General features: G+C 40.2%; 2 non-coding genes across 2 annotated transcripts; both read right to left on the bottom strand.

The window, feature by feature from the left end:
• Nucleotides 1–39,019: 39,019 nt before the first annotated feature.
• Nucleotides 39,020–39,126, bottom strand: LOC128592856 (U6 spliceosomal RNA). Its single transcript, XR_008382067.1, has one exon. It is a non-coding gene; the product is annotated as a U6 spliceosomal RNA (small nuclear RNA).
• Nucleotides 39,127–43,171: 4,045 nt separating this feature from the next.
• LOC128592998 (small nucleolar RNA SNORA66) lies at nucleotides 43,172–43,304 on the bottom strand. The gene has a single exon (XR_008382190.1). It is a non-coding gene; the product is annotated as a small nucleolar RNA SNORA66 (small nucleolar RNA).
• Nucleotides 43,305–144,179: the final 100,875 nt, after the last annotated feature.

The raw sequence follows: 144,179 nt of genomic DNA, 5'->3' as shown, positions 1-144,179 counted from the left end.
CTGCACCGCTTAGGCTCAGAGAAGGCAGAATCCTGACGCCCAGTGGGCAGGTGCTCTGGGGTCGACCTGCAAAGTCCATGTGCATTTAACATGGATTTTCTTTCACCATGATTTTTCTCTAATCTATTAGTGGCTATTTTACATTGGCTTCTATAACCTGTGGAAATCTAAAACTTTCATGCTACAAGTTCCTTGCCCTTCATTCCTTTAAGGCAGGCGTCCTCAAACTTTTTAAACAGGGGGCCAATTCACTGTCCGTCAGACCGTTGGAGGGCTGGACTATAGTTAAAAAAAAAAAATAACTATAACAAATTCCTATGCACACTGCACATATCTTACTTTGAAGTAAAAAAACAAAACAGGAACAAATACAATCACACTGACTCATGTGGCCTGCAGGCCGCAGTTTGAGGACCCCTGCTTTAAGGTTTGGGAGCTCTAAAAAAGTGGGGGAGGGTCACAGGGCAAAAGTCCCTTCTGTGAATGAATGGTGGTCCCATCAGTGGCTATTCCCACCCCAGGTCCCATCATTTAGACTCTACCATGTCCTAAGGCAGCAGTTCTCAACCTGTGGGTCCCAACCCCTTTGTAACAATGAAAACACATCCTGCATATCAGATATTTACATTACAATTCATAACAGTAGCAAAATTACAGTAATGAAGTAGCAACGAAAATAATTTTATGGTTGGGGGGGTCACTACAATATGAGGAACTGTATTAAAGGGTTGCAGCATTAGGAAGGTTGAGAACCACTGTCCTAAGGCCTCTGCCTAGGTCAGAATTTTTCCATAAGCAACTCTCCCAAATGTTTGGTTGAGCCTTCTAACCCTGATGGTAATGACCAACATGTATCCTAATTCCAAATTATTTATACCCTTGCAGCACATCTATTGTTCATATCAGGGAGGTGTCCAGCTCACGGTAGAGCATGCTTGCTATAACCACAATCATCAACTCCGTTAATTCTAACTCTTTTTCCATAGAGGTTCAGATTTTTGGCACAGTCTCCCATCGTGATTTAAAGCGATCAGAGGTATTGAAATACTTTATTGAATTCATTGACCACAAATTATTCTCACTGTCTTCCAAATACCTGTCCACTCCTTCTCCATGACCTTGGCTCTTTCCTTTCCACCTGCCCTCTAACCCATTAATTCATAAGTTCAGCAAATGTTCATCAATTATTACTTTTAAAAGTCAGCTAATATGTGCCAGCAGCTGCTGGAAGCACTTTTTATATTTTTTATTGGTTCTTCAGAGCCACTAAAAGAGATCAGGATTACTATTCCCATGTTATGGTTGAGAAAACTGAGTATCAGAGATGTTAAGGAACTCATTCAACACCACACGGCTGGGGAACACCCAGGTTGAGTTGGGAGTTTAACAGTGCTCCCCACCCCAAATTATTGCGTGATATTGTGGCATCTATAATCACAGGACATTACCCAAATTTTTGTGTAACTTGCAAATTAGAAAGGTGTCTCATTCATTACTTACATTTTCCTGTCTCGTATCTGTTTGATCACATGGTTCTATCCTATGTCCCTCACTATTACCACCAGCCTGTTCTGCCCGTGTCACCTCACGGGGACCAAATTCTTTCTCTTGTATCGTTCTTTGTACAAGAGCTACATAAAGGTTTTTCTTTCTGCTTAAAGACCTGACCTTGAACTTCAACTTGTTTCTGGGGAATCGCATGAATGGAAGCAAAGACAAATATGTAATTTATAATTTATTCCCCATGTTATGTATTCATTTATGTCCTATCCATTCTTTCAACAAGTAATCCTTGAATGTGTAGTTATTTTTATGCTCTGTCAGAGAGAGAAAGGATCAGATCTGGTCTTTCTGGCCAAAATATTCGTGGGGAAAAGTGTGATCTTTAGGGCTTGGCGTCTGAGAGGTGTGATTCAAAGTAAAAATTGTCTATCCTATAAAAGAGAAGCAGACCAAGAATTCATGAAGGAAAATAGCTGGGTCAACCAAGAATCATCGAGGAAGAAGCTCCCTTTAAGGTCGATCTTACAAGGAAGATGTGTCAGGTTTGTGGCAACGGCTGAGAACACATTGGGAAGACACTGCTGGTGGGAGCCCTGTGGGGGCAGGAGCATGTCACGTAGGGCAGTGTCCCTGGGACTCTGGTTCTGCCCTGACGGATCTGTGTCTTGATCTGGGACCCCTGTGGTGGAGTCAGCTCTGCTCTTTGTCTTTGTTTTCTGGCTGAACTCTGCTTGTTCCTCACTTTTCATCTTACCTAAGGCTTTTTCCATTTGATGAAATATTTGATTCAATTAGGTCTTGTCAGGTCACCACCGTATCTGCAGGCCAGTTGTCTCCCCTGGTGGCAGGTCAGGAGTGCACGCTCACCTACCCAGCACGCAGAGCTGACCACGTAGCCGTAGCCAGTGAACTTGGATGCTTACTAGGTCTTCAGTTATCTGTGTGTGAAACTTCCACAGAAACTGTGCTTGAAAATGACTGTTTCAGATTGCTCTCAACTGTTAGATGTGGAAAAAAGTAAACATCCATTTAAAAAAATAAGACGCCACCAGGTAATTATTGGCATAGCCCACTTCTGTTAAAGATATTTGTTCAATCAAAAACATTTATGTTGGGGGAACATTGTGGTGTGTATCTGGCATGAAGACCTAGCCTAGGTAAATACCAGGAAATAAAAAAATACCTCTGCTACTTCAATTTTAAAGCAACATTCTCAAGCTTATGTTGAAAGGATTTTTACTGATTAACTCCCTAGATTGGGTCATAATGCTTTTTCACTAGGATTATTTTCACAAATATAAAGAAGTCTATTTTCTGTTTTTCTCCATTGAAATTCAAGTTATTCATACATAATTATCACCAGATTAAAATTCAGAATCTGTATCTCCAGGGTAATTAAAAATTATGTTGTTAAAATCTGCCTGTAGGATTGCTGTGGCAGAATTAAAGTCAACCTATCAAAAGAGTAAGTTAAGGGAGAGCCGTCAGAGAAGTTGAGAACACAAATTAATTCCATGCACCATGAACGGAGATTGTCTGAACTGGTACTGTTGGGTAAGTTTCACAGATTTTTTTTTTTTTTTTTTTTTGAGACAGAGTCTCAAGCTGCCACCCTGGGTAGAGTGCTGTGGTGTCATAGCTCACAGCAAACGCCAACTTTTGGCTTCAAGCGATCCTCTTGCCTCAGTTTTTTTATTTTTAGTAGACACAGGGTCTTGCTTTTGCTTGGGCTGGTTTGGAGCTCCTAAGCTCGGGCAATCCACCCGGCTCAGCCTCCTAGAGTGCTGGGGATACAGGCGTGAACCACTGCGCCTGGCCACAGATCCTGTTATAAGAAAATTAAAAGAAGAACCTGTGTTAATGCTCTTAAACTTTGTTACTGCTGCTGCCTCCTGCCCAAGAGTGCGAGAAATTTCCTTGGAGAATGATTCCCCCTAGCAACTTGTTAAATCTTTCTTCACTGGGAGGACAGTTTTACAAAGGGCATATTTACCTTTCGGCTTTTCCTAGACTCACAGTTCCACACATGTTCTCAGCCTTCCTAACTCAACTGTAACTTCTCAGACATGAGAAGATGGCGTCTTTCTTTGTATTCTGATTCACTCTGTCACTACTATTGTTTTTATATCTATACACGCACAATCTCATAGATACACACATGTGTATTAATTTTTTTTAATAAACCTTTAGTGACTGGGGTGTGGTTTAGGACTTGAAGGTTGACTGGTCTAGGGGACAGAGTGAAAGCTCGGTAGGTTGCCTGAGACAGCTGTCAGTGGTCACCACCATGGCACTTGCAGCCTCTTTCCTGCACTGACTGTCCTTCTGACTGTGGAGGTAGCTGCCATAGGTACCCTGCTTGTGGTCAAGCACTCAGTTTCTCATCCAGCTGCAAGGCTCAGTTCTGCTGACCAGTCGGCACACTGCGGTGGGCATACTGTGGTACATTGAAACTGTGCATCAGCTGGTCCGGGGAGCCATCAGCTCCTCCCTGGGGACCACCTCGCTGTTGACGGAGTGCCCAGGGGCAGATGCAGCTCCAAGCTGTCTGGCAGCATCTCCATGTTGATGTATCAAAGAGCCCCATTGGAGAGCGGCAAGCCCTCCCTGACCCTTCCTGGGTCTTCCTAACCAGAGAGTGTGGACTTTTTCAGCCTCAGGTGAAATGATAAACTTGTCAGATATTCCAGCCACCTGACTTCACAGCCTTGGAAACTGTGACCACATATCCCATCGTTGACTCAGGGGGACCCAGCAAGGGCTGTCCCTTGCCCATCCACGATGGGGATGGAACTGATTGCCGGTCATGTGGAAAGGATTGTGTTCCTCACTTTGTACCAACCATGGACTAAGAATTGTGGGCAAACAATGACAAGTAAAAAGTGCCCCCATCATAATCTAGGGGAGAAAGCAATTTAAACAACTCCGTTATGGAAAATATAAGTAGAAGGGGTGAATTCTCAGCTAACAGAGGAGCAGATCATTGTGGGGCCACAGGGAAGAGAAAGCACATGATAAATCCCCAGGGGAAGGTTTCTCAGACTCTGAAAAACAAGTCAGAATCTGAGAAGGGGATTGAGGAGGAGAGGCAACTTCTGCGAGAAGAATGAGCGTGCAGAAAATGTGCACAGATGGTGCACGTGCACTGGGTCAGGAAAGGGGGCTCCACGTGGAAGGTCAGGGAGCAGGACAGTGACGGGGAGAGCTGGAGGGACAGGGAGGGCCGGAGGGCAGAATTCTTTGAAGCACAGGTGGAGGACGTTGAGGAGAGAGTGTTGTAATTTGATTTGTCTTGAATTCAGCAGGGAAGTAAAGTTGAAAGACGTTTGGGAGTCCTCTGTAAAGAACGGTTCATGTCACCGTGACAGAGACACGAGGTGAAGACAGTGCTTGAGAAAGTCTGAAATACCAAGAAAGAAGTGGAGAAGCCACGGGCGATTATGACAGAGACTTCAGGGAGAATGTTCTTGTGCAACGGAACTTTCATTTTTTTCTTTGAAAACATATTCAGACACAACCCCAGGGACGCTGAGGCACTTTAGCTTGTTGGAGCCCCTCAGAGACCTGGCCTCCATGCCGCACAGGTCTTTGGGGCGTGGGTTGGTGGAGCTTCTGTGTCAGGGCCTGGAGCACACTGTCCCCTACTCTGGATTCTCTTCCCCGTGTGCCGTCCGTCCTGCAAGTCACTTACTCTGTCAGTCTGCATGTTGTCCGTCTCTAGAATCTCTCCCCGTGTAATTCTGTGCCTAGGATCCCAAGTGACAGGGCTGCACTACAGTGGCTAAAATCCTCCCTAACAGCATCTGCTCGTCAACGTGAGGCGCTGGGAGTAACCACCGTGGTGTTCTCAGTAGTCCTAACACAGAGTCATTCACATCCACTCAAAGCACTGATCCAAAATCTAGTCTTTAGGGTACTTTAATACTAAACAAATAATTTAAGACACTATTCTGTAAACTTTTCTCTAGACATTTGTTTATTTATTGACATAAATGATTTCATAATATTTTTATTTTTAATAATTTTAGGGACCTGGTAATGACCCCCCCCCTTTCTTGATCAGTGTGCCGGTATTGTTATTAATTCTGAAGTATTTTAAAAAAATAATTCACTTTTGCTTTTGTTAAATTTTTCTTGTGTGTTTTTAAAATTTTATTAGTTCCTGTTATCATATTATGATTTCTTTTTCTTTTTAAAATTTTCTTTGGGTTTCATTTCTTGCTCTCTTCTTTAACTTTTAAAGATTATTAATTCAGGGGGCAAGACATGATTGCAAGAGGGACTTTACCTAACAATTGCAATCAGTGTAACCTGGCTTATTGTATCCTCAATGAATCCCCAACAATGAAAAAAAAAAAAGATTATTAATTCAAATAATTTTTTAACATTTCCTCTTTTCTGATATTTGCCATTGAGGGCATCTTTTCACCTCTGTGCCTGACTCCTGCCACTGTCTTTCACAAGTTTTGATACATTGCAGTATATTTTGTAACCATTACCTTTAATTTTTCCTAATTTCTATTTTAATTTCTTCTTTGATCTACATGTTATGTAGAAGTATGTTACTAATTTTAAGATATTGAGGACTTAAAACTATTTTTTCTTATTGATTTGTGGTTTCATGTCACTATGGTCAGTGAACACATTTTGAAACACTTCATCTTTCAAATTGGTCGAGATTTGCTTTGTGACTCAGAAATACTCCATTTTGTTTTGTTTTATTTTTAACCCCCGACTACCAGGCACACAGGCCCAATTTTGATCAACATTTCAAGCATGTTTGTGGGGACGTGCTTGCTGGACACGCTGGGCAGGTGTTGTGTGTTTGCTGTCTAAGTTGAATGTGTTCAGCATGTTGCTAGTTCTTCTCTGTGCTTACTGAAATTTTTCTGTTTTCTGTTGTCAGTTTCTGAGTAAATATTAAACTATTTTTCTAGTTCTAAAAATTTTGCTTTTATTAGGTAGAAGCCTACTTAGAATTTTGAACATTAAGAAATTCCTGTTTTATACATTCTTCTTAGTAAAAAGCAAGTATCCAATATCCTCACTAGTAATATGAAGCCAGTAGATGATCTAATACACACCGACAAAAGAGAAAAACTCAGTTTTACTCAAGTTGGGGGCAGGAGGGAGGAGGGAAGGCGGGGTCCGTTGTGCTCCCACTTAGTGGACACACCATTAAGGGTATTGGCACAGCTTTCAGGTACAGGACACAACTCCAAGAGGGACTCTACCTAACAAATGCAGATATTGTAACCTAGTTGTTCATACCCTCACAATAACCTGAAATAAAAAAAAAAATTAATAATTTAGAAAAAGGGAATTCCTGTTTTAGTTCTAGTAATGATTTTTAGTTCCTAGTCTACTTTGTCTGATATAAATTTTTCAGCCTTTAACTTTTATACTTTCTATATTAAACCACGCCTCTTATAACCAGCATTTTATTTTTATCCAATCTGATAATTTTTGTCTTTTTTTGGAGCATATACTCCAATTCCATATCATTTCACAGGTGCTTGGTTTTGAATCTACTCATCTGACCTTGTTTTCTATTTGTTGCAGCACTTCAGCGTTGCTCTCGCTGTTTTTTTTGCTTTAACTTCTCTTACATTAGCTTGTTAATTATGCCAGTAGGAAATTCTCTTAGTGGCTACCTTAGATAATAAAAAATTATTTTAAAAACCAATCTAACATTAACTAGGATTTGTTCACCTTCCCAAACAATGAAATAACCTTACAATAATTTAACTCCATTTATTATCTTCATGCTTTTATTCTATGTAATTGTCGTATTTTAATTTGACATATGCTTTAAATTCAATAAGACATTATCTTGAATATTTTTATCATCCGATATTTACTCAGATTTATAATCACAGTGACCCTTTCTGTGACGTCACTTCTTCCCACCTCTCTGTGCTTTCTCTGGAGTCATTTTCTCTCTTCCCAAGAAGCATCTCTAATATTTCCACTCGTGTGGATCTGTTGATGATACGTTCTCTCAGGTTGTACTTATCATAAAAGCTTGCTTATCAAAGAGCTTTTTCCAGGGCAGCACCTGTGGCTCAAGGAGTAGGGCGCCGACCCCATATACTGGGGATAGGGGGTTCAAGCCCGGCCCCAGCCAAAACTGTAAAAAAAAAAGAGCTTTTTCCCAGCACTTTGAAAATTCAGACACTTTGTCCTCTGACCTTCAGCATTGGCTATTAGGCTTATTTGTAGGGAATGTGTCTGTCTTAGTTTGCAGTTTCACTGTGTGGCCTTAAGTCTGGTTTCCTTTGTATTTATTCTGTTTGGAGTTGACAGCGCTGTTTCCTCTCTGACATTTTGTTAGGATTTATAGGATCTCTCTGCTCTTTCTTTCTGGGTGTCCTGTGAAGGAGAAAGTTATTGAGTGGTACCTGATGAAGCTTTCTAAGGGGACTTTATCTGGGGATACAGGGCAGGTATAGGAACCTCTGCAGTGGTGGGGACGTAGAAGAGAGAGAGAGTGTGTTTAACTCCAGGGTGTCATGGGCAAGTGGGATTCACAGCCTAGGAAGAGGCACCGGAGGAGCAGATGAGGAATTCTGAAGGAAGCCCGGGGGTAACTGCTGAACCTAACAGGACTGCCTGCAGGGACAGGCCAAGGTGATGCGGAATCACTTGTGGGCGGTGGATGACAAAGAACCTGCCAGAGACTGAGGATGATCAGCTACTGACGGTGATGGGTCCTGTTTAGCCAGGTGTTTTTGCTAAAACTGGATCTGCCAGGAAAGTTCACAGATGGCCCCAGGAGAAGATTCGAGAAGCCAGAGTAGGTTTTGTCCAAGCAAAGAATCTTTGTCACTCTAATCACAACTATACTTCTAGGGTTTTCTTCTTTTTACCATCTCTTAGGTTTCTTTTATGTGATTTTCTGGAGCTTTACTTGTTTATTTTTATCCTCTTTTTCTCTTCATGCTTCGGTCTGAGTATAACTTGTTTCTGATCTGTCTTCCAGGTCAGTCTCCTCCTTGGCTGTGGCTTAGTTGATGCTAAACTCATCTGTTAGGTTCTTAATTATGGTATTTTAAAAATTCTTTTGTGGCTCTCAGTTCTAGGCTGAAAGCTTCTGTTGTATCATCTTAATTTCTTGCCTAAATAAATTAGGATTGTTTTAAAGTTCATGTCTGCTAATGACTATATCTGGATTTCTTTGGAGTTTCTATTTTTTTTTCCTCTTTGTTGTAGGTCATGTGACCTTGAAGTTAAGCTAGACACAGACCATTCTAGTCCAGTCGGAAGGTCTGCAGTCTTTGTAAGACCCAGTCTAATTCTATTTTACTCCTGTACTTGGTTTGGCCCTTTGAGGCATCCCAGCTCTAAGTTTGGTGTCTCTTCTAAGGCTCCCTCTTGGTGAGCCCTACACTCTAATTCAGCCACCCAGTCCTTCTGGGAGACCTATTCTACTTCTCAGCCTCTTAGCCTCTACTTTTGAATCTGAAAATGGTGGAGGAATTTTGGTGCAGAACATTGGGCTTGTCTTTTTACCCTTCGTTACTTCCTTTATCTTAGAACTTTTGACCTTTGTAATACTCCCTGCCTCAACGTCTCTCCAGTTCTTGAACACAAAAAAAGTCTGTCTGGCTGTGTATCTATCTGGGGAGCCGGGGGAGAGAGAGATAGAGAGAGAGATTGGTTTATGTGTCTCCATGTACTGTCCAGTTTTTCTTATTTTTGGTGGGAAGGATCATCTGCAATAAACTAATCTACCATTGCCAGGGGATGAAAATGCCTGATAGAAACTCTGGAATATTTCCTGCTTAGTAAATTCAAAATTTCACTTAAAAAACAACTTGTAAGAAATCCTGAACTGCAATCCTGAACTTGAAATTGTGTTCATGGCATTTGTTGCTAAAAACAGAAACCCGAAAAGGAAGAGAGGGAGAGAGAGAAAGGAACACAGAGAGAAACCAGAAGGAGTCAAGAGGAGCAGGCGGGAAAGGGGACCCCCGAGGCAGGGCGGGGGCAGTAGACGGTCAGGGGCCTCCCTGCAGCTTCATCCTGAGCCTCCTGCTCTCTTCCTCTGATTTTTTAGATTCTATGTTTTCTCGTCACTTCTTGTTACCGCACCCAAAGCGTGTGAGACGCTTCCAGCCGTCCAGTCCCGGGAGGCAGCCCACCGTCCTGTGCTCAGAGCCTCAGCAGTCTGTGGGTCTGAGGAATAGATCAGCGACACTCCTTGTACTCCACATGTGCTCCCGCGAAGCCGGAGGCTGGGCTTTCTCCTTGCCCCTCTCCCCGTGTCTCCCTTTCAGGCTGTCCTGGCATCTGCAGGCGTTTAGATGCACCTGCGTTCTGACAAGGCAGAGAGGCCCACCTTGCTTGAGAACAGCATCAGCGGTGCCAACACAAAGCAGACCACAGGCATGACCCAAAATACCCCTCCGAGGGGATTCCAAACCCAAGACTAAGCCAGGAGTTGCTCTAAAAATACATCACTAGATTTCATCTTGGGTGTCGCCTCCCCATTTGGCAAGCTGGGTCTGGAGAAGCTGGAGTGGCGATTCCCTGTTGGACCCTCTGGCACTCTCTCCCTTCAGACACCAGCCTTCCACTTGTACCATGTTAGATATGTCACAGTCATCCGGACTTTCACCGTTGCTTAGAGCAGGTGAGAATGTAGTGAAAGCCTCACATTTCGTCCTTGCCTTCTCCAAAAGTGTTTCAGACAAGACGTTCTCTTTATAATAAACAAATGTCTTGTGTCAATCAATAACTGACCGCATGAATATTTGTTTTATATTTCTACTATCCTGTTGTGGTTCATGGAGCTCTCCAACTAGATGTGTTTTCTCTTTTTCTCAGCTCAGAGAAATCACACCTGTCCTTCCGGCTCCTCTCAAATCTGGACGCCTCTGCTCACCATTGCAGCCCACCTGACATCTTAATCAATACTGAAAGTTATGTTTGTTCTACTATTTGCTAGACTTAATCAAAATCTTTTATAAAACTAGTACTAAAATCATTTTATGTAAAGGTACTTTTAATCCAGAAATGGATGGGAAACTCCTTTGTAGCAGGAGAAACGTCCTCTCCCTGTGATACCCATGGTGGTATCATGCTTATGGTTCACAAAGGGTTCTCACTTACCTAGACTTGTCCCTCTTAATCCTCAGTGTCCAGAATAAGACAGGTTAGTGTCCTTAGTCTCATTTTAAAGAGGATGAAACTTGAATGAAGGGAGAAGAGAGATTTGTTGGAGGTCACGCCCCCCTAAGTGTGGAAGCCAGGATTGAACTAAACATTCCCCTGTAACGCCTCTGGCCCTTCCGCTTCACTACAGTTTTCTAGTTTTAAAAATCCACTTCAGCCTCTAACAAAGTCTTTCAGAAGTCACAAGGGCTTAACAAAAGAATGGATGCATAGAACGTATTCTAGGTAGAATCAGTGAATATATGCTTTTTCCCACTCATCATTTTTTTGCTAGCTTTTTATTTTTTATCTTGTTTTTCCAAAGTCTCAAAAAAATAGGCAACTCATTTATAAGTAAAAAAGATAATTTCAAAAAACAGATCATAACAAATCTTATAGACAATAGAAAAAGAAGAAATACTTCAAATTCGTTCTACTTCATCTGGGTATACCTGATATTAAAATTGGAAAAAATATATTATTATAAAGGGAAATTACAAACATATTTCACTTATACATGAGGATGCAATATCCTAAACAATGTATTAATGAATTGAATTAAAAATTATTGTTCAAATAATGTACTTTGGTTAAAATTAAATCCAACTTATGTGAGAATTAGTCGCATTTTCTTTTTTTTCCTTTCCTCCACCCCTCCCTCCTCTCTCTGTCTGCTGTCCACTTCCCTCACCTCTCACCATGTCAGTAATTGTCATTAATTGTCCTCATTAATCTATTCAGGAATAGACCTAAGTGATATTGGCATCAGAGCAAAAGAAGGATTTCTCTGAAATTGTGGAATACATATGCAAAGATCTGAGAATTAATCGGTATAGGGAATAATTAATAAGAACTGAAAGTCTTAATGCAAAATATGGGTTCTGCGGAGTTATGCAAGTATTTCTATGATCTGAGTCAAGCTGTTCTCAGCACTTGGGTGAACAGGCCGACTTCTGGTCTTGTGCCTTAACTTACTCTTCTCTTACCTAAATCCACCAAGTGGTTCTGTCTTGTGCCTGGGGACACTTGCAGATGCCTGAATCATATACGGATAACAAGGTCAAATTACTGGTCTGATCATCTCCCTGACTCACTCTCTTGCAGATGCTCTGAGGCCTTCTGAGTTATTACATGAAAAAAAAAAAAATCGTGTGTTGAGAGCAAATCTCCCAGCAGCCAGCTTCTCCAGTTCCTGGAAGGTTTTGAAAGTGTTAGACTGTGTGTAGATCATCTTTCTGACTGTCAGTAAAGACTGCAAAGCATTATCACCACCAGTCATTTACTTTTGTGACCAAGAAGAGTGTATTTTTAAAAAATGAGAAAAGAAAGAGAAATCTTAATGATAGGTTCTTGAAGGTTATCGACAGGACCGTGAATTAGCTTTTGTGCTGGAACAGCCTGTTTGGTGCCAGGAAGGATCCAAGAGCTTTACAACACAAAAAGGTGAGGTTGAACACAATGCGGTCTAGACGGGATGGTGAGACAAAACAGTCAAATCGTCAGTGTAAAATTAAAAAACGAGATAAAATAAATGATGCAAAATTACTTTGAATCACTCCTGGGTGCCGGATCCTGCCCTGTTAACAAGGGTAATTTTTACTGATGGTTCTTCTCATCCAGAAGATTTTCCAACTTCCCTGGCCACAGACAGTGTTTTAAAATACAAGCGTTGAGGCTGCAGTTTCACTCGTGCCCAAATTCAGACTGGCCATCATCTCTTCAGGCAGCTATGTCGCTGCCAGCTCTCCAGCGTACCTGTGTTGGGGAACGGAGGCCACATCTTCTCTGAGATGGGCCGGCTGCTCTCTAACTTGGCAGCTGGCAGCTGTGCAAGTTGAGACAGTGTCCTAGCAACCACCGGAATCACCTCCTAAATTATCTCATTATTCTCTTACCCTATGTTGGGAGAAAGCTCATAATTTCCTTCCAATATATTTTCTTGTCACAATTCAATTTCTCTTTTAATTACATGCAGGGAAGGCGAGTTCACAGTGGTGCTGGCTTTCTTTTCCTTACCATTTAGGGTCTTTTAAATTAGAGTACATTCTTCACGAATGTATCTGTACATATGCACACACACACACACATCAATTAAAACTTCATCTGTTGCTTCCTTTAATCTCTATATTTTAAAAATATACATTTTTTTTTCTGTTAGCTTAGGACCAGTTCCAAATTCCAATACCCAATGTAGATTACATGCTCTGAAACTAACTCCAAACATTTACTGAGCTTGAAGGTCACAGTGCTATTGATTGATTTCTAGTTATAATGTATGTTGTCCTAACATGAGTTGTGCTTTTTTCTATAACACTGAATAACATTGGGCTGAGTCCAAACATGCAGGATCAAAGCATCTGGACTGGCTGCTTTCATGTTTGGCATATGAAGGGGCTGGCAGTCACCGATGTGGTCTTGGCTGGGCCCTCCTTGTTTTTATTCTCTGATGTGAAACAGTTGGGAATCACAGACCCTCCAACAGCTAGAGTGGACTCAATAAAAATTGGCTTACTAATCTGCCAAGAGTCTGTGAGTGCCGTCTGCACAGTTTTCTGCCAGTGATTGGCCATGACACATTTCTTTCTTTTCTTTTCTTTCTTTTGTTGAGAGGGAGAGAAGGGAAGAATTTACTGTGAAATTAGTTTTGAGATCGACATTTGAAATAGGTAAACTATAGTCATCACAACAAACCTCCTTGATCATCTTTGATCTCATTCATTCTTTTCTTTACATTTTTCATTCTTCTTGTATGTGGTTCCTTTCATGCATCTGTTTATCTGTCCTTCTCAAAAATCAAACATGATCGATAATAACGCAGAGAGTGCTAACGTTTGACAGTTCTCTCTAAAGTTCACTGATTTATAAAAGTGTTCCAGTTGTCTCAGAGTTTCCTGGGAGTGGGATAACATGAAACTTCACTCTCCAAAAACAACAGCATGTAAACTAGAATGAAAGAAGGAAATTGTGTACCTAAGAGTCTTTGTGAATGTCTTTCATTTCAGTGAAATTATATTAGAAGACAGATTGGTAAATAAAAGATTCAAAATAGTTGTAATTATCCTAAAACATGTTCTATGCTAACTAGGTAATTGAAAATCGGTTCCAGTAAAAAATATTAAATGTAATTACGAAGCACTATGTTAGGTGTGAACATCTATTTTCACTGGGGTGAAGACATTCTCAGATCAAGTATTTTTACATTTACCTCTAGGGAAATGTTCTCCTTTATACTGAGTTTTGTCATAGTAAATATTATTTAGAAAGGTAGAACTATTAGCTAAGGCTTATAAATATTTTCATTATTTGGGAATTTCATTGGCTTAGATAATTACATTTATCACCATTTTATCTTTCTCTACTACCTTACTTTTTTTTATTTGCCAAAAAATGGATATAATTAGCATACATTTTCTATGGATTGTTATGATCTTCTGGAGAAGACTGTGCTAGGGTAAGTTTAATAGTATTGAGTGCAGGAATGGAGAGAAAAGTTGGGAGAACATATTAATATTTTGCATTTAAATTAGAGCCTTAATTTGAATTTGAACTCCTACTCTCACTATTGGAATTAAGCAAAAGAAAATAATAATTAGCTTAAAAACTATGAAGAAATTGCCATTATTTGCTAATAGTATATTTGTTTATCAAAAAATTGAAGAAATGAATTAAAAGCTTCACAAACAACACATTTAGTATGTTTGTTGGAAAAATGTTACTACACCAGAATTATCTATCATTACATACAAAAATAATGACAGGAGGTAAAATGGATACCCTTTTTATAACAGTGACAAAAGGTAAAAAATGGGAGAATAAGTTAGGAGGAAATGCGTAAGAGCTATAAGAATAAAACCATCAGAGGCTACTGAAGCAGCAAAGTAAGATTTCCACGGGAGGGAAGTCTACATGTTCTTAGGAAGACAACCTCTGAAAGATTTCTTCTTCATTAATCTGCATATTTGGTGCTGTATTTATAAGAAGAGGAACTTTTGGAAGTAAACGTGCTGTTTCTAAAGTCCACATGGAAAAATAAGCAAGCAAGTAGAACAATCATGAAATACAAAAGTAATAAGGAGAAACCAAGCCCAGTATTAAACCACCTTGTGAAGCTGCAATAATTAAAGCAGTGTGGCACCAGTACATGCCTAGCAGGACTGATTAACAGAACAGACCCGAAGGCCACAGAGAGAATACAATCTATACAGGCATTCAGTATACAATAAAGATGGCGATAGAAATAGCAGGGAAGGGTTTACACAATAAACATCTGGTAGAAGGTGACACAGAATCCCTTCCTCACATCTGCACCCAAATGGATCAGATGTTGAAATTTACAGGGGAACGTCTTTATAACCTGAGTGAGGAAAGACTTTGCAAGTCAGAAGTGAATCTAGAGGCAGTTATTACATAAACATAAAGTCAATTGCAAAAGTGTGATATAATTCTGCATGGATTAAATAAATATAAAAGGTAAAATGTGTATTAAAAGTATGATATAAAAACAAGGGGATTATTTGGATAATATTTGAATATCTCATTTCAACAATTAGGTAAAAATAAATCCACTGAAATTTGAGCAGAGGTGCCAAAAGTTGTAGAAAAAGGAAAACAAAAGGCATTATAACAAATGAACAGCTTTTAACCTTATTTATAATGAAGATAATGTAAGGGTATATTGAGATGTGATTTTTTTTTTTAACCTTCAGTTCAGATAACAAAACCTAAAAGTTTGTCTATTACATTAATAAGAGCATGGCGAAACCTATTTTTATGCATTGAGGTAAGTAAAATGGAGCTTTGTATGGTGAGCAATTTGGCAACCCCTAAACTTTTTTATGCAGCACTTTGGCCAGGCAACTTCACTTCTAGGAATTTATTATGCAGAGAAGCTTTGTTCATGCATAGAGTCATACGTGCCTAGATATTAACTGCAGAATTGTTTTTTAGTGAAAGCCCCAAAACAACCGACTAGACATTAATAGAGTCTAGAAATAATTTTATTACATCCATAAAATAGAACATTATACTGTTGTTAAAAGGATAAAGCATAATTTGGGAATTTTATTTTTCCAACATAAAAGCAGTTTGGTGTTACCACAGTAACATCATTATACGAGCAAGAATCTAGGCTGCTGCCTTTTTCCCCCTCTCAATAATTCTCACACGTGGTTTAAATCTTACTTATTACAAGGTGGCTGTTTCATCTCCAACATTCTTTTGTTAAATTCCAGGTTAATATGAGGGTACAAACAATTAGGTTATATAGTTTGCATTTGTTAAAGTTGTAGGACCGATTAACAGAGGTTGTCTTCCTAAGAACATGTGGACTTCCCCCCATGAAAATCCTACTTTGCTTCTGCAGCAGCATCTGACTGCAGTTCCAGTAGTAATTGAGCCCCTTGCCCAGGGGGTGTGCTGAGACCCCTACATTGTGCCTGTCAGATGAGAGCTCACACTCCTCCTCCCTCCCGCCATCTCTCCTTACCCTCCTCCCCTCCTCCATTTGAATTTAATTTTGTTTTTCTCTCCTGTGGGGCTGTAGTTGTTTATCTATTGTTTTATTTTAGTATTGACCACATGGGATACCTTTTTTTCCAATCTTATGATACTTCACTAAGAAGAATGTTCTTTAACTCCATCCAGGTAAATACAAAAGATGTAAAGCAGCGATTCTCAACCTGTGGGTCATGACCCATATGAACTGTATTAAAAGGTTGCGGCATTAGGAAGGTTGAGAACCACTGATGTAAAGTCTCCATCTTTTTATGGCTGAATGGTATTCCATGGTATACATATACCACAGCTTGTTAATCCATTGCTGGGTGATGGGCATTTGTTTCCACATCTTGGCCATTGTAAACTGAGCTGCAATAAACATTCTAGTGCAAATGTCTTTATTATAAGATCATTTTTTTCTTCTGGTTAGATACCTAGTAATGGGATTGCAGGATCAAACGGAAGGTTTACTTTTAGCTCTTTGAGGATTCTCCACACTTCTCTTCATAGAGGCTGCATTATTTTGCAGTCCCACCAGCAGTCCCGTACACCCACATCCATTCCAACATCTGCAGCTTTGAGACTTTGTGATGTGGGCTATTCTCACTGGAGTTAGGTGATATCTCAGGGTGGTTTTGATTTGCATTTCCCTGATTGTTAGGGACAACGAGCCTTTTTTCATGTTTGTTGGCCATTCATCTGTCTTCTTCAGACCACAAGGTTCCTAGAAGTGATCAAGTTATACAGTATTATCTAGGGATACAAAATCAATGTTCACAAATTGGTAGCCATCATATATGCCAATAACAGTGAAACTGAGAAGCAAATCAGACATAACACCCTTCACAATAGCTTCAAAGAAAATGAAATACCTAGGAATATACCTAACACAAAATGTGAAGAATCTTCACAGAGAGAACTGTGAAACCCTGAAAAAAGAAATAGCAGAAGAAATTAACAAATGGAAGAACATACCATGTTTATGGTTGGGAATAATCAACATTGCTAAAATGTCCATACTACCAAAGCACTCTACTCTCAGATTTAATGCAATCCCCATCAAAATACCAAGTTCTCTTTGGAGAACTTGAAAAAATAGTACTTCTTTTCATATGGAACCTGAAAAAAATCCAAATAGCCAAGAAATAAAAACAAATTTGGAAGAATCATGTTACCAGACTTCAGGTTATACAAGTCTACAGTGATCAAACCAGCAGGTACTGGCAAAAAAAAATAAGAAAATAGAGATCTGTGGAATAGAATAAAGAATATAGAGATGAACCCAGCCACATATCACCATCTGAGCTTTGATAAACCAAACATAAGTATGCACTGGGGAAGAATCCCCATTTATTAAACGGTGCTGGAGAAATGGTTAGCCACATGCAGAAGACTGAAACTGTACCTGCACCTCTCACCACTGACACGAACCTCTCACTGGATAAAATAATTAAATTTAAGACACAAAAAGATAAAAAAAGTTCTAGCAGAAAGTGTGGGAAAAACTCTTAACAACATTGGCCGGGGAAAGGATTTCGTGAATAAGACACCATTGGCAAATGCAGTAACGCCAAAAATAAATGAATGGGGCATAATCCAGCTAAAAAGCTTCTGTACATTTAAGAATACCACAACTGAAGCAAACAGCCTTCAGAATGGGAGAAGATATTTGCATGCTACAAATCTGACAGAGGGCTGATAACTAGATTCTACATAGAACTCAAATTAATCAACAAGGAAAGAGCAGCCTACCTCATGTATAAGTGGGCAAGAGCCACAAACCAACATCTTACTGATATTTCGGCAGAGAGAAGTGAAACTGTGCACTCTGCAAACTTCCAACAAAATTCCTGATGGCTTCAACAATCAGCTTTTGCTTCCCTCTCATTGGCTGGGCTGTGCTGAATGGTATCAAATGGCAAGGTACCTTGTCACGCTTGCATTTTAGCTCTCATGCTTCTATCTTGAATAGAATGGAGAGATTGCTGGGAGTAGGCAAGGAAGAAGAGGCGTGTGTGTGTGTGTGTGTGTGTGTGTGTGTGTAGTTGCAGAGGATGCCTGCAAGGTGGAACTAGAAACTGGTGGTCTTAATTTTTCTCTTAGGACAAAAACCAAAGGTTATGAGTTAGAGCAAAGATGTACTTTTTACTGCATAATCTTAAACACTCTTTTTACTGATAGATCACGGTTGTACATATTTGGGGGGTACATGTGATATTTTGGTACATGTGAGCAATGTGTAATAATCAAATTGGCGTAACTGGAATATTCTTCACCTCAAATATTTATCTTTTCTTTGTGTTGGAAATGTTACAATTTCTCTAGCTTTGAAATATATAATATGTTATTTTTAACTGTAACTTCCCTACTGTACTGTTGAATACTGGAGCTTATTCCTTCTATCTAAATATATTTTTGTACCCGTTATTCAACTTCTTTTATCTACCCACCCCCTTTCCCTTCCTAGTCTCTGGTAACCCCTAAACTACTTTCTCACTCTATGAGAGCCACTATTTTACCTACCACGTGTGAGAGAGAACATACAAAATTTGTCTTTCTGTGCCAGACTTAGTTTCCATCCACATGACAGTATTTTATTCTTTTTATGGCTGAATAATATTCCAGATTTGCTTTATCCATTCACCCACTGACAGACACTTAGGCTGGTTCCATATTTGCTGTTGTGAGAGGTGCTGAGTTAAGCTCAGGAGGGCAGGTGTCTCTCCAGTGCACTGATTTCTTTTCTTTGGAATGTAGACCTTGCAGTGAGATTGCTGGGTCTATGACAGTTCTAGTTTTAGTTTTTTTGAGGAGCCTCCATACTGTTTTCCATAATGGCTGTACTACTTTAAATTACCACCAACTGGCGATGAATAGCTCAGTTACCCCGATTTGATTATCACATGCTGCTTACATGTACCAAAATATCACATGTACCCCCCTAATATGTACAACTATGATATATCAATAAAAAGCACAAAGAGTGATAAGATTATGCAGTAAAAAGAACATGAGCATTTTTCTTTCTTCTGCATCTTTGCCAGCATTTTTTTTTTTTTTTGTCTTTTTGACTATAGCCATTCTAACTAGGGTGAGAATATATTTCATCATGGCTTTGATCTGTGTTTCCTGGGTGATTAGGGATGTTGAATGTTTTTTCATATAACTCTTGGCCATTTGTATGTCTTCTTTTGATAACTGTGTATACAGATCTTTTGCCCATTTTAAAATTGAATTATTTGGTTTCATTTTGCTATTGAGTATTTGAATTATTTATGCATTCTGGTTATTGATCCCTCATTTGGTTGGGATTTTCCCCCATTCTGTGGGTTATCTCTTCACTTTGTTAATTATTTCCTTTTTTGTGCAGAAAGTTTTTAGCTTGATGTCATATTGCTTCCCTATTTTTGGTTTTGTTGCATATACTGTTATATGGAGGGACATCCAGTACCCCAGAACCATTTATTAAAGAGACTGTCCTTTCCCTGAAGTATGTCTTGATACCTCTGTCAAAAATAAGTTAGCTGTGAGTGCACAGACTTATTTCTGGATTCTCTATTCTGTTTCATTGGCCTGTGTCTGTTTTCTGTTTTCATGCTAGTGCCATTCTGTTTTGGTTACTGTAGCTTTGCAATATAATTTAAAATGAGGCAGTGTGATGCTTCTAGCCTTATTCTTTTTGCTCAGGATTGTTTTAGCTATTCAGAGTCTTTTGTGGTTCCAGACTGATAAATGAATTTAGTAAAGTCACAGGATAAAAAATCAACATGCAAAAATCAGTAGCATTTTTATTTGTTGACAGTGATAAATCTAAAAAAGAATTTAAGAAAGCAATCTTATTTGCAAGTACAAAGGTGACAAAAACACGCCTAGCTATAAATGTAACTGAAAGAATGGTAGATCTCTCCAGGAAAATTATGGAATACAAGTAAAAGAAACCAAAGAGGACACACACACACAAAGACAAGATACCCCATGTTCACAGACTAGAAGAGTTTCTACTGTTAATATGTCTGTACTCCCTATGGTGACCGAAGACCCGGTACAGCCCCTATCAAAACAAATGGCATTCTTCACAGAAGTGAAAAAAAATTCCCTCTATAACTTTTAAATTTTAACTTTTATGAATACATTACTTACTTTAAAAATATTTTAATTAAAAATTATACATCCTTTTAAAATGCTATTCAATGAAATTCTTTAAAATTTCAAATTTATGTAATTTCTTTAATTAAATGCTCTACTATTAAAAAGGTAATTTTTACCATACGTTTTTCACCATTATAAAAATCTATTAACTTTTTTCATGGACAAGATTTGGGTTGCAATTACAGGTTTGTTACTTATGGGTTGTATGACTTAGATAAAATTACTTCTCATTTTTCCAAATATCAATTTTATTATGTTCAACATGAGGATACAATTATTTCTGAAGCATTAAACTACATAATATGTGTAATGCATTTAATGTACCAGGCACAGAGTAGATGTTTCATTAATGATGCCTAGAAACTATTTCTAGGCATTATTAGTATTATAATAATTATTATTCCCTAGAACATTCACATGAGGTTGTGTACTCTCTAACATAGTATTAAATATAAATGCTGGCAGTTTGGAATTAGCACAATAACATGGAGTTTTGAAGTAGGTATAGTAGCCTATGTTTTTTTTCTTTTTTGAGACAGAGTCTCATTTTGTTGCCCTCAGTAGAGTGCTGTGGCATCAAAGCCCATAGCAACCTCAGACTCTAGGGCTCAAGAAATCCTCTTGTCTCAGCCTCCTGAGTAGCTGGAACTATAGGCCCCCGACACAACACCTGGCTATTTTTAGCAATGGGGTCTCGCTCTTGCTCAGGCTGGTCTTAAACCCATGAGTTAGGATGATCCACTCGCCTCAGCCTCCCAGAGTGGTGGGATTACAGGTGTGAGCCATCATGACCAGCACTATCATGTCTTAACCACACGGCCTGAGAACTTATAGTTAATAAAAGATTTGTATTATGTAACATGAGCCATTAAGTCACTAGGCTCAATTTCACAAATGGATATGTCTTCTAAGTTGAATAACACTCTAAACACTTCAAGTGAACAATTAGTCTTGTACACATTTCTGCCACATAAAAAGTAAATTGAAATTTCTGACTCAACTATACATTCATATTAAAATTTCATTGACAATTTATTGCAAAAAGTGACTTTCCAAACAGTCAAAATGAATCAAAACACATAAAGGTCCTAATTTACTTAAGTAAGAGATATATTTGAACAGTGAATCTTTCAGACATCTTAGTTAGTAAGTAAAATGTGTCTTCACTTGGATATCCACGGTAGGCCCAAATTCTAAATAACACCATTGGTATATGCACTATACCTCAAATGCAATATGTTATAACTAGAAAAAAATAACTAAACTGAATGATCCTTTCAAAGTGTTAATGATTTTCATTTATTGAACAGTTGGCTTTCTTTAAAGTCTACTTTAAAGAAACCTATTTTCTATAAGGTCTGTTGTGCATATAAGGTACCAGATGACCAGCCAAGCTCAAACCCTTTTTGTCATATCAGCCTCCAGTGTGCCCATCCCATTTGTTCCTCAGAAGGACCCTGACAAAGTTGTCCAGCTTCTTAAGGTTGCCTGCGAATGGTGGAGTCTTTTTAAGCTGTATGTTTGAAAGCTGGGAGTCTGATCTGACTGCTGTAGTGTGGGGTAGTTTACATTTAACATTTAACACAGTTCAGCCTTGAACACAGCTGCCTGCTTCAGGGTCTCACTGTTTTCCTTTTAAAATTAAATATACATGCACATTGAGCTTGAAGAGCATCCTGTGTTGGTTTGAATATTGATGAAGTTTCAGAATGGTAGATCAACAATACATTCAAACTTTCCAGCTTCTTTGTAAGCTAAATATGACATTTCCAATATACAGGCAAGGCAAGTGAAAAGAAAGAGATTTGAGTCACCCCCACAGCTTCTGAAATGCTAGAGCAACAACCTTCAAAAGTAACCAAGCTGTTAGTCAGTTGTTCAAAAAAAGTTGTTCAAAAAGTTGTTTAACTGTTGGCCAGAATGTGTGAGTCTTGCAGTTTCCAAGCCATTAACTGTATCAGCAGCGCAGATATGCAGAGGACGTTGGAGCCAGGGGAGCTGAATGTGGTCTTTGTGCTCCTTTAGCCGGTGTTCTTCTTAGCACGCCTGTGTCCCGGATGTTTCTACCATGTTCCCTGAGCTTCCCCTTTCCTTCACCCCAGAGGTGCCGAGGAGGAGAGGGAACACTGCTGCTCCAGGGTGGCGCCGGGCCAGGACGAGGACATCTGAGTATTCATCACAGTCACTGTGGGCTGTGCACACTTGCATCCCAACACTGCCGCGTCCATAGTGAGCAACTTGGTGTTCATTTCGGGATCTTTTTATTAGGTAAAAATTTTAGGGTTGGAAGTATTTTTTTCATTATTTCTTCAAAGCGTCCGCAAACTTTTCAGTTTTCACTCTTTGCACGTATAATCTTACAAACTAAGAGAGGTTCCTCTATGAGGGAGCACATGTGAGACCCAGGAGGGGTCTGGGGAGAGACAAGGAAAGAAAACAATGTGAGGTTACACGAGCCTTGTATCCGTAAAGACGGCTTGGAGACATGGAAACCATATGTGAACTCTTAGCTAATAAAATAAAATGCCAAAACGTGGTGGCTGAAGCTATTGCACCCAACGTGTAATTGGACATATGCTCATTTACTTGCTTATAATCAAAACATTAAAAAACTGTTTTGAACTCAGGCTAGGTGTAAGTGGTGGGCTAACTTAATTTATGTAATTATCTCACATGGAAAGAATGCACTGGTGCCATGGTGTTATTATTACATTAAGAAAAGTAAACAGCAAGCAAGCTGGAATAGATAATACTTAAGCAGAACCAAAAAGTTCCTCTTGCCCATGTTGAAAAATGGAAAACAGCCTATTAATTTCACACTGAAGCTGTTTTCCAATGAACATGTTATTTGGTTAGCGTGCTTGCTGTAGATTTATCATGCTCATGTAAATGAGTGTCAGTCTGTTTGAGCAATCAATGAAAATTTTATTTCTTCAATCAAAAATAACAGCTTTCACTAGGCTGCTGAAATTGCTAGCATGGCAGGCTTTGGTTGCTAAACTCAGTTTATGTGCTTTATGGGTCTGGAATTCGCATGTGAATTCATTCAAGAAGATCAAAACAATATTGGGCTTCCTCTACTCAAAGACTCTTTTAATTGGTTGATCTATTTCTCATCATTTATTGATTTGTTTGTTCATTGGTTGATTTATTGAACACTTAGAAAAAGCACAGTTATTAAAAATACAATTAGATTCAGGAATAGGTCATATACACCAGCATTAATTAAGGTTTAAATATAGAAGTAAATATTAAGTAATAATAAGTAAATTAGGAGTTTTTTTATAATTTAAGCAATTATAAAGAAAGATGAGAAATTTAACTTAATCTGAAAAAAAGAACTACTGATATGTCTTTGTTATCTCAGGAAACATTCAAGTGGGAACCTAAAGAGAACAGATCACAGAAATAAATGGAAAAAACAATTTTCCTTATGTATTTACTAAATAGACATAAAATAAGCAGAGAATGTTTGGAAACCGACTTTTCGATTTATGTAAGAGACCATAATTTAAACTGAGTGACAATGGTGGGACTTGGACACAATGACCTTGCAGTTCAACTACTTTATGTCGGATGGACCTAAACATATGTTTAGTAAAAAAATCACAATCTGAATATAATCAATTATTTATTACAAAAATTATTCTATGCTTAGGACACAAAAAATTATCTTAGTTAAAGTTTGTCAGCAAAAATATTTTTGGAAAAAATAAATTTACAGGTAGGTTAATGATAGTCTGTTGGTGAGAAGGACGCATCCTGGATATGCAACTGTTATCAGCAGAGTCAAAGGATGGGGAAAAAAAGCAAAACTGGAAGGAGGAACACCTGTGGGGCCGAGTGCCTTGATCACATTAGCAGATAATACTGAGAATCAAAGAATATTTTGGTGTTCAAAATACTGCTCAAAAGAAAAAAATTATTAAATGAATTGATGTCTAAAAATAAGGACACCTGATCTAATCCTTTAAATTCTGTATTGAAGTTTTGGATTAAATTAATTAATGAATGTTGTTATTGTATTTTTACATGCCCAGGGCTGGGGGCATGTGGGACGGGGCTTGTCGAGGGCACCACAGCCTGTGGTTGTTGCATATACAAGATGGGTGAGAGTAGGGATTTCCCATGGAATGGTGAAGACCAAGGAGGGGCTTGTGTCTGTGCTAATGAGGAAGGGACTTTATCTTCTAAGGCATAACCACCGAGTCACACTGTGCCTTTACAGTTAGAGCATAGAAACTTGGACATTGAGAAATTAACTGAAAAAGAAATGTGAATTCAAAAAGCATTAGGGGAAAGGAATCATAAGGTTGTATCAATTTATAGCAAAGCAGAATATGGCAGAATAACAGTAAAAAATAAAAATAGCATTATTTATTTATTTTCATTTTTATTTTTTATTGTTGGGGATTCATTGAGGGTACAAAGAACCAGGTTACACTGATTGTATTTGTTAGATAAAGTCCCTCTCATAATGGTGTCCTGTTCCCAAGAGGTGTGTCATACACTGTGACCCCCAAACCCCTCTCTTCTTCCCTCTCACTGTATCCCCCTTCTCCCACCCCCCACCATGTACATCAATTGTCCTCATAGCAGAATTGAGTACATAGGATTCTTGCTTCTCCATTCTTGAGATACTTTACTAAGAATAATGTGTTCCACTTCTGTCCAGTTTAATACAAAAGATATAAAGTCTCCATCTTCTAAATGCCCACCCACCCAGCAATGGATTTAATATGTCTGCTATATGTATACCATGGAATACTATTCAGCATTATTTATTTTTTTCTGGTACATGAAAGAAAATCATCCTAAAAATAGAGGAGGGAGAAAGGAAGGGTCCTTATCTGGTGTGTTCACTACCTTCAGAGAATTTTTCTAATTTTCCTAAGTTTATGTTCAGTACTCAAAAAGAATAGATCTTCTGTAAAACAGTGACCAGGGTAGCTATCGACTTTAACCAGCAAATTCTCAAATCTTATTAATTTTTTTCTGGCAAGTTAAAGGTTGCTGATTCTTGTTTAAAGTTCCCTAAAGAAACCTTGAAAAGGCCCTTAAACAACAGAGGTTTCTGCAGGTGATAGGGATTTCCTTCTACTTCTGCCACCCCAAAATAGCAAGACGGACCCCACCGCATGTCCCGCTCCTCCACCGCCTCCTCTGCATGAAGGTGGTGGATGGAGGTGAAGACCTTTATGACGGTCCACTTCCATTTAAGAAGTAGGAAATATATTTTCTCTTCCTTATGATTTTCATAATAACATTTGCTTTTTGCTTTTTTCCCCCTTCTTTTTAAATTTCAAAATATTATGGAGTAAAAATACTTTTGGTTGTATGGATCACTTTTGTAATGCTTGAGTCGGGGTTATAAATGTACCATTCATTGTACCCATCAGGTAGGTTTTTAGGATCTCAGCCTCCCCCTCCCCCCGACTTAATTTCCACTGAGTTTTTCTTCTCTCTGTGGACATATGTGCTCATTGGTTAATTCCAATTTAATAGTGAATATACACTAATTGGTGGTGTTTGTTTTTCTATTCTTTAGATACTTAACTTAGGATAATGGTCTCCAGTTCCATACAAAGTATTGAAAAATGCATTAATTCATCTTTTTGGGGGATAAGTAGTATTCTGTGATATCCATATACTACATTTTATTAATCCACTCATGAATTGATGGGCACCAGGATTGATTATACCTCTTTGCAGTTGTAAATCGTGCTACACTAAGCATTCAAATGCAGGTGCCTTTTTGATAAAATGACTCGTTTTCCTTTGTGTAAATGCCCTGTAGTGAGATTGCTGGAACTAATCATAGGTCTGAATTTAGTTTTTTGAGGACTCTCCATACCACTGTTTTCCATGGAGGTTGTACTAATTTTCTGTCAAGACAAAAATGCATATGTGTTCCTGTCTCTGCATCCGTGACAGAATTCATGATTTTTGGAGTTTTCAACAAAGGCCATTCTAACTGTATAAAGTGATATCTCATTGTGGTTTTAATTTGCATTTCCCTAATGATTAGTGATGTTGAACATTTTTCATATGTTTATTGGCCATTTGCGTATCTTCTTTAGAAAAGGTCTTGTTCATGTCTTGGCCCACTTTTTAATGGGATTGTTTGTTTTGTTCTTGCTGATGTGCTTGTGCTTTTTGCTGATTCTGTTTATTGGCCATTTATTAGATGTATAGCTTATAAATATTTTCTCCCATTCTGTAGATTGTCTATTTGCTCCCATGCTTACTTTTGTTGTCGCTGTGATTGCCATTGGGATCTTTTTCATAAATTCTTTGCCTGGACCAATGCCTAGAGTTTTTCCTGCATTTTCTTCTAAAATTCTTGGGATTCATTCTTCATTTAAGTCTTTTATCCATCTTGAATTAATTTTTCTGAGTAGTGAGAGTTGTGGGTCCTGTTTCATTCTTCTTTATGTGGCTATCCAATTGTCCCAGCCCCATTTATTGATTAGGGCTTCTTTTCCCCTGTGTTTGTGGTTGTCTGCTGTGTCACAGATCATTTGGTTTTATGTGGACAGTTTTATATATAACTTCTCTGTTCTTTTCTCTTGGTCTATGTCATGGATTTTGTGCTAATCCATGCTGTTTTGGTTACGATAGCCTTATAGTATAGTTTAAAGTCTAGTAATGTGATGCCCCCAGATTTGTTCTTTTTATTTAAGATTGATTTCATTATGTGGGCTCTTTTCTGGTTCCAAACAATGCATAGAATTTTTTTTTTCCTAGATCTATGAAGTAACATTGGTATTTTAATAAGGATTGCTCTGAATCTGTTAATGACTTTGGGTAGTGTGGACATTTTAACTATGTTAATTCTGCCAATCCATGAGGATGATCTGTTTTTCCATTTGTTGTCTGTAATTTCTTCCTTAGTTTTTTGTAGTTCTCTTTGTAGAGATCTTTAACCTCCTTGGTTAAGTATATTCCTAGGTATTTTATTTTCTTTGTTGCTATTATGAATGGTTTTGAGTCTTTGATTTGAATGTCATCTTGACTGTTCTTGGTATGTAGAAATGCAACTGATTTCTGTATTTAAATATTGTAACCTAAAACTTTGTTAAGTGTGTTTGTCTCTTCCAGGAGTTTCTTTGTGAAGCCTTTGGGGTTTTCTAGATATAAGATCATATCATCAGCAAAAAGAAAAAGTTTTACCTCCTCTTTCCTGATTTGGATACCCTTTATTTCTTTCTCTTGCCTGATTGCTGTGGCTAGGACTTCCAGTGCTATGTTGAATAGAACTGGTGACAAGGGGAACTGTTGGCTTGTTCCAGTTCTTAGGGGGATGCTTTCAACTTTTCCTAGTCTGATGCTGGCTGTGAGTTTGTCATATGTTGCTTTTATAACCTTGAGATATGTTCCTTCTACGCTTACTTTTTGAGAGTTTTTATCATGAAATGGTGCTGAATTTTCTCAAATGCCTCTATTGTGATGATTGTTATTTTCTTGTTTTTCCTTCTGTTTATATGGTGAATGTCATTTATTGATATGTATCCTGAACCATCCTTGCATCCCTAGGATGAAGCCCACTTGTTCATGGGGGATTATTTTTTTGGATGAGTTTTCAAATTTAGTTTACTAGTATTTTATGGAGAATTTTTGCTTTTATATTCACAGGGATATGGGTCTGAAGTTTTCTTTTCTTGTTGGTCCTCTCGGCTTTTGTATCAAGGTGATATAGGCTTCATAGAACAAGTTGGGCAGGATTCCCTCTTTATTGATGTAATTGAAAGTTTTTGCAGCTCTTCTTTGTACGTTTGGAAAAATTTGGTTGTTAATCCATTTGGTCCAGGGCTTTTTATTATCAGAAGACTTTTTATTACTGCTTTAAATCTGATTACTCATTACTGGTCTGTTCAGGAGTTCTATTTTTTCCTGATTCTTGGGAGATTGTGTGTTTCCAGAAATTTTTACATTCCCTCTATGTTTTTGAGTATATGTGTATAGAACTGTTCATAATAGTCACATATGATATTTTGTATTTCTGTGGTATCAATTGCAATATCTCCTTTTTTATCGCTGATTTAGCTTATTTAGGTCTTTTTTATTCCAGGTTAATCTATCAAGAGATCTATCAATTTTCCCTGTACACAGCTATGATTTAATAAAAAAAAAAAAAAAAGAGATCTATCAATTTTGTTTATCTTTTCAAAGAACCAACTTTTTCCCCCCATTAATACTTTGTATCACTTTTGGTTTTGCTTTTTTTTAGTTCTGCTCTAACTTTAGTTATTTTTTTTACTTCTGCTGACTTTGGGTTTGGTTTGCCTTTCTTTTTTTCCTAGTTCCTTGAGATGTGTAATTAGTTTGTTAATTTGTGATCTTTTTCATTTTTCAATATAGACTTTTAAGACTATGAACTTCCCCTAAGGAAAATTGCTTTTGCTGAGTGCCATTGATTTTGATAGTTTGTGTCCCCTTTATTGTTCAACTTGAAGTTTTTGTCGATTTTCATCTTAATTTCATTACTGACCAAATAGTCATTCAGTTACAGGTTATTTCATTTTCAGGACTTTGTTGAGAATTGAGTGTTTCTCTTAGAGTTGATTTCTGATTTTATTCCACTGTGGTCCGAGAAGATACATGGTGTGATTTCTATTTTTTTTTTTTTAATTTGTTGAGGCATGTTTTGTGGTTTAAGATATAATCAGTCTTAAATGTTCTATGTGCATATCAGAAGAATGATATTTAGTAATTTGGGGGCAAAATGCTCTATAAAATCTATTAGGCACATTTGTTGAAGAGTCCTATTTAAGTCCAGTATTTCTTTACTTATTTTCTTCTTGGATGATCTGTCCAGCTCAGGCAGTGGGGTATGATGTCCTCAGCAATTATGATGCTGCTGTTTATCTACACAGGGGCATCATAGGATTTGCTTTGTTATTCTACACATTCGTGTTAAGTGCACGAATATTTAGGATTTGTATGTTTTCTGTTGAATTGCTCCCTTTACCCTTATGTAATGACCATCCATCTTTGTCCTTACTGTTGTTTGTTTAGCGTCTGTTTTATGTGATATGAGAATGGCTAAACCTGCTTTCTTCTGGTTTCTATTTGCAATATTTGTTTCCATCTCTTCACCCTAAGTCTGTAAGAGTCCTGAGACAGCAGTGACTTGGGTTTTATTTTTTCATCCATTCAGTCAGCCTTTCGTTCTTGAGTGGGGCATTCAGACTGTAAATGTTGATGGATAGAATTGATATGTGGGATGCTGTTCTGTTCATCCTGGCGGGTATACTTTGTTGCTGTGTTTTACTTCGTGTGCTGTTGTTTTATATGAGCTCTGACCTTTAGCTTCTGGGTGGTTTTACACTGGTGGATGTCCATTATGCTGATGTATAATGCAATTCTCCATGTGTCCTGCAGGGTAGGTATGGTCTTGACAAATTCCTTCCCATTTGCTTGTCCAGAAAAGTCTTTATTTCTCCTTCATATATAAAACTTAGGTTTTCAGAATACAAAATTGTAGGCTAGTAATTGTTCTGTTTAAGAAGACCAAAGATGGGGTGCCAAACTCTTCTGACTTGGAAAGTCTCTGTTGAGAAGACTGCCTTTAGCCTTATTGATTTTGTTTTGTCTTTTGTAAGTTAATTGATGTTTTTTCCTCACAGATTGCAGATTTCCTCCTGTGTGTTGATTTTGGCCAGACTGGTAAATATATGTCCTAGTGACACCCTTTTTGCAATGAATCTCCCAGATGGTCATTGGACTTCTTCTCCCTGGGTATCTAAAACTCTGGCAAGATCAGGGAAGCTTTCCTAAATTACTTCTTTAAAAGGTTTTCAAGCCCTAGTACATTTCCTTCTTTACCCTCAGGGATGCCTATGATCCTTACATTTGGCTATTGTACATAATCCTACATTTCTTGTAGGCTTTGTTAATTTCTCTTGACTTTTTGTTCTTTATTTTTGACTCAATGAGTTAATTCAAAAGAGTTGTCTTCAAGCTCTAAGACTGTTTCTTCTGCTTAGTCTAGTCTATTCTTAAAACTTTCCACTCATTTATAAATTTATTTAAATGAATTTTTCATTTCCAGAAGTTCTATTTGTTTTTTTCTTTTTTGTTAATATGGTGATCTCTTTAGCGAAGTTTTCATTTATTTCCTGAAATTTTTTTGTTTGTTTCCTTGAGTTGGTTTTCCATATTCTCTTGGATGTCATTAAGTTTCTTTACAATGCATACTTGGGATTCTTTATCTGTCATTTCAATATTTTCATTTTGGTATATATCTCTAGAGAGCTAGTGTTCCTCTTGGGGAGTGTAATTTCACTCTGATTTTTTGTACTTCCAGAGTTCTTTCACTGCTTCTTTCTCACCAGCAGAGGTTGTCACTTTATTTTTGGATTTTCTTTTGTTTCAATGAGGCTTTTTACCCCCATCACTAGAGCTTTTGGTTTTGCTTGTGGGTTGTTTTGATGCAGGTCTAGGTTCTGATTGAATGCCTTCATTATAGACATCCTGTGTGTGGTAGTTTTCTCATTTTCTATTTGTTTGTAGGCTGTGGCAGTGGTGAGCTATGTGTGTGTGTGAAGATTCCCTCTCTCTCATTGATGAGGGAGGATGTAGGATTTGAAGTCCTTGCTCTATCCCCCAGCCTTATGGTCTTCTCAACACTGTGGATTATATCGGCATATCCGAGGCTGAGAGCGTGGCCTTCATGAGGGTGGGATTGGGGGGTGATGCTTCATGAGCGTGCAGCAGCTGGAACCCACCCTGTGCTCCCTTTTCAGTACTGTCCACGCAGGTCTCCTCACTTCCTGAGATTAGTTCACAAACCTCCCCTCACCTCCTGAGATTAGTTCACAAATCTCTCCTGGTTGTAGGATCTGGCCTGCTGGGCTGTCCCCCAGCCCCTGAATATAAATCTCTGACTATGCCTGGGAGAAGCATGCTGGTCCCAAGTTGCCTATGGGGTGCTCAAGCAGGTTTGATGCCCTTCTGTGCTGGGCTGTGCTCTGCTCTGATGGAACAGTCAGGTAAGCAGCCCCAGGGAGGGCTGGTGATCCATGACCCTTCATCCACTGCAGAATTTTAAGAGGAAATGTTTACGTCCTACTCTGTGTGGAAGCCTTAGTGATCTGGATGTACCCAGAGAAGGGAAGCGACCGCTCCTGAGAGCCATGGCTCACTCTTCTCTTAGCAGCCATGGTGGGTTAGGGGAAGAGGAAGGAAAGAGTCTGAGTGGAGGAGAGCCAGCACTCTGGTTATCTCTGTCCCTCTCTCTAGATGGGAGTCCACCTTGAATGTCCAGGCTCCGGGGTCATGCAGATCCCCTGGGACCCACCACCCTGTGGTTTCCACAGTCTGGGCTAGAGTTGGGTAATGTTTGTGTATAAATGAGCAAGACAAAAACTGAGGGGCTGAAGCCCTGGGGAGGGTAAAGACTCATGGTAGGTGGAGAAGCAATATGGCACCTGCTGTCTTGGCTCAGGGTTGTGGCGATAGGAAGTATCCCTGAGGGCATTGGTAGCCTGGTGCTTTGTCCTCAAGAAGCCCCTAGTTCACTGAACAGCAGTTTTGGATAGAAATGCTCCCCAGGAGCTCTGGAGTCCACTGTCAGTAATGTGAGCGAGGGAGATACAAACTTCTTCTCTTCCCTTTCACTGGACAGAAGGTAACCTCCACCAATTTCCTGTTCCTCTTTGTTCTACTCTGCAAATTCTTCTCAGGAAATCTCTGGTGGGTTCCGGCTCTTTTGTCTCAGCATTATACCTGATCTATGTTGTTTTCTCTTTTTCACCTAAAACTTTTTCTTCTTTCTGAGACATCTGGTATCTTTTTCTTCTTTCTTCTTCTTTCCCAGCTGGTGTCTCTGGTCAGCTATCTTGTCCCTCTGACAAACATTTTCTCTTCTCCAGCTTACTTTATTGTGAGATTACAGCATATAAAACAGAACATGCAAAATATGTGTTACTCAACTGTTTATGTCACTGGTAAGTCTTCCCGTCAACAATAAGATGTTAGTTGTTAGGCTATTGGGAAGTTAAAAGTTATACATATGAGGATTTTCAACTGTGCAGGGAGCTGGCAGCCCTGACTCCTACATTATTCCAGAGTCAACTGCATATATTGGAGTCTCCCTTTTATTAAAGGCTAATTATCATTTAGACAACATATCAAGTGACTTAATCACACTACAGTGGTTAGAAACATTGGGTTTGGCGTCAACTCGGCTAGGTTTAAACTCTAACTTTGTCATTGCTAACTTTGTCACCTCTGACCAGCTGTCCTTTCTCTTAGTTTCCTCATCTTTATACAATCCTAATAATAACATTTGCTTTATACCTCATAGGGTTGCTGAGAAAATAAAATGAGATATAATAGGCAATGTGCACAGAATAGTGGCCAGCATATGATAGAAACTTAATATATGATAGAAACTTAACAGTGTAAGGGTGGCAAAATTGAAGATCAAGTTTGCCTAAGTTTATTTATCCAATCATTAGTAGAGCTGGGATCTTCACCAGGTAAGTCTGGATAGTCTGTGCTTTCTTTCTTACTATTCTTACTTACTATTAACTGTTAACAACTCGGACTTCTGCCTTATTCTTCAGTTGGGCCTACTTACATTTTTCATTCTTGCAAACCACCCTAAACTCTACCACCTAAAGGATCATAGATTTTGGAGCTCAACAGGTTCAGGCAATAAAAATACACAAAAAATGGGTCAGCCTCACAGAATCCATTTCCCTCCTGCCCAAAAATGGTCAGGGCGTCCCTTACTCTGCCCTGGCCTTTGCATAATTCAGTGAACTGGAGCTACAGACTCAAAACTTAACTCATTTTTTGAAAAAGGTTTCAACTTCTTGAGAAAAGCCAGAATGGCTCTTCAGTTTGTTTGTTTGCTTAGGATCATGTAACCCTCCAAGAAAAACACTTAAGGTTTTGGAGAGTCATTGATTTTCAGTGTTGAAGAAAATGACATGATAACTGGACAGAGTTGGATCCAGAGGGGGCAACAGCATATAAAATCAAGAGACACTTCAACCATCCTGTTAAAGTTAGAAAAATCCATTACTGAGCTGTAGAAGGAAAACAACTTACGGAAATATCATCCAGGGCCGACCGTTTCCAATCAGTGGTACTCCATTCATTATGTGCTTGAACGGTTCCAGGAACAACAGGAGACCGTGCACTGCTACAATGCCAAGGAGAAGAAAGGCACTCGCCTGTCGGGCCGACTTCCCCTCCCAGCAATGTGAACGTTTCAGGCTTTGCTTCCCTTGCCCAGAGAAGTCAGTCACTTGAGAAGTATATCCATAGCCAAGGACTTCTTTCTCAAGCAACCCTCCCTGCTCTCTGGTGGACCAACTTGTGCTTCCTCACTGCCGGGACCAGCACACACTCTGCATTTGGAGGGGCAGGAAGGCACATCCGTCTATCCACCCTCATCGTGCTCTGCCGTAAGGCCTTAGCTTAAGAGCATCAGCTGGACACCAGCTCTCACGGTGTGTTTTTATACTACCCCACAAGACTGTGTCATTCTCTAGACAAAGAAACTAATGCTCATGCTGTTCAATTTAAATGACTACATACTCATAAGTGGAAGAAATAGGGATTTTACTTGGGTATGCTGAGCTTCAACAGCCATGACCTTTCACATGGTAGAGTTTAGGGTGGTTTACAAGAATGAAAAATATGAAGAATGTAGCTCCTACAAAAAATTCATAAAGTTTTTGTTTGAACAAATCCAGAAACTTGGTACCATTGGATGAAATAAAAATTTTTTGTAAATCAAGTATCTGGGTATGACAGAAAAAATGAGTTCGTCTAAACATTTTGTCATAAAACGATGAGTGGGGCAAGAATTAAATTAAAATTTAATTAAGAAATTAAAATGTAGCTTGCCTGGATATCCCAAATATTACTTTTAAACAGACCTATTATCAATATCTAACAAATTTATAAAATATTCAGCTACACTGAAACATTCATTTAAAAGTCCACTTAACATGTTTATTCATTTGCATTTTACTCAAATTTTATACTGAAATAGTTAAATTTTTCCTGAACCTGAGCACACACATATTCTAAGCTTGCTTTGTAAATTTAGTTAGCAATATATTTATAGGTTAAATTGAAAATAAAATCCTAAACTTGGTGGGAAATTTCTGAACATTAAGTCTAGAGATTAAGTTTTCATAATGAGATCCTGATATTAGGTCTAAATACTAAAACTACATTTATTTAAAAATAAAGAAGCAGGTTACCCAGTCCTGAGATGACATTATTTGATTCACACATCTGATGATGTTTGCTGGAAAATTTTGGAAACCATTGTAAGAAGAATTGGCCACTGGATTTATCACACAGGGATGCCTTGGAAGGTCTCCCAAGGGAGCATAGCCCAGAGTTTTGTGAGGTGCCAATGAGCTTATCACTGGTTCTGGATTGAACTGTGGTTAATTTATCCCTTAGCTGTTTTGTTTTTCTCTAAACATTTTTTAACTCAGGATAACAAAGTTGCCTTCCTTGGTTCAATTTCTATTTTCTATTCTCTTTAGAGTTTGTCCTAATATCTTCGGCTCAGGAAAGACTGAATTTATGCAGGGCTTGAGTTAAGGAACAGCTGGTACTAAAAATGTTTCTCTTCTTTAAACCCTCTCTCCTCCTTATCCAAACAGAGAAAAGACAGATCTGTTTTCTCCCACTCAAAAGGAGTGAAGTGAAATCCAAGTCTTCCAAAAAAAGAGATGGAATGCTGTTCTACCTCACTCTTCACTCCTACTTCAAACTCTAACGTTTGGACTCATATCATTTTTAGAATGTTGAACAATTTCTCAAAGACATCAGTCTCCCAATAGGTAGGCAAGGATTAATTCTAGTTTAAGCAACAATCTAAACACTGCATTTTTAGAGCCAAAGCAAGACAAACAGGCTGGACTTCCTTTTAGACAATGGAGTTGCATACCACAAATAACACCACAGAGGCTGCAGCATCTTCAAGGGCTTTCCGTTCCCCTCCAATCCTCCAAAAACAGACAGTGAAGACATGCGTGGCTGAGAAGTTGCCAGTTAAGAAGTCAGTTTGGAATCAACTTTAAGCCAAAGTTGTGTAATCACAACAGTTGGTCTTAAGTACGTGTTTGAGGAATGTATTAAGTGGCATTAACATGGACAGTAAAATGCCTCCATTATTTTCTTCCCTCAGGGCACATAATGCAAAACTTCATTGACTGCGGCCAGTATGGGAAATGGGGCGGAAGATGCCTGTAGAAGTGACGTAAGGCTATGAAGAAAGTGGAGCACAGGATGGCGTCTAAAGTCCTAAGGGCAGTGTTTCCTAGGTTCTCCATGTGCAGCCAAAGGGATCCTATTGCTGCCTTTAAGGGAAAACCCAGTTACAATTAAAGCACCAGCGTTCATTTCCTGGCACACGTACAAATGTGGGGCACAGATTAGAATTCACTTCAAGCTGTAATTTAATTTTCAGCCCTTTAAAAGTTCCATATCTCTTAAATATGCTGCCCGCAACCTGTTATCTGGTATAATGAAAAGCAGTGTAACCACTCACCAAATAAAATCCCATATAAAACCCAAACCTCAGTTTCGCTTTGCAGGCCCTGGTTTCATTGCTTCTTCCACCCACCCCTTCCCTCTGCCGGAGCCTGTAATGAGCGGCAACTTGGGTCTGAGTGTGCCAAGTACGAGCAGGTGGGTTTAATAGGATCTGAGAAGTGGTTTGCTTACCACCAGACTACTATTTACTGGCAAGATCACATGGGTATTAGTGCAAGAGAGAAAAAAAATTAAGCAAGATATTTACCAATTAGAATGAAAATAAATCAGACTGTTTAACATCACTTTACATACTTGAATAATATTCACTGTATGCCCTGTATGAATTAGAGAACAACTTCCGGAGAGACCACCCTTGCCTTTCAGGAGAGAAATGCATTTCTAGAGACGGCAACACATTCCTTTCTATTTTCACAAAGTCCAGAAAATCAGAAGCTGTTTGGACTTTATAACCATTCATTGTTTCTTTCAAAATCAAATCTATTAAATAGTTTTCAAAACAATTATTTTTACTTATTTCTTAGACAAATTAGTAAATACAACTATGGGGTTTTTGAAACAAAACACCTTCCTATGTGAGGGACGTAGCTATGACGTTGACTTTTCTTCATAAATGCAAGCAATGTGGCCTGATTATATGTTCCCTCATAGCAATCAGAAATTTAAAATATATTATTATTAGGATTAGCCTATACAGCAAATTTTTAACAGAAAGATCTTTTATATTGATCGCTGCTACTGTTTGCTTTAAAGTATACTCTATGTATGTTACGAGAAGGAAGAAATAAATTCAGGAGTGGATGTGAGAATCAAAACAGATGACGTGCTATGGAAGGTATTTGAAAATGGGGAAATATTGTACAGACATACAAGCTCAATATTATCTTTAGAGGTAAAACCAAGTAGAGAAAAGAGTGGACAAGGAATTAGATGTAAGCACCCACTGTGCAGATAGCTCTTGTGGACCTATATCGCCTCTGAATGGCTTGTTGGGTGTTTATTTAAATCATCCCTCTAATTAACTGTCATATTCAGCACTGCTCAGGTTTACTGAGGGAGTTAAGTATATTTAAAAATCCTTTTTTTGAACTGTAAAATGCAAATAGTTCTGAATTCCGTAAATTCTGATTTCCTTTTGTTATTGTTGCTATTTAGAAGAGAGCTACCAGTGAAATTTCAGAATAGGAAAATTTCAGAAGCCTATTGCATACAAGACCCAGAATGCAAGTACTTCAGAAACTTTCATTTACAAATGAAATATCCATAAAAGACTCAATCCCTTGAAGCTAGAATTCAAATACAATTCATGAATTTCTTAATCGACATGATGATAAGTACATTTATTATTATTTTTATTTTTATTTTATTTTGCAGTTTTTTGCTGGGACTGGGCTTGAACCTGCCACCTTGGGCATGTGGGGCCGGCATCCTACTCCTTTGAGCCACAGTTGCCACCCAGTACATTTATTATTTTCAAGATTTTAAAATTTATATTCAACAACTAAGAGTCTAAGAACTGATAAGCAAGAATGTGTGTATCAGTCTGTGCCCTAGGGAGAAGAGATGACATGTTTACGTGTATGCGGGTTAACTACTACCCCAACTATGACTACGAGCTTTCGTGTCTCTGTACTTCTGTGATGTCAGATCTAGGTTTCTGTCAACTGAATGGGTGTAAGATGTACCTGTCTCATCACATCTTAATTTGCATTTCCCTATTATTGAGATTGAGCGTCTTCTCATAATTTTACTTGACAAAGTCTTTCCTTTTATGTGAAATTCCTGTTCATATCTTTTGCCCAGTTTTATATATGGCAATTGTATTGCTGAGTTGTAATTTTGGCTTTTGTTTCAATATTCAAGATAATCATCCTTTGTTGGTTATGTATTTTGCAAGTATCTTCCCAGAGCTTCTGATCTGATTTTTAATTGAGGCATAGAAGTTGTTACATCAATCAGTCTTATTAATTAATTTTTTTTGTGGTCAATGCTTTTCATGCAATACTCAAGAAAGTCTTTTTCCCCTACTTTCAGAGGGATTATTCCTATATTTTCCTCGAAATATTTTAGTTTAGTATTTCACATAGAAATCTTTAAATCACTAGCAGTTGATTTTAATATGGGGAGAGTAAGGGGCCAGGTTGACTTTTTAATATGGACTGACACTTTTTTTTCTGGCTGCAGTTATTAACAAGGGCTTTGTTTCCCACCCTCACCACCTCTGACTTCATCAGTTCATTCCGTGCATGGGCTGTGCTGCTGGTCAACTTGCCTGTCCGCATGCCTGTCCATGTTAATTACTGTGACTTCATCATAATTCTTAATATCTATTAGGACAAATCACCTCCTCTTCTTCCTTGTGAGATCTTAGCTCATCTTATCTCTTTGCTATGCAAATATGAAAATCCGATTTAAAAACTCCACATGAAAACTTTATTTGTATTTTAATTGGAATAACATTAAAACTGGGGACATATGAAATGTGTATAAAATTGGCTATATCTACATATAAAATATTACTCCATTAGTTTAGGTCTTAAATTATGTGGATAAAGTCTTAAAATATTAATTTGTCTTATACCTCTTTTGTTAGATTTCCCCTAGCATAAAAATACTATTACAAATAATATGTAAAAATAACATTTTCTCTTTTTTTGATGCTCTACAATACACTGATTATTGCATAGACATCTAATATTCTGCTAACCTGCTATATACACTCAGACACTCACATTAGCTTCTTGGGTGTTGTTTCTTTCCTTCCAATCTTATCTTTAAATGTCTTTTGCTTTTCTTAGGACACCAGTTAGCATGGTTGATTTTTGCCTATGGCCAAATACACATACAATCAATTTTTGCAAATATCATGAATGTGCAATACAAGAATGTGTATCTATTTTTTGGCACATAGAATGCTATTAGATCTATATTCCTAAAACTTTTCTGTATGTCAGTTTTGTATTCTTGACCTACCAATAAAGGTACATTAAAATTCACATTGTGGAGATAGATATATCATTATATTATACTTCTATTTATTGTTTTCTTTATATATTATACGAATATTTTATTAATTTCATGCAAATGTTATCTTCTCTATGAAATGAACTTTTACTATTATGTGATGACCCTTTCTAGACCCAATTTAGCTTTTTGTTAATTTTTTTTTGTTTTTTGAAAAAATATGGAACGCTTCATGAATTTCCGTGTCATCCTTGTGCAGGGGGCATGCTAATCTTCTCTGTATCGTTCCAATTTTAGTATATGTGCTGCTGAAGCGAGTGCCCTAATTTAGCTTTTTAAAAAAACTCAATATCCATTCTCAGGTATATAACTGAGTTGCATTGCTATATTCACAGCGTTGTGCCAGCACTAACGCTGCCTTAGAGCATGCAGGCTGCTATAATAAGATACCAGAGACTAGAAGGCTCAAAAAACAGGAATTTCTTTCTCACAATTCTGAAGTCTGGACAGTGCAAGACTTGGTGTCTAGAGAGAGCCCTCTGCCTTGCAGACAGCTGTTTTCTCCCTGTGTCCTTGCTTGCGGGGGGACTCCCCTGGGGAGACAGAATCAGAGCGACAGTCTCTTTCTCTCCTTATAAAGACATGAATCCCATCATGGGGGCTCCACCTGCACCCCATACCTAAACCTAACTACCTCCCAAAGACCCCTGACACAAGACACCATCCTGCGGGGGTTAGAGTCTGAACGCAGGAAAGTGGGGACACCAAGGCAGGTGAAGCAGCTGCACTCTGTTCCCAGAGCTGCTTCACCATCCCGGACAGAGACTTTGAGCCCGGTACGTAGTCGCTCCCCTGCTCGTGCAGAGTCGCCTGTCCCAGGGCTCTTGTGACAGTGGGAGTCTGTCATTGGTCCTCTCCTGCTGTGATTACTTCCCTCGGCATAATGTCGTCAAGGTTCCTTCATGGCGCACGTGTAACCTAATACAGCTTTTTGTGCTAACATCTATTTTTACTGATAATTACATTACTTGTCAGCATTTTTTTCTAGTGTTTACTTGGTATATCAGTTTAAATCTTTTAGTGTTGGTCTGTTCTATCTTTAAGCATTAGGAGTGCTCCTTGCAAACCACATACATCTTCATTTCCTCAATTCAGTCATTCAGCCATTCGTGCAGATCATTAAACATTTACTATGTACCACATGTGTATTGTAACAAGAATCATGCCATGATATTTTGCAGCAAAATTGCAAAATTGGAAAGTTGGGAATTGAGGGTAGCCCAGGAAATAAAAGTGAGAAATTTTATGCAATTTATGAACTTATGAGTCGTTATACTTTGTTTTGCTTTGTATCTATGAAAAACAGATTGAATTGCATTTTTAACTAGCAGATTAAAATTATAATTATTGGTATATAGTTGATACAAATTTTTTACTTTTACATTCATATTTTATATTATTTTTCTTCTTTCTTGTCTTTTTCTATTGATTTAGCATAAAATTTATATCATATTATTCCCTTATTGTGTTTTTACTTCGCTTCTTTGCTACCCCTCCCCCATTTTCTTGTATTTAACTTAACAAAGAATAAAATGAAACAAGATGTTAATTCCTACTTCTCAACCTGAATTGTTAACCAGGGTCTAGTTATTCTGTAATCCATATTATTCAGTTATCCTTCTGCTGTGTGTTAGACATTATATGAGTTTCTGGAAATACGACGATTAATGAACTATTCTCCCTGCTCTGAAAAATCTTAACAGTAAACAGAAAGTTACTGATGGATATAATTCAATGTGATATTTAGAAGATTGATCTAATGTAGCAATATATTTAGAATATTTCATTACAAGGATTCTAAAATGATTCTTAGACCAGGAGAAGCTAGTATTTTTACACTTCACAGTAGTTTCTTGTTAGTGTTTTCTTGTCTATCCTAAAAACCAGTGATTCTGAAAAGGTCTCTTAAAAAATGACAAGATGAGACAGTTGGAACCATGTCACAGAAACCTGTTTATGCAAGGGATTTAAGAAATATTCATTGTACTTAGGATTTGTAAAAAGAAACATAGTGTATTTTGAAATCTGACACTTGGTCTGTTCAGTGTCCTGTATCCAGCCCAGTCAGTACATTCTCAAATTAAACTATGGCTTCAGTGCACCTATTTTTTTCTTTTTTTTCCAGATAGGGTCTCTCTGGAGTGACCCAGGCTGGAGTGCCCTGGCATGATCATAACTCACTGCAACCTCAAACTCCTGGTCTCAAACTTTCTTAGCTTCTCAAACTGCTAGGATTACAGTTACACGCCACCACGCCTGGCCAGCTCACCCATTTTTAAGAAAGAGACAAATCAGCAATTTTGCAAGGCAAGGAAAAGAAATCTCTGTGGATATCCAGTGAGAGATAGAGTTTTAAATATTATAAGCTAAATCTAGTACAATGACAGTTTTGTTCTTTCAGGAATTATATTCATTGGAAATATTTGACGCTTAGCATCTATGAAATTCACCTCTTAAAATGAAGATGATTGGTTGGTAAAATAATAATGGAATGAGCCTCACAGAGTAAAATAATTACTGAGAAGGTAGATAGACCAATCCAAACAGGTAGAAACTTGACAGCTTATTATTTCTTGAGTTTTTCACTCTGTGTGTGGCAGAAGTCTTTGCTCTGTTGGGTTTGCTTTGAGTCTATTCAAATATCAACTATGATTCTTTATGAAATCAGGTAGAATTGACTTAAGACGTTGCCACAGAAAGTCTTTAAACTGTGGATAAATAGTAAGATTGATGATGTAATAACTAAAAGATAGTCTGATCTTTAATTTCTGTCTTATTAGCTCTGCATACACTATTGTCCTTTTTTTTTTTTTAACTAAAAATAGCAGTAAGTGGTTTATGTAGCCATAATGAGCTAAACCTTTTACAACAAGTTCAGTTTTCCTTAAATGAAGTGCTCCCCAAAGATGGAATTAGTGGACGTCTAAATACAATCCTTTACTTCTTATCAAACTGAAGAATATCAGATAATAACTTTATAAATAGGGATTTTTATTTACTTTTCTTCAAATACTATTTGAAAATTATAGTATAATCAGAATACAGATAAATAGGGATTGTGAACTAATTTCAAGTGGTAGACGTGTCATTTTATTAATGCTAAGCGCCCTTCCCTTAACCTTTGAGAATAGCAACAAAACAACTTTTAATTAAAGTGCTGACAGCTGTGGGGAGACGTGTACAGATCAGGGACTCCAGACACTGGGTTAGGGGAAATGTGGGAGTAAAGATCCAAACTCACCAGGGTTTCTGGATGACATATTAAGGATTTGGGGAGGGGGCAATGTTTATGACCCTGAGGTGAAAGATGTGGCAGTGACCTGCGGACCACCCAGCTGTGCACTATGCCTTCCCAGGCACACAGACCTCATGTCCCAGCCTCCTTTTCAATGGAGTGTGGATGGAAGTTAGGGTCACTGTTGGCAGAGTAGCCTGTACCTTCTTCTGATGGAGCCTCCACTCTCTCTCTACAGGCTGAGTCTGGAGGCCTCTGAGCACTCACAGGAGGATGGAGCCACAGGAGAGCAAGAGAGAAGACGGAGACTCCATCAACCCTCACTGCACTGGGCTCTTGTGTGCTTGAGAGTAAGTGTTTATTATATTAAGCCATTAAAATTTAAGCTATTAGCTGGGCTATCATGACTAATTCAAATATTTCAAGAATTACAACAGCGGTTCTCAACCTGTGGGTCGCAACCCCTTTGGGAGTCAAATAACCCTTTCAAAGGGGTCACCTAAGACCATCCTGCGTATCAGATATTTACATTATGATTCATAACAGTAACCAAATTACAGTGATGAAGTAGCAACAAAAAGAATTTTATGGTTGGGGGTCACCACAACATGAGGAACTGTATTACAGGGTCGCAGCTTAGGAAGGTTGAGAACCACTGAATTAGAAGAAGTAAAAAAGCTACAATTAATATCCTAGAATGAAAGATTAAGAAAATCCAGGGAATGGCAAACACAAACTTCACTTATTCTGTGATTAGGTCAATGGAAAACATAGGACCTCTCTTATAATCTTTCTTGGTCCCCTGACGAATGGAAGCTGAGTCTAGAGTGATGTCATCATTCCTAACATAGTTGACACTATCATGTGATTACTCAAAATCTTTGGCACATTCTTTGTCATATGTTTTGTATTCTGACTTGTTTTGTATTCATTCTATAGTGAAGTACTGTAGATGGGCCTAAAGATATAAATATAGTTTTTTTTTTAAATAAAATCATAGCTGTGTACATTAATGCAATCATGGGGTACAGTGTGCTAAAGATATATATATATATATATTTTTTTTTTTTATCCTGTACTAGGATAAAATGGGCAACCTCAGTAACATCTGAGGCTAATACATTCCTATCACCATAATTACTTTAGCAAACCTGGTTCCCTTAGCTCCTGCCACATCATGCAGAGCCAGTGATCGAGTTTGCACAAAGATATATATTTTTAAAAAAGACTTGGTCTGTAACTTCATGGAACTTCAGTCTGGCTGTGAAGATACAGATGAGTCGTAGTTACATAAATGACTAAGTGAAACCATGTAATTATAATTGAATACGAAAGACCACAATAGGGTGATGTCAGGGTCGGGAGGTGAGTCACATGGATGGAAAGAGGCAGCCTCTGTGACAAAGCAAAATTTCAGTCTGAAAGGATAAGTGGGCGTCAGGTGAGTGGGGACTGAAGGGGAATTTGGGTGAGAGGAGAAAGGAGGCAGCTAATACTCAAAGAGAACAGGCAGCACATGTGTAGGTGTGCACAGCACCAAGGCTGGAAGAACATATTATATTCAGGGAACAGGGAGGGCCAACAGGGAGGAGTGTGTCAGTAGGAGGGAAGAGTCAAGATAAGGCATTCGAGGTTCAGAGAGGGCACATCACTCACAGCATCTCAGCCGTTTCAAGTACTTTGAACTTCGTCTTCAGGGAAAGGGGGATCATTGGAGACTGTCTCAGAAGGAATTCTTGTGAACTGCTGTGGATTTTGAAAGATCCATTTATTTACCCGAAAGAATGCATTTGAGGGGGAAGAGTGGATTCAGGAAGACCTATCTAGAAGTTATAAGAAAAACCTGATAGTGTCTATCAGGGTGTGGCAAGGGAGACAGAGTTGGAAAGTCAGATGCCTGAATGGTTGAGTGTGAGCATTACAGGAGAGTCCAGACAGCCTGCCAGGATTCAGGCTTGAGCCACTGGTGGTTTTTTTCTTTTTTCTATATTTCTTTTCTTTTCTTTCTTTCTTTCTTTTTTTTTTTTTTTCTGTGAGACAGAGTGTCAGCATGTCAACCTTGGTAGAGTGCCGTGACATCGCAGCTCACAGCAACCTCCAACTCTTGGGCTCACGCAATTTTCTTGCTTCAGCCTCCCAAGTATCTAAGTCTACAGGTGGCTGCCACAATGCCCAGCTATTTTTTAGAGATAAGATTTTGCTCTTGCTCAGGCTGGTCTCAAACCTGTGAGCTCAGGCAGTCCACTTGCCTCAGCCTTCCATAGTGCTGGGATTATAGGCGTGAGCTACCATGCCCAGCCTTTTCTAGATTTCTTACATTTCTTCTTTGTTACAGATGAACTTGAGGATAAGAATACTTTATCTTCCCAAGACTGTCACCTGGACACTTCAGGATTCTCATAAATGAATCAACAGGTAAAGAAAGATGTTGCTGTGCTGGCTGGGGCCCCCGACCCTGCCTGTCATGGAGTTAGGGTGCTGTGCTGGCTGGGACCCCTGACCCTGACTGTCATGAGGAGTTGGGGTGCTGTGCTGGCTGGGGCTCCTGACCCTAAGTGTCACGGAGGAGTTGGGGTGCTGTGCTGACTGGGGCCCCTGACCCTGACTGTCATGAGGAGTTGGGGTGCTGTGCTGGCTGGGGCCCCTGACCCTGACTGTCATGAGGAGTTGGGGTTCTGTGCTGGCTGGGGCCCCTGACCCTAAGTGTCACAGAGGAGTTGGGGTGCTGTGCTGGCTGGGGCCCCTGACCCTGAGTGTCACGGAGGAGTTGGGGTGCTGTGCTGGCTGGGGCCCCTGACCCTGAGTGTCACGGAGGAGTTGGGGTGCTGTGCTGGCTGGGGCCCCTGACCCTGAGTGTCACGGAGGAGTTGGGGTGCTGTGCTGGCTGGGGCCCCTGACCCTGAGTGTCATGGAGGAGTTGGGGTGCTGTGCTGGCTGGGGCCTCTGACCCTGACTGTCATGAGGAGTTGGGGTGCTATCCTGAGGGGAGTACAGAACAGTGTATCTGGAGTGCAGGAGATTCCTTAGTATAAACAGTGTGTGCACTGTGTTGGTAACACAGGCTAAGGTCAGAGTTAATGGAAAACTATAACAACCCAATCCAGGCAGGACTAGGAAGGCTGAGATTCTTGAGCAATGAAGGTATGAACCACCTGACCAGGTAAGGGCTGCAGCCAGATGAGGTCCTTGCTGAAGGCAAAGGGAATATGGAATGAGCACTAGAAAAAGGCAGTTATGAATGTCAGCTACAGCCACATGACCAGTCACAAAAATGGGGACCATGATTGTCATTAGTATTTCTTCCTTGTCACAAATGGTTTGTGTCTGGGTGTCTCTCTGTTTGCATAAAGCAAACACATTTTTTTCTCCCCTCTCTTATCAGCCTTATATGTAACATAAGAAGAATTTACTTCCTACCATAGTGTTTAGGTTAAGGAGTATTAAAGAGAAGTGGAAAATCACCCAAGGACTTTGCATCTGCTTTGAGGGAACAGTTAATGTTTTCAGTTATACAGAATGATTTTATCTTATTAGATGGAAACATTATCTTTGCATTGTCTCGTTTGGAGATTAAGTATGATTGAAGAAGATGTATGGGGGTGCCACGGTGACAAAGAGTGGACTTGTGATAGTGACGCAGTGTATCAACTTGGCCTGGTCACTGTGCCAGACAGGTGATCAAAAATTACTGTAGATGTTTCTGTGAGGGTATTTCTGATTGGATGAGATTAACATTTAAAGCAGTGAACTTTCAGAAAATGATGTGGCCCTTCACAACATGGGTGGCCTCATCCAACTAATTGAAGGTCTCAATATTAATGACAACAACACAAAAATCTGACCTTTCAAAATAAGAGAGAAATCCTGCAGCAGACAGCCTTGGACTTGAGCTGCACAGATGACCTTGGACGTGAGCTGCAGCAGCGCCTTCCTGGGTCCCGAGCCTGCTGGCTTAGCTTGTGGATTTTAGACTTGCCAGATTCAATAATTACATGAGGCAATTCCTTAAAATTGTGTGTGTGTGAGTATGTATATACACGCGCACGTGCACACACACACTTCCTATTGGTTCTATTTCTCTGGAGAGCCCTGACTAATACAAAATCTAATAACTGAATGCTTTTGAAGAGATCTTTATATTGCTTCAGGTATCTATCCTGTACTTAAAAATATTATTACCAATTAGCCACAATATAGGCTATGGGGAGAGCTCACCTAAGTTCAATTTGGCGAATTCACTGAATACCTTCTGCACATTATAGAAACATTAAAATTATAAGTGACAATTCTAGTGGGTATTTTAAAAACTATTATTTTTTGATCTCCAAGGCATCATAGTCTAGTAGGGTATGAGATAAGAATACTAAATAGCTTTATCAAAAGCTGAAAAGTGATGAATTTCTTATGTGATATCCTACGTGCTATTGGAATTCAAGGATGGTCAGTGAAATTAGAGTCATGACAAAGGGTGAGGACAGACTTTGTGTCTGGGGTGAAGAGGGAGGACAAAGATTGATACAGGAAGCAACTCCAAAGGTTCAGTTCTGTTTCCTCAAGACCTAGAAAGCATAGAACGGAACTGAAACAAAGAAATTGTACACATAGCTGAGGGTGAAAAGTAGAGCAGGGCAAAGATAATAGCAGTTGGCCGTGTTGCGTCATTTGTCAATGGGTGGGGTGATGGCTGTATTGAAACATTTTTGCAGTGCTGTATCACTAGGGAAAAAAGCTTTCCTGAAATATTTAAACAAATCTTTCTTGTATTTTTTATTAATTTATTTATTCAAGAAAGTATCTATGTATCAATTTCTGTATTTCAACCAAACTACTAGGCCCTGAATCTCATCAAAAGCTGATGAGACGTGCTCCGTACTTTAAAATCTCATGGCCTAGCTTCTCACTTATAGCTATGACATCATAACTGGGACCAGATTTAGCTCTCCTAGCTAAGAAAAGTGAAAAAACACATTTAACAACTGTTTTCAGGCATCAACAACAGACAGCACATAACTAGGGTCCTTGAGAAAAAGAAAATAAATAGAATTATCCCTGTTTTTAACCTAGCTTACAAACCCAGGAACAAACCCAGAGTCAGGGAGGCTGAGGTGGCTTCCCCTGGTGAGGTATACTACAGGAGGGACAGGAGCTGCTCATTAAAAGAGCTACAAAATGTGCACAGATCCCCTGAAGTCTTCCGTGAACACTGATATGCACATGTTTAGTGCTAAACTCCAGGCTAGGTGAAGAAAGACCAGGAGAAATGAGCTGAACATTTCCTAGAGCTAAGAAAGTCTGGATGTTCTTATTCATAACCTGGTACATTTGGCAGAGACTTCAGAAAAGCCACACTTACTGGGGGTTGGGGGAGGACTTTGCACAGAGTAAAGGTTGATTATATATGCTCTAACAAGTCTTAAAAACAAGCATTGGAATAACAAATTAAACACGAGTAATTAAACTGACTACCGGAACAAAGAAAAGGTTATTTAAAGAAAGAAAATAGCATCCAGACATTCAGAAATACAAGATTCACAGTGCCTGGAATCTAGTATGTTATGTGACATACAAAGTAGAAAAACGTGACCCTCCGTCAGGAGAACCTGCAGTCAGTAGAAACAGAATACAATATATGTACGTTGGAGGTCCCATCCCCATGCCAGTGTGTGCAGAGGTGGGTCATGGAGTCAAGGTCGATCACTGTGAAGCCTGAGCCTTCATGTTATTTATTCTGTTAGATTTTGGACTCAGTTGGGACCTGTTCCTTCTTTCATCATTTCCTTCTCTCTTGGAATAGAAATGTGCACCCTTGGCCTGTCTCACCATTATATCTTGCAAGTAAATAAATTTTTTTCCCAGGCAAACAGATGGGACTTTGAACTTAAGTTGGTGCTGAGTGAGTCTAGGCTTTGGGGCCAGGGAGATGGAACAAAGTCTATTTGTATGTGTGAAGGGGATGTGAGTTTTGGGGAATGCAAATGGGTTGTATGTGTGAAGGGGATATGAGTTTTGGGGAACGCAGCATGGATTGAAGGTTTATCTCCTGTGAAACTCATGTTGAAACTTAGTCTTCATTGTAATGGTATTAAGAGGATGGGAAATGGCACTAAGGTTCTTGAGAGGTGGACGTTCAGGAGGTAGAGTTAGATGTGATCACAAGGGTGGGGTATTCGTGGTTCGATAAGAGGAAAAAGAGAGATCTTTGCTGCTGTGCTCAGCTTCCTTGCTACCTGAGCCCTTGTGTTACCTAAGGACTTCGAAGGCTCTCACCAGATGGGGTTCCTTGATCTTGGGGACTTCTCAACCCCCAGAACTGTAAGGAATAAATTTCTTCTTGTTGTAAGTTATTCATTATCAAGTATCATGTTACAGCAATAGAACATGAACTAAGTAGTTAAAGAAAAATATTAATATAATAGAGGCACAGAAGATTAAAAAAGGAACCAAATTAAGCATCTACATCCGAAAACTATCTGCATAAAAATTTCTCCAATGGAATGAAAAGCAAAGAAGACAATATTGAAGAAAAATCAGTGAACTTTAGGTTATAACAACAGAACCTTGGCAAAATAAAATATGGTTAAAATAGGAATACTGAAAAAAGGGAGAGAAGTCTTAGGATCTTGTGGAATAATATTAAACAAGTGAACACATTTATCTATGGAGACCCAGAAGGTGAGGAGCAAGGTGGGGTTGTCAACAGAAAAGCCATACTCCATAAAATAATTTGAAGAGGTTTATTCTGAGCCAAATTTGAGGACTGTGACCTGGAGCCACACCCAGGAAGTCTTGAGCAAGTGGAACACATGGTGGGGTACGGTTTGATTTTACATGTTTCAGGGAGATGGGAATTAAAGTCATAAATCAATCCATGGAAGGCATCCATGGTTTGGCCCAAAAAGGTTGGACATCCCAAAGCAGGACTTACAGGCTATAGGTGAGTTTAAAGATTCTTTAGATGTCAATTGGCTGGAAGAGTCAGACTCTGCTTAATAGACCAGGAGTCAGCAAAAAGGTGCCCCATGATCGAATTAATGTACACAGCTATGATTTAATAAAAAAAATTAAAATTAAAAAAAATTTCAGAAATAAAAAGGAAATAAATAAAGTCTGTTAAAACATGGATAAATATAAGGTCTCTTAAAGATAAAAAGCAGTTTTGAACATAAGATAAATAAATGGAGCAATTATATTACGTTTATAAATTGAAAGACTCCATAGCGTTTAAATTGATGTATAGAATCTATAAAATCTGAGTTAAAATCCCCAGGATTTTTATAATAATGAAAATTGACCAACCTAATTCTCAAATATACATGTAAAGTCAAAGAATCTGGGAACTCCCAGAAAGATGTCATGAAAGAGGAGCAATGTTAGAAAAATTACACTACTGGGCATTAAGACTTACTTATTATAAATTATCTTAACTACAAATGTGGCATCAGCTTAAGAACAGACAATAAGTTCATTAGAACAAAATAGAGATTGTAAAAAGTAGACCCATGCATACAGACGGTCAATCGAGTTTTTACAAAGGTTCAAAGTAATTCAAAGGAGAATTTCTGGACTTTTCAACAAATGGTGACAGAAAACTAGCTATCCATCTGGAAAAGAAAAATCAACCCATTCTTTTGTTCAGCCCTATGTAAAATTTATCTCAAAATGGAAAACACAGTATAAAAACTGATAAACGAATTACTAAAAAAACATAGAAAAACTGTTTTGTGACCTTGGAGAAAACAGAAATTTCTTTGAACATAAAAAAGTACAAACAAGGTTAGTGCTCATAGCACAGTGGTTACAGCACGGGCCACATATACCAGGGCTGGGGGATTTGAACCCGGCCCAGGCCTGCCAAACAACAATGACAATTGCAACAACAAAAAAAAATAACCAGGCGTTGCGGTGGGAGCTTCTAGTCCCAGCTACTGGGGAGGCTGAGACAAGAGAATTGCTTGAGCCCAAGAGTTTGAGGTTGCAGTGACCTGTAATGCCACAGCCTTCTACTGAGGGCGACACAGTGAGACTCTGTCTCAAAAATAAATAAATAAATAAATGATGCCTCATGAATATATCAATGTACACAGCTATGATTTAATAAAAAATAAATAAATAAACAAAATAAAAATAAAAAAATAAAAAGCACAAATAAAACAAATTGATCAATGGTTACTTTACCAAAAATTTAAAACCTCTTTTCTTCACAAGTCACCATTAATAAAATGACTAGAGAAGCCAGTGGCTGGCAGGAAAACTTCGCCGTACATGTAACTGAGAAAGACTTACATTTTACTGTATAGTAATACGAAACTAAACCCAATTAAAATGAGTGAAAAATTTGGATATCTTACTAAAGCTATAGATGTGTAGTCATGAAGACATGTTTAAGCTCATTAGTTTCCACGTAAACACAAATTTGAACCACATAAGTCACCATTAGATGCCCAGTGAAACAGCTAAGACAATGCCTGTGGCAGGGGCCAGGCTTGGAGAACCTCCAAACTCAAGCATTGCTGATGGGGACATGAAATTGTGTAGCCCTTTGTAAAACATTTCTACAGTTATTGATAGAGTTAAATACATACTTCACAAATGACTCAGCACTTCCATCCTTAATAATGACCCAAACAAAAAATACTTGCAGGACACAAAATCTGTCAGAGCAACTTTATAATTGAAAATAAAGTGCCCAAGAGGTGACTGGGTTCTTCTATACAAATAAATACTATGTAATAGCAAAAAAATAAATTCTTAATATTCAACAAAGTGGCTAACTCTGAAAAACGTTATGCCAAGCAAATGAGACCAGAAACAAAGGCCTCGCACTGTGTATTCGCTTTATATGAGACTTGAACATGTGGTGACAGGCGACTCGTTAGTAATTAGGGCAGAGATGGAGGCAGTCCACAGGTTCAATCAACTGGGGATTAAAAAAACCAAATAACCCAATAAATAACAATATAGCAGTAAAACATAATACAAAAAACCCCAGTAGAACAACTATTTACATAGCATTTACGTGCATTAGGTATTAGAAGTAATTTAGAGATGATTTAAATTATTCGAGAAGATATTTATCAGCTATATGCAAATACCAGGCTATTTTGCAAGGTACCTGAGCACCTGTGGATCCTGGTAACTGAGGGTGGTCCTGGAACCGTCTCTCACAGACAGAGGGGTGATTGTATACATAGTACATTTGCAGTGATAGCTATGTGAGTGCGTTGCATTGTATGTAAATTATACTTCAATAAAGGAGACTTTTTAAATAACTCTGAGTTTAGTGAGAAAGACACACACTTACATAATCATACATTAACTGTTACTACCCTACCTGATGCTTCTAAAACCATAGGAAAGTTACTCATAACTTTCAGCACCTTTACCATTGATTATTTGGCATTGCAATTCTTTTTTCACAACACCTAAAAAATTCTATACTTAAAAGGCATTAGAATTTTGCTATTACTGTCTCAGACCCATTTCCCTGGTAACCAGAATGGCATCCTTGCTCCATATGGTGCACTGGATTCTGACCTAAGCTTCAACATCTAAATTAACCGAATTGTAAAACTTCTTTTTGTGTCTAATTAAAATAATATAGGGAATGGCCAAGCCATTTGTGGAGGGCATCAGCCTTCACTAAAGTCATTCTTTTTGCATCGGCTCTGAGGAGATAATATTCTGCTTCCACCAATGCAGAAGAAGAAAGATGCTTGGGGAAGAACACCTGGGAACAGAAGTGTGCAGGTGCACAACCAGATCTAGGAAGGAAAAGAAAGACTCTCCTGAATTAACAAAATTAAAAGTAAACCGTTTTGTTTAAAGCAGGGGTGTCCAACTTTTTGTTTTCTCTGCTGTACATTGCACAAATAAGAGTTATCTTGGGCCACACATTAAATACACAAATACTAGCAAAAGCTGATTAACAAGAAAAAAAAAGCAACAGAAGTTCTATGCATACTTTTTACGGTATCTAACACCACAGATAAATAAAGGCCTTACCAAATCAGCATTCAGCCTTGAAAGGCAGCAGGTTGGACATCCCTGGTTTAAAAAAATACCACAAAGATGGGTATTTTGACAGGATTCATAGTGATCGAAAGAGTTTTTATGCAGCTTTAGGTCTGTCCTCCCACTCACATGATTCTTTCAGCGCGTGAAGGGAAGATTGTGGTGCCAAGCTCCATATAGACACATCAGTCTCCTGCGTGTTCCTACATTATGATCATAGGCACTAATCATCACTCCACTAATTCTTTTTAGTGGGAGACAGAATACATACCAAAAGAAAAAGAAAGAGAAAACAATGATTCAGAAATAATTTGTTAATTGATTTCATTTTACAAACTGGTTTTTGTGACCCCCCCTTTCTTCTCTTAATAGGCGGTGACAAGACCATGTTCCTTGTTAGCAATGTTGACTATCAGTTTTTATTTCTCCCATAGCAGTATTCATAAGAATCCAAGGAAATAAAAAATATATACCCACCATAAAAGAGACAGAAATAGTATCTTAATGACTAGTACTATCTATTCATTAGCACTATAGACTGAAGGTCTAAGAAAATAAAGGGCAAGGTGGTTATGACAAAAGTTTGGGAATCAGAGACGTTTGCTGCCTGGATTCTCAGTTTTCTAGCTTTATACTCTTTTGAAGCTGACTTTTGAAAGTTTCAAGTGAGGATCTACCTTTGGTGATCTGTGGGGAACTCTGACGATTGTGAGGGGTGTGTGACTTCTTTGTGTTTGCAGCAGAAGTGAAGGGTGAGAGCCAGGAAAAAGTGAACTTTAAAAATAACCTCGTTTTTAAGTGGATGAGAGAGTATTTTGGAGAAGAGAAATTTATAACTGCATCAATTGTATAAAATTTGAGTAGGCAAGGAAGCTGAGACACAGGATTCTATCAAAATCAGAATTGAAAACCATGGATGATCTTGAAAGTATATACAAATGGGAAGGATGTTGGATTCTAGGACATGATTGTTTAAGAATGCTAGGAAGCCACGCTTAGCTGGGTGCTTTTTGGCTCACTGCCTCTCTCTCTCTCTCTCTCTCTCTCATTAAGAGCTTTGTTCTTTCATTTCGACAAGCCACAGCTTCCCAGAACCTGCGAGGCCTCCTGGGACAGGGACACCACCCCCCCACGTCCCTTCTTGCATAACTCTGGTTTTTGAAGAGGTGTCCCAGAGAAGTATACACTGTGTCATTTCCAGGATTTATGTGGAACCAAACGCTTGAGTCAGAAGTTGCCAAGTACACATTACATTTTGATTTAAAAGACATTTAATGCTAAAGTTGAAAAGAACGCAGTAGTCATTAATAAAGTAGGGAACAGTAACTAACAAGTGAGGGTCAGGCCTCTTCTGTGGGCAGCAGCGACGCTGACTTAACGGCTGGGTGGCTGAGTGGGCTTCTGATAGAGCGAGGGTCTGCTTGCTGGATGATGGGACGTATTCTGTGACCATGACTTTGGTTCTTCTTTGAGGAAGAGGCAGATGGGGCATTTTGATATGTCACTGGAAGATCACTTGATCTGTACCATAAAGCTCTGTTTATACCCTAATTTCAGTGCCACAGTGACCTGGGCCACAGATGGATACTTACGGAGGTATTGAATTGTCCAGGCTAAGTTGTGGCCTGGACAATAGGAAGGGGCTGATGGGGACTGCGAATGTGGACCTTTCTACTCAACAGTGATATATGAGACAGATGTCTAATAAACACACCCTACATGGGAAACCGTGGAGTGATGACATCTTTTTTCTTTCACCCTTTTAACTCGCCACAATAGCTGGGATTTTATTTGAGAAATATATAGGAAACAGACTAAGCCCCACAGCAGATCACCCTGGCAGCTGTAGAAAGAGAAGTCTACATTTTTCTTGTGTGTTATCCGCATTTTTCTGTCATCTTAACATCTGCCAGGGAGATCAGCTTGGTCCCCTGCACGCAGCACATGGAATGCCCAAGTCTGTTGGACAACTGTACCTTCCTGTCTTAAGAGGAAAAAAAGAAGCAGGCGGTTAGACTCTGAAGGCCCTGCCTCTAGCCAGGGCCATGCTGCTGGCTGGTGGAAAAATATTCTCACCAAGATTTTGAGTAATCTTGGGCACAGTCCATTTCCAAACCACCTCTCACTGTGTCCCCAGCAAGGAAGATACTTGCACTAGTTAAGAGCAGTAGGGTGATTGAATGACAGAATCATTATAATTTTGGACAGCATGATGTAAAATATAGTATTGGATAATGCCATTTTGAAACAAGAAAGGAGTTCTTAACATTTCCGTGTAACTTATAATGTGCACTTACCTAATCTCTGCTTGTAGACACACATTTCTGGGTACAAAATTAATCGGATTTGCATGTAGAATGCAGCTTGTTACTAGCACCTGTTCTGTCCTTTTTATCTACTCTGTTTTCTCTTATATTTCTGACATTTTTCTATGAAATAAATAAACACCCGAGCATGGTGGTACATTCCTGTAGTCCCAGCTACTTGAGAGGCTGAGGTGAGAGGATTGCTGGAGCCCAGGTATTTGTGTCAAGTCTGTGAAACACATGAAGGGTGAGTATCCAAAATAATAATAATACTATTGATAATGATAAAATAAAATAGAACTTGCATTTTTTTTTCTATCCTTGAACCTACACTAGAGGAATTTAAGCACACAGACAAATTACTCCAGTTATGTGAAGTATTTTCACCAACTTGCATTTCCTTGATTAGAACTAGTCTGTTTTGAGTGAAGAAGAGCTCATCCTGGCAGTAAGGATCTGGTGATTCATTCTGGGATCATAGACCTTATTTTATTTTCACTATGGCCTAGACAAAAAAGGGTTCAATGGTCTAGCCTCTGTGTTTGAGAATTGAGCAGAAGACATTGCGGTCAGCATGAGCTAATACCACAAGCAGGAAAACACGACTGGACTCGGGACCACGCGCTAATCTTGTACCCAGCTCAAGGAATAATGCCGCCCCTCAGTCCTTCCATTATCACATTTGTATTTAGAGTCAAGATGGTCTAAGATGATGTGGACAAAGAAATGACAAAGTTATTTTTAAAACTCTTCTTTCCTGATCTCCTCTCCCCACCATCACCCTGCCCAACTGCATAAATATTAAAATACTATGTAGTGAGACCTTGCCATGAGCCTTAGGGAAACATGTTTCTATTGGCAACCAAGTTCCTCAACCTCCCCGCACACCGAGGAGGAAAGAACCAGGACCGATGAAAACACAAAGGTAAGATTTGTTCAAGATGATTTATTCTGCTGTAATTTCTTCCAAAAGTCCCCTGCCCCCCAAACACACACCCCTTTTTTTTCTCTTATGTAAATAGTGGGCTTTGGAAATCCTTTAACCTGTTTTTCTTATAGACATCTTTCTAAAAGAAAATAGAGACAGTATATTCTGGAAGTTTATATAAGTTCCAAAAAAGGAGCCACTCTGGTCTGGTTTCAGCCGCACTACAGCCAAGTGCTCTCTGGTGAGTGTGACCCAGAGGCGGGCTGTGCTGCGAACACACCAGCTGTCTCTGCGCTCGAAAGCCTTCCATCACTCTTCCTGATTTGACATGAAATATTAAACACCAGTTACCAGCAAAAGTTATTGAACACAGATGTCCACTATCACTTTCAAATTGCTAAAGTCAATTTGGGTTTATATATTTTCTTTGCGTAAGCTTGCGCAGGCAGCACAAATGTTCTGTGACAGTAATGATCTCACAATACACCCTTTCAATTAGGAAAGCACATCGTATATATGTTTTCATTTTTAAAATGCCTGTGTTTTATTTCTTTCTTTTTTTTTATTTTCCATTCAAAAGCTCTGTGTCCCTCACTAAAAAAAAAATGGGACCTTGGATTGAAAAATAAATAAAAAGAAAGAGCTCCACCTACTGATTCAATTTTAAACCTTTTTTCCTTCTCTGTCTTTGAATTGAAAATGTTCTTTGGCACAACAGGGACCCTGTGAACATGTAACTCAAACTGTTCAATTTGAAAAAAAAAAAAAAAAAAAAGATGCAGGAGTTGCCCCCATGGAGTGGAGTCAGTTAGAACGGAGCTCTGTCTGTGAGGCTAGAAAACCACCCTCCCTTCTTCTGTACCCATGAAGCCCTAATTAATAAGTCTGCTTTAGGGCTCCCGGGGGTCAGGTTAGTGGGGGCCTTCCCTTTTGTGGGGTTTAACAGAGTGCTCCTGGGTCACACATTTTGCTCCTGCACAGAAATCATGTTCATGTCACTGTCCCTTCCCTCTGAAGGTGGTAGGGACGTCCTTTGAGAGGATCCACAGGGCAGTTTCTCCCTCTGGTGAAGCTGGAATTGTCCAGCACCTACCATGCTGCTCCCACACCGAACATTGCCCAGACTCCAGTGGTTTCCTAGAGAAGAGAAGAAAAACATCCCCCAGGAACCTGGCCTGACTTGCAGAGATGAAAAGGGATTACTGGAGGAGGAACTGCCTGGGCAGCCCCCAGGGGTGAGGCCTGGGGCACGGCTGTGACGATGGCCGGCTATGAGGATGGCTTACTGTGACCCCCCCAGCAGAGCTGCGCTGGCCCCTCTCTCTGTGCCACTGAGGAGCTTCTAGAGCAATTTTAAATTTCTGCCTCGTGGTTCTTTGAAGAAGGCATGTTCCCAGGAGTCTCATTGTGTGCCGACCCACGCGGCATCCTGGTGACACAGACAAGTGTGACTATTATCGGGGGAACATTCTGGCCCTTTGGCAGGTCACGATGTCCTGGCCCTTCCAGCTTGGAGCCTGCTTCCTAACTGACAGGATTTCTTTTAAGATGAACAAAAACTGGGCTGTATTCCTCTCACATATCTGAGCTGTGGCTATAGAAAATATTACCAGCAGGCAGCAAGATGGTATCGGGGATCACACAATGGAGTCATTTAGACTGAAGTCCCTACCTTTGAACCTATCTGCTCGGTCGTGCACTCTGTAGACATGAGTAAGTAACCACAGGACCCAGGTATTCAGAGTCTGAATAGAAAATGTTTATTCTTCCCCCAAATGAATCACACATCACCTATCACTGCGGAGTTGCCAAACTCTACGGTTGACTTGTCACACATAAATTTCATCACTGACCACGGCCAGGGACAGAAATTTCTTATAAATCAAATACCTACGTACATTACAAGGAGAGGGCGGGGACCCACTGCCACATTTCAGTCAATCAGAAATATGTGTAGTGAGGGTCTACTTGGTCAAGGCGCGGGGCTTGGTGCTGTGGGCGTTTAATGAAATATGACCCGGCGCTCACCTTTGAGCCAGGAAAGGCCTACGTCCCAGGGCTCCCGTGAGGACCGTGTCTGGCCACCCAGCCCAGGGCCTGAGCACAGTCAGGGATAGGTACACGGCCACTGTTACCTGTGCTAGTAATGCATTTTTTACCGTCATTACTAGTTATGTATTTTTAAGGCAATATTTAAGACAAAAGTGAAAGAGATGCCAGAAACAAGACATAATGGGGGACCAAATCACTGACCCAGACACTGATTTTTCTAAGCTGAGAAAAAAATAGAAATGCCTGGAATCTGAAGTAAATTGGTTTCGTGCAGATGACGTCAGCCCTAATCACAATTTAACACCATGGGAGGCCCATTAAGTTTCAGGTACCAGGCTGAGCTCTTGACAATTTCATCTAATTTTGACTTTTACAATCAAGTGAGGTAATGTGAGCATATTAGCACCCCCATTTTGTAGATGAGGAGAGAAGGCTCAGAAGCTTAGTCACAAAGGCCTGACTTTGACAGTGGATTCCACGCAGACTGTCTCCAGCCTCAAGTGGTAGCCTGTTACAGCTGGATGGGCAAAGGCCATCTTGTCCTGCCTGCCCACTGGGCAGATGAAACAGTGGAGTTCCAGAGAAGAAAAACGAGTTGCTCAAGTTCACACCCTGAACTAGTGACATGGCTGAAATTAGAAACCAAGGCTCTGTTCCAGGCTGGTGGCGTTTCCAATACTTTCACATTTTTTTCCCCCCAAAATTTTAAGTCAACAATATTTTTTAAGTACAAATGTAAAATGACTGTGTTAAAAGACTTGTGCACCATGTCAATTTTATGTCACCTCTTTTCTTCCCCAAGTAGGTACCTAATGATCTTTTATTTCTGAGAGTCATTGCCTACTGAACATTCCACCCCGTTTCACCACCACCCTGCATGTACTCACAATACCCACACTGTACTTTTATTTTTATATAGAAGGTAAAATTCAGGCTAAATTCATATCCCAGCACGCCAGGCTTTTATTTAAGCCTGAATTAAATTAAACATTGCCTCCTCAAACTCACTTAATAGCAGGAATTGAAGTAAGTCTGTTTACCAAGAACTCTGCAATTCAGGTCAAGTATGACAAATAATCTACCAATAGATGTTAATAATTGATCACGGAATGCTTTCCTCCTTTGCTCACGAGTGGCTTCAAACTCAGTCAGGACCCAATCAATCAGATTGTCAAATGAGATTAAAACTTTTTGCTCTCCCTAATTATTTTCTTTCATCTAAAATGGTTCTACTGCAGAGCCCTCTGCTGTGTCTGCTGTTGGGCTCATATATTTATTGGACATTTCCCATCATTGTGTGCATATGTGTTCCTGTGTGTGCATGTGTGCACTCATATGTTCCTGTGTGTATGTGTGTGCGTGTGCATATGTGTTCCTGTATGTGTGCACATGTGTGTAATGTGTATTCTTGTCTGTGCATGTGTGCACTCCTGTGTGTGCATGTGTGTTCCTGTGTGTGTGCACACTCATGTGTTCTTGTGTGTGTGCGTGTGTGTGTGCATGTGTGTTCCTGTGTGTGCATGTGTGCACTCATATGTTCCTGTGTGTATGTGTGCATGTGCATGTGTGTTCCTGTGTGTCATGTGTATTCTTGTGTGTGCATGTGTGCACTCCTGTGTGTGCATGTGTGTCCCTATGTGTGCATATGTGTGTGTGCACACTCATGTGTTCCTGTGTGTGTGCACTCATGTGTGTGCATGTGTGTTCCTGTGTGTGCATGTGTGTCATGTGTGTTCCTGTGTGTGCACACTCATGTGTTCCTGTGTGTGTGCACTCGTGTGTGCATGTGTGTTCCTGTGTGTGTGCATGTGTGTCCATGTGTGTGCAAGTGTGATGTGTGTACTCATATGTTCCTGTGTGTGTACGTGTGTGTCATGTGTGTCCATGTGTGCACTCATATGTTCCTGTGTGTATGTGTGCATGTGCATGTGTGTTCCTGTGTGTGCATGTGTGCACTCCTGTGTGTGCATGTGTGTCCCTATGTGTGCATATGTGTGTGTGCACACTCATGTGTTCCTGTGTGTGCATGTGTGTTCCTGTGTGTGCATGTGTGTGTCATGTGTGTTCCTGTGTGTGCACACTCATGTGTTCCTGTGTGTGTGCATGTGTGTCCATGTGTGTGCATGTGTGTACTCATATGTTCCTGTGTGTGTGCATGTGTGTTTCATGTGTGTCCATGTGTGTGCACTCATGTGTGTACTCATATGTTCCTGTGTGTGCATGTGTGTCATGTGTGTTCCTGTGTGTGTGCACTCATGTGTGTGCATGTGTGTTCCTGTGTGTGCATGCTCATGTGTTCCTCTGTGTGTGTGCACTCATGTGTGTGCATGTGTGTTCCCATGTGTGCATGTGTGTACTCGTACGTTCCTGTGTGTGTTCTTGTGTGTGTGCATGTGTGTGCAGTAGCTCTTTAGTTCTCTGGTCTTTTTTCTACTGAGTTGTCTTCCTCTTTCTTATTTATATGTGGAATTCTTTATATAATCAGGACATATGCTAAAAATATGTTTCTTCTTTTAGTGTTTTGCCTTTTCATTTTCTTAATGATACATTTTGGTGAATAGAAATGTTCAGTTTTCATGTGTAACCCAAATTATCAGTCTTACCCATACGGTTGATGCTTTTGTTTTCCACTTACGTAGGTTTTTGCTTACAGTAGATTATATATATATTCTTCTGTATTCTCTTCTAGATGCTTTATTGTTTTACCTTACACATTTAAATCTACAATATAGATGGAATTGGTGTTTGTGTATTACATTAAGTAAGGATCATGTTTCTTTTATTTTTTCCATGCATGGTCACTTTCCCAAGGCCATTTGTTCAGGAGGCCGCTCTGTGTCCCTTAGAACATGACTGCTGTTTCAAGGTGTCTGTACAGGCTTCACTCTGTTTACCTGCTCTTGATCCTATTAATTTAATTACTTTATATCCTTATAAGCTATTACTATAGTCTTTCAATTTTCGTACCACTTTAACTTTGGACATAAAGGAGAGAAATGCCAACCGCTCACAGTTATTTGCAATGGAGGAGTCTGTACAAAATATGAGAAGGAATATCAGAAGAAGAATAAAAATTAGGAGATGCTGAACTACTCAGGGCTCCACCCTGGGACCAGTTTTCTTTTCTGCCTACACATTCTCTATGACCCTTCATTCGGTGTCCTTGTTTGAAATGCTGTCTACATTCCAATGGCTCCAGACTTTCTATCTCCAGCCTGAACTTCTTCCTGGAACCCAAGAGTCAATATATATCCACCTGAAAATCTAGCAGACATCTCAGATCTAATGTGTCATGGGGGCAAAACATGATTGCACGAGGGACTTTACCTAACAAATGCAATCAGTGTAACTGGCTTATTGTACCCTCAATGAATCCCCAACAATAAAAAAAAAAAAGAATTACAAAAAAAAAAAAAAAAACTGACCTCCTCATGTCCGCTACTCTCCAATAAACTTTTAAGCCCTTTTTGCAATCATTCCCATCTTAGTTAAATAGCAATTCAATTCTTTCATAAGCCTTGGTGCATTTTTGATAACTTGTTCTCACATTCCATATCCATTGCATCAGCAAATGCTCTTTATCATGCATGGTATTATATGCAAAATTAACAACCTTTCCGCTCCCTCTTGGACACTGGGGTCTAAATCACCACCTTCTCTTGCCTGAGTTAGTGCAACAGCTCTTAACTAGCTTCCTCCTTCTGGCCTTAGTCCCCTAAATCTAGACTTTACCCAGAACACATAATTAATTCTTTCTCTCATTGCTCCTTTTGAAAACGGTTTAATGGGTTTCCATATCACTCCGAGTAAAAGCCCAAATGCTCACTATGTTGAGCCACCACCTACGTGATCCGGCTCCCTGGTGACTCCATTTCTTCTCTTCTTCATCCACACACTTGTCTGTTCTTGCTGTCCTGGCCTCAGACAGTCCAGGCAGGCTCCCTCCTCATGCTTCCATAGTAGCTGTCCCTCTGCCTGCACCGTCACTGGCCATCTCCCTGCAGAGAGTCCATACCTGAATTCCCCCCCTCAGTGCTGTGTGCAGGTCATCTACCCAGTGAGGTCATCCCTGGACACCTGCAGGTCATCTACCCAGTGAGATCATCCCTGGACACCTGCAGGTCATCTTCCCAGTGAGGTCATCCCTGGACACCTGCGAGTCATCGTCCCAGTGAGGTCATCCCTGGACACCTGCGGGTCATCTTCCCAGTGAGGTCATCCCTGGACACCTGTGGGTCATCTTCCCAGTGAGGGCATCCCTGCACACCTGTGGGTTGTCTTCCCAGTGAGGGCATCCCTGGACACCTGCGGGTCATCTTCCCAGTGAGGTCATCCCTGCACACCTGCAGGTCATCTTCCCAGTGAGGTCATCCCTGGACACCTGCAGGTCATCTTCCCAGTGAGGTCATCCCTGGACACCTGCGGGTCATCTTCCCAGTGAGATCATCCCTGCACACCTGCAGGTCATCTTCCCAGTGAGGTCATCCCTGGACATCTGCAGGTCATCTTCCCAGTGAGGTCATCCCTGCACACCTGCAGGTCATCTTCCCAGTGAGGTCATCCCTGCACACCTGCAGGTCATCTTCCCAGTGAGGTCATCCCTGGACACCTGCAGGTCATCTTCCCAGTGAGGTCATCCCTGGACACCTGCCGCAGGGCCTGAGTTCCTTCTTCTTTACTTCTCGTGCCTTATTTCTTTCCTCAGCACTACTCCCATTTAACATAATGTCCAACATGCATTTTTGCCTATTTATATGTAGCAATGATTACAGATTGGAAAAAGAGTAGGGTCAATGTCCTCATAGGTGGGTTTATAAATCTGGTAGGTTGAGAAGTCCATAATTTACTCCATAAGCTGTGGTCCTGATGCCATACACAATATCCCAAAAGGCTGGTCTGGGCTGACTGTATTTCTTTGAAATAATGTTTTGAAAAAACTTTTTGTGATTATTCAGTTTCTTTTGCTTCATGAACATATTTGATCGCTTTGACCATTAAAAATGGTTAAAAAGATAAAAAGCTAATACGAGAACAAGAAAAGTCTGCACACGCAAGTCTGTGCAAGCTCCCATGAGCTTAAGAATTCTTGTTAATTGAAGAAATGGCTGAAACTGGAATCCTTTAGCCATGAGAGTGTCAATGCAAATGTCACAAAGCCTAAAATCTGGGTGGCCCTGTAAAAGGGCCAGGTAAGTTGTAATGCTGGAAGAAGATATTAGCACTGTCTGAGCACTACAGCCCTCAACTGAGGCAACCGATGAGTGAGGTGACTTCCTAGATGAACAATGAGATGTAACGAATTCAATGACTAGGTCTGTTAGTGGGTGAATCATGGCCCCTGAAGATGCTGAAGACATCGCCTCTAGTGCCTATGATTGAGCCAGGTTTGGGAGTAAAGTCTGCAAGTGGCTGTGTGAAGATGAGGTCATTAGGGTGGACCCCAATCCAGTATGAACTGGTGTCTCTGTGTAAAGGAAATTTAGACACAGGAACTGACGTGCTCACAGAGATGCATGTGATGATGAAGACAGTCATCAGAGTGGCGCGTCCACGAGCCAAGGAGTGTGAGAGATGGCCAGCAAGCTAGGTAGGGGCCACAGAACAGGTGCTCTTCTCATAGCCCTCAGAAAGGACCAGCACTGCCAACACTCAGATCCCATACTTCTGCCCTCTAGAACTGCAAGCCAATACATTTTGGGGGGTTTAAGTCACCCCATTTGTGTTACCTCGTAATGGCAGCTCTGGGAAACTAATGTTGTTCCTATTCTTCTAAACACAAGTGGAGTAAATGTGGTTAGACGTGTGACCCTAGTCTTTACCTAGTAGGATCGCCAAGTATAGAAGAGTCATTGTCTGTAAAAAATAAAACAAAACAAAACAACTTTTTATTTTTAGGGAAGTTTTAGAAAAAAATTACAAAGGTACTACAGAGTTCCCATGAGACCCGCCCTCCACGCGTTTCCCCCACTGTGAACCGTTGTCTTAGTAGGTACACTCGCTGCAGCTAATCCGCCCAACACTTCCAGATGGTTATTCACCCTCATGACTGGGCTCTGATCGTTATTCACCTCTCTTTTCCTTGGGCTTCTCCAAGAACTGACTGAGTCTGACCTTGCAGTTCTTTTAGCTATGATCTTCTGTTATAAAATTGGACTTGTGTTAGGGTGATGGGAAAACAGTGAAGAGGGGAAGCTTTCTATAAACTTATGGTTGAATCCCAGCCCTTTTCCTGTGCCTGTGTCCCTGGCTGTGTCCTTCAGCAGGGGCTTTTCTCCCAGGTGTCTTGGCAGAAGTTCTGCTAGACTCTTTGCACCTGGAACGTAGCTCTTCATTATGGAGAGCACTCGGGGCATATTTCACTATGATTACTTTTCAACTCAAATTGCCAGAACCACAAGGGGGTCTTTCTTGGCTCTTTAGCTGGATTACCTGGGAGGGAATCCTAGAGGTGAAACCCACTACAGTTGTGGGTGTTTTGCTGTGAGACTGTGACTCCCCAGGAGAGATAAGCTGGCAGTCACAGTTTAAATGTGGTTGCTCCTTAACTTATGATGGGATTAAATCCCAGTAAATCCATCATAAATTCAAAATATTTTAAGTCAAAAATGTATTAAATACACCTAACCTACTTAACACCATAGCCAAACCTAGCCTACCTTAAATGTGCACAGAATGGCTACATTAGGCTACAGTCGGGCAAAACCATCTAACACAAAGCCATACTAGAAGTATTGTTTCTGTTGAATGCATAACACCTTTGCACCTCCATAATGTCAAAAATTCATCAAATTCAACCATTATAATTTGGGGGCATCTGTACTCGCAGAATCAAGGGCCAGTGGAAAATAGCATTTTCTCAAAGTCTCTGCGTCAATCTGCTCTAGAAATTGCATCTCCATCTGATGAAAATAACTGGGTTCTTATTCCATTCAGTGTAATGGGTTTTCTAAAACATTCATGTTTATTTACTGATATCCAGTGATTACAGGGTAACTTGCGAAAGGGAATCATCCACTCAAATTTTCATTAGTTCCCGTAATCAATCTATCCTATTCGGCGTTACCTACACTACCATAGATGAATGCAAATGAAGACTCATTCCTTTTATTTTCCCAGTCTTTATCCTTCCCTTATCAGGTTAAGTCTATCTTTTCTTCTTGAAGCTGTCTCCCTCTGGTCACTATTGGTTCTTTAATAGACTTTACATTTTAGAGCCATTTTAGATTCACAGCAAAATTTAGTGGGTGTATAAAGAATCCCATATACTTTCTGTCCACACACACGCATAGGAAGCCTCACCTGCTACATATCCCACATCAGAATGCTCCATGTGATATATAATTATCACTACAAATCCACCAGTTTACATTAGTGCTCACTTCCAGTACACATTCTGTGGGTTTGAGGGATGTGTGATGACATGTGTCCATCATTATGGTGTCATGCAGGAGTTTATCTGGCCTAGAAGCCTCTGAGCTACTCTGACACGTCCCTCCCTCCTCTGTGCCTCGATCCTATTGCCTCCCAAGTTTTACCTTTTCTAGAGTGTCATATAGTTGTAACCATATGGTATATGGACTTTTTGTATAGGCTTTTTTTTTTCACTTAGTAATGTGCATTTAAAGTTCCTCTGTACCTCTTCATGGCTTTTTAGCTCAATAGCATTCCATTGTGCAGATGGACCACAGCTTATTTATCAGTACACTTATTGAAGGATGTCTTGGCTCCTTCTAAGTTCTGGTGATTATAAATAAAGATGTTGTAAACACCCATGTGCGGCTTCTTCTGTGGGCATCATTTCATCTCCTGTGGGTAAACATCCAGAAAGTGGATTGCTTGATTGTATGGTAGAATTACTATGGCTTTTAAGTGAGCCTTGAAGTTGGGCACTTCAAATTTTTTCCTGTTCAACATTGTGTTGGCAATTCTGAGTCTTTTCTATGAAATTTTAGCCTCAGTTTGTCAATATCAACAGGATGATTTACTGGAATTTTGACTGCAATTGCATTGAATCCACAAATCACATTGAAAAGAATGCACACCTTCACAATATTGTCTTTCTATCGATGAAGATGGGCTCTTCACTTATTTAGTTTGGTTTTATTTCTTTTATTGGAGTGCTATACTTTTCTACATGTAGATCCTGCTCGTGTTTTGTGGGGTTTGTGTCTAAGTACGAGCATACTTCCTTTTATTGTACTTCGCTTTATTGCATGTCACACATACTGAGTTTTTAACACATTGAAGGTTTGGGGAAAATATGAGTGCCATTTTCCCAAGAGCACATGCCCCCTTTGTATCTCTGTGTCACATTTTGGTAATTCTCACCAAGTATCTAACTTTTTTTTTTTTTTCTTTTGTGGTCTTTGGCCGGGACTGGGTTTGAACCCGCCACCTCCGACATATGGGACCGGCGCCCTACTCCTTGAGCCACAGGCACCACCCCTAACTTTTTATTTGTTATTATATTTGTTATTGTTATCTATGATCAGTGACCTTTGATATTTCTATTGTAATTGTTTTGGGGCACCACAAACTGTGCCCATATAAGCTGGTGGACTTTACTGATAAATGCTGTGTGTTCTGACTTCCCCACCAACTTGCTGTTCCCCTGATGTTCCTCTCCTCAGGCTTCCCTATTCCCTGAGACACAACTGTATTGAAATCAGGTGAATTAATAATCCTACAATGCCTTCTAAGTGCTCGAGTGAAAGGAAGGGTCATGCATCTCTCACTTTAAACCTAAGCTAGATGAGATTAAGTTTGGTAAGGAAAACATGTAAAAAGCTAGACTCCTTGCTCCAAACCATTAGCTATGTTATGAATGGAAAGAAAAAGTTTTTGGAGGAAAGTAGACGTGTGACTCCACTGAACACATGAATGGTAAGAAATAAAAAAGTTCTTACTGTCGATTTTAGTTGTATGAATAGATAAAAACCAGCCACAATATGCTCTTAGTCCAAAGCCTGATCCAGAGCAATGCCCTACCTCTCTTCAGTCCTATAAATGTTAAAAGAAATGAGGTAGCTGCAAGGAAAAGACTGAAGTGCTCAGATCTTGGTTTGAGGAAAGAAGCCATCTCTACGACATAAGAGTACAACGTGAAGCATCAAGTGCTGATGTGGAAACTGCATCAAGTTATTCAAAAGATTTATTAACGGCATTGATGAAGGTGGCTGCACTAAATAACAGATTTTCAATGTAGGAAATAAGCCTTATATTGGAGGAAGATTCCATCTAGGACTTTCATAGCTAGAGAGGGGAAGCTAATGCCTGCCTTCAAAGCTTTAAAGGACAAACTGACTCTCTTGTTAGAGGCTAATTCAGCTGGTGACTTTAAGTGGAAGCCAGTGCTTATTTACCATTGCAAAAAACTTAGGCCATTAAGAATTTTGCTAAAATTCTTACTGTTTGTAGAGCAGTCTTCTTGTACTCTACAAACAGGATAACAAAGATGACAGCACATCTGTTTACAGCATGGCTTACTGAATATCTTAAGCCCACTGTTGAAACTTGCTGGTCAGACAAAACATTCCTTAGAAAGTGCTAGTGTTCATTGACAATGCACCTAGTTACCACCAGCTCTGATGGCTATACAAGGAGATTAATGTTGTTTTCGGCCTGCTAACACAACATCCACTTGCAGACCATAGGTCAACTTTCAAGTCTCATGCCTTAAGAAATACATCAGGTAGAGCTATAGGTGCCATGCACAGTGATTGCTCTGATGGATTTGGGTATAGTAAATTAAAAAGCTTCTGGAAAGGATTCATCATTCTAGATGCCATTAAGAACATTCATAATTCATGAAGAGAGGTCAACATGTCTACATCAACAGGAGTTTGGAAGAAATTGACTTCAACATCCGTGGATGACTTTGAAGAGTTCAAAACTGTGGAAGAAGTGGCTGCAGATATTGTGGAACCAACAAAAACAAAACAAAACAAAAACAAGAATTAGTCATAAAGCCCAAAGTTGTGACTGAGTCGCTACAATCTCATGACTGAACTTTCAAGGATGAAGAGCTACTTCTTATGATGAGCAAAGCAAGTGGTTTCATGAGATGTTTTTCTACTCCTGATGAAGATGCTGTGAACTTTGCTCAAATGACCACAAGTATATGAACTTAGATGATAAAGTGGGGCCAGCGTTTGAGAGGATTGACTCAAAAGTTGAAAGACATTCTACTGTGAGAAAATGCTATCAAATAACCAGTGTTGCATGCAACAGAGAAATCTTTTGTGAGAGAAAGAGTCAATGAGCCAAGATTTCCTTTGCTCACAGCACCTTACTTTTCTCTACTATTGCAGATGTTCTCACAGATAAAGACTATATACGTATATCTCCACATTGCTAGCAGAAGCAATTGGGAAAAAGATATCCAAGAAGTCTCAGGGGGCCAACACTAAAATTAAAAAGTTGAGAAAAATTACTGGAGAATTATGTTGGATGACATTTGTTATGAGTTGAATTGGGTTCCCCCCAAAAGTATGTGTTGAAGGCCCACCCCTCAGTGCCTCAGAATATGACCTTACTGGAAACGAAGCCCTTGCAGATGTTGTGAATTAAGGTCGTTGCAATGCAGTGAGTTTGGCCCCTACTGAAATATGACCTATGTCTTTATAGGAAGACAGCTGTGGAGAGACACGGAGACACACAGAACGTCACTGGTTCTCCTACATAGGAAGGAGTGCCAAAGATTACCACCCCCAGAGCTGGAAAAGGCAGTGGAGGGTTCTCCCTACAGGCTTCATGGGGAACATGGGTCTCTAATGCTTTGGACTTGGACTCTCAGCCCATATGCCTGAGAGATGCTAAGCTCCTGTGTGTTTACCCCGCTCAGTTTGCAGCACTTTGTCTCAGCACCCCTGGGAGAGCACTGCCCGTCCTTCCACTCCCTGGTCCAGGCGCTGACCCCCACACGGTGCTCCCCTTCCCTACAGCTTGCCCCCTTCTCCCCGCCCCTGCAGGAGGCCTTCAGCACTAGCCATCTGGAGCTCTGAGTGTCTTGAGTATCTGGGGTCGTATAACCAACAGTAAAGCTGGTAGGGATATTTAAAGGCATTTAATGTAAGTGCTACTTTTTACCTGTGGTAAAACTAAATCTCAAACAGGTTAAGGAACATGATGATTTGTTTAGGATAAAAAGTCATACATGGGGCCCAGACGACTACTACATGTTTTCTGTTGTATGTGTGTGTTTTCCAGCATGCTGGTTTTACGGGCAATCTGGATTTAATTTAACTTTATTTACTTCAACAAAGGCAATTTATTATTTGTCTTACAAGTATTTATTTGATAGTATGCCTTTATTATAAATGCATTTCCAAATGTGAAAATGAGTGCTTTGTCATACTCTCGACACAGATTTTAAAGGATCAGAACAGATAACTGTGGTATGCTCCCTCTGGTCTTGTTAGGAGGCTCAGAATGTGGAACCCAGTGCTAAGAATGAAGGAGGGATCTTCCATGAAATCTTATTCCCAGAAGCATTTACTCTGGGTCTTCATTCATTTTTTTAGTTTTAATAATGAGTTTTCTTTCCTTGTTCTCAATAAAGTGATTCTCTCAAGGGGGAAAACGATTCTTACTAATGACAAAGAAAATTTACTATGGGAACGCAAGGTGTTTTAGCCTCTTCTATTGACAAATGAGGGTTCTGTAACCTTGTTCATTGTCTGGTGTGGGCCTTGGCTTATTTTTACTCTCCTTCTAAGATAGAATAGAGGTTAGAGTGAGAGTGAGAATGAGCGTCCCCTAGGAGGGTAGACTGCATTCCCAGCCATGGGCATGCCCCAAACCAGATGCTACAGATTTTCCCTTCTAAAGCATGAGGTTGCACTCATCTCATTTCTCAGATAAAAGTAATAACGTGATAGTGTTGAAAACTCATGCTTCAAGAAACTGGACACAGTCTGCTTCATGCATCAATTTTATTCATTCAGTAAACATTTACAGAGGGCCCGCCATGCGCAAAGCACAGTTTTGTCCTAAAGAAATGACACCGGTAAAGCGAAGATACAGTTGTGCTTTGACATAGTTTTAAACTTGCTGCAGAACACAGGCATTGAGTGAGAATCAGATGTGTGCTGGGTCATACAAAGAAAATGAGTTTTCTAGAAGGATACGAAATGTGATCCGTGAGCAGGGTGGTTATTTCAGTGCACAGAAACAGGAGGTTTCTCCAAGAAAATTATGTTTAAATTAAAATCCACAGGCTACATAGGAGGTGGGTAAGTTCACAGAGTCAAACTGGCGGGGATTATCTTTTTAGATGATAGCACCCAGCTTTGAGTGGGAGGCAAGCTCCTCTTGCGTTACAAGGTGGTGAGAAGGTCTTGAGCTTGAAAAATCAGTTGAAAACTCCTTACCCTGGAAATGCATTATAAATAGTGAGGACCAACTCAAACTGTGTCCTGTCTTTAAAAACCCTCACGGAAATACCAACAGCACAGCTTCTGTAATAGATAGACTGGTTTATAACAGCCGGCCTGTCAATGTGCATTATAAAATTGTGTGGTTGTTAGGATATTTGCTACAGAGGGGGGAAAACATTTGAAGCAACAGTTTCCACAAATGTGGCGACAACCCAGTTATAAAGGAACACCCTACTTCATTGTGACCATCATCTCAGCAGATGACTGTGGGTATTTTGTGACCACTTACAAAGAACAGGCGCCTGTGGCTCAGTGAGTAGGGCGCCGACCCCATATGCCGAGGGTGGCGGGTTCGGACCCAGCCCCGGCCAAACTGCAACAGAAAAATAGCCAGGCGTTGTGGCGGGCGCCTGTAGTCCCAGCTGCTCGGGAGGCTGAGGCAAGAGAATCGCGTAAGCCCAAGAGTTAGAGGTTGCTGTGAGCCATGTGACGCCACGGCACTCTACCCGAGGGCGGTACAGTGAGACTCTGTCTCTACAAAAAAAAAAAAAAAAAAAAAGAACAGCTGCTATGACTGGATGAGTGATTGTAACAGTTTTATTGTTAAAGATTGCTTTCCAAAGCTCCCCCAGTGTCACCCCTGCTTCATTCAGTGCACTCAGAATGAGGTTATGTCCAGAACTTTCTCATCATTAGAAACAAATTCTTTTATATATATATATATACACATATATATATATTAAATCATAGCTGTGTACATTAATGCAGTCATGGGGCACAATGTGCTGGTTTTATATGCAATTTGACATCTTTTCATCACACTGGTTAACACAGCCTTCACGGCATTTTCTTAGTTATTGTGTTAAGACATTTACATTCTACATTTAAGTTTCACATGTACCCTTGTAAGATGCACCGTAGGTGTAATCCCACCAATTACCCTCCCTCCACCCATCCTGCCCCCTCTCCTCCCCTCCCATTCCCCTTTCCCCATATTCTTGGGCTATAATTGGGTTATAGCTTTGGTATGAAACCTATAAATTGGTCATAGTAGGGCTGAGTACATTGGATACTTTTTCTTCCATTCTTGAGATACTTAGAAACAAATTCTTGAAGAGGTCCATGAGATAAACATTTTACTTCTTACAGACATGGAGCATGTCATTTAAAATCCCCCTTTTCAAAGAGTTTCACCTCTCCTCCTCCCTTGCCCAGAACGTATCTTCAAGGTTAATGCTTAAGTGATAATTAAGCCTGGCCATCTTTTAGGAGATAAGTAAGTAAACAGGCTGGCCATGATAACAAGGTTTCCAAGAGTGGACATAAAGGAATGTTAATGTACCTTCCAGGATGGAAACAACACATTTACAATCCCAGAGTCAGAGTCACCATGGTTACAAAGCTTGCCCTGCCTGTCCTGCCCTCGGCTCCTTTCACTGGGGATCCACCTCTGTCGTCGTCGGGAGACGGACTCCTTGTTCTAATGGCACTCAGCTTGTCATCAAGGCCTACAGAGATTAAACACCTCACAGACTGAGAGTGTACATTTCTTTATCTGCTTGAGAAGTGTTTTTTCAAGAGGAAAGATTTAGTCAACAAAGAAGAAAGGTATTCTCAGTTTAAACTAGCTTGAAAATAAAAAATTTGGCTTTCATTGTACATAAAGTGTTTTGTTATCAATGATTACCTGACCAGTGCTTCAAGTCTGTGACTCTCTTCCTGATGTTGACTAAGTGCTTTAAAAAGAATCTCTGCAGATACTCAGGGTGAGGAGGTCAACAAGATATTATCAGGGGAAGACTTGGAACACCGGGCTTAGGATAAACTGCTTAGAACCATCTTCTCAGAGAATGTTAAGGACATAGAAAATTCTTCAAACCATAACATGGCAAGCAAAGCAGGACTCAAAATTATTTACATAATCCACTTTCTAAAAATGATAGAAAGTATATAAAGATGAAAAAAGAACATGGAAATGTAAATAGTGGTAATAGGCTTGGGATTGTGCCCGATTCCCAAAGTAAACATATATTAAACAATTAAAGAAAAATCAGCAATCTTTATTTATTTTTATTGTTTTCTTTACTAAATCGTAACTGTGTACATTAACACATTTATCGGGTATAATGTGCTGGTTTGACATACAGTGTGGAATGCTTACATCTGACTGATTAACATAACCATCTCCTCGCTTACTTATTTGTGGTGGTAAGACATTCATACTCTGTTCTTAATAGTTTAGAAATGTATCATTGCATTATGGACATTAGGTGAGGTCCCCCAATACCTTCTCCCACCCCTCCCCTCTCTTCCCTCTCCCTGTGAGTAGGCACCAAATATCCTGACAAACCACACTTTCAGGAACCAACCAAATAGCACTCGAAAATTTATTCCAAATGCCAGTGACTATTTATTTTCTAAATAAAAATAATTTAGTAAGTATATTTAGGATTTTAAACAAGATATTTAGAAAATCTCAAAATCATACAAATACTACAGGCGGATTCAGCTGTGTAGGGTATGTTTCTCTGATAATATTAAAAAGGTAGATTTCTTCTATTTGTTTCTGGAATACAAAGACGTGTCACAGAAAGGAGATCTAGAACATGCAGTGCTCAGGCCAGCTTCCTGCAATAGCCAGGGGAGAAAAGTGACGCCTTTTCTTTATACATCATGAGAGTTACAGCTGAGATGAAGACCCAGCGAAAACTGTGTGTTTTTTGGACAGTGGCATGGAAGGATTATTGGAGGACAAAAAATTACATGCTTTGATATTTGATAGTAAAAACTGGGAAGAACTTAGCAGCCCTCTTAGCTCTAGTTCTTCTCAGCTGCTCTGACAAGTGTGACACCTGTGCCTCTTGCTCTGGTGCAGGAGAGCTGCCGCGTGAGGGTCTCAGGGAGGAGGAAGGTCAGAGATGAACTTCTTGCTTATGTATTTTTTTTTTCAATTTCCCCCGTCTTAAAATACTCAGTATGACAAGTTACTGTATGAGGTCAATTAACTTCACAAACTCATCCTAGAAAAAGTACTAAATGCTTCGTTGCTGATCCCTGTGCTCACCTTCAAAGCCTCTTGTTTGCTGTCGCGTGAACAGAGCGATATTCAGCAATGAGGCAGGTAGCATTTTCTTCCTAGGATGAATTAGCAAACTTACTCATCAGACCTCTTATTTGGGGATATCATGTTCTCAGCTCTGACGGTAAGAATGCAAAACGTATGTGCCGTTATTACCGTGTTCACAGCATGACTTTGAGCAGGTGACACATGTCCTCTCCAGCTCTGACTCTGCCTGTGTCCACTGAGCGTCTCCGCATGGCAGGCCATGTGCTTTTCTTTTCATTTAACCCACTTGATAACTCTGAGTGCAGAACTTTGTCCCGCTCTGTCCTTGGAACAAAGTTCAAGATTGTTTTGGCTGGATCACACAGCTGCCTGGGGGTGGAGTTGAGGTGCAAACTAAGGTTTCCTGGCTCCAAGATGGAAGCCAGGCATCTTCAAAGTGTCTTCACCTGCTGTACACGTCACTACTCAAAGAACCTGCACACTCAATAATGATAACACGAAAATGTCCATGTGAACCTGCAGGGTGGGCAGGACACAGTTATTCCCTTCCTGAGAGGCGTGGATAAATTATGGGCCAATAGTATGCAATTGGTAAGGGATAAATAGGGGATTCAAAGTCTCGTTCCTGCTGAGTTCTGCCCCATCCCGTTGTGAAGACCTACCCTTAAAGGATGATGTCTCTTGGTGAAAGCAACAGATTTAGTAACGACAAGCCCTAAATACCTCTGATTGTTGACAATGTCTTAGACTCTACATGAAGCACATCATAATTAATTTTCTCAGCATAGAGACTTTCTTTGTTAACCATTTCCCAAGTGAATGAGTTATATTACTATTTCACTTATTTTTATTTTTATTTTTTTGTAGTTTTTTGGCCAGGGCCAGATTTGAACCCGCCACCTCTGGTGTATGGGGCTGGCACCCTACTCCTTTGAGCCACAGGTGCTGCCCTATACTACTATTTCAAATGATCCTATTAGTTGATAAGGAAAAAAGATGAATTGTCAAAATGAAAGACTAAATTTGAGAGGATGCTGCCCAAAAGGAGGAAGAACCAGTGTTCCCCCTGTTCCATGCTCCGTCAGCCTGGGACAGGGAAAAGCAACACTCCTGTTACTGGGAACATGCACTAAAGAAAACAGAAAAGGCCAGCCAAGTTGTTCAGTGAGTCTCGTGACTATACAGAGAAATGCTTACTTGCCTTGAATTGAAAATGGAGTTGTAGTCCCCTTAGATTGCGAGCCAGACTTCAGAAGACGAGGCCAGCGCACGCCCCCGTGTGTTATCTCTGGATTCTCCTGGGAATACTCCAATTTAGCTAAACCAGGATTTGGGTTCAGCCTAGCTATAAATTAAAAGAACACTATAGGGCTGTGCAACTCTGCTCAAGAGTTTATTTGCCCTTACATTAAAAAATAACTCAAGTTACTCTCAATGGATTCATTAAAAACCTGGTTTTTCCACTTTATAGCTATTTTGCCTGGCAGATGGGATCTGGCTTTTTCCTTATGCTGCATTTTTGAACCGAGCATGTATGGAAGGATAGCAGTATACGCTCCTGCCAACAGAAAAGCCACATGCATATTTCAATAAAATTGCATTATTTGGCATCTACTGTTCACATATGTTCACTTGGCTATTGCTAGTCTGAGCCAATTGCAGCCACAAGGGGAGGGGGTGTTCGAACCTTAAACAAGGAGCTCCAAACTTTGTAAGAGAGAAGAGATCTCCTGACAGGTAGATCGGTCTCTAAGTCATTTTTAATGTAGCCAACAATTCCATAAGTCATTTTTTTCTCTCCAATTATGTGCTTGGTTCTACTCTAATAGAAGCCTGAAAAGAAAGTTTTTTAATACTTTTGGGTAGGGCTAGGTAAGGCCCTTTGAATAGGCCTTAAAGATGAATAACTTCACCAAGAAGAAAATTAAGAACATTTCAAGCAAAGAGAATGCATGGTGATTCAGGGGTAGAGTAAGTTCTCCTGTGTGGCTGAAGGGCACATGGGAAAGTGGATGTAGAAGCCACAATTGGAAGAGCATGGCAAAGAAACTTGCCATACAAAGCCATTTTCAAAAGCTTTAAAATGAAGAATGTAAGCTCTATCCCCATGCATACTTTGAAACAGGGTATTACATCCCCCAAAATGTGAAAAGAAGATCATCTTTCCAGCAAAGAATGCTTTGAGCAAAGTGTAGGTTTAGGTAACTAGGGGAAAAGTTTATTTGGAAATACTGTTATAAAGCTAAAAACAAAAATATGTACTATTACAGTAAACTCACCCAATAAATTATTTACCATTCAAAATTTTAAGAAATTGATTGGGGGTTGGGAGAGAACAGGAAAAAGAAGGGATGACTGTGAATGCTTTTTGGTAGAAAGTTAAGGTAACTCAGAAATGTTAATAGCACTTGTTTGATACATATTAATGAAACAAAAAACACTAACTTCTATTTTTTGATGCGCCAAAAAATGTAAGTTGTTGAAAATGTGACCATCCACGTGCCTTGGTTAGCATTTAGAGAATGAAGCCACTCTAATTTGGACTTATCAAAATCTCATTAATTGCCAAAACTTTCAGCTACAGGTTTTCATCCTATATGGTATTGTTTTGGAGTGACGTGCACACCACAGTCAAGAACGCAGCCCCTGTAAGTATCAGGCAGACCTGAGCTCTGCTCCCCTTAGGAGCCACATGAACTGAGCAAGTTACTGGATTCCTCTCAGTCTCAACCTTCCCAACTGTTAAAAAGAAGACTTGGACATCTACTTGTATCTACCACATAGTTACTGTGAAGATTAAGTAAAATGTTTGAAAAATGCTTATTATGGTATCTGGTATATACTAAAAGCTTGATAAATGCCATTAACTAATCATGTACTTATTCAAAGATAAACGTGCATAATCAGTTTGAGATAAAACCCTGCAAAAACAACTTTATTTATATGCTCAAGCCGGTTTATTCACTGCATTTTTCCTGATTTAATAATGATGAAAAGGGTAATAATATCAGGATAATACTGTAGTGTTTAAGAAGTGTTCTCTCATGAACAAAATATTTGGTCTCTGTAGCAATCCTGTGAGTTGGGAAAGGTAAAATGTTCTTTTTTTTGTTTTAATTAAACAATAGCTGTGTACATTAATGCAATCATGGGGCACCATACACTGGTTTCATAGACCGTTTGACACATTTTCATCACACCGATTAACATAGCCTAAAATATTCTTATGGCTTACGTGTATTCAGAACGGGAGAGAGGAGATCACTGCAGAGACTGAGAGAGAAATACCCATCAGTTCAGCCAGAATAAACCAAAGAGATGAAGGGAAAAGAAAGCCTTTCAAAAAGATTAATTTTTCACAACAAAACCTTCAAATAACCAGGGCCAAAAAAAAAACCATCAGGGAAGCTAGTGAATTGATACTGTCAAGTCAAATGCTGGGTAGCTAACAAATGCCAGGCTTATTTAATTTTACCTTTTTTTTTTTTTTTTTTTGAGACAGAGTCTGACTCTCTCTCCCAGGCTAGAGTGCCATGGCATTACCCTAGCTCACAGCAACCTCAGACTCCTGGGTTCAAGTGATCCTCCTGCCTCAGCCTCCCAAGTTGCTGGAACTACAGGTACACATGACCATGCCCTGCTGATTCTTTTATTTTTCTTTTTTTTTCTGTCTTTCTGTTTTATTTATTTATTCATTTATTCATTTTATTTTTTTGTAGAGACAGGGTCTTGTTCTTGCTTAGGCTGGGTTAGTTAACTGTAATAGTTAACCTTAATCTTCAACTTTTGGCCTCCAGCAACCTTCTGACCTCAGTCTCTCATGTTTTTTTTTTTTTTTTTCTGTAGAGATAATTATTGATTTCGTAGGTTTAAATAATTCACCCTAGGGGAGTGCCTGTGGCTCAAAAGGGTAGGGCGCCAGCCCCATATGCTGGAGGGTGGGTTCAAACCCAGCCCCGGCCAAAAACTGCCAAAAAAAAAAATAATAATAAATAAATAAATAATTCATCCTAAAGATAATATTTCAGTTATAATCATAAGTCTTAATGCATAAAATTTAGTATAATCAAATATTTACTTAAAATAAGCACCATAATGAAACAAAAGGAAGAATTGATGTTTGTGTGGATTAAATTGTAAATTGTATTTATCGTTCATTATAGAAATTGACAATTGTGTCAAACAAAGATATTGTTGAAGTATGTAAATGAAATTGTCTCTTAAAACATAAAATATAAAATTTGAATAATATATGCCAAAAAGATACAAAAACTATGAAAGCCTAAATTACTTTTCTTTTTTTTTTTTTTTCGGGAGACAGAGTCTCACTTTGTTGCCCTTGGTAGAATGCCGTGGCATCACAGCTCACGGAAACCTCCAGCTCCTCGGCTTAGGTGATTCTCTTGCCTCAGCCTTCCAAGTAGCTGGGACCACAGGTGCCCATCACAACGCCTGGCTATTTTTTGTTGTAGTTTGGCAGGGGCCGGGTTTGAACCTGCTACCCTCAGTATATGGGACCAGCGCCCTATTCACTGAGCCACAGGCACCACCCTAAGTTACTTTTCTTGACAGACAGTGCAATCATTCTGCAACCGTGAACCTTTCACTGGCTTCAACACCATACAGGTGTCTTTAACTACCGTTCTCTGATGAAGTGTGGATAGCTAATAAATGGTGATGAGTTTAGAAGCTCTGTAACACTAATGCTGGAATTCAAAGGGGTTTCATAAAGAAAAGCTCAGTGACCCTCTTTGCCAAAAGAATTTCTAGTATGTGTCAGAAAAGAGAGCAATCAAAAGACATAGAGACCAGGAATCAGAGATGAGAATGCCTTGGATCTGTGATTGTTTTCACTGTAGGATCTAATTCTCTGAGCCTCAGTTCCTTGCTTGCAAAACAAAAGGCCTGCAGGAGCTTTCAAGTCCCTCCCGATTCTCTCTTCTGCGATTGTGACTGTGAGATGCTCCACACTTTTAGGGCTGTGCCTGGTTTTGTCTGGTTGTCTACCACACAATACGGCTAGGACAAGGCATTCCAAATTATTAACAGAGGCCGTGCTTTAGCCTGGCCCCATATCAGCTGGGGTTAGGTTTATCTCCTATTGCTTAATTTTTAAATTTAGATAGATGTCTATAAAAATCGTGCTGAACTGCAGGCATATTTAAGTGAGAAAGAAGTTCTTCTGGGCATTATAGTAGGCGTATCTTTTGCAATGATTTAAAATCTGTAATGTCATTTTAACAGAAGGTATCTTAAGTGTATCATTCCAAACAGAAACATCCCTACAGCTGTTGCCACCATCATCAATGTCTATGTGTTCACATTTGTAGGGAGATAATCTGTTAAATATTTTATTTAATAAATACAAAATTCATTAGCCAAAAATACATACAGCATAGCTCTAGCATCATTAGAATCCTCACACTTCAGTTGTGACCTGACAATTTATATAACATCAAATTATTCTCCAAAAAGGAATCATACGTATTCCAGTGGGTTATTAAACATTCTCTCTTTGGATTTTTTAATACATTCTAATAATCTCCACAGGTTATTCAAAATATGTTTTATGAAACTTCTATAAAATACCCAGATGTCAGAAAAATTTAGGTCTTTTATTTTCTAACACTTATTTCTGTGTAACTTTTATAATATTCCATTTGAAAAGGACACACCTTACTTCCCGTCTTCCTAATGCTTCTTCCTATTACTTTGTGGAAGTTCTTAATTTCTCATATTAGTTTGGCAGGCAAGAGACACATAGCTCTTAAAGAGGTTCAGCATTTGCTTTGTGTTTCCAGAGATCCATTTTGAGAAACACTTACTAGCTCACGGAGGATCCCTGGAAGTATGATGTAGTATAAGCCTTGCTTAGAATTCTTATCCAACACTTACTGAAAACATCATGAAAATGCATGTTTAGGATATACAGGCTGAGGATGTGCTGGGGCTCGCTGTGGGGAAGTGACATGTACATGCTTGTCTCCATTTTCCATAAAAGGTCTTCCTTGGGACATTAGTTTTCCAAGACCCTCTTCAAAAGGCAGACTCTTCATTAAACAATTTGGGAGTTCCATGTACATGTAGTCTGTCTTTCCATCGGAAAGTCACAAATCTCAGTAACATAGTAAATTCCCGACGATTGCAGGGTACGATTTAGGTCTGACTGACGCAGAGTTTCCTAGCTGCTGGTCTATACTGACTATGATATCCAACTTCTCTCCACTTTCCCCCTTTATCAAAAACTGTTGATTTGTAATTCCATCAAATACTCATCAGCAAACACTGCCTCTGGCCAGAGAACCGTGGAGGGAATGGACCCGGAGGAAAATCTGGGAGATCCATTAGGATTGTTCAAAATCAAACCACAAGTTTCAGTTGCTGCTGCACAGAGCTCCGGGCTTCCCGCTGTCCCACGCTTTTCCTGCACGTCCAGGAACAGCTTTGAGTACTGAGCTGCAGCTCCGATACACCTCGTCCTGTCCCCTGACGCCCAGGAAAAGTACATAACAACTCTGCTTAAATCTGAGATGTGTCTTTGTTGCAGAAATGCCAAGTAAATATATTTTAAAATAATCAAAGTTTTCCAAGAATGTGAAAAATTCCAGCAGTGCAGGCAGGACCCTGGTTACATGATTCAGTTAGATTAATAACCAGGACTTGAAGGACCTGCATGCCACGCAGTTGTCATCAAGAAATGTTTTCTATACTAAAAGAAATAATTTTCAGTGATTGTAGCACAATACAAATGCACTTAGTACCCCTGAACTGCCTACTTAAAAATGGTTAAGATGGTAAATTTTATGTTATGTGTATTTTAACACAATTTAAAGAATTTAATCTTGTTTTGAAACTCCACTAAAATAGCAATTTTTTTTTTTAATGTTTGTTAGAGAACAAAAAGTCTAGCATCCCTCCTCTCCCACTGGGGATCTTGGTCTCCACCAAGCAGCAGGCCATACTGGACGCTGGGAAGGACGGAGCGGTTCTCAGAACTGGAGAACATTCTCTCGCTTCCCTAAGCCCCACTCCCTAAAGCCCCCTGACGTTAGGGCTACCACCACAGCTTTGAAAGTGAACTTACGTTTTACATCGCAAAGAATAATATCATTTTCTATAACTGCGAAATGGTATTTTATGAGTTTTAAAAGATGTTTCAATTCCTATGGGGGTATTAACAGTAAAACCTGCTGTGTGAATTTAAGGTTAGGTGGAATACGCTTGATTTATCAGAGTGTGCATTAACATCAGAGAATTAAAACATTTCTGAGAAATACACGAGGGCTACCCAGTAGTGTCCAGCCGCATACTGTGACGAGTACGGACACTGCAGCTGGATACCTTGCGGACAGCCCTCTCTCTTAGGAAAGGATCAGTGAACTATGACAGTCTCCATGAACTGTAACACTGAATACACAGCTGAGAACATTTAAAACCATTCTTCTCATGGGGTAATAGACTCTCCTGCCTAAGGTTGTGGGGGCAGGGAACATATTCACCTTGTTCATGATTATTTTTATTTCATGCCTAACATGGTATCTAGTGTAGTAGTCACTTAAATATTTTTTGATAATTTACTAAATTCAAGATGAAATTACAATGCAGAAAATTGATTTTTAGGCAGTGGTTAAGAGTATCCCTAATGAAGGCATTTTCTAGTCCATCGATGATTTAAATATCACCATCTGACCATTTAGGAGTCTAATCTGCCACGGGTTCCATTATTCATGAAGTACATGCTAAACGCTCTTTCCCAGATTCATCCAAAGCTCACATATGGAATTCTATGCACTAGCCAGTGCTCTACATTTCAAGAGACCAATATTGTCAACACTTAAGAACACGCACTTAATATCCCCTTCTTTGCATGAAACGTTTTGTCTGTTGGACTTTTGAACTTTTCTCATGAAGTTTGAGCAATAAAATTATATTTCATAAATTTTCTTATGTTCTTTAAGTTAAGGCTTTCATACAAAATTTTCTATATGTGCTTAAGAAATGTGACGGAAGAAAAATACATAAAACTGTTCATGTATTTCACTTAGTATTATTCAAAATTTGAGCTATTGGCAAACAAATGTTAAAATGAGAAATGATTAAAAGGTGTTTCATGTAATCCTGATGTACGTCTGAGAGAGGGAATAGTCTGCCAATACCCGGACAAAAATAATAAAAGGCATCTGCCCCTTTAAAATATACATATATCTTAGACTTCAATTCTTGGCAGTTTTTGAATTTTTTTATTGAGATAAATATAAAATAGAAGTAGGAAAAGTAGAATATAATTTCCACAGGATTAGCTAGAGGAGACAAAACTTTGGAATCACTTTGAATTCTATTTTAACAGCTCAGCTACTTTGATTTTTTTTTTTTTCTATTACAGAACCATGAAAAGTTATTTCAACTGAATTGCATACATAACTCCTGGAGTGTAGACAGTTGCTATTATTTGTTCACTTCATCAAAATGCTCTTTTAAATTCTTGCTACATCTGTATTACCTGGTCTTGGAGAAACCAAGGTGAAGGAGGCCCCAGAGAGGCCGAACCCTCTTTGCTATTTCTAACAAAGGAAATGCCATTCTTGCCACTAACCCTTGGAATGATTTCCAAGTTCTCTAGAAATAATTTAACCTGTGTCAAGTAGCTGTCTCATCTGGAAAACTCAGTACATGAATGCAGAAAGAGTAAGGAGTGGGAGAAAAGGGGGTGTCACGCTGGAACGGTGTGTCCCAGGCCTGTGGGGTCGAGACTCCAAATTAGCCAGCACGCGTCCGCACATCTGCTTACTTTTCTTTGAACCTGAGTTATATTATTGCAGAAAAGCATAATAATCCCCACTGTGATCTTGCATTTCAAATGAAAGTGCATAAGCACCTTCGTAAAGGGGTTCAACATTCTTAGTGGGGGAGTTTCTTTTGGAGGCCAGTAATTCTATATTCAAAGGACAGGATATAGAGGGGGAAAAAGTAGGAAGAGTAACATATAAAATATTCCTATCCCACAAAAGGGTTCCAATTTTATATTGAACTTTAGCTTAAAGAGGATATGCCTATTAAATAAACCTCACTGTAAATTCAAGACGAAGGTAAAAATGCAGAAAATTAATTTTTAGGCATTGGTTAGGAAGTGTCACTCATGAGTGCATTTCTCAGTCAACAGATGATTCAAAATACCTCCAGTTGACCATTGAGATGTCTAATCAGTCACAAGGTTCCATGATTCATCACACAGACTTAATGCTCTTTTGCAAATTCATGTACATCTCGCATATGGAGTTTTATTTGCTAGCCAATGCTCCTGTTTGCCAAATTACTTCTGCTTAGTTAAGCCACACTTCGCTGTACCTGTGTAGCTGCTTACGTGCAAAACCTCAGGTAAATCCTTATGCAGTGCCAAAGCAAACAGCATCCTTTATTTATTTGTTCAAGAATGTGGGGTCTTTGTATACCGTTTTCCTGATTTGAAGCATTTTTAACATAGCGGTTGTTAAAAAATAAAATTTAAACTGCACTATTAGATTTTGCAATGAAATTATAGTTTGTAATTCTCCGGCTGTTGAATTACTTAAGACTACCATTTATTATGTGTTAGTACACACATGAAATATTATGTACGATGATTTCCATGTATCTGCTAGTATCCTTAAGCAAAAGAACTGGGGTATTTATACAAGGGAGGACTCTTCATTGCTTACTACATTTTGTAGGGTATTACCTGAATCGTAGTTTTTCAAAGTAACCAAAAAATACAATGGAAATATTCTGGATTTTAAACATGTTTCCATATTTAGCTTTTATATGAAAGACAATATATAAAAGTTTGTAGAGCTGTGGGGCTATGCTCACTCACTCTGGTTCTTGCTGACTGGTGTTAACATAAGACTCAAAGTGAAACCCAACTTGTCTAAAGGAGCATTTGATGGAACAAATACAGACTGATGCTTTGCTTTTCCACCTTCCGAATGTGTTTTAGTATTTGGGGTGGAAAAGGAGATAAAAGGAGGTAAGATGTGGAATTTATGCCATTTGCTGAAAACATTGTTTAACATTTTACATATGGTTTCGTACTTCTAAAAAGTTAAGTAATATGTAACAAAAAAAGAATAGCTAAAAGAACTCCCTTGTTTTTTTCCCTACAAAATGTAGATTGTTAGCATTTGTCTTAATAGAGATGAAATTTCTCATAGTGAAGAGAAGCCTGAGGTCTTGCTCTTTTTCCTGTTTGCAGTCATTATTATTTTCTACAGAATTTTGAGATGAAGGGAGCCCATCCGGGGATGACGGCCCAAGAGAAAACATTGCTTTTATTTACCTCACTTAGCCTGACGACTGGACGATGAGAGTTGAGAGCTTGAAAAATAGGTGAGGAAAATGGGCAAATGTTAAGTCTTACAGGTTAGTTTTCAGTTGCTTTCGAGTCATAGTTAGACTATTAATTACTGATTTACTAATAAACAGTCAAAATGCACTAAAATGTAAAACTTTACCTCAAATCCTGGAGGAAAAAAAGAGAAACTGCCTATCTTTTCAGAATAAAGCAAATTTACAAATAATCTCTTTTTGTGCCATTAAGAGACATGACCCCCATCAGGAGCTCGTTATGGGGGGGTCCCCCAGCATAAACTTCACCTTCGCCTCTATCACTGCTACACACTTTTTCTTCTGTCTTCTGGGCAGTGACAGGAAAAACACCAGGAAACACTGTGATGATTCACTGTAAATGTACATGTCATACCATCACCCTGATTTTTATGTGGCTTAAAGTCTTAATAGTCTCCTACCCCAGAAATCCTGTTTGGAGCACAGCGTGTTCGCAATCTGGAGCAGAGCCAGCTCTGAGGAAGATTACTGAGAATAAAGAGATGACATTTGAGACGTTTCTAAAGAGGATCCAGCTTCTTCATGGCCACTGAGGTCTTCAGTGAGGAGGTGTGAATATTTTAGCGCTATCCAACCCACACTGAAAGGCAGTTCTTATTTCCACATTTAAATACCTCCTGTGCATTATATAAAAAAGGTTCACTTATTAGTCCGAACACTACTATGGTTGGGATCCTGAAAAAACATTCTCTCGTTATTGGGACGGTCCAGCAGCGAAGGGAAGCTGGGGAGGTTGGGCTGGAGAGCGGGCTTTGCGCTCAGAAGTGACAACAATGAGATGTCCAGTTTTCTGTCCCGGTCAGCTCAGGGCTGGGCTGGAGACAGCTGGTAAGAGCACTTCTCTGCCAACTTCAGGATGATGAACTGTGGATGAGACTCGGTAAGTTCTGTTCACCAGCTGCAAAGCTGCCTGTGTTTTGTTGCTGAGAGTGATGCAAACCACTGTCCTCCCAGGTTGGACCGTTCTCAGAAGGCCAGTGCAGCCTGGGTGGAGAGGGAGGGAGGGCTGAGTGCAGCCCTCAATGAAGAGAAGAGGGCTGAGTGCAGCCCTAGTGGACAGGGAGGGAGGGCCGAGCGCAGCCCTAGTGGACAGGGAGGGAGGGCTGAGTGCAGCCCCCAGTGGAGAGGAGAGGGCTGAGTGCGGCCCTAGTGGACAGTGAGGGAGGGCTGAGTGCAGCCCCCAGTGGAGAGGAGAGGGCTAAGTGTGGCCCTAGTGGACAGGGAGGGAGGGCTGAGCCCAGCCCTAGTGGACAGTGAGGGAGGGCTGAGTGCAGCCCCCAATGGAGAGGGAAGGAGGGCTGAGCACAGCCCTAGTGGACAGGGAGGGAGGACTGAGTGCAGCCCCCAATGGAGAGAGAGGTAGGGCTGAGTGCAGTCCCCAGTGGAGAGGAGAGGGCTGAGTGTGGCCCTAGTGGACAGGGAGGGAGGGCTGAGTGCAGCCCCCAGTGGAGAGGGAGGGAGGGCTGAGCACAGCCCTAGTGGACAGGGAGGGAGGACTGAGTGCAGCCCCCAATGGAGAGAGAGGGAGGGCTGAGTGCAGTCCCCAGTGGAGAGGAGAGGGCTGAGTGCGGCCCTAGTGGACAGGGAGGGAGGGCTGAGTGCAGCCCCCAGTGGAGAGGGAGGGAGGGCTGAGCACAGCCCCATGGAGAGGGAGGGCTGCAGGGCGCAGGCGAAAATAAAAATCAGAGCATTTCCACACATGCCTTTATTTACATATTTATTTATTTTATTAATTTTAAATCGTAGCTGTGTACATTAATGGGATCATGGGGCACCATACATTGGTTTTATAAACAGTTTGACACATTTTCATCACACTGGTTAATATGGCCTTCCTGGCATTTTCTTAGTTATTGTGTTAAGACAATTATATTCTACATTTACTAAGTTTCACATGTACCCTTGTAAGATGCTCCGCAGGTGTAATCCCTCCAATCACCCTCCCTCTGCCCATCCTCCTCCCTCCCTCCCCTCCCTCTCCCCATTCCCCAAATTCTTAGAAAACTATCTCAAGAATGGAAGAAAAAGTATCCAATGTACTCAGCCCTACTATGAAACTAATTTTTGGCTTTCATATGAAAGCTATAACCCAGTTATAATCCACACATGCCTTTCAAGCACACTGTCTTCCTGCTATTACTTCTTGAAATTCAATATGACAATGGTGGACTTATAAAAAATTGTCTTCTTCTCACGCCAGAATGTTACAGAATAAAAAAGTAAGAACTTCAATGGAAAACAAGAGGATGGTGAGAACGTGGAGAAAGGGACAAAATCGAAAGGAGGAGAAGCCAGAACAGCAGCTCAGAACTCGGTTATGTGAGGGCCTCACACCTGCAGCGTTAGGAGGGATGCAGGGAAGGGACCCCGAGGTCTGGGGGCGAAGAGGCTGCGCTCAGCGTGAACACAGCACCCGCGAGATGTGCCCTTCAGTGAAAACCGGATTATTTGTGCTTCTGTTGTTGAAATGAAATGGTTTTAAACCCAAATGCCCTGTCTCTGAAACAGGCCAAAAGGGCCTTCTGTGCCCTGCGTATCTGCTCCTATCCAATTCTACTGCTGGAAAATTCTGCTGTATGTACCCAATGACTCTGTCTTGAAATCAAATTACAGGGGGTTTGCAGTCATTAGAGAGATGAAGGGAGGTTGTAAAAAGTGGTGATTTTATCGAAATAAATAAAAGTTTATTATAAACGAAAATTTATTTCATTATTAAACGAAATAAATAAATAAATAAATAAAAGGGGCCAGCCTGGGTGTTTGTTCTTGGCCTGAACTCCTCAGAGATTCAGCCGAGAATTAAGTTCTGTGTCCAAAGGGTTGTGAGGATAGGACAGCCCAGGGAAACGGAAAACAGAATCATAGTTTTACTCTGTTAGACAAGCCTGGGAAGTCACCCAACTTACCCAGGTCTGAGGACCAGAGAAATTTAACTGTGAAGTCTTAACAGTCATCGGCCTTGTACATTTTTCCAAGTAAATTTCTGGTACATCATCTCAGTTGCTTCCAACACCTGTGAGGTGGGGAAGGCAGCAAATTAAGATTTCCCATTCTAGAGAGAAATAAAATAATGTTTGTTGGGCTTAAGAGGTTTTCTCCATTGCTGCGTCCCAGGGAAACAGAAGAGTTGGATGTCTGAATTCTCATCTTGTGCTCTCTGCTCTCTCTGTGCTGCTGCAGGGGAAGACTCAAGCTTTCACGCACCAGTAGGAGAGTCCAAATAAAAATGATGCACACTGGGAAAATTAAAATTTTGGAAATGTCAATATAAATACAGAGTGGATTCTGAGAGTTTGGGCAAAATTTTGTTAAAGTCTTCTTAGACAGATTAGAGTCAGGTTCCCGCTAAAAGCTCCATGAACTGTGGATGTGATATTTTGTACTGTCTTGCATTATGGAAGCAAATTGTCTCTAGTACTCAAGAATTAATTAACTATAATAATTAAACTTCAAATACCAAGTAGATAGAAACAGAAGCCAATTTTGCAATTAATTCTTTCTATAAGTATTCAACATTAGCAAATAATAACTCCACCATTTTCTCGATGAAGGGACAACCATTTCCTTCAGGAGGAAGCTTTGGAAGCAGTGTAGATGCTGTTCTTAAATGAATCTTTTTTTTAAATCTTCACACTTCATGAAAATTAAAAAAATTCTGGTCATTTCAAATATGGCCCAAAATGCCCACCTCTATCCAGTGTGGGAGGGTTGGTGCTGTGGTAAGTCCAGGTTTTCTTATTGGAAAAAGAGCTGTGGCTTGGGTTCTCTCCTGAGCAGCACAGAATCTGATTTTAATTTATAAAAATACCACATTTTCATGTTAATAACGATGTATATTTAAGACATCTGTTTGAATGTCTGCAAATGTTAATTTACCAATGGGGGGGTGAATAATCCAATAAAAAGTTGTTATATTCTTTTATGAATTAATATTATGGCTGTTTAATAGATCCTTTACCAGAGTTCAAGTTAAAATGAGGTCTTTTATCTTTACGGTGCCTGCATGGACACAGCTGTTCACAGTTAATTTTGCAGATGAACTGTGCCTAATTGAGAATAAAAATGCAAATAAAAGACCTTAGAGCACAGCTGTGGAGGACGTGGGCACCCCAACAAGTGCAGGAGCACAGGTCCTGGAGGGCCCACTGAGGTGTAGGCCATGGGAACCCCAACAAGTGCATGACAACAGGGCCGAGAGGGCCCACTGAGGTGTAGGCCATGGGCGCCCCAACAAGCGCATGACAACAGGGCCTGGAGGGCCCACGGAGGTGTAGGCCGTGGGCACCCCAACAAGAGCGTGACAACAGGGCCTGGAGGGCCCACTGAGGTGTAGGCCGTGGGCGCCCCAACAAGAGCGTGACAACAGGGCCTGGAGGGCCCACTGAGGTGTAGGCCGTGGGCGCCCCAACAAGAGCGTGACAACAGGGCCTGGAGGGCCCACTGAGGTGTAGGCCGTGGGCGCCCCAACAAGAGCGTGACAACAGGGCCTGGAGGGCCCACTGAGGACACACACATTGCCCCGTGACCCACTGTCCCGTGGCACTTTGCTTGTGGAAGGTGAAAGAGACTACGTGATAGAGGAATTCAGACCACGGAGAGTAAGCGAGCCCCTAACTTCTATCCTGTCTGAGCTTTCTCAGCTCAGTGGTATACTTTCCATGGGACAGGAATGTTCCATACAGAACTATCCAGTGGGGTGACCAAGAGCTGCATGTGGCTCCTGAGCCCTTGAAGTGTGTTACTGTGACGGAGGAGGTAAAGTTTAAATTAAATCATGTTTAAATTTTAAAGAAACACGGTTGATGAATACCATGTAGGACTATGCGGACAGAAAGCGGAATCAATCTCTGTCCCTTTCATCCTCCCATGAGCTGGAATAGAGGGGGAGCTAAAGGTCTAGCTCTGCGCCCACACTGCCTCTGTCAAGTCCCACATCTGCTCCTTACTGGCTGTGTGTCCTTCGGTGGCGTCACTATTTTGTATTTCAGCTTCCTCTTCCACAGAATGGGAATGATGGTGACAGTTCAAGTGCCTGGTATAAACTGGCACATAATTTGCACTCAATAACCATAGTGGGTTTCTCAGCATTCAGGAACTTGACTTTCGGTAACCATTCGTCAGCACGTGCACTGCAGACATTTACTTGGTGCAGACATGACAAGGTTCAGGCATGTCTGTCCACCATGATTCACCAGCACCATTGGAAAGAGAAGCAAAAGACCCTTCAACAAAGATTTGCTGAAGATTATTATGAGCTAGACCTCGTTCTAAGCATTTTTGATAAAAGAGCGTCAAAAGCATGGATTCGAGTCTCAAGGAGGTTGCAGTGCCCTGTGACAGGGGGTTGGAGATTTAAGTGATGCTGCCTTGAACATGAGCATCAGGAAGCTCCCAACAGATTCCAAGTTAATATTCATAACACTTCCACCATATTCTAAGAGTCTACAAAAACAGAAGAAGGAATAGGAAAGAATTAAACGGTCTTGACAAGCCACTGGAGGTCCTTATTCAGGACTGCGTGTACACAAGCATGGACACACAGTCGTCCCCACTGACAGAGTTACACGGAGTCGGCAGCCACACCGCCTGGGTTCAAACTTGGTTTGGCCACTTCCTACCGTTTTGTGCTCCGTCTTCCTCATCTGTCATACAGCGTAGAACTCCATAGGGTTCTGGTGATAGCAGTTTTATTAGGTTATGGTAAGGGCTGCATGAACACAGTCCAATTATTTGGGATAGTGCCTGGTGTTAAAAGAAAGCAGCTTTTACTTCTCTTACTCAGAAGCAAGCTGGGGCGGAGGAGGTGTTACCACGTGAACAGTGATCTCTTACAGCCTGGAAGGTTCCTGAAGTTTTCTAAGCTTTACTGAAATCCTGAGTCACAGAATCCTGTATTATTAGTCCTAGAAATGATGTTAGAAATACACAGCTTGAATGAGGAAAGTAAATTCTGAGATTAAAAACTCTGTGTTGGGCCCTATCTCAGAAGGGTCAGTCCTTCAGAGTCTGTTGGGAACCATATGAAACTGTTTCATCTAGTAAATACCTGTTAAGTATAATAGCAAGTGATTAGTCCACTAGTGACTCAACCTACTCTCCTGTTCTTAAGAAAATCCATGAAGAACCAGAACTTAACATTCTGGGTCATTCCTCCTCCTCCTCTGAAAGGAAATAAAGGCCAAATGAAGATATCTGTACGTCTTAGCATAACGTGGGTCAGAGGTGCCTCTGCTCACACCAGCACCACATCTGGCTCTGGCAGGTGGGCAGAGGCACTTCCCAGTTACTGGGCGGCAGAAGCTTTCTCCTAACGCTCCCAAGTTAATGGCAACTATCTCCAAATGTCCCATGTGAACACTCTACCAAGAAAAAAGAAATGTTGAAAGGTGAAGCCCTTAAGTTTTCATTAATGCACCTTAGAGATACAATTTCCTAAAGACCAGGTTACAAATAGTACAGCAGAACGGTACAATGAGACTCGTTTAGAAGAAGAAAGACAAGTTTTGGGATTCTCAGAAAGAAGGTCAATTCATCACTTGATTTGACGCAGTCTTAAAATTGATTTACTCTGACAATGATTTATATTTTGGGGGTACAAGTAAACTTTGTTAAGATGGAAATCCAAGGAAGGAGATGAAGGCTGCTAGCCAAGTGTATTACTTTTAATATTTTTCCTTAAAATGTTATTTCTTGGGCATCTCTCCAGAAGAATATAAGCACCATCCTTTCCCCTATACTTCTAAAATTTGACACAATAACAAATATGTAAGGGGTGAAATTGTACTGAATCACCAAATAATAAATGAACAAGTGAACGAAGGATAAATGAGAGGTAAAATATTTAAAGCTCTAGTGAGATCAGAGAATGTGATGTTGAATGAATACAGAGATCCTTTATAAAGCTACAGACAACAAATGTGATTCGTCACAGAAAGTTGCCGTGGTCATTACATTATCATCATTCTCAGCATCTTTTTGTAACCATATGCACAGGGATGTTTATAATGTAGGCAAAATGAGACTGTTGCTCACTGAGAACTATGTAATTTGGTTTTGTTTGTAATGAGCCAGACCAGTGTTTTTTAAGGTTTTATAATGTTTTATTTCAAATTAAACAGCTCAAATCCTCATCTTTATATTTCCATCCACACTCGTGGCTATTACAACTTTCTGTGACAAAAGCCTAATTTGCATCTTTAAATATTTTCATAAATTCTTTGTATCTGCTACAATACCATCAAACTCAATACATAGGTCACATTATTTTTTAAGAATTTAATGAAATATTTACTCTCATTCAGAGGTAGAACCTTTGTCTATTTAAGACTAACAATTTTGATGGTGTTTTGAGATGTTAAATAATTTTATTTAAAAGAAAGTAAAATTTTTGACCCCTCAGCAATACTATTGGAAGGACCTGCCATGTGGCTGTTGAGGGGGTTCCTGCCATTTTTAAGGTACAAGTCAGATGTTAGGGATTGTGTCCTGTTTTTGATTTGTCTATGTGTTTGGTGGGAAGACCTGACAGTCACATGGAATTCCCACATCCGTTGGCAGGAATGTGCTCTGGCTGACCTTTTCCCACTGCCCTGGAAACCCACTGGGCAGATGCCCAGTTCATTTGCTATGTCACAGCTGGCTCCATTTTTACAGTTACAAATGTGAGCACAATTCAAACTATAAAATGCAGGAAGGCATGCTAGAAAATGGAAATTTCAAAATGCTATTTTAATTTTAAAAATATTAAATAAGTTAAAAGAAATATTCAAGTCATCTATTTTCCATGACCAAGTGAGGCTATGAGAGGAGATAATTGGAAAGCAAGAATAAATTATATGAAGAACCATATTAAAAACAGTTTTCTTCATATAAATGAGTGGATACACAGTTGCTATTCCCGATGATTAGTCTAGAAAATCCTTAAGAAAATTTAAAACATTAGTAAATGGACAATGTTCATTTGCGAGGATGTGTTGGTCAAAAACTTTGCTAATATCTTCTGAAAGCTTAAACATTTAAAAGACCAATGTCTTCTAACTTCAGCTCTGCTACACTTAGTCAGAATTGTTTTTGAATTAAATTGTTTCAATAAATAAAAGAGTATCAGTGGAAGGTGATTCACACGGCTCTTGATGTTGGAAGTCCCAGTAGTGGACCAAGAGGTGAGTCTGAGAGAAAACGGAAAGTGGAGGAGAAAGAGATGGAGATGGCAGAGGTGATGCCTGTGGAGTAGCCAGCATCTTCCGAGAAAGCTGGGCTTTAAAGTCAGCACAAGTTAATCTTGGAAACATTTCCTTAGGTACATGCAGAATTTTCTCTTAGCTAGTCCAGTATAAGCTGCTTCACCTCTGAGCTTGGAGTGGACCAGTATTTTTGTGGTTGAATATCAGAAGTAAATGATTTACATTTAGAGACCAGTAGTCTCAGCAGTGCATTTTTTTAAGGTGAAAATTATCATCTGTCCAGGGAGATGCTCGCCCCAAGCAGGGGTGAGACCACAGCCTGACCGTGAACAAAGGATTCCTACATCCTTCCCTGAGCTTTCTCCAGGGCTGTGCCCACCACTCGCCCATGTGATAAAAACCTCTCCCCTCAATTATCCACTCTCCCCTTCACTTTGCTTTTCTCTCTTTGCTCTCCGATTGCCCCTGACCCCCAGGTGGGGATGGGTTTGACCAGGCTCAATGTGGATGACACTTCCCTGGCATGCGTGAGAATACACAGAAAAATCAGACCTCTTTTTCTCCCTTACTTTAATTTCATGTAAAACACTTTTTACTTTCCTCCATCTTCCTTATTTTCTCCTCCACCCCGTGCCAGTCACCAGTACACTGGATAGTTCTTCCAAATATTCTTCAGATCGTAAGTCTGCATTATCATCTCAGCACAGGTTTTTACTATCCTAGACTATCACTCAAGCTTCCCGTGAGGACAGTACTGATGGCTCCTTTCCCTAATAACATTATACCCACCTAACAGAGTGGGTGTTCAACAGAGCGATGTTCCTTGTTTACCACAATTTTCCTTGTTATCACACAACATGCAGGATAAAAGCGATGGGTTAAGAATAAACATTTTTCATCTCTCGCACCTCTTATTCTAATTTGAAAACAAAAGAAAGAAATATTAAATTAACTCTAATTATAGGAATATACACTAAAATATTATTTATCTAATTTTATGTAATTTGAATGTATTACTTTTTAAAAAATATATTTGAAATCTTAGAATGTACAAACACCGTAAGATGTCCACTTACTTTCTGTTTACCATGTTCCCTTGGGCCAGTCATCCCTAAGCATCCAATTTGGGGTGTTCATGACTTCCAAAAGCCGACTGCAAACTCCATTGTTCTGATGTGTGCAATTAAAATGGCAGCCTGGGCTATAAAAACCAGGAGGACATTCTGAAAAAGAAATCAACAGAGCATTAGTTTTAGTTAAAATACAGTTGAACTTGTAATGACTTTGCAGCTAGAAAAACAAGTGAAATTCATGAAAAAATGAATAATAAAACATTAGATGACTCAACTAATACAACATGGAGTTGTATAATACAACAACTAATACAACTCAACTAATATAAAATATTTTTTAAGGTAAAGGGAATGACCAATAAAAGAGACAATATAAAATTATAATACAAATAAATGTTAAAAATTGATGGGGGCAAGACATGATTGCAAGAGGGACTTTACCTAACAATTGCAATCAGTGTAACCTGGCTTATTGTACCCTCAATGAACCCCCAACAATAAAAATAAATAAATAAATAAAAAATTGAATGAAGTAGAAAATGTAATAGAAAACTACTTACTAAAATTATCCTAATTTGAGGCAGAAAACTTAGGCAATTATTATAGAAAAACAATCCATTTTGATAGGAATGGCATTGAATAGGTAGATTGCTTTGGGAAGTATAGACATTTTAACAATGTTGATTCTTCCCATCCATGAGCATGGTATGTTCTTCCATTTGTTAATATCCTCTGCTATTTCCTTTCTGAGGATTTCATAGTTTTCTTTATAGAGGTCCTTCACCTCCTTCGTTAGGTATATTCCTAGGTATTTCATTTTCTTTGATACTATGTCTCATCTTGACTGTTATTGGTGTACACAAAGGCTACTGACTTGTGGACATTGATTTTATATCCTGAAACATTACTGTATTTTTTGATGACTTCTAGGAGTCTTGTGGTTGAGTCTTTGGGGTTCTCTAAGTATAAGATCATGTCGTCAGCAAAGAGAGAGAGTTTGACCTCCTCTGCTCCCATTTGGATTCCCTTTATTTCCTTGTCTTGTCTAATTGTATTGGCTAGAACTTCCAGCACTACGCTGAATAGTAAAGGTGACAGAGGACAACCTTGTCTGGTTCCAGTTCTAAGAGGAAAAGCTTTGAGTTTTACTCCATTCCGTAAAATATTGGCTGTGGGTTTGTCATAGATAGCTTCAATCAGTTTTAGAAATGTGCCACCTATGCCTATACTCTTCAGTGTTCTAATTAGAAAAGGATGCTGGATTTTATGAAATGCTTTTTCTGCATCTATTGAGAGGATCATGTGATCTTTATTTTTGCCTCTGTTAATATGGTGGATAACGTTTATAGACTTGCGTATGTTAAACCAGCCTTGCATCCCTGGGATGAAGCCTACTTGATCATGATGAATGACTTTTTTGATGATAAGCTGTAATCTATTGGCTAGGATTTTGTTGAGAATTTTTGCGTCTATGTTCATGAGTGAGATTGGTCTGAAATTCTCCTTTTTGTTTGGGTCTTTTCCTGGTTTTGATATCAGGGTGATGTTTGCTTCATAGATCTACCTATTCAATGCCATTCCTATCAAAATACCAACATCGTACTTTCAAGATTTGGAAAAAATGATTCTGTGTTTTGTATGGAACCAGAAAAAAACCCGTATAGCTAAGGCAGTTCTCTGTAACAAAAATAAAGCTGGGGGCATTAGCATACCAGATTTTAGTCTGTACTACAAAGCCATAGTGCTCAAGACAGCATGGTACTGGCACAAAAACAGAGACATAGACACTTGGAATCGAATTGAAAACCAAGAAATGAAACTAACATTTTACAACCACCTAATCTTTGATAAACCAAACAAGAACATACCTTGGGGGAAAGACTCCCTATTCAATAAATGGTGTTGGGAGAACTGGATGTCTACATGTAAAAGACTGAAACTGGACCCACACCTTTCCCCACTCACAAAAATTGATTCAAGATGGATAAAGGTCTTAAACTTAAGGCATGAAACAATAAAAATCCTCCAAGAAAGCATAGGAAAAACACTGGAAGATATTGGCCTGGGGAAAGACTTCATGAAGAAGACTGCCATGGCAATTGCAACAACAACAAAAATAAACAAATGGGACTTCATTAAACTGAAAAGCTTCTGTACAGCTAAGGAGACAATAACCAAAGCAAAGAGACAACCTACACAATGGGAAAGGATATTTGCATATTTTCAATCAGACAAAAGCTTGATAACTAGGATCTATACAGAACTCAAATTAATCCACATGAAAAAAGCCAACAATCCCTTATATCAATGGGCAAGAGACATGAATAGAACTTTCTCTAAAGACGACAGACGAATGGCTAACAAACACATGAAAAAATGTTCATCATCTCTATATATTAGAGAAATGCAAATCAAAACAACCCTGAGATATCATCTAACACCAGTGAGAATGGCCCACATCACAAAATCTCAAAACTGCAGATGCTGGCGTGGATGTGGAGAGAAGGGAACACTTTTACACTGCTGGTGGGACTGCAAACTAGTACAACCTTTCTGGAAGGAAGTATGGAGAAACCTGAAAGCCCTCAAGCTAGACCTCCCATTTGATCCTGCAATCCCATTACTGGGCATCTACCCAGAAGGAAAGAAATCCTTTTATCATAAGGACACTTGCACTAGACTGTTTACTGCAGCTCAATTTACAATCGCCAAAATGTGGAAACAGCCTAAATGCCCCTCAACCCAGGAATGGATTAACAAGCTGTGGTATATGTATACCATGGAATACTATTCAGCCATTAAAAAAAATGGAGACTTTACATCCTTCGTATTAACCTGGATGGACGTGGAAGACATTATTCTTAGTAAAGCATCACAAGAATGGAGAAGCATGAATCCTATGTACTCAATTTTGATATGAGGACAATTAATGACAATTAAGGTTATGGGGGGGGAAACAGAAAGAGGGAAGGAGGGAGGTGGGTGTGGCCTTGGTGTGTGTCACACTTTATGGGGGCAAGACATGATTGCAAGAGGGACTTTACCTAACAATTGCAATCAGTGTAACCTGGCTTATTGTACCCTCAATGAATCCCCAACAATAAAAAAAAAAAAAAAAAAAGAAAAACAATCCAAAAAATAGTAAATAAAATAGCTCTTGTGTTTTAAAAAGGCACCAGTCCAAGGTTCACAGAAAAATTCTGTAAGTCTTTACAATCTTTGCTTAACTCCTAGATTAAAGCAGAATGTTGAAAGAAAGGAAATTTTCAAATACATGTTATTGAGTGAATTTTATATCAATGCCTAAATCTGACAAAGATTGCATTTATAAACCACAGCTTAATTACTTATTTGAATATCAATGCAAATATCATAAAAAATAATATGTATAAGTACATAGAATCCAATAGCACATTACAGAATACTACATTATGGCCAAGTAGTATTTAATAGTATTCTTAGGATGTAACATTAGAAAATTCATTGACATAATAATCATATTTATCAGCAGAGAGAGAACCATCATATCACTAATTATACAGGTGACGAAAAGACATTTACAATAAGTTCACTAACTATTCAATAAAAATTTTTAACAAATTATAAAATTAATGGCTATATTTTAATATTACAGGTCAAGATCTCATTTAATAGAGAAAAATGCTTGAAAAAATGGACAGATATACAATGTTTCTTCTTGGAGAATTAATATATGAATTCTCCCTGAGCACAGTAAAGCAGTAAAATGTGTAATATTACTGCATCCTTCTAGATAATTAGATTGTAAAATTCTTTTGGAAGGAAAAATGCACAAAATATCAAGGAAATCACTGAAAACGAAGAGCAACAAAGGTAACTAGCCCTTTCATAATAAATGTAGAAAAGATGCCATAATAAAAAATAGTTTTGCCTTTGCACATAAACAGCCTAATAGAACAGAACACCCAGACCTGTATCTATTTACATATCAGTGTTTAGTCAATGATGAAGGCTATATCTCAAATCAGTGGGAAAATAGACTAGTAAAAGTTATGGCAAAATATTTAAATTTGATCAGAGAATTAAATGTAAAAAATGGTATCATTTTTTTTTTTTATTTAGAACTCTTTTTATTTTATTTCAGGGTGTGAGGGTACAAACAACTAGGTTACAATATTTGCATTTGTTAGTTACAGTCCCTCTGTATTTAGAACTCTTTTTTTTATTATTATTAAATCATAGCTGTGTACATTAATATGATCGTGGGGCACCATACACTTGGTTCACAGATCGTTTGACACATTTTCATCACACTAGTTAACATAGCCTTCCTGGCATTTTCTTAGTTATTTTGCTAAGACAATTATATTCCACATTTACTAAGTTTCACATATATCCTTGTAAGATGCACCGCAGGTGTAATCCCACCAATCACTCTCCCTCTACCCCCCTCCCCCTTCCCCACCCTTTCCCCCTTCCCCGTATTCTTAGGTTGTAACTGGGTTATAGACCTGCCATTCAATCCTGTAATTCCTCTACTGGGCATATACCCAGAAGACCAAAAATCAAATCATAACAAAGATATTTGTACCAGAATGTTTATTGCAGCCCTATTCATAATTGCTAAGTCATGGAAAAAGCCCAAAGGCCCATCAATCCATGGATGGATTAATAAATTGTGGTATATGTACACCATGGAATATTGCCGCACCCTCGGCACCAAGCCGCAGCGAGGTGGCGCTGTCCGCGTTGTAAAGCGACGGAAAGGTGGTCTGTGCTCCCCGGAGCGAAGCCCCCAGCACCCCCAGTGTGCGCAGCAACAGAGATGTTGCCCAGCATGCTGTTTTCTATCACATTAACCTAAGAGTATGGCTTTCTGTTACAGTGTACGTGTATGTTAAGCTGAATGTCTGTTTGTCCTGATAAGTAAGCAATAAGAATGAACACAAAGGTAGCTGGTCCAGAAACAGCACAAAAAGTGTGACTGTGCCAGACTCAATGGCTCCAAGAAAACCTGCACAACAGAACTTTCCCACCATAAATGTCAGTGAAATGAGACAATGCAGGCACAGCAAACAAGATGTTCCATCACGACATGCACCATCACCACCTGCAGTAAAACTTTACTTAGAAAAACATCTTGCTTCACTAATTTTCATATGTAATACAAATCAATAGAGTAGTTTAATGTTTAACAAACAATCAATTATGAATCAAAGTATAGTTACTAATAAGAATAAAAATATATAGAAAATATATATAAAAGTAGTCAAGCATTATACATAAAAGAATATGTCCAGCTGTTTTAAAAATAAGATCATAAGAAACTGAAAAGAGTTACAGAACTGAGAAAAGTTGTAAGCCTTGACATTCCTAAAGAGGGAGTAAGCAGGTGTTACTGATAAACCACCTCCCTCCGGAGAGCAAAACCTTGAAAACATGTAATGCATGATAAACCGCATATGCAGACACAAAGATAATTTACAAGCATAAGCAGAATGAAGATTGCATTGTTTGAACCTTGGAAAGAAAATGTATAAATACCAACAGATGCTCTCAGTAAATTTTGCAGCTGCACGCTTCACTAAGTGCTGTGTGCCAGACTGTCATTCCTGCGTCGACCTTTCAACTTTCCTCACTCCTTCTCCCTGCTTTCCCTCGGACTGAAACCCACCGGCAGGGCGGTCCGCGGCAGAATATTATGCAGCCTTAAAGAAAGATGGAGACTTTACCTCTTTCATGTTTACATGGATGGAGCTGGAACATATTCTTCTTAGTAAAGTATCTCAGGAATGGAATAAAAAGTATCCAATGTACTCACCCCTACTATGAAACTAATTTAGGACCTTCACATGAAATGGTATCATTTTGAAAACATGGGTAAATTCCTCTAAAACTGGGAAAAGAGAATACGCTCCTAATTATGACTCAAATTATAAAACAACAGAAGGAAGATATATTTTATTAAAAAACAAAGAAACCTTTGATTTCTGCAGAATGAATAATCCAAAGATGTTCTTAAACAGCATATTTCCCACGACTCACATTCCTGCCTTTTTCCCTCCTACGTGGACTCTGGGATGCCGGAGGACCTGCTTTGTCCAACAGGATGGGGTAGAAATGATGTTACACCACTTCCAACCCTTAGGAAGATGGGGCAACTTCTGCTTTGGGAAGCCAGCTGTCATGTAAGAAATCCATTTATCCTGTTGGGGGAAAAAAGGCCACGCAGAAAGTTCTGAGGGGTGTTGGGCTGTCACATGGAGCCCATGCTGAGGGACACTGAGGTAGCAGGTGCGTAATGGTCATCATCTGTATTCTAGCCTGGTCAAGCATCCAGAGAACTCCAGCCCCAGCTGATATCTGAGACTAGAATCACTTAGCTGAACTCAGTTAACCCACAGAATCATGAGAGATAATACATAATTGTTTAAAGCATCTAAGCTTTGAGGTGGTTTGTTATGCATTCACAGATAAGCAGTCAAATAGCAAATATACTACAACTAAAAAGATAAAAGACAAATTTTCCCAAATTAGGGAGGAAATTCACAACAGAAAATGCGTTAGTATTGCTAAGATGTAAGAGCATAGGAAAATGAGGATTACAGAAAAAAATACCAACAATACTATAGAAAAATGAAGTCAAGTTATGCACAATTTATAGAAAAATACTTGCAAATTGTTGTTGAACATTAGAAGCTACTAAACAAGCAAGTCACAACTCCACTGAGATGCCATTTTTCTTTTGAAGAAGCTGTGAAGAAGCACTTTCCATGCTGCCTACAAAGATGCAAAGTAGCGCGACCCCATGATGGACGAGATTTTGTCAATACATCACGAAAGTGTATTTGCGTTTCCTTAACAACTCAGAACTCTTGACAGTGCTTGAGAAGAAGAACTGGCCAAAATATTTTAAAATGCACAGGACTATGTATTGGAACAAAATCCATAATAGCAGAAGTTTGGCAATGTTGTAAATATCCATTGTAAGGAGACTGGTACAACTCATGTCCCATTCACACAGCAGCACACCAGGCAGCTGTGAAAATGAAGGGTGGGTAGCTTTATATTCGACTCATGGGCTGTGGCATATGTGTTTAAGAATATGTTCAGGGTGGCACCTGTGGCTCAAAGGAGTAGGGCACCGACTCCATATACCGGAGGTGGTGGGTTCAAACCCAGCCCCGGCCAAAAACTGCAAAAAAAAAATAAGATCTCAGCTAGAAGATGACTTTCTAGGTCAGAGTGAAGGTCCATAACTACATATGTTGTGGGACACATATGTGTGTACACGTGTGTATGTGTGCTTGTATATGTGTGGATGTGTGTTTACAGATGTGTGTTTATGTTTGTGCATATGTCCGTGTGCATGTGGATGTGTGTTTGTATATGTATGTGTGTTTACATGTGTTTATGTGTTTGCATGTTTGTGCGTGTTCTTGTGTGTTTACATGTGTATGCATGTTTATGTGTGTGTATGTGTATTTACATGTCTGTGTGTCTGTGTGTGCGTTTACATGTGTATGTGTGTTCAGACTCTTTAGCTGCAAAGCCACTGATCACCCACAGATTCCATTCTGTTCTACTGCAGAATTCAAAACATGCTATGTCTGTTTATTTTTCTATTTTTCTTTTATTCTCAGATGTCTACCAGTATTTAAGGAAGCCCCTGTACCTCACTTCTTCACCCAATTTGTTTTACAAGACGGGGGTCATTAGATTGTCCACGGATATCATGGAGAAGTGACCGCTTTGCCAGCTTCACTCAAGTCATGTAGGGGCCCAGCATCCTCTCCAAATGCCCCGTCTAATTGATCTTGATGGCTTCTCTTTGGTTTTTTTGAGACAGAGTCTTACCTTGTCCCCCTCAGTAGAGTGCTGTGGATTGCAGCTCACAGCAACATTAAACTTTCAGGCTCAAGCGATTCACTTGTCTCAGCCTCCTGAGTAGTTGGGACTACAGGTGCCTGCCACAACGTTCAGCTATTTTTAGAGATGAGGCCTCACTCGGTCAGGCTGGTCTCAAACCTGTAAGCTCAGGTGATTCACCCACCTGAGCCTCCCAGAGTGCTGGGATCATAGGCATGAGCCACCCTGCCCAGCCAGTGGCTTTTCTGTCATTGTGCTTAGTATGATAATAATCAATATTATGGTTTAGGATAAGAAAGTTTTGCAGTTTAAAAAAAACTGCAAAATTGTGTGTTTTTCTTTTCCTGTCTCTCATTTTTCTTACAGTTTTCAGTGGGCTTCTGGAGATTGAAGAGGATACAAATTTCTTCAGTTCTATCCTTAGACCTCTCTAACACACAATTTGTGGTAGTTTTACAAAAGTTATCCAGAGTTATTTAAAAATTCCCTCCTAGTTGGGAGCCTGTGTGAGTTACTCTTTGTTTTGGTTTCTAATTTTCATTTCCAGTTGGCCATTTCTTCGCCAGGGCTACAGGAGCATGAACTTCTTCTATGTTACGTTCAAGTCACATTGAAGAAGAAAGTGCTGTAAACCATGCCCATTTAATTACACTCCCTGGCACTAAATCTACCTTCCTAATTTAGCTTCATTAGCACTTCGGTGGACAGAGTGACCCTGCTGTCATTGTAACCTCACTCCCCCGGGCAGGTGGACACCGAGACATCAGGGCACGTTGGTCCTGACCCCAGGAACACGCTGAGTGCAATCTCCCCATCGTGAGCCTCAGGACCAGCTGCAGGAAAGATCAAGAAAAAGCAGAGGAAAAGGAAACCAAGTTTTCCTCATTAAACCTTTTACCTGGCAATATTTTTTAAAAACTTGTAAATATATGACCTTTTCTTTTAATCAAATAGGCAAGCCCTGAATGCCTTTAGTTTGCTTTTCAATCTCAAAAGTTAATTTGAAAACAAAATAAGGAACTGTTTGGATTGTCGCTGACTTACAGTATTCTCCGTTGGCTTTGGGAATTTCTGAACAAAGATCTAGTGTCAAAAACTTATATATGGGGTGGCACCTGTGGCTCAAAGGAGTGGGGCTCTGGCCCCATATGCCAGAGGTGGCGGGTTCAAACCCAGCCCCGGCCAGAAATTGCAAAAAAAAAAAACTTACATATGACAGAAATATCTCTTACAAGTTCAGGACTTCAACTGTTCTCAGTGTGCACTGCCTTGCTTTGCCACATGGTTCTGCCTTGGCACGTGTGTGTGTGTGTGTGTGTAACTATGTATGTGTCTGTGAACATACAGTAAGCTACCGTTGCTTTTGTAATGTGTATGGAATAAGTGTTTGTGAAAATCCTGAGTATGGGGCAGCACCTGTGGCTCAGTGAGCAGGGCGCCGGCCCCATATACCAAGGGAGGCATGTTTAAACCCTGCCCCGGCCAAACTGCAACAAAAAAATAGGCGTTGTGGTGGGCGCCTGTAGTCCCAGCTGCTCTGGAGGGTGAGGCAAGAGAATCGCCTAAGCCCAGGAGTTGGAGGGGGCTGTGAGCTGTGACGCCACAGAACTCTACCCAGGGTGATAAAGTGAGACTCTGTGTCTAAAAAAAAAAAAATCTTGAGTAAGTTCTCTGCAAGCCCATTCTGGAATCTTAGCTTAAACTCCTATACATCAATTTAAGATCCATGATGCTCACAGCTTCAAATACTTACTTATACATTTGGATTTATTCATTTGCTTGTTTATTTTTTTAAACATCATTTCACAAATCCATTGAGACCCTTACCAAAATACAGATAACACACAAACGTCAAATAAATGTCTGGAGAATCCCGTAAAGAGTAAATATGGCCACAGCATAAGCAAAGACAAAGATGGTGATTATTTGAGCTTGTATGAGGTGGGCTGCAATTTGGCTAAGCCCTACCTAGCTATCAAAGCAAAGGAAAGGTGTTCAGGCACCTTTCAGGTCACAGTATTTTAAGACAAAAATACTTCCAATGTTCAGGGAAATAACAGCTTTTGAAAATGCTTTGGCATGAGGAAATTTCTCCCATCCATTCCCTTTGAAGAACAAATACAAAGGAGCGAGCCAGGACCTTCCGTAGGAAATGTTTACAGGTTGGCTTTCATTCAAAGATAACTTGGAGCTGAGGCTTCAGAGGCACCATCCTCCAGGTGTCAGCTGCAGCTACCTGGAGTCTGGATTTTGCCTTATTTTTCTTTTATTTTCAGTATGGGAGAGCACAGGGGTGGGGAAATTAAACAGAAAAGTTACACTCACATATAACAGACAGAGCACCTACCTACCCAGGGAGAAACACACATCTGGGCACCTTTAGTGAATAACGACCTAGCGCCACATCTCACACACCCTGAGCCATCGTGCTCCAAGTGAAGGACCCCCAGGTGACAGATTTCACAGGCTGAGCTCACTCACCCAGTTGTGTGGCATGGGTGGGGGTCAGGCAGTGCCTCTCCCTTGAAGATCTGCTGATGGTACTTTGTTCCTTTAATTGTGAAATATAAGATTATGGAATAAAGCCCAGGTGCACAAAGGAGCAGCTCAACGAACAGGGCACAGCCAACTGCCCTCATTCTCAGCACCATGTGAAAGACACAACTTTGCAGGACTGAATCCCTGCCCCGTATGACCTCTGGCCTCCCAGGATCATCATAGCCCTGGGTTCAGAGACTGGGTTCCCTCTGACTATGTCACTGTCACCACAAAGGTCGGAGAAGTCAGAGCACGCCAAGAGTTATTTGTGTTGAGCATAAATTGCTCGATACTTTAGAAATGCAGATCTGGAAAGGAAAAGATGGATGATGGGCCGAGTGTCTGCGCCCATGCATTTTTAAGGATTCGTCAATTTATATCTGTCAATAGTTGTTTTTACAGTATACATTTAAGTCTTTTGGTTTTGGAATCTATTTACTTTCTGATGAGTAAGGAAACTGCTTATATTTAAGCTAGAAAATTGCTGAGGAAAATGAACATATGGAGCCTCAGAACAATGGGTCTGACACTGTGAACACAGAAATCCTCACTCTGCTGATCATGGCAAATATACTTTCTAATCCTGACTCGAGTCCAGCATTGCTGGGGCAAGAGGCTTACCTGCAAAGGGATCTGTGTGGCTGCTTTCACTGACTATAGAAGTATCCTCAACCCGGAGTTCAGGTCACTCTGTTTGTTCTTACTACAGTAAATTGTTACATCAAGTAATTACATCTACATTTTCCAAATGCAGTTCTTAAAAACTCAGCTTTAGGACTTTTGCTAATGGGTGAGGGTCACTCACTTTGACAGCAGCTGACTCCAGTGACACCAGGAGGCAGACCCAGGGGCCAGGCGCGATGTCGCACCTGCCACAGCTCAGGCTCTTACAGGTGTTTTGGCAACATGGACCATACGTGACTCTCAGGCATCTGGTTGAAGGAGAATGAAGTTGGTAAGGGAGAAGGTATGTAGTGCTGTAACCTGCAGAAATTGTTACATTACCATGAAGTGGAAGGTGACATGGATTTCTGTGCAAATAAGGAAAAGAGAAACTCTTCACCACATGGAACTTCTGTTCTTGGTGAGAGGAATGTGACATGTTGAATGTGATCCTGGCTATCGAAACATTAGCATCTCGAAATTGAAAGGTACAAAGAGCTTATGCATAATTGGATGAATTTAAATAAATGATACGGGTGGGAGGAGACAAGATGGCTGACTGAAGCCAGCTTTCCACGGAGGCTCCCGTCCAGAAGGAGAGTTAAAGGACAAAAATTCAGCAAGTAACCTGGTGGATTTGAGCTGTGCTAAGAGAGAAGGTTGTAGAACGCACGTCAACCCCGCTGAGGTGAGCTGCGACCACAAGGATACAAACAAAAGGTACAAAATCCATCACCAAGCGGACGGGAGTCCCCTCCCCCATGAGAATGGCTCAGAGTGCCCCACAAACAACCGGTCAGAGTTCAAAGGTCCTCCTACTATACTCCATGGGAGAGACCCCCTAAAAACTGGACCTACCTCCCATACTAGGGTGCCATAGCGTCCTGCTGCCAGGCATAAAACTGTATAAACTGTATATAGTCTCTACCTGGAATTCTGAGCTCCCAGCGCTCTCCTTCGCTCACACTGGGGTCTGGAGGCCAGTCCCAGTTGGTCGGCGGAGATGGGACTGCACCGGAGTGGCAGTTCCCTGAGGCACAGTGCAACAGCCGTCTTTTGGTGACAATACGGCCAGGCATAAAACTGTGTAAAGCTGTGTGTGTTCTCTGCCCGCAACCCCAGGCTCCCAGCACTCCCCGCACACTCCCCTCTGCTGTCGCTCCAAGGTTTGGAGGCCTGTCCCCCAGGGGTCCGGACTCTTGGGCGTTTGCTCGAGGGGTGTAGACAGTGCTGGGCTACAGCCTGTCGGTGCAGACTCTGGGGTACGGGAGCCAAGAGAGGACCGTTGGCCAGAGGGGAGCTACACCGGAATGGCTGTTGCCTGAGCCGTAAAGCAGCAGCCCTATTTGCTAGCAATACGGCCCACTACCGAATATTCTGAAGCCACACCGCCTGTCTCCCTGGGCAACCAGAGACTTTGAGTTTGCCTGAGGCAACTCCAACTTGCAAACCAGGGAAACTCCCAGGGTGGGGCTGACCCAGACGTCCGCTTTACTAAACCTAAGACGCACCTGGCCCTCAGGGGATTGTCAGCCTATAGACAATACAGGAGCAAAGACAAGCTGATTTGGAAATCAATTCAGCTTCTCTTCTGCAGGGGAACCGCAGAGTTTTTCTATTCTGTTCTGTCAGTAACATTAATCAGGGGCGAGACTGAAACTGAGTGAAAACCCCTCAACCTTCATTAAGCACCCAAGGTTGTCAGGCCTCACCTCCTCCTGCTGGAGAGAGGCAGAGCGCAGCGGCCTGGCAGACTTCCTTGTGATTCAGGCAGGTACAAACTCCTGGAGTACCGTTTCACTACAGGCAACTGGGTCAGCCAACTGCCGGGTTATCAGTGACTGGATGTGAAGTGGTGCAAGGTGGGGAAGGAGGCAGCAACCTTCCCAGACTGATTTATTGGCTGGGTGGCTTCTCCTGACTCCACGCAGCACTGGAGCAAGCCACACCAGAGTAGTCACCAGACCCCTGTGATCCAGTTCCCAGAGACCTCTTAAACTCTCTCACCCGAGACAGGTGCAGACTGAGACAATTGATTTGGACTTTTTGAACTGAACCAATCGCCTGAGGACAAATCAGGTGGTGCCCTGGGTGCATGGTGGTAGGAAGGTTTGATTTTTCTTCTCCAATTGTTTGCCAGTGGGGGGCGGGGTGACTCAATTGCTGATATTTCTCCACAGCTGAGACTTCAATCCAAAGTATCTGTTTCACTAGGGTGGAACAGAAACCAGCTGAAAACAAAACAGAACCACTTAGCCCCACCACACCAAACAGGGCCTCAGTTTCTCAAGCCACAACACTGTACGGGCCCTCGACAAAGCCCCAGGGGAAAAAATCAGAGGGAGTAAAACAACCATGGGACGGAATCAGCAGAAAAACTCTGGTAACATGAATAACCAGAATAGATCAACCCCCCCCCCAAGGAAAGATATGGTAGATGCAATTGAAGATCCCATTCATAAACAACTGGCTGAGATGTCAGAAATCGAATTCAGAATTTGGACTGCAGACAAGATTAACAAAGTGGAATTAGGAATTCGAGGAGAAATTCAAAAGTTGTCTCAAGAATTTAATGAATTTAAAGACAAAACCACCAAAGACTTAGACACACTGAAGCAAGAATTTGCAGCCCTCAAAGATATGAAAAATACAGTAGAATCCCTCAGCAACAGAATGGAGCAAGCAGAAGAAAGGATTTCTGACATCAAAGATAAAGCCTTTGAACGCTCCCAAACTCTCAAAGAGGAAGAGAAATGGAGAGCAAAAACCATCTCCAAGAGCTGTGGGATAATTCGAAGAAGGCGAATATCCGAATCATAGGGGCTCCAGAAACAGATGAAGTGGCCTCGCTGGGCACAGAGGCCCTTCTGCATGAAATTATGAAAGAGAATTTTCCAGACATGCCTAGAGATTCTGAAATTCAGATAGCAGACAGCCTCAGAACCCCAGCACGACTCAACCCCAATAAGACATCCCCCAGGCATATCATAATTAACTTCACTAAAGTTAATATGAAGGAGAAAATCCTCAAAGCTGCCAGGAGAAAGAAAACCATTACCTTCAAAGGGAAGAATATTAGAATGACTGCAGATCTCTCTGCTGAAACTTTTCAAGCCAGAAGAGGGTGGTCACTGACTTTTAATCTCCTAAAGCAAAATAACTGTCAACCCCGGATCTTCTATCCAGCTAAACTGAGTTTCATTTATGATGGAGAAATTAAATACTTTAATGACATTCATATGTTGAAGAAATTTGCCATAACAAAACCAGCTCTTCAGGATATTCTCAGACCTATCCTCCATAATGACCAACCCAATCCTATACCACAAAAGTAAACTCACTCAGAAACTTCGGATCAAACTCCATTTCCACACTGGTGAAAGGATTAAAAATGCCCACTGGATTTTTGAAAAACTCGATACCCAAAACTTCACCAGACATATCAATATTCTCCATTAATGTGAACGGCTTAAACTGTCCTCTGAAGAGGCATAGGTTAGCTAATTGGATACAAAAACTCAGGCCAGATATTTGTTGCATACAAGAGTCACATCTTAACTTAAAAGACAAATACAGACTCAGGGTGAAAGGATGGTCGTCCATATTTCAGGCAAATGGGAATCAGAAAAAAGCAGGTGTTGCAATTTTATTTGCAGATACAATAGGCTTTAAACCAACAAAAGTAAGGAAGGACATGAATGGTCACTTCATATTTGTTAAGGGTAATACTCAACATGATGAGATCTCAATTATTAATATCTATGCACCCAATCAGAATGCACCTCAATTTATAAGAGAAACTCTAACAGACATGAGCAACTTGATTTCCTCCAGCTCCATAATCGTCGGAGATTTCAACACTCCTTTGGCAGTGTTGGATCGATCCTCCAACAAGAAGCTGAGCAAAGAAATCTTAGATTTAAACCTAACCATCCAACATTTGGATTTAGCAGACATCTACAGAACATTTCATCCCAACAAAACTGAATACACAAACTTCTCATCAGCCCATGGAACTTACTCCAAAATCGATCACATCTTAGGTCACAAGTCTAACCTTAGTAAATTTAAAGGAATAGAAATTATTCCATGCATCTTCTCAGACCACCATGGAATAAAACTTGAGCTGAGTAACAACAGGAATCTGCATACTCATACAAAAACATGGAAGTTAAATAACCTTATGCTGAATGATAGCTGGGTCAGAGATGAGATTAAGAAAGAAATCGCCAGTTTTTTGGAACAAAACAACAATGAAGACACGAACTATCAGAACCTCTGGGACACCACAAAGGCAGTTCTAAGAGGGAAATTTATAGCACTACAAGCCTTCCTCAAGAGAACAGAAAGAGAGGAAGTTAACAACTTAATGGGACATCTCAAGCAACTGGAAAAGGAAGAACATTCCAACCCCAAACCCAGTAGAAGAAAAGAAATAACCAAAATTAGAGCAGAATTAAATGAAATTGAAAACAAAAGAATAATACAACAGATCAATAAAACAAAAAGCTGGTTTTTCGAAAAGGTCAATAAAATAGATAAACCTTTGGCCAACCTAATCAGGAAAAAAAGAGTAAAATCTCTAATCTCATCAATCAGAAACAACAAAGATGAAATAACAACAGACTCCTCAGAAATCAAAAAAATCCTTAATGAATATTACAAGAAACTTTATTCTCAGAAATATGAAAATCTGAAGGAAACTGACCAATATTTGGAAGCATGCCACCTTCCAAGACTTAGCCAGAATCAAGTGGAAATGTTGAACAGGCCCATATCTAGTTTGGAAATAGCATCAACCATACAAAACCTCCCTAAAAAGAAAAGCCCGGGACCAGATGCTTTCACATCTGAATTCTACCAAACCTTTAAAGAGGAATTAGTACCTATATTACTCAACCTGTTCCAAAAGGTAGAAAAAGAAGGAAGACTACCCAACACTTTCTATGAAGCAAACATCACCCTGATCCCCAAACCAGGAAAAGACTCAACAAGAAAAGAAAATTATAGACCAATATCACTAATGAATATAGATGCAAAAATATTCAACAAGATCCTAACAAACAGAATTCAGCAACACATCAAACAAATTATACATCATGACCAAGTCGGTTTTATCCCAGGATCTCAAGGCTGGTTCAATATACGTAAATCTATAAATGTAATCCAGCACATCAACAAATTAAAAAACAAAGACCATATGATTCTCTCAATCAATGCAGAAAAAGCTTTTGATAATATCCAGCATCCCTTCATGATCAGAACACTTAAGAAAATTGGTATAGAAGGGACATTTCTTAAACTGATAGAGGCCATCTACAGCAAACGCACAGCCAATATCATATTGAATGGAGTTAAATTGGAATCATTTCCACTCAGATCAGGAACCAGACAAGGCTGCCCATTGTCTCCATTGCTTTTTAACATTGTAAGGGAAGTTTCAGCCACTGCAATTAGGGAAGAAAAGGAGATCAAGGTTATCCATATAGGGTCAGAAGAGATCAAACTTTTGCTCTTCGCAGATGATATGATAGTATATCTGGAAAACACTAGGGACTCTACTACAAAACTTTTAGAAGTGATCAAGGAATACAGCAGCGTCTCAGGTTACAAAATCAACATTCATATATCGGTAGCCTTTATATATACTAACAACAGTCAAGTTGAAAAAACCATTAAGGATTCTATCCCATTCACAGTAGTGCCAAAGAAGATGAAATATTTGGGAATTTATCTAACAAAGGATGTGAAAGATCTCTATAAAGAGAACTATGAAACTCTAACAAAAGAAATAGCTGAAAATATTAACAAATGGAAAAACATACCATGCTCATGGCTGGGAAGAATCAATATTGTTAAAATGTCTAAACTACCCAAAGCAATATATAATTTCAATGCAATCCCTGTTAAAGCTCCACTGTCATACTTTAAAGATCTTGAAAAAACAATACTTCATTATATATGGAATCAGAAAAAACCTCAAATAGCCAAGACATTACTTAGAATAAAACAAAGCAGGAGGAATGACGCTACCAGACCTCAGACTATACTACAAATCAATAGTGATCAAAACAGCATGGTATTGGCACAAAAACAGACAAGTAGATGTCTGGAACAGAATAGAGAACCAAGAGATGAATCCAGCTACTTACCGTTATTTAATCTTTGACAAGCCAATTAAAAACATTCAGTGGGGAAAAGATTCCCTATTTAACAAATGGTGCTGGGTGAACTGGCTGGCAACCTGTAGAAGACTGAAAGTAGACCCACACCTTACACCATTAACTAAGATAGACTCTCACTGGATCAAAGATTTAAACTTAACACATGAAACTATAAAAATACTAGAGGAGAGTGCAGGGAAAACCCTTGAAGAAATCGGGCTGGGCGAGTATTTTATGAGGAGGACCCCCCGGGCAATTGAAGCAGCTTCAAAAATACACTTTTGGGACTTGATCAAACTAAAAAGCTTCTGCACAGCCAAGAACACAATAAGTAAAGCAAGCAAACAGCCCTCAGAATGGGAGAAGATATTTGCAGGTTATGTCTCTGACAAAGGTTTAATAACCAGAATCCACAGAGAACTCAAACGCATTAGCAAGAATAGAACAAGGGATCCCATTGCAGGTTGGGCAAGGGATTTGAAGAGAAACTTCTCTGAAGAAGACAGGCGCGTGGCCTTCAGACATATGAAAAAATGCTCATCATCTTTAATCATCAGAGAAATGCAAATCAAAACGACTTTGAGATATCATCTAACTCCAGTGAGACTAGCCTATATCATAAAATCCCAAGACCAGAGATGTTGGCACAGATGTGGAGAAAAGGGAACACTTTTGCACTGCTGGTGGGAATGCAAATTAATACATTCCTTTTGGAAAGAGATATGGAGAACAGTTAGAGATCTAAATATAGATCTGCCATTCAATCCTGTAATCCCTCTACTGGGCATATACCCAGAAGACCAAAAAGCACATCATAACAAAGATATTTGTACCAGAATGTTTATTGCAGCTCAATTCATAATTGCTAAGTCATGGAAGAAGCCCAAGTGCCCATCGATCCATGAATGGATTAATAAATTGTGGTACATGTACACCATGGAATATTATGCAGCCTTAAAGAAAGATGGAGACTTTACCTCTTTCATGTTTACATGGATGGAGCTGGAACATATTCTTCTTAGTAAAGTATCTCAAGAATGGAAGAAAAAGTACCCAGTGTACTCAGCCCTACTATGAAACTAATTTAGGGTTTGCAAATGAAAGCTATAACCCAGTTACAACCTAAGAATATGGGGAAAGGGAGGAGGGAGAGGGGAGGTGAATAGAGGGAAGGGGATTGGTGGGATTACACCAGCGGTGCATCTTATAAAGGTATATGTGAAACTTGGTAAACGGTCTGTGAAGCTAGTGAATGATGCCCCATGATCATATCAATGTACACAGCTATGATTTAATAAAAATAAATAAATAAATAAATAAATAAATGATATGCTTGAAGGTCTAGGTTTGAGGTAACTTACACGTGAGTCAAAGTTACCTGGGAAACGTGATTTTCCTCTGACATAAGCCCACTCTGCAACTACCTTAATGATGGTTTTAGATTTGATCACATCACCCTTGCTGTTCTTTCTTCACATACAGAAGAACAAAATCTCATTTTTAGGCTTCCACTTAATCGTACTTTTGAAATTGGGACACTGAATTTGACGAAATTAACCCACTAATACATGTGCTATCTGTGGAAAGGCCCTATCTGCACTAACCTCTCAGCCGCACAGCTCATTAAATTTATATCAAGAACGTAGTATGTGTTTATGGCTGTGCCCACCACATTTTCTTCCAAGAATAAATTATGTTATTGACAATGTCACTTTTCCAACCGACTGTGTGTTGTGTCTGACTTCTAGGATCACACACAGTCCTTGCTCCAAAATCAACATGGAAACCCACTTCCAGGATGTGATGACCTAATTTCTCTCGTCCCTCATTTCCTAAACTTCCATTTTGATCATTACTTGGCCCCGTCTCTGCTAGTCACTACTTTTCTCCCTGGAAATTCTGTCTCTGTGGTAACGTGTGTTTAGTCTTTTTCCAAACAAGGTGACTATTTTTCCCCGTCCTTGCCCAATCCTGTCCTCACACCCCGAGCATGGCTTGGATTGGCATTTACGATTCTGATTTGTTTAAATGTTACAGACTGAATGGCAACTCTCTGCTACTGGGCACTTTGGTGCTGTGAATGGCATTTGGTGGTGTCTTTAGAAACTCAGAACAAACAAGGCTGTGGCTATACCCTGAGACACAGCTCCCAAACAGATGAAAAGCATAAATCTATTTCCCACAGGGTTTGTTTTCCTAGTATTTTATCAGGTTACTCACACATACACTATCCATTTTTATACTGTTTTGTATTATGCTTGAACAAAGATACTAAAATTTGGTCTGAGATCTTGTTGCTGTGAGCAATAACATTGAAGTCTAGCTTCTGTGAAAACTTTGGCACCGTTGGCTCTGGTGAGCTACGCAGGGTCCATATCTCTCAAGCCATCCTCTACCAGTATGGGGGTGTTCCTGTGGGTACTGCTGATACACATGCCCACAGTTGCAGAGGACTCCTATGCCTTCAATTCTCTTAGAAAGAATGACTATAAATACTATGTATGGGATACAAGTTGGAGAAAGAAAAGTTTCCAGGGTCCGTGGTCACTTTAAAACCTCTCGTTGGTCATCCAATCTACAGGGCTGTGAGTTTACATCTCACGGGTAGCTGTGGCTTTTTTTCCTCCCTGCCATCCACCAGCTGTGAATAACTCACCTATCCTCTGCAGTGTGGACAAGCGGTGAGAGTCCACAGCAAGTTCGTTTGCTTCCTCTGACTTCTGCCCAGAGAAAATTTTGATTCTTTACTCTGAACTTGAGAACATGAAAGCCCAGTTGTTCTTGGCTGCTGAAACTTTTGCTTTTGAGCCAGCTACACCTTTTAAAGATATTTTCCCAAATCTTTTTACATAGTCCTGTAATTCTAGTGGATGTTGCCAAGGAGCCCTTGGAGCCACATCCAACCACGTGTTGCCTGGACTGAAGCCAGTCGGACTCGCTGGGGAGCCACTCCCAGACTCCCCCGGCCTCCCCTTTACAAGGTGAGGCTACCCTCCTCCAACTCGAGAGGGCTTGCCTTCTGAAATAAAAGCACAACCCCGTTTTGTGTAACTTGATGTTATTTTATCCATATAAAATGACCTTGATATCATGAAGGAATCCTTTCTGACATATGGGACAAAAATGTAGAAATGTAGAAAATAACATGCTTTCTTTTAGTACAAGGAAGCTTGAAATTTGTCATAACCAAAACCTCGTAGAAATTAATTTTATATTTTAATCTTCATTTTATGTTTGATGGCAGTGTTTATGGATACCAAGCAAACTATTAATTGAAATCATTTCCATACATTTTCAATAATATTTTTAGCTGGTAATTATTTAAAATAAGGACACAATAGGGAAGTGAAATTCAAAATATATATTTAGTAGAAAACTAAACTCAGTAGCATATATATATATATATTTTGTTTGAGGAGACAAATCTCCAAGTCATTCCTATCCTTGCAGAATTAGAAAAGGAAACTGGGAGGGAGTTGTTACAGGAGTAACAGGGAGAAAAGAGTGTAGCATTTGCCAAGTTGGAGGAAAAATAAAACTGAGGCCAAATAATTTTATTCTTAAACCTATAAAAAAGTGCATTATAAATAATTCCAAGCTTAAAATATAAGTAGCTGACGGAACATTTTCACATGCTCCCTGGACATCTTTTGTACGTTCTTCTATAACCATTTTCGATGTTAAAATGTCCTGACAAATCAATAGAAGGTATTCGGTCTAGGAACTATTCTTTTTTTATTACACAATAATGAGCCAGCTGGCATTTTGTCATTTAAGCTAGTCATTATTTTCATTCCAGAATAGCACTTCGTATAATTTGATGGTTCCTCAGAAGCCCCTGAAACTAACTTACTTTATGAATCACTTTAAATACACACATATTATCATTTGTTGTAGGTTGTTTATACATAATAAACTGAATATAAAGAAGTTTATATTGTCTTACATTTTTTCTTTATCTTTGTCTCTTTCTTTTCACGCTGAGTATTTGTGAAGAGCTTGGAGATATTGTAAATAGAAAAGACCTATTAGAAGAGTTACCAAGAAAGCATGTGTTTTCAACTATTCCAGTAAATATTGTCACGGAACTGGCTATGAATTAGAAGCCTGAATTAACATGTGCCCTTTAGTAGTCTAAGTGATGACCCTCTCCCTGCTGGTGCCTCCAACTGAGCAGGAACACCCTGAAGGAGAAGACTGCAGTTTCCATGGTAGCCAGGCAGACAGGGGCATCTCCCCAGGCCTGGGTGACAGTCCCCGTTCCCGGCTGAACACTGACATACCAGGTTACAGTCTTTCCCATGTGTGCCTGGTAGACAAACTAAGGGAAAGAGGAAATGTAAACTCAATGAATTAAATTTGTCTGTGTAAATATAGCTCTAAAAGTGAAAGCAGAGAAAAATTTATTAAATAAAACCATTGCCTAGAGAAGTGTGCTGCCCCATGGGGTTTGGGTTTCATTAAATTTACTTGGGGATTACTTTACTGTTTGATTTTGTTTTGTTCAGTCAATTTGTGACTGACTGTCAAGGGCTGGCTGCAATTTTCTTGTCACTGAAAAAAAAAATCATAGGCTAACGTCAGGTAAAATCAACTAAAATAATAGTATAATTCATGAGGGACCACATATCTGGATAAAGGTAATTTTTTCTGGTGCAGCCACTTGAAACTCTGAATGTTGGTTCTCTCCATACATTAGCACGGCCTGTATTTGTGTGACTTGTCAGCCATTCTGTTGGGTTCTGCTGTTTTCTTTTTACTGACTGGGCAGTGAAAGAGTCCCTCCTATTTTTAAATAACATGATGACTTTTTGTAAAAAAAAGTAAGAAGTTGTTCTGGTTGTTTTTCAGCTTACAAAATGGGAGTCAAGTAGACGCTTTGAGTTACATGCTTATGTTTTCATGACAATTCAAGTAAATTCAGTAAAAAAAAAAAAAAAAAAAAAATCAGCCAAATGGGTCTTTAGGACTTGCAGACCTAAAATTGAATATTAATTGTGGGATCAAGCTTTGTGTTTATTACCTAGGAGTGCTTGCAAGAATGATAGAAAACCTCGTGTTAGTGGAGTCACTGTTCTGTAGAAAGTCTAACTTTTTAGGACATTGGTTGCTTGCTTGGTATTAAAAGCAAAGACAGATGAAACACAAGAGGGGTTAATTTTTAAAAATGTCCTCAAAATGTTTTTTCTTCCTGTTCTTCACTGGAACATGTATAAATATGAGAGCGTTAGGAGGGATCTGACTCAGCATCTCAACCACTATTTACGTAGTCTGCTATTGGTCTAGACATCCTTTTAGCTAAGAATCAGTGTTCAAGTGTTTATCAATAAACATTCATCCTGAACTGGACGGATAGATCACAGGCACATCCTGCTTTACCACCTGCAAAGGCCACTCCCTTAGTTGTTAAATGGCTAAACGAGAGACCTGAGCATGGATTCCAGAGCTGTCTGGATACGGGGTGTGAGGATCTTCCTTTCTACACCTCACTGTCCCTGAGCACGTGGGGCGCCACCAACGTTCCCCTGGAGTGTGATGATGAGAGAAACCATCTAATGGGGATGTGAAAGTTGATGAACCATTAAAAAAACAAAAACATGCGCCCCTGGAGGCTCCTGGCAGCTTTACAAATGAAGAGATGAAGTTAGCACAACTTCTTCCTACCAATGGAGAGATCTGTTTTCACCATGGGACTATGTGAGCATAAAGTTTAGCTTTCTCACACAGTAAACATGCCACAAACCCCCATGCTCTGAGGAGGTAAGTTACACTGAGAAGTCAACATGGCTGTGTGGACATGACAGGGCAGTGCCATCAACTCCAGGGTCCCAGTGCAAGTGGCCATTTCCCATCTTGAGGTGTGGAACCTGCTGGCACAGAGCTTTGACAAGAGGGACTTTGGGACACTGTGCCTTGAGAAGGTCTTCACAGAAATGTGCTAGTCTGAAGTTATCCAGTGAAGGTGGTGGTCCAGTGAAGGTTGTAGTCCAGTGAAGGTGGTGTGGTCCAGTGAAGGCTGTAGTCTAGTGAAGGTGGTGTGGTCCAGTGAAGGTTGTAGTCTATGAAGGTGGTGTGGTCCAGTGAAGGTTGTAGTCTCGTCAAGGTGGTGTGGTCCAGTGAAGGTTGTAGTCTAGTCAAGGTGGTGTGGTCCAGTGATAGTTATAGTCTAGAGAAGGTGGTGTGGTCTAGTGAAGGTGTGTGGTCCAGTGAAGGTTATAGTCTAGTCAAGGTGGTGTGGGCCAGTGAAGGTTGTAGTCTACTCAAGGTGGTGTGGTCCAGTGATGATTAAAGTCTAGAGAAGGTGTGGTCTAGTGAAGGTGTGTGGTCCAGTGAAGGTTGTAGTCTAGTCAAGGTGGTGTGGGCCAGTGAAGGTTATAGTCTAGTCAAGGTGGTGTGGTCCAGTGATGATTATAGTCTAGAGAAGGTGGTGTGGTCTAGTGAAGGTGTGTGGTCCAGTGAAGGTTGTAGTCTAGTCAAGGTGGTGTGGTCCAGTGAAGGTTGTAGTCTAGTCAAGGTGGTGTGGGCCAGTGAAGGTTGTAGTCTAGTCAAGGTGGTGTGGGCCAGTGAAGGTTGTAGTCTAGTCAAGGTGGTGTGGGCCAGTGAAGGTTGTAGTCTAGTCAAGGTGGTGTGGTCCAGTGAAGGTTGTAGTCTAGTCAAGGTGGTGTGGTCCAGTGAAGGTTGTAGTCTAGTCAAGGTGGTGTGGTCCAGTGAAGGTTGTAGTCTAGTCAAGGTGGTGTGGTCCAGTGAAGGTTGTAGTCTAGTCAAGGTGGTGTGGGCCAGTGAAGGTTGTAGTCTAGTCAAGGTGGTGTGGGCCAGTGAACGTGTCGTGGGCCAGTGAAAGTGGTTTGGTACAGGGAAGGTTGTGTGGTCCAGAGGTAGTTACACAAAGTTTGGGTCAGGCAGTCCCAAAACTACCATTGATTTTATTTCTGGTGTCAAGGAAGTTATTTAACCTCTAAGATCTTCAATTTCCTTCACATCAGAATTCTATTAAACCTTTAAAGAGGAACTAGTACCTATATTACTTAACCTTTTCCAAAATATAGAGACAGAAGGAATACTGCTCAACACGTTCTATGAAGCAAACATCACCCTCATCCCCAAAAAAGACCCAAAAAGAAAGGAAAATTATACCCCAATATCACTAATAAATATTGATGCAAAAATACTCAACAAGATCGTAGTGAACAGAATCCAGGAACACATCAAAGAAATCATACATCATGACCAAGTGGGTTTTATCCCAGGATCTCAAGGCTGGTTCAATATATGTAAATCTATAAATATAATTCAGCACATAAACAAATTAAAAAATGAAGACCATGTGATTCTCCCAATTGATGCAGAGAAAGCTTTTGATAATATTCAGAATTTTTTAATGATCAGAACACTTAAGAAAATGGGTATAGAAGGGACATTTATTAAACTGATAGAGGCCATCTACAGCAAACCCACAGCCAATATCATATTGAATGGAGTTAAATTGAAATCATTTCCACTCAGATCAGGAACCAGACAAGGCTGTCCATTGTCTTCACTGCTCTTTAACATGGTAATGGAAGTTTTAGCCACCACAATTAGGGAAGAAAAGGTGATCAAGGGTATCCATAAAGGGTAAGAAGAGATCAAACTTTCACTCTCCGCAGATGATATGATTGTATATCTGGAAAACACTAGGGATTCTACTCAAAAACTCTTAGAAGTGATCAAGGGATACAGCAGTATCTCAGTTTACAAAATCAACATTCATAAATCGGTAGCCTTTATATATACCGACAATAGTCAAGCTGAAAAAACAAAGACTCTATTCCGTTTACAGTAGTGCCAACCAAAGAAGATGAAATATTTGGGAGTTTATCTAACAAAGGACGTGAAAGATCTCTATAAAGAGAACTACGAAACTCTAAGAAAAGAAATAGCTGAAGATGTTAACAAACGGAAAATCATACCATGCTCATGGCTGGGAAGAATCAACATTGTTAAAATGTCCATACTACCCAAACCAATATACGATTTTAACGCAATCCCTATTAAAGCTCCACTGTCATACTTTAAAGATCTTGAAAAAATAATACTTGGTTTTATATGGAATCAGAAAAAAACTCAAATAGCCAAGACATTACTCAGAAATAAAAACAAAGCAGGAGGAGCTCTTGAATTTGCTTTTCTATATAATGAGATTAGTAGAATGTCTCTCACAGGTGGTTATAAGGAGTAACACAATAGATTCAGTGATATACAGGAATCTTAGCACCTCAACAAAATTTGTTTCTTTTCCATAAAACCCTTACATTTAAAATCAGAATGAACTGTTCAACAAAGGGTGCTGTATATGTGCACCACCATAGAAAAACTCAGGATAATTGTGGAGGAAAAAATATTTAATATTTAAAGACCATCTTTAGATGGATTTGTTATTCAGGGAACATTATTACTTAAAAACAATGGAAATCACCAATAAGAAGTTGCTAAAAATTTACCCATATTTTCATTAATCTTCCAAATCTTAAAGCTGTCCACAGATGTTAACTATTTCTCCACCCCATGAGGAGCAGAGACACATTCTCAGCTCTGATCACTGAACTCAGAGGAGTCAAATGTAGCAGATAGAAACACTTTACTCGTGAACATCAGTCTGTGATCTCACAGTAAGTTCTCAAGAGACTTTAAACCTCATTGAAGGAATATGTGATGTGTACTGTAAGACAATAAAATGAAAATCAGGAAGGAAAATCGTTCTGAACATTACTCAAAGAGAATTTTTGAAAAATATTGTAGTATTTCCTGGGTGATATAGTTATCACAACAAACGTCTGTTAATTATCACTGAGCTAAATAATGGTGACTTTGCTAAGATTTTAGAGGAAATCAAAGCCTAAGAGTCCCATGTTTTCTGTAAGAGAAGCTGACAAGGAACAAAAGTGCCCTTTTTATTTATCATCTCTTGCTTCGGGATGAATTGCATCGTAGGCCTCAATTTCAGTCCATCTTACAAGCTGCCCAGAATTTTGGAATCTTGTCATTCAGCCAAGATATATTTCTTGATTACCTACAAGGTGACAACCATTTGCAAATAACAGGCATGATTCTTATACCTATTACCCTCACAATAGTGAAGAGATAAACACAAATAATTCAGCATTCAAATAAACATGATTGAAACATGTTATAAGGGTGTAAGGTGCTATGAGGAGACTCACATCAGAAACTCCAGCAGGTATGGAGTGGAGCTGTTTTGTTGCAGACGTCCCTGGGAGGAGGCCACCGTCTAACTGAGTTCTGAAACACTGTGGAGGGAGCAGGTGCTGGGGGTGGGTGAGGGGAACATCCAGGGAAAAGTCCCTACTACGTGGAAGCTGCTGGGAGGCTTTTCAAGGTGCGTGTTTGTGATGGTGTGCAGACGCTAGATGACGGCCAAGCTCATATTATTATAGACATTGCTGTGTTAGTGTTGGATGGACGCAGTCACAAATTACCACTGGAGACACACAAATTTAGGATCTCACAGTGTTGGAAGTCAGAAGTCTAAAATCAAGGTATTTTCCAGGCTGTGTTCCTTCAGGTGGCTTGAGGGCAGAATCTGAGAAAGGATGCTAAGAAAGCAGGTGGGGGAAGCCTGAAGGCCCCTGAGAACATGGGCCTGAGGTACCCAGGTAATCAATGACCAGTGGACAAGGGATGTGCTGCCTGGAGGGCAGAGAGGCCAGGGAGAGACATGCAGCCAACTCCAAAGGGAGAGGGAGTCTGCCCTGCTGCAGGCCTGAGCGTCTGTCCCTCTCACCTTCTCTCCACCGTGAGGGGGACCCACGCGCAGCTCCCTGGAGGTGCTCTGACCTTCCTCTTTGCGGCAGTGAATGCCTGCAGGTCACTTTTGCTCTCTACTCTCTCTGCCTGTACCACTCCAGTTTTCTTTTCTGTCTCATTCATTTTTGTTTCCAATCACCACAGAACCTCAGCTTAACTTTCTAGCTCAGCCAAGTAATCAAACCAGCTCAACTGGATTTGGAGAACTAGAACTCCAAGCCCTTCAGGGTCCATTTCCTCACCTTACCCAGTCCCCAGGAGCCACCTGCACTCTTTGGCTGGCGGCACCTTCCTCCATCTCCCAAGTTAGTTAGCGCTCAGCCTCCCTCTTCTCTGATTTCCTTACAGAAACTTTCACGAGTATAATGGGCCACCCAGATAATCTAGAGAAATGGCCCTATTTCAAGACTCTTAACTTACTCACATCTGCAAGGCCCTTGTACTATGTTAGGTGACATATTCACACCTTCCAGAAATTAGGACACAGGCATCTTTGACGGGCCATCAGTCAGGTCACCACAATCTCTGCTTTCTGATTTGCTCCTTGAAGGCCATGTTATCACACAGGGTCATGTCTTTACAACAGTCTGACCCAGCTCTCTTTGGGTACTTTTTCCATATTTTTCCATATGGGATATTTTCCATATCATGTACTTTAAAGAATATAAAATACAAATATTTTATAATATTATAATATAATATAAATATAAAATACAAATATTTTATATTCTTTAAAGTACATGATATGGAAAATAGATGGACAATTGCTTCAGAAACTTTAGTTAATGGATTCAAAAGAGAAGTTTTCATACAACATCGCATTGAGAATTACTTTAGATTCTTGGGGGAAGGTCAGGCCGCAGCAAAAACTTTGGAAGGGGCTCGAGAGTTCCAATGTCATATAGAGGGGAAGTGGAGCTCCACAGTAAGAGACACCTGCAAGGGCTGAAATGGAGGGAGATTAGTTGTCGATGATAGACCACAATGGTGGTCTCTGGAGCAGGGCCATGGCACGCCCGTGGGCAGGCGGAGGATCTCAGGGGTGCCAGGAAAACTTTAAAGATCATTAATTAAATTATTTTTGAAGGATGTTCAAAGCACAGTAAGTATATTCTTTTTTTAACCTCTTTTTTGACCAGCATAATTTAAGTGTGCTGTGAGATTTTAAAAAAAAAAAAAAAAAAGTTGGAAAACACTGCTCTAGACCAAGAATTACCTGCTTTTCTCAGGGCTTTATATAAGAACACCATCTCCTTGGGCTTTTAAAGACACCAGGGATACCCCAGTATCCACAGAACAACTTTAGGGTCTCCCCTAAGTAGTCCCCACCATGCATATATTAAGATAAGTAGACCTGACATCACTTGCCCAGGTGACCATTAACTGACAAACCAGGGATGAAACCAGGGCGTTCTCTGGATGAGCTCTGAGCTTTCCCACTCTGTCAGGAATTCTTCTTAGGAGGAGAGACAGCCTTTACTATTGTATGACCTTGAAGAGATCACAGGAGCAGGTAACAGGCAAAGTTGTGCGAGGAGAGCTTTACCTTAAATATTTCTTGTTTATCTTGTTTATTATCAGCCATCCAGGTCACTGGAAGAACTGGCCGAGCCGGTTTGAAGCAATGTAGCTGATGCTTCCTCCCAGTCAAAATCTTTCTGGTCAACCAAATGACCACACGGCCTCTCTCCATGGCTTCTGGGTAAACTCTTTCTCCATGTTAAAGCTGCATTTTGCTCTTTGAGTTAATATTTCTGATTCAGGTAGAATTTAAATCGTTTTGACCACGAAGAGATAACGAGAATATAGGTAAATAACCAAAAGATTCTGGAAGGGGAAGACGAAGCTGCCTTTGGCTTGCTGACTTCACAGACCTTGACTTTTATAAAAATTAAGGACTCAGCTTTGCTAAGGTTCAAGATGGGACAAAGTCAATTAGGCAAGTTGGTGAGCATGGAGATACGGCTCCTCACCCAGCTTTACTGTAGCAAGTGTTTTCTAACAGTACTTTATGCTTCTGAGAAATAAGTATTACCTTCTTCAAGGTGACTTTAAAAAGGCAATTCTCTACCTTTTCATAAAATGTAAAGACAGATGAGAAATCAACTGGAGAATTTAAAGGCTATGTCCTGATTTAATTATTTTATAGGCTGCTTTATCTAATTATTGTCATGAGCAGTATTTCTGGCTGGCAAACCTTTGATGAGTTCACATACAGAAACAGTACAGAGAGTGAAGTAACTTGACTTTGTGTCTGACCAATCATGACTGGGTTAGCTTTCGAGATGGCAGAGAGTCATTTCCTTCCCAGCCTGGCAGGAAGATCATTGTGTAGTCCCAAGACGTTAGCCCCCCACTGTGGCGGTGACAGACTCCCCTGCAGCACAGCCCCAGCACCATGCTCCTGGTTACTAAACTCAACAATGATATGCAGAAAGAAAGGTGATTAGGATTGTCCCAATGACTACCCAGTACCTACCAGCTTAAACAAAACAGCCTGTGGCTCTCATGATGGGTAGAGAGGTATATTAAAATTTCATCTACTATTTTGCTTTTCACAAATTGGGATTGACCTTTTGTGGTTTATGACAGCTTGTTTTGCTCAGGTTTTTATCAAAGGCCCGGAACCACCAGGGTGATAGATCAGCTGTCATCCGCCCCGCTCCTCAGAATGTCTTTGTGTTAAACTAATGGTCCAGCAGGGCAGCGAGCCTGACAGGCATGTTATTTATTTGCAATCTGGTAAAAGAACTGACAACTTCATTGTTTTAATTGTTCATTTTTCATGGGTTGATGCATTAGCTCACTTAGATCTTTGTGCTTCAGTCAGAGAATAAATATATGGATGTCAGGACATCAGAGCAGCTGGGGCCCCCTGAAAGTTAGAGAAGCAGCCCAGCCTGGGTGCCGGCCACAGGCACGCGGGGATTTCCTCACCTTATCTCCCTTCTGCGTCTCTTTCCGCCCTTTCAGGAAGACCTATGATGTCAGCCTCTGCTCTGATTGTTTCTTGAAACAATGTTCCTGGTTCCCACAAGAGATGGCCTGGGGTGGCTGAGAATCTGTGCTCAGTCAGGGTGGGGCTGCCAGATCATGTCACTGAACCGAAGAGGCCCAGAGACACCACAGGCCATGACATCGCAGAGAAGGACGTAGTTCAGGGCAGAGTCTTGTAGAGTCACTGGGAAGGGCACGTGTCCTGGTCTGGCCCCGAGAGAGCCTAATTCAGTGACTCTGTGGTGGAAACTATACATCCATGTAGGCGTGTGTAGAGAGATATATATGTAATTATATGTAGACATACAGGTTACACTGTGTTTACCAATTAGATAACCGGTAAACAAGTATGTTGATCAGCCACATACGTAAATGTATTTTTGTTTACATTTTTATATTTAAATTCTAACATGAACCCTCAATTGAGAGCCCTCTAGAATCCAGGTCAGCACCCTCACTTTTCAGAGAGGACAGCCAGTGGATGGAACCTGAAGCAGAGCACAGCCAGACCCCAGGGGCTGGACTCGCAGGCCAGTGCCCTCTCTATTCCCAACCTAGAGACATCCTCCAGGACCCTCTGGGACACACAGAGATGTCCCCCAAGAGCCTGTGCAGCTGCTGATGTGTCAGGGCACAGCATGGAGGTCACCGTTAGTGCTCCTGGCTCATCACAGAAACTAGACTGAAGGGAGCAGAGGACATGCCCACAGCTCAGTCATAAGCACGAGGGGGTTTCTGCCAAGCTGGTGATATTTAAATTTCATTATTACTTCACTGATCGCTTCACTTTAAAAATGTGAATAGCCTTTGAGACTTCGTGATGTGGATCACAGCTCAATTTATAATCACCAAAATGTGAAAACAGCCTAAAGGCCCACAACCCAGGAATAGATTAACAAGCTGTGATATATGTATACCACGGAATACTACTCAGCCATTAAAAAATGGAGAATTCACATCTTTTGTATTAAGCTGATGGAGGTGGAACACATTCTTCCTAGTAAATTATCACAAGAATGGAGAAGCAAGAATCCAATGTCCTCAATTCTAATATGAAGCCAGTAGATGATCTAATACCCATATAAGAGAAAAACTCAAATGCATTCCAGGAAGGGGGCAGGGGAATGAGAGAGTGGGGAGAGGGGTGTGTTCCCACTTAATGAGCACAGGGTTGGGGTGTGTGACACACCTCTTGGGGGAAGGACACAATTATAAGAGGGGCTTTACCTAACAAAGGCAAACCTTGTAACCTAATTCTTTGTATCCTCGACTAACCTGAAATTAAAAAAAAAAAACTAGCAAAGAAGACTGAGACGAGGCCAGGCACGATCCCAGCACTTTGGGAAGCTGAAGTGGGAGGATCATTTGAGGACAAGCGTTTAAGAATATTCTGGAAAACATAGCAAGATTCCTTCTCTACAAAATATTTAAAAATTAGGCAGGTGTGCTGGTGTGCACCTGGAGCCCAAGGAATTTGGGAGGCTGAGGCAGGAAATCACTTGGGCCCAGGTATGCAAGGCTGCAGTAAGCCATGATTGTGCCACCGCACTCCAGCCTGGACGACTTAGGGGGGCCTGACTCAAAAAATAAATACAATAAAATAAAAATTAAGAATCATTCTAGGAGAGAAGTAAGGTTTTATTCTTCTCGATATGTCTGTCTGATGCCTCATGGGAAACCAAGGCCACAGAAGGTGTTTGATAAATGTTTGGGGAAGGAAGGAAGGAAGGAAAGAGGGCAGGGGAAAGAGAGGAGGGAGGAGGAGGCAGATGAGAAAGCTTCTGGAGCACAATACATGTGGAAAGACTTGTCCCACACAAAGACACTGGGTCCCTGTAAAACGTCTTTATGCAACACTTTCATCTGATTATTGAACGATTATTGTATATTTACTATAGATCCTGGTCCCGTGCTTGGCACTAACGATGTGAAGTTGAATAAAGTTAGTGTCTGTTTCAAGTATTCAACAGACTGATCCAGTAAGATAGGTACAAAACTAATAGAAAACATTCTGACAAGTGCTAATAATAGAGGCATAAAAATGGCTAAGACATCTTAAAGAAAAGAATAATTAACCTTCCCAGGAGGGACCCTGGATGTCCTCATAAGACAGCATCATAACTGGGGCTGGAAGAGTGATTGGAAATTCACCAGCGGGAAGGAACAGCATGAATGCTTATTTTACTCTAAGAGGGAGTGACATTTGTTTCATGGCTAACGGATGGGATTCAAGGACAAGTTTGATGCTGGAGAGTTGTGTTGGCCCTTGACAGTGAAGAGTTTCTAATATCCTGCCGAAGGCTTAATCTCATGCTCAGAGGCAGCTGTAGAGATGTCAGGATGGGACTGGTGAAATGTGCACGCTGGATTAGAGGGTAGTAGCCCGGCTGGAGCCGCTGTGGGCATTTTTAGGAAAAGACGGAATCTTAACCAAAGTCTAGGCAGGGATGGAGGCAGCAGCTGCCCGGGGACCTTTGGGGGGCCAGAAACGACTCAATGACAGTGTACATAGGAGGCCAGAGAAAGACTCTGCTGGTCTCTAAATGTTTACTCAGTTGCTTGTGCTTGTGTGTTTGTTTTATGCAACATGGCCTCTCTCTTCCAACACAGCATGCAATTCTCACATTTCAGTTATAAACAGATTAAGGAAACATAAAGACCTTGACTCCAGAAACCTCAGCTGAGAAGCAGCCCTGACCCAGTGGGCAGTGGCTCCTGTGTGCCTGACAGGCCTGTCCACCTCGCCTTGATGGGGGAGCACTGGCCAGAGGAGGCGTGAGGCAGGACGGACATGTTGCAGCAACTCCAGGATGTGGACACAGAGGGGCTCAGGACTGGGGAGCACCGTGGGCATGTCAGTCAGAAAGCCGGGAAGCTCCTGAGAGTCTGGGTCCAACACCATCCTGAAAGTGAGTTTTGTGAGGCTTGTGTCTTCCAGACTCACTTTCTGAGCTGTGCACATGTAGGGCAGTCCCTGAGGAGAGATTCAGGAGTTTCAAACTCAAAGTGTGCTGTTTCTTTCTGTAAGGGACCCCTAAATACCACTGTCAGTGTGGGGGCTGACACACTGACAGTGGTATTTAGGGGTCCCTTACAGAAAGGAGGCATTGGTAACAGACGCTGGCCCTGCTCTGGAACCTGGTGGCCTCCATCCTCAGTTGTATGGATGGAGCTAAATAATCAGCCACATTTCTCCTGTATCAGTGCTGCAGACAGCAAACAAAAAATGAGCCAAAATATCACAACTTTAACATTTTAATATCAGCCTGACAGATGATATGAACTACCCACAGGAGACGTAGCCATCAGAACACCAGGGTAATTTGTGTGTGTGTGTTTCAATCTTCTCTGTGTTTTGTTCACCCACTAAAAGGTGAAAACAACTGGTGAGAGGCTACAATGCCCGTGGTTAGATGATTAACCTTGGTCGATTTTCAGACAGCAGAAACTCAAGGGAGAGGGGAAGGGAAGTTTGCCAAAATAAGAGAAAATAAGAAAGAGCAGGTATCACAGTTGAAGAAATGAACGTTGTGGAACTCGAGGAGAGGATCACAGTTAAACAGCTGATGTTTCCTGAGTGCCTATTGTGTGCTCATGTGCAGTTCTAAAGCCTTCTGCCCTCTCCCTGTGTCACCTCCTTGAGGACCATGACAATCCCAGTGGGGACAACTGTCATTATTCTCATTTTACAGAGGAAACTGAGGAAACTTGGGTGAAGTTATTTCTCCAGAGTCTGTGCAGAGGCAGCATCTCAGTGACAATGTGACAACTGCGCTCAGACGTTAACTGCAGAGACATGGACAGGAGAAGGTGACCATGTCACAGTGGCTTACGGGCCCTGCAGAAGGATGTCTGATCCACAGGCTCACCTCACATCACAGAGCAAGTACAGCTCAGTGCCGGAGAAGCAGAGTGACAATGTGGAGCTCCTGGTTCTCTCTTAGGAGTGTTAACCTAAGAAAGTCACCTCCTCTCCAAGGGCCACGTTGTGTTTCCTCATTTCCATAGTTATACATAGTTTTATGCCCCAAATTATTTTTTGAATGAAAATGATTAGTAAAGCATCTTTAATGATGAGATGCTGGTGCATTCTGCTTTAGTATGAGCACACAGTAAGCTGGGCACGCTCCATCTGAAGCTATGGTGGCCGACAGGGTGGGCCAGACCCGGATTTTCAGTTCCTCTGTGAAACAGGAATTAAGTTTAAGATGCTGTATCACCAATAACTGCTTCAGGATCTGCAGAATTTAAAGGACAGGAGTCGTACACACGGAAGCATTCCAGTTTCTGGTGCCCTGAGTTAGTGGACTGCACCAACCACTCTGGGCACAAAAACTGGTATTTGAAAATGGTAATGAGAGTGGTCAGTGCTGCCTAGTCAGAGCTCGCAGGTTAGAGGACGGGCAACACGGGAATTAGATGCAGAAGGCAGGCGGGGGCCCTGAGACTCAGGGCGCCTGGGCATCAGTGCTGCTACCGCACTCCACGGCTACTCCCCTAAGACCTGTGCAAGATAGAGCTGATCGCATACAAGTGCTTGGAGCAACATACTTAACAGTAATTATTTTCTTTTTTTAGATTGGCTACCAGAAAAGAGTCGCTTGCTTTTTGGCTATAATCCTAGAATGTTTATTCGGGGTGCCCATGCAAAAGGAATTCTTCACGATAGCATTTCTTCATATAAACCCTGAGATGGATGAAATTCCACAGTAGTCTAGAACTGAAGGGGTTTCTGTACCAGTGACCCGCTCTAACCCCAGCCTGAAGAGCAGATGCTGGTTGGGCCATCCTGAACATTACCCCTCCTTCATCCCTGTAAGTAACAATAAATAAACAACAGAGATACGTGAGGAAAAGCTAATGTTACTTTGCACGATGCAATAATAACTTTGGGGGTGTGGGTAGATTCTTGTCATTTCAAATAACAGGACCATACATTCAGGTCATGAAGGGAGCAAACAAATGCCCCCTTTTTAACCTGATATTTTAAAGACAGATATAATCATCCACTCATATGCATTAATTAAAAAGTCCCAGTCAATTTGCAAGTATTGATTCAAAGCTTACTATGTGATAAGTTATTTGGAAAAAGGTCCAGGTTGACCAGATCACAGGGTTTTCTTTATTGCAGTAACAACTTTGTCTGAATTTCTTAAGAATAAGAACAAGAAGAAAACTGGCTCTTAATTTTTACAAGCTGTTCATCTTAACTTCAGTGACTTTACCTGCTAACTCTCCAAAACAAACTCCAGTTCAATTACTAAGAAAACACTGCAGCTTTCTGGGGCTCTCTCCCTTCCTGGAGCTGTTTACTTGGTCCAAAGTGAGAGACCGAAATGGCCACGTACTTCATGTAATCACTCTCTCCTTACAGATCAACCTGAAGAAGTCACATTCTTCCTTAATAGTGTGAAAGCATTTTCATTTGTACCCTGGGAATGACGAGAGAGGCTTTTAATATTATTAAGTCTAGATCAAATCAATCCAAGGTAACTCGGGCAGGGGACTAATGCTTCTTTAACCACACCCCCTTCTTATGATTATTCAGGACTATATTGGTGGCCTTGTTAGAAAAATCCTTGACATCAATGATCAGAGGTTCTAGACGCAGGCCACTGTCATACATTTTGCTGACAACCTTTGAACCAAGCTGCCAACTCAATGCTTACCCCATAGTCTTAAAATCCAAATGGTGATTCATTGTTTGCAAACAGAGAGACAGATTACCATTGTTAACTTGACCTTAGCCTCTAACTTCAAGTCAAAAACGCTGGAGGACCTGGGCATCTTAACTAGAGCAAGACGTAAATCAAATTACCTTCAGCAACACAAAGCAATGAGTGGTTGGCGTCTTATGAACTGCAAAGTGCACTGGGTTTTCCTTGGAAAATGAAGTTGAGACCAATGATGAAAGCCCCCATTACTTAATTGCGTTTAGTAAAATATGGAGGAACAAACTTTGCCCCGGTTCCCAATTGTTTGATGAATAAATAGACATTCCCAGAGCTTGCTTGCTGCTTATTTTTGCCAGCAAAGTTTTTCTGATTATGAGACAATAAAAAAAAAAAAAAATTCAAAAACATGGATGATATCGTTTTAACTTCTGCGCTGCAACCAAATCAAATTGGTGAATTATAAATTATATTCTGGTAATAGGTTTACTTGCACAGAAAGATAAGAAAAACTGGAGGGAGTAAAAAGGCTGCTAAAGGGGAGAAGAAAGATTGCTCCGGAAAAGAAAAGCAATTTTGGTAAATGAAGAAGGTGGGGTTGGTTAGGTGAGACCAGGCCAGGCCCGTAGCTATCATCAAATAAGAATTTGGGGCATGGGTTAAATCTCATCATGTCACGAGTTAGACAGCAGTTTTATTAAAAGTGTGTTGAGCTGAACTGAGGCACCGGGAATCCACAATTGTGGAAAGAAACACTTGGAAGTTTCAGAAATAACAGATCTTTATTGTTTTTGAGATATGACTCCAACTCTACTTTTTCCCCTGAGTTTTAAGTGGAGGTAGAAACTAAAAATATGTGTATTTTTTTAAGTGCTTATGAAATGTGGTTTCTAGTGTTTTTACTTTTCCAATACTTGCACTGAAGTTTATTATAATGCTTCTATTTATTGCATTCATTTTATTATTTACCCAAAGTTCCTGCGATAGTCTTTGACTTGAATGCGTAAGAGTCTTCTGTTAATTGAGCCAGCGATTTTAAGGCTCTGTTCAAAATTTCTGAACTCTTAATGTCACTGTAGGACCTTGGTTTCTGTGGGAATTTGTTTTATCACAACATCCAGGTAGGAGGTGCTTTGAAGATGTTCACGCTCACTCCCAACCCCTCAGAAATTACATCACGGAACCATAAACCTAGAAACCTTGGAATCAAATCCAGGTTGTTGTTTTTTTTTTGCAGTTTTTGGCCAGGGCTGGGTTTGAACCCACTGCCTCTGGTATATGGGGCCAGTGCCCTACTCCTTTGAGCCACAGGCACTGCCCTCAAATCAAGTTTTTAAAACTAAACTAAATCAATATTAAATATTAACACACGTTTAAGGCCAATACGGGATACCGCTGGTCCTGATTTTAGAAGGTTATATGTAGTATTTACTTTTGTGCTCCCAATCTGGGAGGGGTAGAAGCGTCCGTTATGGTCTGGAGATGTGTGGTGACCGTGTGTTCTTAGTCTCAACGTCTCCATAAAAGCACTGGTTTGTAAAACAAATACCTTTAGAAAATTGTTCTAGAAAAAAAGAAAATCACTTTCTACCCAAGCAGCAAATCAACCCAGCAGAAGGTTCTTCCCAGAACGCTTTGTAATCCAGCGTTTCCTAAGAAAGATGATCCATCCCAGAAACACTACAGACCTTTCTCTTTCACTAGATTGCCAGAGCGGGAGCTCCTGTGAAATCTGAGGGATGTAAACTTTGACATAAGGTAGTTAAATAGGAACATGTGAGGATTTCATTGTGTTTCTGGAGAACGCAACGTAACAGAAAGCAACAACCCTGTGCACCTGGGGACGCTGGGAGCACACGCGATCACATGGGGCACAGGTGTCCACCTGGGGACCCTGCAGGACACACACACTAATACGTTCATGTATCTCTCACTGTGAAATCATAACACTGCTGACAAAAGAGGTGGATAAAACACAAAAAATTCCATTGCTTTCCTGGTTATTTCATCTACCCTAACTGGTGTGATTTTTTTCCTTTTGGATTATTGAGCTGATAAGCTATATTCAAGTTATAAAGTGGAGTCTATATCATTAAAGGATCAGAAGTATACAGCTCTTTCCCAAAATATTGATAGAAAGATAATGTTTGTGTAAGACATCTTTTTGCAGGTTGACACTAGACTAAGAGGGTACGGAACTACTAATCTGAGTGCATGCCTGTTAATAGGAATTTTATCCATTTTAAACTGCAAGAATATACTGGACCAAAAAAGTGGGGGGACTTGAAAGCTGCAAGTGTGACACCCCATGTACAAGCCCAGGCTGGAGCGTCTCTGTCTGATTCCACTGTCATCTTGGACATCAGGGTGACCCTGAGATGGACTGACAGTCACATGCTTGGTGAAATTCAAGGCACAAAAGTTCATCTGAACATGTTGAAAATGGAAAATAACAAATCGTACCTTCTCTCTCTCCTACTTGGCCCTCTCCCCTGCTCCTCTCCCTTCCTCCCCCTCCCCCCCTCTCCCCCTCCCCTCTCTCCCCTCCCCCTCTCTCCCCCTCCCCTCTCTCCCCTCCCCTCTCTCCCCTCCCCTCTCTCCCCCTCTCCCCCTGCCCTCTCTCCTCCTTTCCCCTTCCCTTTCTTCTTCCCTCCCTCTCTGTCTCCCTCCTTCTCTCTCCCTCCGTCTCCTCTCTCTTCCTTTTAACATAGGCTCTGTGTCTCTGCACCTACTGTTCTAACGTCTGGCAATTGACTGAACTCCGTTTCTAGGCTTCAGGACATAAACTTCTCAACCACTGGGAAACCTTTTAATTTTTGAAAATAGTTTCTCCAGTTATGTTTAAAAGCATTCAACTCTGTCAAATTACTCATTACACCTCTCTAACATGAAGCATGAAGCATTTAATGCACAGTATCAGTTACGGAGAATATACAAAAATTCTAAGATATTTTATATAACTGATAAAGAATTACCGTACAGCTGCAACTTTTAATCCAAAATCACATTTTTTTTTAACAACAAAAGCAAATGACAGCACAAGGCCAAAATAAATTCAAGTTTATCTACACAATCTCTTTTCTTTCTGGTTTGTATAAATGCATTTTTGTTAATTTTTTCTTATGACACTAACACTCTGGATTCGTCCTGTGTACATAACTCATTTCTCACAAACAAGAACCACATTCATATCCGTAACTAACACATTTTTCCTGATTTATGTGTACTTTCATTCTCTAGCAATGCCATATTTTTTTTTTTTAGAGACAGAGTCTCACTTTATGGCCCTCGGTAGCGTGCTGTGGCATCACACAGCTCACAGCAACCTCCAGCTCCTGGGCTTAAGCGATTCTCTTGCCTCAGCCTCCCGAGTAGCTGGGACTACAGGTGCCCGCCATAGCACCCGGCTATTTTTTTTGTTGTTGCAGTTTGGCCGGGGCTGGGTTTGAACCCGCCACCCTCGGCATATGGGGCCGGCGCCCTACTCACTGAGCCACAGGCGCCGCCAGCAATGCCATATTTTTAAGTTCAGAAATTGGAGGTTAATAACAATACTTCTACCTCGAGGATTTTACCTATTTAATTCAAGTATGTTAGTAATAACTGAAAATGAAGCATACAGACGAAAAAGAGATCTCATGATCAGAGGTTACGGGGGCACTGAGCTGGCACTGATTGGTGTGTGGTTGGGGCAGGTGCTGGGAGTGGGTGCTGCTTCCTTAGCGAGCACCAGCCAGAGTCCCAGAGAGGCTGCAAAGTAGACTTAAAACACTGGATTCTAAAGCCTAAAGTAGAGGTGAGCAAAGTCAAACACGGCAGACACAAACAACCAGAGGAAAACAACCCATTGAAAGAAATAATGACACTCCAGCACGTCTCATGGCTCTTTGCTGTTCTGTTTTTCTACATGTGGCATTCTGCGATCATGCGGAGCAAGAGAAGCTCCATGTGAGCAGGCGCTGACCCCCCAGGAAAGGTCTAGGCTTAAAAATGCATCTCCTGCTCACTACTCCTGACAGTCTCCCCAGGAGAATCCCTTCCTCCCTCGTGCCTCTGAGTGGCCTCACTCACACGTACTCTACACACTTGGGAGATAATTCAACTAACACAGAAGTTCAGAATCTCTCCCTCCTGCAGAGATGATGGGTCAAGGCTAAACAGAGCTGGTGGGGAGTGAGAGTCAGGACAGAGCACTCAGATGGGGCAACCCGGGAGGCCCAGGGTGACAGCAGACGTGGCCTGCCTGTGTCGCCATTCTCCAAGGTGGGCTTGTCCCTGGAGAGGATATTTTTCGATCCTGTGGGAGATAAATATACCTATCACCACAATCACCACTTTTTCTCTCAAAGGAAAGTGAACAAAACTGGTACAACAAACCAGCTAGTTTCTGATTATTTTTAATCTGCTATTTGGGGTGTATATTTAACCTAGTCATAAAAATATTGTTAGGAAAAAAATACTTGACATTTCAATCCTGGGAATTTTGTTCTTTGCTAAAGACTGAAATCAAAGGGTGGTGTTGTAGTTTAGAATGGAGAGGGAAAATGGGCAAACTGTGATAGTCTCTAAGGAGAAATGCAGAAACAGGGTTGGAGGTTTAAGTAAGATTCAGATCGGAAACTCCAAGAGTCATTATTGAAGCTCTTTAAACATGATCCTAACAGCAAAGAAGTGAAAAGAGCTTTGTCCAAAGATTCAATCTCACGGTGGGACCACACCTACAGAGCATATTGCAAGGGTACAAGTCTAATCTATCAAGTGTAGAACATAAATGTCTTAACACAATAATCAAGTAAATGAGGTGAAAGCTATGTTGATTAGTTTGATGTAAGCACTCCAAATTGAATAAAAAAAATCAACACATTGTACCCCACATGTGCATAAATGTATTCATGATCTATGTGTATATGACTTAATAAAATAAATAAATAAAATAAGACAAAGATTCAGTCTCGTTTGCATAATGGAAACAATAACCTCTATCTGCGGCCACAGCACCAGAACGCGCCCAAATCTCATCTGATCCTGGAAGCCAAGCAGGGTGGGGCCTGGTTAGTCCTCGGGTGGGAAGGAATAATGTCTGACCACCCTGCTGTACAAAGTCTTTGTAATATTAAAACACGTTAAATGACACAAGAGTGTTGTAGAGGATACTAAGCATTTACTGAGCTCCAGCCCTGGTGTTCTTACACTGCTTTACGGAGCCAGGTCAGCCTGCCCCGTGACAGCCTTCTGGTCATCTATTGATAACATTTGTAAAGCAACATTTTTGTAGGTTTTCCAAAATTTTAAATTGGAATAGTTAATTCATTAACTATGGTAAGTTGTCATAGGCCTAGAAATTTTTACTGCCAAGATATTCTTTTTCCATTCACAGATTGGCAAAGGTCACAAATTTTAACATACCCGATATTTGTCCTGGTGAGGGCTGAAAGGTATTCTCACATACAGCTGGTGTGAGTGTGAATGAGTAAAACCTTCTTTTCTGGACAGGGTAGACACTACTTGAAATGGCTAAGCCCTACAATTATGCAGTCAGGAAATTTAACCTACAGAGAAATTTTTACATCTGTGCAAAAAAATAAATGGAATCATCTTCACCTCATCAGTATTTTTAAATACCTCCCATGGGGTTTGTTAAGCAGCTCAGTTGGGGGCTTGCAATGCAATGCTCTGAAACCGTGAGGAAGAAAAGGCCTGTCTGCGTAGACTGCTGTGAATAAACAAATATACAAAAAAACAAAATAAAGGTTTGGTGTAATCAAATTTGTGAAAAAAAGATGTGATAGTGGGCGGCGCCTGTGGCTCAAAGGAGTAGGGCGCCTGCCCCATATGCCAGAGGTGGTGGGTTCAAACTCAGTCCCAGCAAAAAACTGCCAAAAACAAAAAAGATGTGCTAGACTTAACTGTGAGCAGAGACCCAGCACTCTCCCGTGGTGGTTATGCCTGAGGAACGGGTCAGGAAAACCAGCAGAGAAGTTTCACTTTCTGCGCTTCTGCATCCATCATTTCTTTTTTTTTCCTTTTTTTTTTTTTTGCAGTTTTTGGCCAGGGCTGGGTTTGAACCCCCTCTTACTCCTTGAGCCACAGGTACCACCTCCATCCATTATTTCTTAAAATTATTTTTATAACCATATATTTATAATACACATGAGATTTATTAAACAACAAATCTGAGGGTAAAATAATAGCATTTACTAGTTTTTATGCCTTTCTTTTCTTTCTTTTTCTTTTTTTTGAGCTTTGGCCCCAAACTTACAGTGAGGGAGCTGTGGCCCTCTTGTGGAGAACTTTAGAATGCATTTCTCTTACAACATCACTTACTTCTATAGTCTAAAGCAATGTCAACATCTCAATTTCTATGTGGGTAGAAAAAGTTAGATTTTTATATCAGTTTATATCACAAAATATGTAAAATTTAATACCATTGACTTATTTCTTGCTTTAAAACTCTTGGCAACATCTTGGTAAAATTTGACTTTGTGATGTGCTTTCCGTGTAGGGAACTCTCACACCCAGCTGCACTTCATGCAGAAGGCCTGAGCACGCCTGTTTGCAGTGACAGAGTATTTGCTGGGATAGACGATTCAGTTACAGGGATTCTGACCTCTCATAATACAACAGCTCGTTGCTAATTAAAGCCCAGTCAGTGACTTATGCCGATCTCTAAAGCAGGCTTTACGTAGACGCTGTCACCTCAACACGGAATCACTGCATGTGAATAACAAGGGTGCTTGCCTTCGTGGGCTAATCTAAAACATTTCTAACAAGAGAAAATATTTCAAAACTATATAGGGGGATGTCAACCGCCAAATTCCCTGGGTCCAGTTGGAGGCGTGCAGAGTTTCCTGTCAACTCACGCTCTGAAACAGAACAGTCTCCAACCCGACCGCTGTGGCTTGCCACATATTAACCATTGGCTACCTTGGAAATGTACCGTTTCTCATTGTAAAACTCCCCAAAGGGCAATTCAAATCACATTTAGAATTTCCTATTTACATTGCCATGGCCGTGGCAGAACTATGAATGTCACATCACAGATCTGGTACCAAATGCTGAGTGTGTCTGGTGGATTCGGTTTCAGAATTCATTTCACATGAGCTTGTTTTCATCAAGTGAAAGGCAGAGGGGGTGTGGGACAGGCTCACGTTAGGAGCTCTGCTGTTAACTCTTTATCTTCTTGAGTAAGTAACTAGTGCTTTTGCCCAGGCAAAAGGAATTTACCAGGCTACCTTACATAGTAACCGTGTCTTTTAAGCTCTTGTGCAGGCATGTCATCAAGAGGAGAACAGAACACCAGTACCAGTTATTCCCAGTAAATTGGGTGTGTGAGATTGGAGAACATGGTGACAGCAGCCTGGAAAATAGAAATGACTTTCTTGGAGAAGCAAATATATTTCTAGATGAGTAATGATGAAGGATGTTAATGATTTTTCTTTCTTGAGCTATATCTCTCTGAGAGGAAATGTATTAGGATATCATTTTTATCTTCTGACTTTTTTCTCTTAAGATATGAATTCGTAGGGATAGATTTTTCAAAGTAAATAAACAGACATTTTTGGCAATCTTTATTTTGTGTGCTTTGTTTTGCCTCTTCTTTTTATTCTAACAAATGCTCCACAAAAAGAAAATGTTACTCTAACTTGACATGGTCACACGTTAATCTCCACGTTCCTCAGCTCACCCAGTTGAGGTGAACTTGAGAGAGCTCACACAGACAGAGCTGGGAGCAACCTGGAACGGAACTCGCTGCGTTGTGTAAAGGGCTGGGTGGCTGGTCCCCTCCACCATGCTCCTTCCTATAGCCGTGCACATTTATTTGCAGTAAATGATGACAAGCCCAGCAATTTGTTACAATCCAACATTAAAACAATTTATTCTGACCTGTTTGAAGTGTGTTTAAAAACAAAACACACTTAAAGGAAATGTGTAATTACCATAGACATTCAGGCTCAGAAAAATAAAAAAAGTAATTATTTGGCCTTCAAATGGCTATGGAAAAAGTAACAGAGGCATCGTTGGCTATGATTGCTTTGAACCGTCTTGAATTTGGAGACGTAAATTGTTGCCTTAATTTGCAAACTGGTAGAAGCCAGTTGGGGTACAAACTGTACCACCATCCAAGGAAGCAAAGAATTCACAAATCCATGTGCAGAGTAGAGCCTCCCCCATGCAGAGTACTCTGAGCTCAGGTAGAAGAAAACAGGACATAGTTTGTTATTCACAATCCATTGAGGCAGAAATTTGTTTTTCTTTCAAAATTTTGAATTTTCTAGAGCATTTGAAACCAGTCACTTACACTTGGTTTTGGTAACAAGTTAGCCTATCTACATGGATTTAAGTATAAATTTTTCTAAAGAACTAGGATAAATCTTCTGAGAAACCCAAAATACATTTCCTGAATTTTTTTTCAAGGGACAAACCAAACAAGAAAGGGGTGAAGAAGCTCTTGCTATGTGCCAGCTTCAAATAAGATACCCTGTTTCCCCAAAATAAGACATCCTCCGAAAATAAGACCTACTTACAGGAACGATAAGACGTCCCCTGAAAATATGACCTAGCGCATCTTTGGGAGCAAAACTTAATATAAGACACTGTCTTATTTTCGGAGAAACAGGGTAGAAGCCAGATTCCTCAGAGAATCATATAAATTAAAATAATTACTATTTCTTTTAAACATCTTCACGTGGCCTTATGTATTATTCAGTGCCATCCTGCTTAAGCACATTATTTCAATCCTCATTGACATCTAGTTAAAGAAATCCCATCACAGCCCCACCACACACAGTGGTCATCATGCGAAAAAATAAGGGCGTGGAGAGATCTGCTTTCTATCCCAGTGCTGCAAAGCAAAGATGCAATACCCACCACATGCTGTGCTGTCAGGCGTTAGGGACAATTTTACCAGAGTTGGCCCAGGGGCTGGCACAGTGTTGTCAAAGAGTGGATTTACTGCTGAGTAGCAGGTGGCTAAGCTAACGGACAAAGGTCAAGGGCAGGAGATGTTCAGAGCTGCCTGAAAGAAAGGTATGGAAGTGTCTGTTAGAATCTACTTTGCTTATCCAAGTCCAGAGCCTTAATTATTCATTCAAGCACTGAGTTTCCTGGTCTTCATGGACCTTCTGTTACTAAATAGAGTTTCCAGAAGGTGTGGACAGCTCAGCCAAGTTGCTCATTACGTAGAGTCTGCACCATGGACGCAGGTGCGTGAGTGGCCTGCTCATAACACAAGCCAGATCCTGTCACCCCTCTTTTTCGTGCCCCCCCATTTCATTCAGTTAAAAGTCAAAGCCTGAAAAGGCCCCCAAGGCTTTACATGACACCCCCTCCTCTCCTGACTTCATCTCTGCTGTTCTCCTCCCCTGCCCCTCCACTCTTGACCTGCCGGCCTCTTGTTTTTAACCTCCTCATCGTGACTCACATTTTGCCTTCTGGAGGAGGCTGACCTTGGCCCTGCTGTCTGCCACTGCACAATGCTGCCGGGAACGCGTCCCACTCCCCTTCACGTCCCCCGTCCCACTCAGCCTCTTTCCAGGAGTGCTCATTGCTTTTTAGTGTGCTACAAAGTGTACTTGTTCAGTATGTGTGTTGTTTACTGTAGGTTTTCTCTTGGTAGAATGCAAATCTCCAAGAGAGTAGTGCTTTTTGTCTTGCCCATAAGTATGCGTAAGCGGATTGCTGCATTAACATTTAGCACACAGAGAAGTGGGCTTCGCATGTTAACCAGCAGGTAGTGGAGGAGTGCCCTTGAAGAGACAGGTATTAAAATTTGCAAAGTCTCACCAGGAATCAGAGAAATGAAATAAAGCTAATACATCCACAACTCTCTTGTAATTGGTTCCTCTGTAATTTGGCTTTATCTTAACAAAGTTTATGATGTGGTGTTCAGAAAATCCACGCCTAGAACAAATCCTTAAAATCCAAACCTGCCACATGCACAAGGAGATAAGCAGAGAGATGTTTTATTGAAAAGCTTTTGGTTGTACTAAGTAATTGGAAATAATACAGATGGCTTCCTATAGGAGAATGGGAAACAAAGTTGTGGCTTTTTTATGCACTTAAAAGAAATGGACACAGTCAACAGGTATTTATGCAAACTAACTTCCAAAGCAATGTTGAGTGAGAAAACAATTTGTATGTTGAGAATCACAAGATGATGTTATTTGTTAAGTAACAATTAAAAGCTTACAGAACAATGCTACATGTTGTGACCTGAACACGTTTTTAGCTCTTCAACTCTGTATAATACTCTGGTTTCCAAGCATATCCACATGCTCTATGCTCCCTGCCCCCGGCATCAAGGGGTCTCTCTTATCCCATCTCTGACTCTGCTCCAAGTTTGGATGAAGTTCAGTGACTCTGTCCCAGGTACGATGAATAGCAAATTGTGTCTCTGAACTCTGTGTTCACATTAGTTTCACACAAATAGGCTTGTTTTAGTTGATACAGAGGGTTCCTGAAATCTCCAAAGTTGCATACAATGTTTGCATTAACTAATAGATCATTAGAGTTCATCCATGACTTGCCAAAGGGCTGTTTTCATAGACTTTATCTTTTTCTGTGTGACATATCTCCAGCAATAGGCCATTTCAGTTGTTATTTGTAGACATGGCTCTTAATTTTGGTGGAAATAGATCCATACTATGAATAGAACCCAATGCTAAATTATCAAAAAGAGACCATGATTTTTAGATACAATCTAAATTTGTTAAGTGTTATGTACATAAACAACATTTTCTAGAATTCCAACAACTTCATTTGTTATTTGAAACTGAGCAAAACAACAGTTTATAAATGTTCGATAACATCTTTTGTTTTTCCTTTTGAAACATTCTTTTTTGTTTTTCATTAAATGCTTTACTTGGGTTGGAAATGACCTAGAAGCTTCCTTAACCCCAGCATAAATTCTTGTCTTTTTAAATGAGAACGTGTCTCTTTTGTGACAGGATGAGATTAGGTTGATCCTGGAGAAAATTGTTCAGAGGAAACTGTATTCTTTGGCTTCTCCAGAAAACTTTCCTTACTATAACACCCAGAAACAATGGCTCTTGTCTAACTTTCCTAAGTCAGTTTTTAGCCAGTTTGGTTTTAGAGGCTATTAACCTGAGGCCCCGAGTTACTCTTAGGATTTTGTGATCTCTCTGTCATTATTAGATTTTCAACAGATCCTCTAGGATGGTGAACATGCAAAAAAAAAAAAAAAAGTTAAAAAACAATGTTGTAAAGATTGGGCACTGCTCCAAGCTGTGGCTTTCACAGAGTGTACAAGATGCTATTTGCCTGGCTCTATCTCCAAGAGATTCTGGTTTAGTAGATCTGCAGTAATATTGAGGAATACACATTGTTTTTAAAGTAACCTCAGTAGATCGTGATGCAACTGAATCTTGCTGCAAGAGATCACTCTAATCTGCAGGACAAAATCCAGACTTCCCAGTGTCACCTTCAAGGACTCTGGCATAACTATCTTTCTAGTTTTATCTTATTTCTTCCACAACTCATCCTGCCCTACACTAATTTATTCTTAAGTTCAAAGAATAGTTATTGAACTCATATAGGGCCCTGCCCCAGGCTTCAAAGATCCAATCATGGACAGAGACTTCAGTCATAAACTACCAGCTTTTATGTGTCATCACATCTTATCCCCAGTCCCTTCACCAGGTAAATGCCTGTGACTCCTAGCAGACCCCATTCAAATATTCCTGCTCTGTGTAGCCACGCTAGACACCTTGGGACAGATTTCCTACTTTGTTAGACCCTACTTTTTTCACACTTTAGTTACACTGTCATGCAATTATTGGTTTGGGTTTTGGTCTCAGGACTCTTCCTGCTCAGGAACCATGTAGAAATCTTTATGGTAACTACCTTGCTCCCTTCAGTCCCAAAGCCAGATTTTTATTTGCTGAGTGAACAAGGAAAATTTCATTTTTAAATCTCTACCAAGAGTGCAGTAGTCTCCCTTTGTTTGTAGTTCTATTTTTCTTGGTTTCAGTTACTCAGGGTCAACTGTGGTCTGGAAATATTGAATGGGGAGAACACCAAAATGGCAGAATAGAAGTAAGCCAGCCCTACCACTCCTCACAGATGAGAAACATGTGTACAGCAAATGATGTTTTCATCAGCAATAAACCAAAACTCAATTGCAAAGAGGAGACATTTCCCAGGGTCACAGAGTGTTGAAGAAAACTCCATGAAGATGGTAATAGAATTAGATTTCATGTCCATGACATGCTTCCCTTAATCTGCCAGGCATCAAGCCTGTGGATGGAAATTTCTTTCCAACTCACAGTTACTATATTGGAGAAAGTAAGATTGAGGTGGAAAATTAGCTTTCCCACCATCTTGGACTCGCTGATAGGACACCAATCCTTATATCAACCTGCAGGATGCATCAAGAGACCCTGTAGGCAGAGAAAGATTCCTGAGGAAAGATTTCCAAGCAGGCTGAGATAAGCCTTGCCCCAGCCAGAGACGGGGTGGGGGGAGTAGGGGGATGGGGTAGGACAAGCCTCACCCTGCCCTGAGGAAATACTGGTCTTTATGTTTTCAGAGGAGGCATCACATCAGAGTGGCTATAGCAACTCCACACCATAGAAGGTACAGTGTACATATTCCTTGGGCTCAAACCTCCATCCAGCCTTCCCACATTGCCAAGATATCTCCATTGGGACCTCCCCCATTCAGGGCAAGCAGTGCTCCAAAAGTTTGTGAGAACACAGGGAAACCTGGGCATAAGTTGCCCTCTAGTGCCAAAAATGAGGCAGTGGACTAGCAAAAAATAATTTCAACAGGCAATCTGCAAAGAAATCTCTAAGCAAACATATCCTGTAAAAAAAAAAAAAAAAAAATTTTTTTTTCAGTGTGAAGACAAAGATATGCGTTCAGTATCCACATAAAGCAACAGAAGAAAGTAATGGTGACTTCTCCAAATGGACAAAGCAAGGAGCTGGTGACTGACCCTAATGAGATAGTGACAGGCCAGGTCTCCAATCAGGAATTCAAAATAGCAGTCTGAAATTCAATGATCTCCAAAGTAACACAGAAAAGTAATTCAAAAATTTATCATTGAAATAAGCAGAAATCATGAAACAGATATATATTTGATGACTGAAAGAATTATTAGGGGCTTTCTATAGCAGAATGGTTCAAGTTGAGGAAAGATTAGTGAGTTTGAAGAAAAACTATTTGAAAATAGAGCCAGAGGAGAAGAAAGAAGGAAAGGGAATGAAGGATGTCTACAAGAAACAGAAAATTACTCAAAAGAGCAAATCTTAGAATTGCTGGTGTTCAAAACAGAGCTGAGCTGGGGTAAGGGGAAGAAAATTATTCAAGGAAATAATAACAGAAAACTTTCTGAAACTCAAGAAACATATAAATATCCAGGTACAAGAGGGTCAGAGAATTCCAAACAGATTCAACCCAAAAAAGAAAGGTCAAGGACAAAGAAAGGATCCTAAAATCAGCAAGAGAAAAGAAAGAAATAACATAGAATGCTCCAGTCAGGCACCACAGATGTCTCAGTGGAAACCATGAAGCCGGGAGGGAGCAGGACACACCCCAAACACTGAAGAAATAAAATCACGCCAACTGAGAATGCTGTGGCCAGCAAAGCAATCCTCCCAAATACCAGGGAGAGGCAAAGTCTTTTACAGACAAACCAAAGCTAAAAGAATTCATCACCACCAGACTGTCTTACAAGAAATATTAATGGGAATTCTTTATCTGAAGGAACCCCCTCCCCGACTAATGCACAAACAGAAAAGTTTAGAAAGCATAGAACCCGTTGGTAAAAGTAATACATAAACTCAGAAGATTCTAACACTATAATTGTGGTGTTCAATGTACTCATAACTCCAGTATGAAAAATAGGAAAGAGGTCTATCAAAAATAATAACAGTTACAGCAACCAGTTAAGAGATAAGCAATATAAAAATGAACAAAGCAACACCAGAATTAAACTGTATCTAAACCAATGGGCCTAACTGACATTTATAACTAACATCCTCCAATCACTGCAGGATGCACGTTCTTCCCATTGGCAGATGGAACATTTTGTAGCATATGGCATATTTTAAGCCATAAAACAATTCTCAAAAAAATTTGAAAAGTTAAAAAATTCTGTTGTAGTCTCTGACCACAATGTAATAAACTAGAAATTAATAACAAGAGGAATCTTTGAAACTATACAAAAAAGGAAATTAAACATGTTCCTGAATGATCAATGGGGCAAGAACAAACTAACAAGAAAATTTAAAACAAGTTTGAAATGAAATGAAATAGGAATACAACATAACAAAAAAATGTATAGGATACAGAAAAGGCAGTACCAACAGAGAAGTTTATAGTAATAACTGCCTACCTCAAAAAAGTAGAAAAAGTTTAAATAAACCTAATGATGAATCTTAAGCAGCTAGAAAAGTAAAAGGAGAAGTTAGGAGAAGGAGAGGAATAATATAGTTCACAGTAGAAAGAAATGAAATTGAGCCTATAAAAGATCAATGAAATGAAGATTTGGTTTTTTAAAAAGATGAACTAAATTGACAAACCTTTAGCTAAATTATGAAAAAAAGAGAAGACCAAGTAAGATCAGAAATGAAAAAGAAGACAAAACAATAGAAATACGAAGAATCATTATAGGTTATCATGAATAACTTCCTGCAAACAAACTGGAAAATCTAGAAAAAGTAGATAAATTTCCGGGTCTCTACAACCTACCAAGATGGAAACACAAAGAAACAGAAAAGCTGAACAAAACACTAATGAGTCATGAGATCGAAGCTGTACCAAAATGTCCCACAAAAGAAAAACCTGAGCCTGGTGGCTGCGTGGCTGAATCCTACCAAACATTTTCAGTATTGATACCAATTCTACTCAAACTCTTCAAAAAAAATCAAAAAACTGAAGAGGAGCAATAGCTGCACATACCAAAACCAGACAAGGGTATAACAGAAAAGAAAACTACAGGCCAAGATCCCCGATGAACATAGTTGTAAAAATCCTCGGCAAAATGTGATCAAAGTGAATCTAAAAACACACAAAATATATTATTCATTATGCTCAAGTGGGATTCATCCCAGGAATGCAAAGATATTTCAACATATTCAAACCATAAATGCGATACGTAACATTAACAAAAACAAGAACAAAAACTGTATTATCATTGCAACAGATGCTGAAAGAGCTTTCAATTAAAGTCAACCCTTGTGATAAAATCTTTCAAAAAACAGTAAAGAAGAAACATACTTCAAAACAATAGAGGCCATATATGACAAACACACAGCAAACATCATACAAAATAAGAAAAAGTTGAAAGCCTTTCTTCTTAAATCTGGAAAAAGACAAGGATGCCTATTTTCACTACTTTTATACAAGTTAGTACTGGACTTAGTACTGTGCCAGAACAGCCAGGCAAGAGAAAAGAATAAAGGACATCCTAAATGGAAGGAAGAAGTCAAATTACACATTTTCACAGATGAAATGATTTTATATTTAGATATTCCTAAAGACTTCACCAAAAACCTGTTAGAATTAAGAAATTCAGTAAAGTTTCCAGATGCAAAATCAACATATCAAATTCATGAACATTTATGTACATCATCAGTGAACAATCTGAAAAAAGAATCAAGAAAGAAATCTCATTTGCAATAGCTAAAAAATATAGAAAACACATAGGAATAAATTTAACTAAGATGCAAAAGATCTCTGCAAGGAAAACTATAAAACACCAATGAAATAAATTGAAAAGGACACAAAAGAAAAGGAAAAATATTCCATGCTCGTGGATTGGAAGATTTAATATTGTTAAATGTCAATATTACCCAAAGAGATGGACAGATTTGATGCAATCCTTAATAACAACAACAACAACAAAACAGAAATAGAAAAATCAATCATCTAATTTATATGGAACTACTAAAGACCCTGGGACCCTGAATTGTTAAAGGAGGCATTACAACACATGACTTCAAAATACACTACAAAACTATAGTAAACAAAACAGCATGGTACTGGCATAAACA

This window comes from Nycticebus coucang, chromosome 8 (assembly GCF_027406575.1).
Source record: "Nycticebus coucang isolate mNycCou1 chromosome 8, mNycCou1.pri, whole genome shotgun sequence".
NCBI lineage: Eukaryota > Metazoa > Chordata > Mammalia > Primates > Lorisidae > Nycticebus > Nycticebus coucang.
This window is presented reverse-complemented; position numbering and strand designations above follow the sequence as displayed.